The sequence below is a fragment of the Rana temporaria genome, chromosome 3, assembly GCF_905171775.1.
Source record: "Rana temporaria chromosome 3, aRanTem1.1, whole genome shotgun sequence".
In the NCBI taxonomy this organism is placed as follows: domain Eukaryota; kingdom Metazoa; phylum Chordata; class Amphibia; order Anura; family Ranidae; genus Rana; species Rana temporaria.
In genome coordinates, this window is record NC_053491.1 from 405524192 (window position 1) to 405668370 (window position 144179).

The 144179-nt window shown below is 43.8% G+C and overlaps 1 protein-coding gene across 1 annotated transcript; it reads left to right on the plus strand.

The window, feature by feature from the left end:
- The first annotated feature begins 10126 nt into the window (after positions 1-10126).
- Positions 10127-118469, plus strand: PROM2 (prominin 2). The gene is made up of 23 exons (XM_040345922.1): positions 10127-10622; positions 21619-21668; positions 27943-28133; positions 43805-43925; positions 53175-53238; positions 57346-57435; positions 60685-60878; positions 61113-61187; positions 65100-65163; positions 65262-65421; positions 74205-74357; positions 75471-75594; positions 75687-75778; positions 78662-78746; positions 79169-79315; positions 80777-80851; positions 83075-83167; positions 89468-89521; positions 90476-90556; positions 91559-91627; positions 98466-98555; positions 100999-101096; positions 118124-118469. Exons 1-23 carry the CDS (start codon positions 10361-10363, stop codon positions 118257-118259), a joined length of 2568 nt encoding a protein of 855 aa, XP_040201856.1. The 5' UTR covers positions 10127-10360; the 3' UTR covers positions 118260-118469.
- Positions 118470-144179: the final 25710 nt, after the last annotated feature.

A 144179-nucleotide genomic window follows, 5' to 3' on the forward strand; every position in this document is an offset into this window, starting at 1 on the left:
TACACACGACCGAGGAACTCGACGGGCGAAACACATCGTTTTCCTCGTCGAGTTCCTTGTTAGGCTGTCGAGAAACTCGACAAGCCAATTTTCTCCATTCCCGTCAAGGAAATAGAGAACATGCTCTCTTTCTGGCTCGTCGAGTTTCTCGACAGTTTCCTCGACGAAAATGTACACACGACCGGTTTCCTCTGCAAAAAAATATCTCCCAGCAAGTTTCTTGCTGGTTTTTGCAGAGAAACTCGGTCGTGTGTACGAGGCCTCACTCCTGTTTAGCAGGGATGGCCACACACTGATCAAAATTTGGCCAGTCCATACTTAGCAAGCCAAATTTTGATAAGTGTATTGGCAAATTTAGCAGCGATTCTAACCTTTCTAGCATTTATTTGGTGTTCCACTATAAAGTAGGCTTTCTAAAAACTTTACAAGTCTGTGCAAATAAACACTTGACAGATCACAATATACATAAAGAGTATTATTTTCCAAAATTTCTTTACTTATCATTGTTAAAAAGTTTCTGCGTATAGGATGAAAGGAAATTTTCGAGAGAGTGGTCAAATGCAAAAAAAATCCTATTAATCCATTCAGTACTATAGAGATTACATGAACAGGACTCCATGTAGGCTCTTGGTAGGGAAAGTTCAGGAAATTCTTTAGTGGACCCCCATTGTTGCATACCAATAACATGGGCTTCTATGGTGTCAGTTTTGTAATGGGGTGGGTGGCGACTACCCTGCACTGGTGCTACAATTGACACAGAAGTGTAGTACAATGCAAAACACTATTCTGGAATCACTACTTCAGTAAAACAGTTTAGAGCACAAACAGCTACTATATTGCAAATATTCTCATGAACAGTGTCCTCCATAGTAAAGTCCAGGATAGCTCTGGTAATAAAGGTGAATGGAGGGAGTGATCCAAATACAAAGCGCCACCCTCAACTGGAGCTAGAGTGCTCTTGTAGCACTTTGGGAGGAGCCCTCCACATTAGCTGGATCTTCTGGAGAAACTGCTATTAGGCTATGGTCTAGCTGCCTGAACTTTGTTTCTGACAGTGGGAAGCCTGTCTTTTGGCTGCACATCACTTGCCCACCTACCTCTATCTCATCAGGTATGGGCTCTCTTAGATCCTGAAAGGAAACAGAGCAATCTATACTCTCTATATCTGTTTGGGAACCCAGGGAGTTTCAGGACCCTGCATCTGTGTCTCATCATAAGTAAATGGGCATTCCACTTCACCCTACCCCAGGGCTGGACTGGGACAAAAATTTGGCCCTGGACTTTATCCAGACTGGCCCACTTTGACATGTCTCTCCTATGGCGACCGGACAACTGCCGCACCCCCCCCCCCCCGGGCCACCCAAGCCCCCTCTCCCCCTTCACTAGCCACTAACCGTTCTACTTTATTAGAGTACAACGGTTGGTACTGGTACTCCTATAGGCAGGACCAGTGGGGAAGCTAGACATTATTTCACCCGGGGCAAAGAATCAGTTCGGTACCCCCCCTTATGGAACAAGTTTGGGCAGAAGTGAGAAACTCCCAGGCCATAGCTGTTGAGTCAGCTGTCTGTCCCCTCCCCCATGCTCCTCTGTCGTCGTCCCTGCTCCTCTGGTCCTCCCCCTGATTCTCTGTTCCCCCCAGGTGAGCGCTGCTGGGAGGGAGAGGAGGTGAGCTCTGCGGGGAGGGAGAGACAGAGGAGCGGAGGGGGGCGGCGGTCCGCTGTCACTGAAGCCGGCCCACTGAGCCATCGGCCCACCAGGAAACTCCCTGTAGTCCCAATGACCAGTCCATCCATGCCCTACCCTACTTGAACTTGCTATCCCTGTCAAGTTTGCAGACCATTCAAATTCATCCTATGTAAAGTGTACAGGACGTCTTCCCAAATTAGGTCCCTTGCAGTGCTTCAGGGGTTGAGTCTTGGTTCCATGAGACAAGAGGTGACACTTCTCTATCTTCAGGGGGCATGGACCTGAACTGGTGGAACATTGGACTGTGTAATACTGTCAGGATTAATGGTTTCTTCTAAGCATCTTGGAGATGATAGTGGAAGAGCAGGAGGCAGCCACCATTAAACCTTTGGTGGCAGGAGTGTTTATGACTGACGAACTTGAGCTGCCTAAAAAAAAAACTATTGACTTCTATGTTCGTTTGGATGGGTTTGAGGAGTTTACAGTGTAGATTTATCAGCCTTACTTGGTTTCTCTGTGGATAATGTAGACTGGTACCTTTGGAATAGGCTGTTGTAGGAAACTAGGGTTGTCCCGATACCACTTTTTTAAGACCGAGTACAAGTACCGATACTTTTTTTCAAGTACTCGCCGATACCGAATACCGATACTTTTTTTTTATTTTAATGTGACAGCGGCACATTTGTCAGTAGTTTTTTTGTTTTTTTTTTATCTTTAACAATTTTTTAAAACATTTTTACAACTTTTTTTTACATTTTTTTTTTATTTATAATGCTTTCTTTTTTAAGGGGGGGGTGGATGGACCGTGTCAGTGTGTTTTTAATTTTCTTTTTTTATTTTCTACAATAATTTTTTTTATTCTTTTGTTTTTTTATTCTTTATTTTTTTTATTTATTTTTTCAGCCCTGTTGGGGGGCTTTGGTGAGATATCAGGTGTCTTAACAGACCTCTGACATCTCCCCTTTGAGACAGGGAAAGGGACTAGGGACAAATATTCCCCAGTCCCTTTCTCAGCAGCATCAGCTGCGCTGAAAATGAAAGGAGAGAAGACAGCGTCTTCTCTTCATTGATAAACTGAAACATTGTAAACATAGGTTACGATGTTTCAGTCATGTGAATGGACAGAGTCAGTGATCACTGACTCTGTCTATTCAGAGCAGTAAGGAGCCTGATTTACCGGCTCCTACCCCGCTCTTCATCCTGACAATTCCAGGGGGTAGAGGAGGAGCACGGAAGGGGAGAGAAACACGTTGGTATACACATGGTAGGGTGATCAGGTAGGGTGAGCATCCTGTTGAGACATGTGCTGTATAGTTGTATTTCCAGACCAATGGCTCGATTTCCACACTTACAACAGCAATCCATATACAACAGCAGTCATATGAGGGTGTGATTGAACCTCTCACATGCCCCATTGCCTTTTAAGTGGTATAGAGTAGGGTGCAACTTCTTAATGCCTTGTGAGTGGCACCATTTGTGGAGGAATTCACTTTCAAAACTGGGTCCCTGATCTGAATGTATCTTCTGCAGATAGCCATAAGAAAAGCAGAAGTGGGCAGCTGTCTTAATGGTTTTGCTGTGGGTCAATACTACCACTGCAAACTTAATAAAGTGGTCCATCATAACTAAAACGTGATGTATCCACATTATGATATGTTGAGAATCACTTGTGGCCACCCCCTCTCAGAGGCATGTGTGTCCATTACACCTTTTTGGCTGAGGTCCTGCCCCCCACAGCTCCACATTAATCCAGCTAATAAGGATTACTTCTTTGAAAAGCTCATTGGCTACTGTCAGTGAGATCCATGAAGAAGACATGTGCGGTTTGTTTCGTTCCAAATTAATATATTTTTTATTATTATTCGGATTGAAATTCAAATCAAATTTTACATTAAACTTCAGTCGAATTCTAACTACACATAATGCTGAAATCAAAAACTGTGTGTGTTATTAGAGTACCATTTCGAAATAATCCTATTTTTGTTAAGCCAAAGGTGAATTAAAGACTCATTGTAATTATTTGATTCTTTCACTTTGCTGCATTCAAATATAATATCAATATAACATTTTCGTTTTGACCGATTTTAAAATTTATTGATTTGAACATTTCGAATTGGAAAAAATGTGTAAATTCGAAGAAAATTCAAAAATTCTGAATACAAATTCCGAATACGAAATCTGTATACGAATTCCGAATATGAATTGAACAAATCAACCAAAATGAACTAAACGAAATAACTAGATTAACGAATCAAATTGAAACAAAATGAAATACATTTTTTAGTCGTGCACATGTCTGCCATAGAGTGTCTGGGCTTATCTTCTTCTTAGGAAATTATTGCTGAAAAACTGGTTCTAGCAGGAGAGTCAGATGCATTGAAGAGGCACTTTATCTTTAAGCTATCAAAGCATGCAAACACAACAGGACGGTTGGCCAACTCATCTTCGGTTCTTGAATGGGGAGTCATTCTCTTACCTACCCCACTGCATGACTCCTTGAAGTGGAGCATTTTTGGTTTGTAGGCTTCCTCTGTGTATGGTTGGGGCAGTCTCTCTCTGGCGATTGCCCAACTCTTGATAGCCGCAGCACAGGGATGGTGACCTTGGTCAACTCATAATAAGGCAAAACATTTCATTTCTCCACCTGTCACCCATTCATAGGATTATTATTATTATTATTATAATACATGATTTATATAGCGCCAACAGTTTGCGCAGCGCTTTACAACATGAGGGCAGACAGTACAGTTACAATACAATTCAATACAGGATGAATCAGGATGCTTTTTATTATAGGAATCAATAGTACAGTATCTATGAAAGGAACATGTGGACAGAAAGGATGGGCATAGTAGGCACTTGATGAGTGCCTGTCACAGCTGCAGCCCTTCATATTAACCCCTGCAGAAGAGGTTGATTGGGGCCACTCTGTGCAAAACGAACTGCACAGTGGAGGTAAGTATGACATGTTTGTTGTTTTTTTTTATTTTTTATGTGAACCTAAATAGTATCACTTTAATTTCTGAACTTACCGTATTTATCGGTGTATAACGCGCGCCGGCGTATAACGCGCACCCCAATTTCAGAGGGAAGTTTCAGGATTTTTTTTATTTTTTTATTTTGTGGTCAGTGTCCATCTGTGCCTAAATGCAGCTGGAAATGAGAGTGAGAAGTGTCTGGCATAATTAGTTCATTTAGCTTTGTTCTAGGTGCAGTAAAGTACACAGCATTGCTGCTAACGCATCAAGATAACCATCAGAGAAGAAACTGTTATTAAAGAAACTCAGTAATCGCAGCCTCTATATTTTTAAGTACAGTACATGCATCTCAAGCAAACTTCAAAGTATCAAAGTATTGCACCATAGGCGAGCATGAAGGAAGATGTAAAATTGCAGCCTTGTTACAACTCATGTGTGTGGCTTCTCTGTGCCCATTGGCAGCCTCACCTTCTCTCGTGGAGTGAGGGAATCACCGAGCCGTCATCTCCTGTTCATCTTGTTCATTTGGCGGCAGTCACATAGTCCCACCTCCGCCATCGGCATTGGACCAGCTCCTGTGATTTATAGAACACTGGTCCAATGCCAGTGGCGGAAGCGGGGCTGTGTGTGTGACGTTAGAGCCGAGTAAACAGGAGAGACGGCTTGTGAATTCCGGCGGCTCTTCCCCTCCAAGCTACACTTTCGGCGTATAACGTGCACCCGTAATTTCCCCCCATTTTACCAATAAATACGGTATTTGTTTTGGTTTCTTTGTATGTATGGATTGCATGGGTTGTTACTGACATGTGGTGAAAGTTTCATATCAATAGTACCTTTAGAAATATATTTTCCTAGAAAAATGGTAATGTGTTCAATACGTCTTTTACCCGCTGTATATATATATATATATATATATATATATATAATCTTTTTTTTATTTTTTATTATTATTATTATTATTATTAATAAATACTGTCACCAGAGCAATTGTACAGTTTTGGCGGTGACCATGTGCATTGGCTAGCTGCTCTGATATCACTATTAATTTATGAAGGAAGATTATTTATTTGCAAAATTTTATAAAAGACACTAGGAAAAAACTTTTTTTTTTCAAAATTTTAGATATTTTTTAGCTTTTATAGCAAAAAAAAAAACAAAAACAAAAAAAGTGCTAATTAACCACTAGCCGACCAGCCACCGTCATTATACGGCGGCAGGTCGGCTCTCCTGGGCGAAAGCCCGTAGCTATACGTCCTATCGTATAGCCGCCACTAGGGGGCGCGTGCGCGCCGCCGGAGGCGCGCGCGCGCGCCCCCCGCTCGCCCCTGACTCCCGTGCGTGTGCCCGGCGGGCGCGATCGCCGCCGGGCACACGCGATCGCTCGTTACAGAGCGGGGACCGGGAGCTGTGTGTGTAAACGCACAGCTCTCGGTCCTGTCAGCGGGGGAAATGCTGATTTTCTGTTCATACACTGTATGAACAGAAGATCAGTGTTTCCCCTAGTGAGGCCACCCCCCCCCCCCACAGTAAGAACACACCCAGGCATACTTAACCCCTTCCCTGCCCCCTAGTGTTAACCCCTTCACTGCCAGTGGCATTTTTATAGTAATCTAATGCATTTTTATAGCACTGATCGCTATAAAAATGCCAATGGTCCCAAAAATTTGTCAAAAGTGTCCGAAGTGTCCGCCATAATGTCGCAGTAACGAAAAAAAATCGCTGATCGCCGCCATTACTAGTAAAAAAAATATATTAATAAAAATGCCATAAAAATACCCCCTATTTTGTAAACGCTATAACTTTTGCGCAAACCAATCAATAAACGCTTATTGCGATTTTTTTTACGAAAAATATGTAGAAGAATACGTATCGGCCTAAACTAAGGAAAAAAATTTTTTTTATATATATTTTTGGGGGATATTTATTACAGCAAAATGTAAAAAATATTATTTTTTTTCAAAATTGTCGCTCTATTTTTGTTTATGGCGCAAAAAATAAAAACCGCAGAGGTGATCAAATACCACCAAAAGAAAGCTCTATTTGTGGGAAAAAAAGGACGCCAATTTTGTTTGGGAGCCACGTCGCACGACCGCGCAATTGTCAGTTAAAGCGTCGCAGTCCCGAATCGCAAAAAGTGCTCTGGTCTTTGACCAGCAATATGGTCCGGGGGTTAAGTGGTTAACCACTTAAGACCCGGACCAATATGCAGGTTAAGGACCTTGCCCCCTTTTGCGATTCGACACTGTGTCGCTTTAACTGACAATTGCGCGGTCGTGCGACGTGGCTCTCAAACAAAATTGGCGTACTTTTTTTCCCACAAATAGAGCTTTCTTTTGGTGGTATTTGATCACCTCTGCGGTTTTAATTTTTTGCGCTATAAACAAAAATAGAGCGCGAATTTTGAAAAAAATTCAATATTTTTTATATTTTGCTATAATAAATATACCCAACAAATATATATATACTGTATATATATATATAAAAAGAAAATTCCCTCAGTTTAGGCCGATACGTATTATTCTACATATTTTTGGTAAAAAAAAACGCAATAAGCATTTAACGATTGGTTTGCGCAAAATGTATAGCGTTTACAAATTAGGGGATAGTTTTATGGCACTTTTATAAATATTTTTTTTTACTACTAATGGTGGCGATCAGCGATTTTTTTTCATGACTGCGACATTATGGCGGACACATCAGACAATTTTGACACATTTTTTTCACAGCAAAAAGTGCTATAAAAATGCACTGTTACTGTGAAAATGACCATTGCAGTTTAGGAGTTAACCACTAGGGGGCACTGTAGGGGTTAAGTGTGACCTCATATGTGTTTCTAACTGTAGGGGGCGGGGCTGTACGTGTGAGGTCATTGATCGTCTTTCCCTATATCAGGGAACAGACAATCAATGACACTGCCACTGTGAAGAACGGGGAAGGTGTGTTTACACACACCTCTCCACGTTTTTCAGCTCCTGTGACCGATCGCGGGACACCGGTGGCGATCGGGTCTGCGGGTCCCGCGGCCTGCGGTCACGTGCCCAGCCGTGCCATTCTGCCGACGTATATGGGCGTTAGGCGGTCCTTAAAGCGGTGGTTCACCCTCAGTAACAACATTATAGCATTAAATTCAGCATAGTAGCGCGAGCTACAGTATGCCTTTATTTATTTATTTTGCCCCGTACTCACTTTGTAATCCTATAGTGAAGATTCCGACTCCCCGCGGGGAATGGGCGTTCCTATCCAGAGGGAAGATGATTGATGGCCGGCTATGGCACGTCACGCTCCCCGAAGATAGCCGGAGTAGGTCTCGGCTCTTCCCGGCGCTATACGGCGCCTGCGCACAGACATCGGAGCTGACTGCGCAGGCGCCGTGAAGAGCAAACACCTATTTCGGCTATTTCTGTGAAGCGTGACGCGCCATAGCCGGCCGTCAATCACGAGCCCTCTGAATAGGAACGCCCATTCCCCTGAAACTTTACTACGCGATTACAGAGTGAGTACGGTGCCAAAAAAATATATAAAGGCATACTGTAGCTCACGCTACTATGCTGAATGAGATGCTAGAAAAAAAATGTTTTAGGGAGAACCCCCGCTTTAAGTGGTTAAATACCACCAAAAAAAAATCTATATTTGCTTAAAAAAAATCAAAAAATTCAGTTTGGGTACAGTATTGCCTGACTGAGTAATTGTCATTCAAAGTGTGAGAGTACTGAAAGCTAAAAATTAGCCTGGGCAGGAAGGGGATGAGCATGTCTAGTATTGAGCTGGTTAAACTCTGGATATTAAAAATTCATGTTTTTTCAGACGGAATTCTGCTCAAGCCTGCCTTGCATACACACGGTCACACAAAAGTTTGGTGAACTTTTGACTGCCAAGAACGTGGTGACGTAAAAGACTACGATGAGCCAAGAAAATTATGCTCTATGCTTCTGAGCATGTGTCAATTTGTTTCCAAGCATGCGTCGGAATTTTGCGCGTTGGTATTTGTACGCACGATCGGAAATTCCGATCAGTTTTTTTCCTGATGGGCAAAAAAAGAGATCCTGCTCTCTATCTTTTTCCAGCAGTTTTTTCGTTGGAAAAAGTCTGATGGAGCATATACACGATTCCCGACCAAAAGCTCTCATCAGACTTTTTCCAACAGGAAAACCGATCGTGTGTACGGGGCATATGATTGGCTAATGCCCTGTACACACGATCGGACCTTTGTCTGACCAAATTCACAATCGAAATTCCGACGGAATTCTATCGGAGGAAAAGAGAACTTGTTCTCTATGTAAACTCCGATGGAATTCAATCGGAATTTCCGATGGGGCATACAGTCTAAATTTTTCCATCGGAAATTTCGATCGTGTGTACGGGGCATTACAGTGAATGTTTAGTAAATCTCACATTCACTGCATAATAAATGTGTTATCCTATGTGTTTACTACGACATTAAAACATATTGATGATGGCGAAACTCTCACTTGAATAGGAGGGGGCAATAGTAAGGGGTAGATTCAGATAGAATGGTCTATCTGTCCGCCCGGCATAACGTAACTCAGATACGGTACGCCGCCATAATTTAGAGCGCAAGTTCTGTATTCAGAAAGAACTTGCGCCCTTAGTTACGGCGGCGTAACGTATGTGTGGCGGCGTAAGCCCGCCTAATTCAAATGGGGATGTTGGGGGCGTGTTTTATTAAAATTTTACTTGACCCCGCGTTTTTCACATGCGCCGTCCGTAAAATATCCCAGTGTGCATTGCTCCAAATTACGCCGCAAGGACGTATTGGATTCGACGTGAACGTAAATGACGTACAGCCGTATTCGCGAACGACTTACGCAAACGACGTAAACATTTCAAAACTCGGCGCGGGAACGACGGCCATACTTAACATTAGCTACGCCTCATATAGCAGGGGGTAACTATACGCCGAAAAAAGCCTAACGCAAACGACGTAAAAAAAATGCTCCGGCCGGACGTACGTTTCTGAATCAGCGTATCTAGCTCATTTGCATATTCCTCGCGTAAATCTATGTAGGCGCCACCTAGCGGCCAGCGTAAATATGCAGCCTAAGATACGACGGTGTAAAACACTTACGCCAGTCGGATCTTAGGGAAATCTATGCGTAACTGATTCTATGAATCAGGCGCATAGATACGACCAGCCGGACTCAGAGATACGACGGTGTATCTGGAGATACGCGGTCGTATCTTCTATCTGAATCTACCCCTAATGGTCTATCGTAGGTCAACAGGTACATGGGCATACTTTTACTTGTCCAAAATGTGTTTACAATTTCTGAACCAGTCTATATCCTTCCTGTACATAATGGTGATTCACCTGAGCAAGATATCACTGGAATAATCCACCAATGGGAATAAGGAGAGTGCAGCTAATGTGATGACCTTGGTGCATGTGCCTGCTAATTACAAATAAGACTTTCCTGTTTTATTCAAATGATTTGTGACTCAGTGGAGGATGTGTCTGGGATGCTCTAACAAAATGCTGGACCTGCCCCAACACAAACAAGTACATCAGGTTCATCAAACGACATGCTCTGCACTCTCTCAGTAGCTGTAGGAGTGTTACGGCTCTGAGCTATTGGCCTCCTTACACCAAGCGTAGATGTGGCAGTAGTGATCCAGGACCAGGAATTCTGGAATATGAATATAATGGGTTCTGTGACATCCAACCGGTGACAAAGATGGGTTGTGAAAAGATGGGCTCGTTGGACTTCAGGATAAGCTCCTGGCACCTGGTCTTTTTTTGCATCCTTTTTCATAATATGGGACCGGTGGCAGCGCAGACATGCCAGCTAGTTACCGAATCAGAAGCACTAACATTTGATAAGGTGGGAAGTACACAGAATATATCTATGGTGAGAAGACATTCTGATGCTCTGGATCCTCTTTATAACATGCAGAGGATGTTTCTGAATGCCGTCCAGCCAAACCCCTTTCCAAAAGGTAGGAGAAATGGAGTAAAGTATTTTAACCACTTGCTTACTGGGCACATAAACCCCCTTCGTGCCCAGTCGAAATTTCAGCTTCGCTTTAACTGACAATTGCGCGGTCGTGCGACATGGCTCCCAAACAAAATTGACGTCCTTTTTTCCCCACAAATAGAGCTTTATTTTGGTGGTATTTGATCACCTCTGCGGTTTTTATTTTTTGCGCTATAAACAAGAAAATAGCGACAATTTTAAAAAATATATATATTTTATACTTGTTGCTATAATAAATATCCCAATTTTTTTTTTTTTTTAAACTTTTTTTTTCTCAGTTAAGGCCGATACGTATTTTTCGACGTATTTTTGTAAAAAAAAAAATCGCAATAAGCGACTGCTTTGCGCAAAAGTTATAGCGCCTACAAAATAGGGGACAGAATTATATATTTTGTTATTATTTATTTTTTACTAGTAATGGCGGCGATCTGCGATTTTTATTGGGACTGCGATATTGCGACGGACGTATCGGACACTTTTGACACAAATTTGGGACCATTCACATTTATACAGCGATCGGTGCTATAAAAATGCACTAATTACTGTATAAATGTGACTGGCAGTGAAGGGGTTAACACTAGGGGGTGAGGAAGGGGTTAAATGGGTATCCTGGGTGTGTTCTAACTGGGGGAAGGGGGGTGACTGGGGGAGGTGACCGATGCTGTGCCCCTATGTACAAGGGACACAGATCGGTCTCCATTCCTCTGACAGCACGCGGAGCTCTGTGTTTACACACAGAGCTCCATGTCCCTGCTGTGTTCCCGACGATCGCGTGTACCCGGTGGACATCGCGGCCGCCAGGTACACGCATCGGCTTCCCAGCGATGCGCCGGGACAGTGTTTACCCGCTGCGTACCCCCCAGAGGCGCGCGCGGGTAATGCACTTTAAATGACGTCCAAAGACGTCCAGTTGGCCCCTGAGAGCCGCGCTGTTGACGTCTTTTGTCAATAGCGCCGGTCTCAAGTGGTTAAAAGAAGAGCAAAAAAATAAAATTTTGATTTACATTGTGTGTAAAATTAGAAATGTCCGATGAAGCAATATTTCAACGTATGAGCTGTGCAGGTGTGTTACACATCTATGACAGATAGAAAAACGTACTGAGTTATAGAAAACAGGTAATGGGCACTTTGTGGTCTCATCCAAATATGGTTATATGATTGGCTCAGTAATGATTAGGATGCTTGAAAAAGATGAATACCTCTAAGTGAGGTGAGATTTTTCGGGCAACCAAAAAAATATTGTGACAACTAGGTCATAAAAATATATAAATTTTAATACATTAATTTACAACATAAACATTTCATAGTAACAACATTATTTAAAAAAATGAAAAATTCCAGGATAGAGAAAATTATTACTGCTAGAGGATCACCACACACCCCAGGACTAAGCTAAGGGTATAGGTGATCATTTATCCGACGCGTTTCAGATGTCTCAATAATACATCTTTCTTCAGGGAATAGAAAGCAGCAAGAGTTTTTCACCTTAATGCATAGGATGCATTAAGGTGAAAAAAATGGTACCTTTACAACCCCTTTAATGAAGGTACAGCATTTAGCAACTTATTGCTACACTTGTACACACGGCCTTGTACACACGGGCAAACATGCCGGACCGTTTTCAGCGTACATATCTGCCCGGGGATTTCTGTATGATGGCTGTACTCACCATCATACAGAAATCCGCGCGTACTCGATCCGCGGCGACGGCACGGCCCTGCCAATTCAATGCTTCCACGATGACGCGGCGACGTGCGCGGCCCTGCCAGTTCAATGCTTCCACGCATGCGCCAAAGTCATTCGACGCATGCGAGGGATGGCGGCCGCTCGGACATGTACGGTAGGTCTGTACAGACGACCGAACATGTCCGAGCGGACAGGATTCCAGGGGGCTGTTTCTAAACAAGTTTGGAAATATTTGCCCACTGGAAAAAGGCCCGGCGGGCAAATGTATGCTGGAATCCTGTCCGCTCGGCTGTACAGACGACCGAACATGTCTGCTGAAACTGGTCCGCGGACCTGTTTCAGCAGACATGTTCGGTCGTCTGTACGGGGCCTTAGAGGTGCCTCTCTTCTCTTTGAGGCCTCGTACACACGACCAGACATGTCCGCTGAAACTGGTCCGCGGACCAGTTTCAGAGGGCAGATCCGATCGTGTGTACAGGCTAGCGGACAGATTTCCAGCAGACAAAAGTTTCTTAGCATGCTAAGAAACTTGTCCGCTGGAGAGCTGTCTGTCGGACATGTCCGCTGGTTAGTACGTCTAACCAGTGGACCGAAATCCCGCGCATGCGCTGAATTGATTCGACGCATGCGTGGAAGCATTGAACTCGTGCGATAGAGAACGTCGGTGTCGTCTACGTCACCGCGTTCTCTGTCCGCGGGGATTTCGGTTTGATGGTGTGTACAGCCATCAGACCGAAATCTCCGAGCGGACATGTCCGATGAAAACGGTCCATGGACCGTTTTCATCGGACATGTCCGGTGGTGTGTACAAGGCCTTATACCCTGTAAAAAAAATGCTTTTATATACAAGTGCTTTGGATTACAAGCATGTTTCTGGAACAAATTATGCTCGCAAACCAAGGTTTTGCTGTACCTCATAGAGATATTCATACAGTCTGAAATATTACTATGAGTGTAGTATGATATGTGTCTCACCTTTAAGAGTAATGACTGCAATGCAAAGTACTTGTGTCACTCTGATGAGACATTTTACATTAGAGAATAGCTAGGCAATTATTTTTTGTCATGAGCATTCCTATCTTTATTAACTAAAGATCCAAAACTGATATGAAGTTTAACTAAAGGCAAAACTATTTTTATTAAGTTTTAGATAGAGGGATTAGAACACCGGTCAGGTTTGGGTTGCCGTACGTAGGGAGAGTCACCCGCTCTATATATATTGGAGACCATTAGCACCGGAAAGTGAAAGTAAAAAAACAAAACAAATGTTGAGTTTTAAGGGGAAATCTTCCAATGGCGACACTAGTTCTGGTGCTCCTGGTGACTAGTAGGGGATCCCTTCACGTTGGAGGAATTTCTTCTCACTTCCTATTGTGGCTACGGGACAGGAAGTGAAGAGAAATTTCCTCAATGGGAAAAAGACGGCAAAAAAACTTACAGGGGTTATAACTCACCATTAATCTATTCAAAAAAGTCTGGGCTTTAGTTCTACCTTAAAGATGATTTCCAGTTTGTTATCTATGTAGAAGACCATGTGCTGCAGTCCTAATTATCTGTCTTACTACACAAAAAATATCCAAGCAATATGAGATTTCCATGTAAACTTTAATAACTGTTAGAGCCTTCCCATCTGCTTTATTGTATATTAGCTTCCCCCAGGATGTTTTAAGTATTGAGAGAACAGTAATGAATGTGGGTAGCTGTGAGCTATCGTGAGTGCACTCAATTCTGGGACCTGACTGCTACTAACAGCTGAGAGTATCAGTAATATTTCACAAAGCTTTACATAAGAATAAGAATATTTATTTTCAGTCATGTGACTACATTTTAACTCTTATGCCCCATGTATGGAAGCTGCTAATCATACGTTCAGAGGCAGTTGGGCTCTTTTTTTTCAACTGCTGAACTCATTTAATGTTATCTTATGTGACCATGTACACAGTCTCGTTTATTGCCTTTTTAAGGCAGTTGCTTTTAACAGCGTTTCTTTGAAAGCAAAAAAATGGGTTCAGACGCAGAAGATTTCCAAGTTTGAGACGCCAAACGCAACTAAACGCGACTAAACGAGGCTAAACGCGGTAAACTGCGTTTAGCAGCATTTCGTTTATAGGCGTTTTTCGTTTTTGGCCATTTAAAAAAACGCCTCTAAATGCAAACGTGGCAATATGACACTAAACGCGGTGTGTAAACGCGGCGAAACGAACGTGGGTTACTATATGTCAAGTTTAATCATTTAGGAGCAGTTTTAAAAACGTCCCGTGTACATGGAGCCTAATTAGACTGAAAATAACTGTCACTTTATGAAAATAAGTATACTTATCATGGTATTTTAAATTTGCCCATCTATGTATGGCCCCCAATCGGTCACTCATCGTGATCACATTGAAAAGTAGAACGTTTGGCCAACATGCCCCTGCTTCCAAAACTGAACAAGGATCCCTCATTGCCTCAAAATCATTGGCCTATCTCAGTTATTAAAAACAATATAGAGATCTTTATTTGGGACCTATGGTTACAGCTCTTAATCACTTCAGCCCCGGACCATTTGGCTGCCCAAAGACCAGAGCACTTTTTGCGTTTCGGCACTGCGCTGCTTTAATTGACAATTGCGCGGTCGTGCTACGTGGCTCCCACACAAAATTGACGTCCTTTTTTTCCCACAAATAGAGCTTTCTTTTGATGGTATTTGATCACCTCTGCAGTTTTTATTTTTTGTGCTATAAACAAAAATAGAGTGACAATTTTGAAAAAAGTTCTATATTTTTTACTTTTTGCTATAATAAATATCCCCAAAAAATATATATAACATTTTTTTTTCCTCAGTTTATGCCGATATGTATCCTTCTACATATTTTTAGTAAAAAAAAATGCAATAAGCGTTTATTGATTGGTTTGTGCAAAAGTAATAGCGTCTACAAAATAGTTGCAGTTTTATGTAATTTTTATAACAAACATTTTTTTACTAGTAATGGCGGTGATCAGCGATTTTTATTGTGACTGTGATATTATGGTGGACACATCGGACACTTTTGACGCTATTTTGGGACCATTGTCATTTATACAGCGATCAGTGCTATAAAAATTCACTGATTACTGTGTAAATGACACTGGCAGGGAAGGAGTTAACCACTAGTGGGCAAGGAAGGGGTTAAGTGTGTCCTAGGGAGTGATTCTAACTGTGTGGGGGCTGGGCTACAAGTGACACGACAGTGATCGCTGCTCCCGATGACAGGGAGCAGAAGATCAGTGTCCTGTCACAAGGCAGAACAGGGAGATGCCTTGTTTACACAGGCACCCCCCCCTATCTGCAGCTCCGTGACACGATTGCGGGACACTGGCGGACATCCCGCGGGCACGGTCACAGAGCTCGTAACAGGGGTGCGCGTGCCCACACAGCGGCAAATTTAAAGGGGCGTACCTGTACGCCCATTCGCCTGTCCGTGCCATTTTGCAGATGTAAAAGTGTGTGCACTGTTTGGCAAGTGGTTAAGGTATCAAAGTATTACCCAATATTTTACCTAGGGAGTCACTGCAGTAAAGATATATATCTTACCAAAACTGTTGTATCTGTTCCAAGCCCTTCCTATCACAATTCCTAAATCATGTATAGATAAATTCCAGATGGATATTAATACATTTATTTTGCATGACACACAACCTAAATTCTCTAAACATATTTTAGATCCTTTGCAATGTAGAGGAGGTTTAGGTTTGCCCAATTTCTGATTTATCTAGCCTCTAGATCAGTGGTCTCCAAACTGCGGCCCGAGGGCCGGATGTGGCCCTTTGCTTGCCTTTATCCGGCCCTTGGGCACCACTAATGGGGCACTATTCCTACCCCTAATACCAGATGTTTACTCCCACTGATGCCAGGCAAATTTCCACTTCGCTGGCCAAAGTCCGGCCCTCCAAGAGTCTGAAGGACAATAAACCGGCCCTTTGTTTAGAATGTTTGGAGACCCCTGCTCTAGATTCTCACAACAAAATGGAGCATTGTAAATTCCAATTCGAAGCATGTTCTATAAATCCATTTTACCTCCCTGGTATTTTATGGTCTTCCACTACATCCTGTAAAGCCTTTGTCCCCTACAATACTTTGGTTTCCCAGTTTCTGGTCTATATATAATTTGAAATATGGTTTGTCCTCCCGAGTTTCTCCTTTGCCCTCGTTTCTAGATGACCCAGCATTTACTCCAGCCTTTACGATTGATAGGCATGTTTCTTAGTGGAAAAATAATAATTTGGTTACGCTGGTTGTTAAGTTTTGAGAAACTCTGGCAGCTTCTAAACATCCCACAACAAGAACGTCTAGACTCTATGGTATCTCCAAATCAGACATTAATACACCACTTGTTATGCCCTTACTCCTATCTCTCCTAAATCATTCTCTCTGCAGTGCCCCTCCTAGGGAAAACGGTTTGATTTCAGATATATATAGTGCCCTAGTTAATGATCCGATCCCTGGATCCTTTTCATATGTGAGGAAATTGGAAACAGATTATACCTCCAATGTACCTCACAGGACTGGGAGGACATGATAGGCAATCTGCGTTCTCATCTCTCACCCATAGGGAGACAGCTCTCAAACTTTTAACCAGGTGGTATTATACCCATGTTAGAATTCATGTTATTTTTCAAAATTCTTCAGACTTCTGCTTTTGGGGTTGCCCCTCTTAAGACACACTATATCACATGTTTTGGTCTTGTGTTGTGCTGCACAAGGTTTGGCACAAGATTAACAAGATAACTTCTAGAATTTCTGGTCAAGTTTTTCAACTGACCCCTTGCTGAATCATACTGTGCATTTATTTGATGCATAATGGGACTCTTGTAAAGTTCTCCATCACTTACACAATTGCCAAAAATATTGGGACGCCTGCCTTTACATGCACATGAAGTTTAACGGCATCCCAGTCTTAGTCTGTAGGATTCTGTGCGTTGACAATCTGTAGACATGCTGCATTTTTCCACACTGCACATCACCCCACCAGTGTGATGTGAATGCGGCACAAAGAGAACAATTATTTTCTTTGTGCCGTTTTCAGTGACCTATGCCAGTGCCAAAGTCCTAACACTACTGTAATGCCGCGTACACATGATAGGTTAAACCGATGAGAAGGGTCTGATGGATTGTTTTCATCGGTCAAAACCGATCGTGTGTGGGCCCCATAGGTTATTTAACCATCGATTAAAAAAAAGCAAACTTTCTTTAAATTTAACCGATGGATTCCTAACCGATAGGTCAAAACCGATCAATAGTAGGCTCGACCATCGGTTAAAAATCCACGCATGCTCAGAATAAAGTCGACGCATGCTTGGAAGCATTAAACTTCATTTTTTTCAGCACGTCGTTGTGTTTTACATCACCGCGTTCTGACACGATCAGTTATTTAACCAATGGTGTGTAGGCGCGACAGACCATCAGTCTGCTCCATCGGTTAACCGATGAAAATGGTCCATCGGTCCGTTCTCATCGGATGGACTGATCGTGTGTACGCGGCATAACTCTCACACTAACCTTTCCTGTAACACTAGTCTCCACACTAATCCTTCACGAAACCCTAACATTAATCTTTACATTAATGTAATATATTGCAGCTTTTCAATCCTAAAGCTGTCTATAAATGGGTAGAATTTTGAACAACAATTTTTGGAAAAAGAAGGTTCTAAGGAAGTTTGTTGGTTTTTCCAATCTTTAGTAGGTCAAAACTATGTTTTCTTTATTTTTTTATGTACAGTAATCTTTATAAAGAAATTCATCTTCTATGACATAGCAGTCTAAAAACAAAGAAAAGGACAAAACAAAAATGCAAAAGTGCAAAACAGAACAAAGCCACTAAAAATAACAGACAGTAGTACAGAGCTATCCAATCATGCGTCTATGCAATATACAAAATAGTGGGCCCGATTGGCCTTCCAACAGAGGGGGCCTAAGAGACAGAGGCGTCAGCTTTGTGAACATAAGATAATATGAGACATATTACTATTAAGTTGTTGTCCTCATCAGACCCTCCACCAGACATAGGCGGCATTTGTGGGCAGACACCATCAAGATGGACAGGTAAGTAAAGCCAGGTGGCTGATACATTCAGGAAATATGGATCTCTAGGATCAGGGTCAAAACGATGTTTATTTTTTACCACATTGATGAAAACATTTGAATGAGCAGGATGGACAATGTTTCTTGACGTTTCTCACAGTATATGTGGTTTTCGTTCGGTAAGGTTCAATTATTGCAAAATCAAATGTTAAAAAAACAAACAAAGGGGTAGATTCAGAGAGAAGATACAACGGCGTATCTCCAGATACGCCATCGTATCTCTGAGAGTGCGGGGTCGGATCTATGCGCCTGATTCATAGAATCAGTTACGCATAGATTTCCCTAAGATCCGACCAGCGTAATTGTCTTACACCGTCGTATCTTAGGCTGCATATTTACGCTGGCCGCTAGGTGGCGCTTCCGTATATTTACGCAAGGAATATGCAAATGAGCTAGGTACGCCGATTCAGAAACGTACATCCGGCCGGCGCATTTCTTTACGTTGTTTACGTTTGGCTTTTTTCGGCGTATAGTTACCCCTGCTATATGAGGCGTATCCTATGTTAAGTATGGCCGTCGTTCCCGCGTCGAGTTTTGAAAATTTTACGTCGTTTGCGTAAGTCGTTCACGAATAGGACTGGACGTAATTTACGTTCACGTCGAAAGCAATGACGTTTTGCGGCGGAATTTTGAGCATGCGCACTGGGATTTTTTCACGAACGGCGCATGCCTAAGACTTTTCCTAAGAATTTTAGTTTGAAATCTACAGTATCTATGGCCAGCTTATAGTCTAAATGGACTTGACTAACAGCTAACATTTACAACAAATTTTTTATTAAATTTTTTGGGATAAAGGTTTTACATAATTAAATAAAAGCTGACCATTGTGAGCAAATGGTTTGAGTCAACTCTTTACCTGCTACTTTCGCACAAAAATTATTTTGCCCATGGGACTTTAACGAGGCACAGCCAACAAATAAATGTTTTATTTTTTTTATCAAAGCAAAAGGAAAATATTACATATATTTAAAATCATCTTTGGTACAGACACCACCCCCCCCCCTTTTTTTTTCTTTTTATATTTCTACAATATCTTCACTTTTTGCTACTAGAACTTTTATGTCTAATTCCCTATTGAGCATGCTTTTTTGCACTGGTTCCCAGTCACCAATATTCCCAATTTCACTTGCTTTAAATATTACACACACCTTCTCTCTTCTATTAGTCAAGTTGGACCAATCTTTGAGAATTGATAGCTTTACCCACAACTTCCTTTTGTGTTGAGGTTTTACATCACTTTGTTCTCAATGAATTTTTAGTACACATGTCGACCTTTCCTTGCACTCTGTGCTGCTGTCACAGAGGATTGCTCTATCAAGTTTTTGGCCTCCCTCCTCTCCACAACTCTCCCTATGCACCATTGGGTGTCTGTGTCTGGCTACTTTTACTCATCAAATCAATTACTATACCATTTAACCATTTGTGGTGGTCCATAGTATGATTCCTATGATCTGTAAGTCTGACTTTTGTATTATTTTTGCCTCTCTTCTCATCCCCTCCCCCTTCTTTTACTTTAACAGCATTGGCCAGATCCACAGTGAGAGTACGCCGGTGTATCTACTGATACGCCGGCATACTTTCAAATTTCCCGCGTCGTATCTTTAGTTTGAATCCTCAAACCAAGATACGACGGCATCTGGGTTTGATTCGACAGGCGTACGGCTTCGTACGCATTCGGATCGTAGATGCAATACTTTGGCGTCCGCTGGGTGGAGTTTGCGCCATTTTCCGCGTCGGGTATGCAAATTAGCTATTTCCGACGATCCACGAATGTACGCGTGGCCGTCGCATTCTCTTACGTCGTCTCTAGTCGGCTTTTTCCGGCGTATTGTTAAAGCTGGTATTTTGCGGCGTATAGTTAGATTTGCCATGTTAAGTATGGCCGTCGAAATTAGATTTTTTTTTTTTTGCGTAAGTCGTCCGTGAATCGGAATGTACGTAAGTTCCGTCTAAGTTAAAAAAATGACGTCCTAGCAACGTCATTTAGCACAATGCATGCCGGGAAATTTCGGGACTGCGCATGCGCAGTTCATTCGGCGTGGGGACGCGCTTCATTTAAATGAAACAGGCCCCCTACTCGGGCCCCCTACTTACGGCGCAAATTCTTTGTGGATTCAAAGAATAAAAAAGTAAGTTACAGCGGCGTAGCGTATCTCACATACGCTACGCCTATCTAAATGTATGTGGATCTGGCCCATTGTCTCTATTTTTAGATATCCATATGTACCTCTCCTGAGGAAGCAAGTTTTTATCTTGCGAAATGCGTAGAGCTCGGTACATAGTACTCATCCTATGGAAGTTAAAGCTTTCACGCATTCAATTAAGGTGATCTTTGCACAGATACCTTTGAACAATTATGTACCAAAGATGATTTTAAATGTATGTCATTTTCGTAAAAATTTGGTAAATTTTATTTGTTAGTTGTGCCTCGTTAAAGGCCCGTGGGCAAAATAATTTTTGTATGTACATTTTGGGACTGAGACACACCAATGTCAGCTCATTTGTTGTATATCTAACTGCTACTTTGATGGAACAGTTTGGTCTGTTAAAGGAAGTTAAAAAATAACAGACTTACTAGCTGGATCACCCGATGAAAATTGCGGGAAAACAGAGAAAAACAAATACAGCCACCACTTCTAAGAATTTTTGATCTGAACTTAACAAATGTTTGTTTTGGGGTTTAATACTCAAGTTAAAAAGGCTTATGAGTGCAGCAACCCCCGTAATACTTACCTGAGCCCCATCTCGATCCAGCGATGTGCACGAGAACAGCGCCTCTCCCAGGTCTCTTCCTCCTCATTGGCTGAGACAGCAGCGAGAGCCATTGGCTCCCGTTACTTTCAATCACAGCCGGTGAGCCAATGGGGAGACAAGCTGCTTGTTATGGGGGCAGGAGGGAGGGGGCCAGGAGCATTGGTGGGGGACCCAGGACGAGGAGGATAGGGGCTGCTTTGTGCAAAACCATTCCACAGAGCGGGTAAGTATAACATGTTTGTTATTTTTAAGAAAACAAAACTGAACCTTTGTTATTACTTTAAAAGAATAATAATACTGTGCCCTCGAGCTTTAGAAAGTTAACCACCAAAAGGAAGCACAATATTTAAATAATAATATGATGTTTTTACTTCCCAGTTACATTTTGTTATATTGTTGTTATATTTTTATCTCCTAGAGTTGCTGCGTGCTCTTTTCAGAAATTCCTCTCTATTGGAAACGGCTGAAGTGAGTAAAATGCTGCACTGTATGCATATATAGTCTGTCCTGTATAATGCATAAACTTTTCAATGCTAGAAAGGCCAAGGCCCCATATACACCGGAGCATTTTGTAGGTTGAAGCTCGAAAACCACAAAGTGCTCAGCATTAAAAATCCTATTGTTGTAAATGGTGCCTGTTCCCACCAGAGCGTTCAGGCACTTGTCACTTGAAAAAGCACAGCAGGCTCTTTCCAGGCAGATTTGGGCATTCTTGGTCCCATAGACTCCATTGGGAACGCCTGGAAATGCGTTAAAAAAATGCGTGTTAAAGCGGAGTTCCACCCAAAAGTGGAACTTCCGTTTATCTGATTCCTCCCCCCCTCCGGTGCCACATTTGGCACCTTCCATGGGGGGAGCAGATACCTGTCTTTGGCAGGTATCCTGTCCCCACTTCCGGGAGACCTCGCCGTGGCAAAGTACATCGCCACTCGGTCCCCCTCCTCCTTCCCCCACCGCCGGGCCAGGAGGAGAGCACAGCGAGCTTTGCGCATGCGCAGTAGGAACCCATTTGTGAAGTCGAAAGGCTACACTGCTGGGTTCGCTTACCGACAATGGCAGCGGCAGCACCCGACAGCTGCGGTGCCAACATCGCTGAACTCCAGGACAGGCAAGTGTCCTATTATTAAAAGTCAGCAGCTGCAGTATGTGTAGCTGCAGGCTTTAAATTTTTCCAGGGGTAGGCGCTTTAAGACAGCCATAGATGGTTGGAACGTCAGCCGTTCAATAGGGACTGTCCGAGATTTGAACCATCTATTAGTAGGCTCATTGGGGCAGATTCACAGAGCAAGTACGCCGGCGTATCTACTGATACGCCGTGTATTTTCAAATTTCCTGCGTCGTATCTTTAGTTTGAATCCTCAAACCAAGATACGACGGCATTTGGGTACGATCCGACAGGCGTACGGCTTCGTACGCCTTCGGATCTTAGATGCAATACTTCGGCGCCCGCTGGGTGGAGTTCGCGTCGTTTTCAGCGTCGGGTATGCAAATGAGCTACTTCAGACGATCCACGAACGTACGCGCGGTCGTCGCATTCTCTTACGTCGTCTGTAGTCGGCTTTTTCCGGCGTATAGTTAAAGCTGCTATTTTGCGGCGTATAGATAGACTTGCCATGTTAAAGTATGGCCGTAGTTGCCGCGTCTAAATTTAAATATTTTTTTTTTGCGTAAGTCGTCCGTGAATAGGGATGGACGTAAGTCACGTCAAAGTTCTAAAAATGACGTCATTGCGACGTCATTTCGCGCAAAGCACTGCGGGAATTTTCGATACGGAGCATGCACAGTTCAATCGGCGCGGGGACGCGCTTCATTTAAATGAATCATGCCCCCTACCCGCCCAATTTGAAATACTCGCCGAGAGATACACTACGCCGCCGTAACTTACGGCGCAAAATCTTCCTGGATTCGACTTAGAGCCAGGTAAGATAAGGCGGCGTAGAGTATCTCTGATACGCTGCGCCTGGGCATTTCTCGGTGAATCTGCCCCATTGTACCCAAGTTGATCCATCAATCCATTTGGGTACAACCAGCATGGCAAATTTATACATGCAATTTATACATGTGGATTTTTACATGTGATTTATTACCAGCGGCTTTAGCCACTAGCAATAATAACTGTGTTCTTCTGGCAGGGACAGCTCCCCGTGCCCCATACAATACAATAACTCCACAGGAGGGATTCCCACATCAACACTGACTGTGTTGATGGGGAAATCAAGCGATTTTCTTCCCTCCAACCGTGGTTGCAGGAAAGAAAATCGCAATATTTATGGACTGCCCTACATGCATTTACCAGACTCTTCTTATGGGGCCAAAAACGTGCAATCTTGCCTCAAAGAAAGCTTTAGAACGCATTACTCTTAAAAATGATTAAAATGATTAGGTAAAGCCTCAAGCTTTTACCACTGCTATTTCTTTATTTTGGCTTTTGAAATTTACAAATGCAGTAATTTAGAAATTGGATGAAAGATTTAGCACTGGGAAACACTTTTTAAAATATAAATAGTGCATTTTAGACCCCTTTTCACACTGAGGAGTTTTTCAGGCGGTATAGCGCTAAAAATAGCACCTAAATACCACCTGAAAAACTCGTGCCCAGCATTTTTAATGTGAAAGCCCGAGGGCTTTCACACTGAGGCGATGTGCTGGCGGGAGAGAAAAAAATCTCCTGCAAGCAGCATCTTAGGAGCGGTGAGAGGAGCGGTATGTATACCGCTCCTTCCCATTTAAAACAATGGGAAACCGCGGTAATACCGCCAGCAATGCATCTCTGCAGAGGCGCATTGCGGGCGGTATTAACCCTTTTTCGGGCGCTAGTGGGGGTTAATACCGCACCGCTAGTGGCCAAATCCCTTGGCAATTCCGTCGGTATAGCGCCGCTATTTTTAGCGGCGCTATACCGCAACCGCACCTCTGCTGCCCTGTGTGAAAGGGGCCTTATATATAACTATATAGATCAGATCAAAATGAGGGACAGATGAGGAGGAAAGAAGGACAGAGGGACTTTGTTCCAAATCAGGGACAGTCCCTCGTAATCAGGGACAGTTGGGAGCTATGCACTTGTCCAGAGAAGTGTCAGCTACTATACAGTATATTTTATTGCATATATTGGCACATTATTCAATCTCAATCATTCAGTAGAAAGTTGGGGCCAAATCCTCAGCCAGGCGGCGTAACTTAACTTTCAGCAGTTAAGTTACACTGACTTAAAGTTTTTACCTAAGTGCCTGATCCTCAAAGCACTTACGTAAAAATTTCAAGCCGTGTAAGTTAAGTGCCGCCGTCGTAAGGCGTTCCTCCTCTCCGGGGGGCGTTTACAATTTAAATGAGGCGCGCTCCCGCGCCGGCCGTACTGCGCATGCGTGTGACGTCATTTTCCCGACGTGCATCGCGCGAACGTAATTGACGCCGGGCGGCTTTGTGGATTGCGACGGGACACTAAAGTTGCGACGGGTGAAAAAAAGACGCGCCGGGAAAACAAATAATTATAAAAAAAAATGACAGCGTCGCTCGGCATGCATTCCTGAGGGAGAACTCCATGCCAATTTTCAATGAAAAAAACGGCATGGGTTCCCCCCCCAGGAGCATACCAGGCCCTTAGGTCTGTTATGGGTTGTAAGGAGACCCCCCCTCCGCCGAAAAATTGACGTAGGGGGTCCCCCTACAATCCATACCAGACCCGTATCCAAAGCACGCTACCCGGCCAGCCAGGAAGGGAGTGGGGACGAGCGAGCGCCCCCCCCCTCCTGAGCCGTGCCAGGCCGCATGCCCTCAACATGGGGGGGTTGGGTGCTCTGGGGCAGGGGGGCGCACTGCGGGCCCCCCCACCCCAGAGCACCCTGTCCCCATGTTGATGAGGACAGGACCTCTTCCCGACAACCCTTGCCATTGGTTGTCGGGGTCTGCGGGCGGAGGCTTATCGGAATCTGGGAGTCCCCTTTAATAAGGGGGCCCCCAGATACCGGCCCCCCACCCTAAGTGAATGGATATGGGGTACATCGTACCCCTATCCATTCACCTGGAGGCAAAAAGTAAAAGTTAATAAACACACAACACAAGGCTTTTTAAAATATTTTATTATTCTGCTCCGGAGGCCCCCCCTGTCTTCGTTATTAGCTCAATTACCAGGGGGGGCTTCTTCTTCCACTCTCCGGGGGTCTTCTCCGCTCTCCGGGGGTCTTCTCCGCTCTCCGGGGGTCTTCTCCGGACTCCGGGGGGCTTCTTCCATCTTCTCCCCTCTTCCGCTCTTGACTCGGCGAACCCCGGTTCTTCTGCAGCTCTCCGGTGCCTTCTTCTTCAGCGCTGGCTGCCTGCTATGTTTGTGTGTTAGCTCGATTTCTAACAGGCAGCCGGCGCGGTCTTCTGTGACGTCATCTTCTCTTCTGTTCTTCTCCCCTCTTCCGATGTTGCCTCGTCGCCTGTTGTCGCTGTAATGATGGAAGCGCGCCTTGCATCACATTTATATAGGCATCACCGTCCCATCATGCTCCGGTAGGTACCCACGTGGTGGGTGCACGTGGGTAGGCACCCACCACGTGGGTACCTGCCGGAGCATGATGGGACGGTGATGCCTATATAAATGTGATGCAAGGCGCGCTTCCATCATTACAGCGACAACAGGCGACTAGGCAACATCGGAAGAGGGGAGAAGAACAGAAGAGAAGATGACGTCATCGAATACCGCGCCGGCTGCCTGTTAGAAATCGAGCTAACACACAAACATAGCAGGCAGCCAGCGCTGAAGAAGAAGGCACCGGAGAGCTGCAGAAGAACCGGGGTTCGCCGAGTCAAGAGCGGAAGAGGGGAGAAGATGGAAGAAGCCCCCCGGAGTCCGGAGAAGACCCCCGGAGAGCGGAGAAGACCCCCGGAGAGCGGAGAAGACCCCCGGAGAGTGGAAGAAGAAGCCCCCCCTGGTAATTGAGCTAATAACGAAGACAGGGGGGGCCTCCGGAGCAGAATAATAAAATATTTTAAAAAGCCTTGTGTTGTGTGTTTATTAACTTTTACTTTTTGCCTCCAGGTGAATGGATAGGGGTACGATGTACCCCATATCCATTCACTTAGGGTGGGGGGCCGGTATCTGGGGGCCCCCTTATTAAAGGGGACTCCCAGATTCCGATAAGCCTCCGCCCGCAGACCCCGACAACCAATGGCAAGGGTTGTCGGGAAGAGGTCCTGTCCTCATCAACATGGGGACAGGGTGCTCTGGGGTGGGGGGGCCCGCAGTGCGCCCCCCTGCCCCAGAGCACCCAACCCCCCCATGTTGAGGGCATGCGGCCTGGCACGGCTCAGGAGGGGGGGGGGCGCTCGCTCGTCCCCACTCCCTTCCTGGCTGGCCGGGTAGCGTGCTTTGGATACGGGTCTGGTATGGATTGTAGGGGGACCCCCTACGTCAATTTTTCGGCGGAGGGGGGGTCTCCTTACAACCCATAACAGACCTACGGGCCTGGTATGCTCCTGGGGGGGAACCCATGCCGGTTTGGAATTTACAAATTGCCGTGGAGTTCTCCCTCGGGAATGCATACCAAATGCCGTCGCTTGAATGGGCCTTTACAAGGTGTGACTAACTTTACACTTTGTAAAAGCAGCCCTAGTTTTACACCAGGCAAACTAACACTTACGGCGAAAAAACTAGGCACAAAAGCTTTGAGGATCGCCCTAAGTGCTAATTTGCATACTAACAGAGGCATTTCGACTCGAAATGCCCCCAGTGGCGGATGCGGTACTGCATCCTAAGATCCGGCAGTGTAAGTCCCTTACAGATGTCGGATCTTCTGCCTAACTTAGGAAAACTGCTTCTGAGGATCAGTTCCAAAGTTAGAACCAGAGATACGACGGCTTACGCCGGAGTATCTCTTTTGTGGATTTGCCCCTTGATTTCTGAGCAACTGGTGGACCAGGGAACGTTCTGAAGCTTGGTGCTCTGCCTGAAAGACAAAAAAGGCCATTGCAGACCAGAACACACTGATCTATTTTAAGTAATACAGTCTAGAACAGTGATGGCGATACTTGGCACCTCAGATGTTTTGGAACTACATTTCCCATGATGCTCAGCTACACTGCAGAGTGCATGAGCATCATGGGAAATGTAGTTCCAAAACATCTGAGGTGCCAAGGTTCACCATCACTGGTCTAGAACTTAAAACAAAACTTCACCCAAAGGGGAAGTTCCGCTTGTCTGCCTCCAACCCCCCTACTTCCCCTCGTGGCGATCCAAACTGAATTGTGGCCCCCATTCCTTCCCCCACATCCCTCTGGGACATTTCACAGGTGCACAGACCATTCACAAAGCATGGTGCGGCTCGCTCATGCTCAGTAGAAAGCCGACTGTGAAGCCGTAAGCAGTCACAGCCAGCTTCCCAAAGTAAACATGCCGGTGCCTGGACCCGAAGACAGACGGAGAGCTGGCTCAGGTCAGGACCACACTGGATCCTTGGACAGGTAAGTGTCCTATTATTAAAAGTCAGCAGCCACTTAATTGTAGCTGCTGACTTTTTAATTTTTGTTTCAGACTGAAAAGTTCATATGAACTTTCAGTTAAAATTAGCTAAATACGTTCTAATGACCCAATGGGCTCTGACATCCTGATTAGATAATGTGCTGCATCTAAAATGAACAGAGCCAATCAGACTTCACTGTGAGATCAGGAACTGCTGCTACCTGGAAATAAGAAGGACAAATGAAGGCAACCATAATTCTTCTTTTGTTGTATTTTATTGTACCATTTTTATTGTCATTGTAGGTAGTAAAATATGAAGCTGGATATGTGACCTGTGCCGTCATTGCAATTCTATTTGTCATCTTTGCTCTGGTATTCGGAATCATTTTCTGTACATTCCGTTATCGGGGGAGAAAAATCCTGCCGTGTGAAGGAGCTCTCTGTGCACCGACTCCAATCTTCATGGTCCTACTCTTTACACTCTGCTGCTTGATGTAAGTTCCATTCATTTTTATATAATAACATGTATTAATGCAGTGCCCAATATTTGACAAAAAAGGTGAAGGATATGGATCAAAGAATATGTCACCACAAGATTTCATATTCATGATATGTGTCTGCTGTACCATGTACTTGTTTAAAAAGTATCCTGTTCTATTTGTATTGCTTACCTTGTTTAAAATTGCTGGTGATCCTGCCAGTCTCTCTGCTTTCATGTTTTAAACTGACCACACTAGCTATGAGAGCACATCCATCTCAGTGTGGTAAGTTTGCTGGCTGTGCTGGGAGAACAGCCTACCTGTCCTCCAGTATTCAGACTTGTGCTGACACAACCCCCTAAACAGCCATTCACTAGGAAAATCAGTGTGCTGCTGCTTCTCCACCTCCAGCTCTCTAAGACCCTTAGAGCCGGTTCACACACAGACGGCATGACTTTGGGGGCAACTCGGCAAGGCGATCTCAAGATGACTTGAGAGACAACTTGCAAAATGACTACTGTATTAACCCTCCTGGTGGTATTCCCGAGTGTGACTCGGGGTGGATTTTTTGTGCCAAAATCGGTAACCCCGAGTCACGCTCGGGGTAGCTATGCAGAGCCTGCAGCATGCGCTGGCTTACCTTGTTCCTGGATCCAGCAATGTCACCACGCTGTGTGAGCGAGCGGGTCCTCACTCGATTCACACAGTGTCCTCCTGTGCCGCCGATCTCCGTTCCCTGCGACGTTACGACGCACGGGAGCGGAGATCGGCGCCAAATTCAAAAAGGTAAACAAACACATTACATACAGTATACTGTAATCTTATAGATTACAGTACTGTATGTAAAAAATACACACCCCTTGTCCCTAGTGGTCTGCCCAGTGCCCTACATGTACTTTTATATAATAAAAACCGTTTTTTCTCCCTGCAAACTGTAGATTGTCCATAGCAACCAAAAGTGTCCCTTTATGTCAAAAATGGTTTTAGAGCAGCTAGAAAACAGCGATAATAAATTATAATCACTTGCAGAATTGTGCGATAGCGATTTGTGGGGAAATTCGTCATAAAAAAATAAATAAATAATGACAGCAACAATTCTGCAACTGAGCAAATTTCAGTGATTTTGAGTTGATTACATTATTAAATAATTTTTATTTATAATTATATTATAATTTGTTATAATTATTTATAATTATTTATTATATTATAATTTTGTTTTTAAAAAAATGTCATACCCGGGATGCCTATTAGACTCTTGTTTGGACAGATTTAAGTGAGTTATTCCTAAAAATTACAGACCTACAGTATAAAACACCAAATTTCCTTGCAAATAATGGTACCACTTTCAGCATCTTTTTTCTGAAAGAATCATACCGCCAGGGAGGTTAAAGTCAATGCAAGTCGCCCTCAGTCACCCCCAAAGTCGTACAGAAACCTTTTTCTAAGTCGGAGCGACTTGCGTCGCTCCTATTAGAACGTTTCCATTGAATAGAGCGGAGCGCGACTTGTTAGGCGGCTGAGTATTTACACAAATGTTTGTTTCTTTTGTAAACTGAATAGGTTGTTTTTATAAGATAAAGCCTCATACACACGATCAGTTTTACTGCAAGTTTTTGTCTTCAGGTTTATGTAGTGCAAGAGCCGGCCTGATTGCTTACGAATTGAAACTCTTAACGTTTGACCTCATATTAGATGGTTTTGGTAAATCTGAAGACAAAAACCTGCAGGAAAACTGATAGTGTGTATGGGGCATAAGGGTTCACATATACTTAACAACTTAAGACCCGGACCAATATGCAGGTAAAGGACCTGGCCCCTTTTTGCGATTCGGCACTGTGTCGCTTTAACTGACAATTGCGCGGTCGTGCGACGTGGCTCCCAAACAAAAAACAGTTGTGTGTACGCGCCATTAGTCTTTTGACTAAAATGGCATTTTAGTTTTAGTTCCATTTTAATCTTTTGACTAAAATGTGATTTTAGTTGTATTCATATTTTAGTCATCTCAATTCTTTTAGTTTCAGTCGTATTTCAGTTGACTAAAATAGTATTCATTTAGTTGACTAAAATGTTTTAGTCGTTTTAGTCAACAAAATTAACACTGTCTATAGGTAAGCCTTAGGGCTCTTTCACACGGGCGGACCATTTAGGCGGACCTGAACGGGCGCTCCGTGCTCCTCTATGGAGCCACGGATGTCAGCAGTGACATGCCCGCTGACATCCGACCCGCTCTGATCCGCCAAAGTGTGACGGAAGAAAAAAACGACTTTTCCATCCGTCGATCGGATCGGGTGAGCACGGACACAAGGTCCGTGTTCATCCGATCCCCCATAGGGGAGAGCGGAGAAAAGACAGGGCGGTCCCTGCACAGTGTGCGGGGACCGCCCTGTCATCCGCCGGCTCAGCGGGAATCAACGGAGCGATCCGCCCCATATGAAAGGGGCCTTATTCTAGGCTTACCTATAGGTACAAGTTCTAAAAAGGGGTTTACAACCACTTAAAGAGAGGAATTCGCTTTTGCCCAATTTTGCGAATAGGGCTTTTACTAATTTCATACAGAAGACCCTGGGCTAGATTCAGCATTAATTTACGCCGGCGTATCTATAGATACGCCGTTTAAATTCAAAGCTGCGCCGGCGTATCTTCTTTCTGTATTCAGAAAGCAAGATACGCCAAAATTAGCCTAAGATCCGACTGGCGTAAGTTTCATATTTACGATGGCCGCTAGGTGGCGCTTCCGTCGTTTTTTTCCGTTGTTTGCGTAAGGATTTTCCGGCGTAACGTTGCTCCTGCTTCTATGAGGCGTACGCAATGTTAAAGAGGATGTCCGCTGAAAAAAAAAATATTAAAAGACAGCAGCTACAAATTCTTTAGACAGGTATCTGCACCCCCCCTCCCCCCTGAAAGCGGGAGTTCCACTTTAGGGTGGAGCTCCGCTTTAAGTATGGACGTCGTTCCTGCGTTGAATTTTGATTTTTTTTACGTTGTTTGCGTAAGTCGTTCGCAAATAGGGCTGGCCGTAATTTACGTTCACATCGAAACCAATACGTCCTTGCGGCGTACTTTGGAGCAATGCACACTGGGATATGTACACGGACGGCGCATGCGCCGTTCGTAAAAAACGTCAATCACGTCGGGTCACCACCCATTTACATAAAACACGCCCCCCTCATACTCATTTGAATTAGGCGCGCTTACGCCGGCCCCATTTACGCTACGCCGCCGTAACTTAGGAGGCAAGTGCTTTGTGAATACAGCACTTGCCTCTCTGATTTACGGCGGCGTAGCGTAAATACGATACGCTACGCCGCCCTACCTGAATCTAGCCCCCTGTGAGGGTTCCGAACAATTAGATACATATAGCAGCCCCATTGAAATTAATGGGAGGACATGAGTTCCTTTTGGCTTATCGGGGCTGCTGACATGTAATCTCTAATGAAGCAATATTTTGCATGAAAATATTGCAAAAATTGTTCAAAAAGCTATAACTTTACTTTTTAGCAACAAATAAAAAAGGTCAAAGTGAATAAAATATAACAGGAATCATGCTTTCGTGAATCGACCCTTAAATGTGTATGCTGGGAGAGCTCCCCAAGGAGCCATATATGTGTTGCTGGCTTATTTCTGCTTCATCAGCAGAGGTCAAAAAAACATATCCCAAAGTCTTCCATCTCATCTGATCCCTGTCACAGCAGTTGGCAATCATGTGCAGTGATAATGTGCTCTCAATACACTAGACTCGGTGTCTCCATGTATGGGTACATGCATCTCTGCACAGCTTCTCCAGTGTCCACAGAGCCTTTGCCAGAGAGGACGCAAGGTGATGGTGTCCTCTCGTGATGCCACTAGAGGATGGCCCCAGAGACAGGATCCTCAACTTGCTCCCTAAAAGAAAACAAGCTGCATTATTAATATTTATTATTATACAGGATTTCTATAATATTTCATTCTTGTATTACTGTACAATATGCCGTTCTCCCCTGTACCTGCTAGATCCTTACTTCTGCACAGAGCAGCTTTAACTAGCATAAGAGAAGACAGATTCACTTCTTAAAGATCTGAGGAAGTGAGTGTGCCAGGCACGGCTGTCATTCTCCTGTCACTTGACCCAATTTCAGAAGTGCAGTCATTTCACTTTACCTCTAAAGAGCCTCAAAGCTTTTTATTGAGCTTGTTAATGCACCTGAACACACAGGGACAGGCAGCGTCTTAGCAGATGAGTCGATCATTAAACGATTTTACTGTGGCTGTGTCTGCTGGTGATCCAAGGGTTAAACGGTACAATGACTTTGCTAGAAGCCGCAGTTTGTGCTCAGACACATATAGGTGCTGGGAAAAAATTGTCAAAAAACATATTTGACAGCTTGGACTATTTAATTATGATTGACCGGCAACTGAACCCCTTGAAGTTTATGTGTGCTAGTTTATGAGCCTTTGATGAAGGAAGAAGAACCTAATTTTATGTTTGCATTTATTTTTACATTCGGACTCAATTGCACCACTTACCATTAAAGGACCCAGCTAATCCTAGATTTATTATACCTTTCTCCTTGCCATTTTCCAAAAGATGTTACAAGGCTCAAGCCCTGTACACATGACCGGGAATCCCGTTGGGAAAAAAAAACGTTGGTATTCCCAACGGGATTCCTGGCAGGCTTTACTTTAAAAGCCGTGGATACACACGGCCACACAAAATTCCGCCGTTATTTTGAATGGCAAGAACGCGGTGACGTCATCGACTACGACAAGCCGGTGTCTCGTCATATTTGATGCCGTCGCCGCCATCTTGCTACACCCCACACTAACCTTGTATGCTACTGCGCATGTGTCAAAGTGTTATTGTGCATGTGCGTTTTTTCACCCATACAGACGACCGGTTTTCTCGGCAGGAAACACTCTGCCGGGAAACCCAAGGAGAAAATAGGGAGCAGGGTTCTGCTTTCCTGATAGGAAAACTGCTAGGGAGCATACACACAGCCAGGATTCCCGGCCAAAAGCTCTCCTGGCAGTTTTCCTGCCTGGAAAACCAGTCGTGTGTACGAGGCTCGATCCCGAGTCATACGTCCATAGATACACAGCGCAGCTCAGGCCCCGCCCCCAGCTTCCTTGTCACAGGATTTGACTGATAGCAACTGGAATGGATCCAATGATTATCGCTGCCTCAGCAAAGCCTGTGAGAGTTGGAAGGGCTGCTACAGATGGGTACAAAGCTGGATCAGAGGGTAAAAGGGGGCGATACTGGTAAATTTGTTATCTTAAAGTGGAGTTCCACCCATAAATATAACATTACATCAGTAGTTTTAAAAAGATGTCATTAGTCCTTTACGAAATATTTTTTTAGATGCCTTTAAAGTGTTGTTGCTAGGCAGAATAGTTAATCTTCCCACTTCCTGCACCTAGGTGCTTAATGCTTCCTAACCTACACCGCACAGACTCCTGGGAATGTAGTGGGTGTAACTTTCCAGGAGTCTGTGCACTCCCCAGTCTCAAAGAATCATGTGACTTGGACAGCACAGGTGCTGAAACCTGATCTGACACTGCTTGTGCAGCACTGAGCATGTACGAGATTTGCAAGGCTGAAATCCAGGAAGTCATACAGTCTGGCTTCATGATGCCCACACTTAAGATGGCCCCAGTCAATTTCTATTTTATAAAGTGTCTAAATGCTGTAACAACCTAACAAAACGGACCTTAGTTTACAGACTAACTTTACTAGAATACATTAAGCTTGTGTATTACAGGGGTATTTATATTTAAAAAGTGAAATTGTGGCCGGAACTCTGCTTTAATGGAGGGAATGCTTTAAAGTAAAAACACGTTGAGGCTTTAAAACTACTTTAAATTACATAGTTATATAGTAGGTGAAGTTGAAAAAAGACACAAGTCCATCAAGTCCAACCTATGTGTGTGATTATATGTCAGTATTACATTGTATATCCGTATGTTGCGATCGTTTAGGTGCTTATCTAATAGTTTTTTTTTTTAATTATCAATGCCCCCCCCCACCTGCTGAGACCACCACCTGTGGAAGAGAATTCCACATCCTTGCCGCTCTTACAGTAAAAAACCCTCTATTCAGTTTAAGGTTGAACCTCTTTTCTTCTAATTCTAGTGAGTGGCCACGTGTCTTGCTAAACTCCCTTCCGCAAAAAAGTTTTATCCCTATTGTGGGGTCACCAGTATGGTATTTGTAAATTGAAATCATATCCCCTCTCTAGCGTCTCTTCTGCAGAGAGAATAAGTTCAGTGCTCGCAACCTTTCTTCATAACTAACATCCTCCAGTCCCTTTATTCGTTTTGTTGCCCCTCTCTGGACTCTTTCTAGTTCCAGCACATCATTCTTACATATTACATACACATAACATATTCTTTGAGTTCAATTCAGCACTTTCTAAAAATGACATTCATGACTTAACCACAGAGAGCAAATGTAATGAACATGTGCAATGAGAATATTATGTGTGGACATTCACAAAGAGGCATTTGCAAACTATTGCACTATCCCCACTTAGTAGTTGCATGTGGAATCCCCTTGTTTTTAATTTATTACAATGGCAGCATAGATTGCACAGTTATCAATGCACCAGTGGCGGTTCGTCCATAGAGGGCGCTGGAGCGCCGCCCCCTCTGGCTCTCACCGCCACTGAGTGAAATAACATAGATTCATGCATTGCACGAATCTATGTTATTTTCGCCGCTGCCGCTGTTATTCAGATGGTCGGCGCTCAATGTCCGGCCATCTGAATAACGCCAGCTGGTTGGCTGTACGGAAATGTCTATCAAAGCCAACAGCTCTGATAGGCTTTCCCAATACAGCCCTCGGGTCCCGGAAGCTTATTCTCGGAGCGCACAGACTGTACGCCCCTTGAATAAGATGACCGGCGTCTCAGCCAATCAGGTTGGCCGGTTCTGGCTACCGGTAACCTGATTGGCTGAGACGCCTGTCAGTCATCGAGGGCGGGAGAAGACATCGTGGGACGTGGATGCCTAAAACCAGTAAAGGTAAGTGCCGGGCGGGGGGGGGGGAGAAAGCAATTTACAGGGCACAGTGGGGACAATTGGCACAGCGGCGACCATTAAAGGGCACAGTGGCTGCGTTTAATGGCATGGCACAGTGGTGACAATGGATGGCACAGTGGCTGCGTTTAATGGCATGGCACAGTGGTGACAATGTATGGCACAGTGGTGACAATGGATGGCACAGTGGCTGCGTTTAATGGCATGGCACAGTGGTGACAATGTATGGCACAGTGGCTGCGTTTAATGGCATGGCACAGTGGTGACAATGGATGGCACAGTGACTGCGTTTAATGGCATGGCACAGTGGTGACAATGTATGGCACAGTGGCTGCGTTTAATGGCATGGCACAGTGGTGACAATGGATGGCACAGTGACTGCGTTTAATGGCATGGCACAGTGGTGCAAATTGATGGCACAGTGACTGCATTTGATGGCATGGCACAGTGACTGCGTTTAATGGCATGGCACAGTGGTGCGAATTGATGGCACAGTGGCTGCATTTGATGGCATGGCACAGTGGTGCAAATTGATGGCACAGTGGCTGCATTTGATGGCATGGCACAGTGGTGCAAATTGATGGCACAGCGGCTACGTTTGATGGCATGTAACAGTGGCTGCGTTTGATGGCATGTAACAGTGGCTGCGTTTGGGCACAGTGAGACTGCAATTTTTTTTTCCTTTGCGCCCCCCCAAAAATTTTGAGCACCAGCCGCCACTGCACCCTAAGGTAGATGCGGTAATGGTGCATTGACACCTGTAGCTAGATTCAGGTAGCTTTACGCCGGCGTATCAGTAGATACGCCGACGTAACTCTGAATCTACGCCGTCCTAAATTTAGGCGTATTCTGGAAACCAGATACGCTTAAATTAGGCTAAGATACGAGCGGCGTAAGTCTCCTACGCCGTCGTATCTTAGGTTGCAATATTTAGGCTGGCCGCTAGGTGGCGCTTCCGTTGAGTTCGGCGTAGAATATGCAAATGACTAGATACGCTGATTCAGAAACGTACGTGCGCCCGGCGCATTTTTTTTACGTTGTTTACGTACGGCTTTTTCCGGCGTAAAGTTAGTCGAACAAATAGCTGGCCTAGTCAATGTTAAGTATGGCCGTCGTTCCCGCGTCGAAATTTAAAATGTTTACGTCGTTTGCGTAAGTCGTTTGTGAATGGGGCTGGACGTAATTTACGTTCACGTCGAAACCAATACGTCCTTGCGGCGTACTTTGGAGCAATGCACACTGGGATATGTACACGGACGGCACATGCGCCGTTCGTAAAAAACGTCAATCACGTCGGGTCACCAATCATTTACATAAAACATGCCCCCTCATCCTCATTTGAATTATGCGCGCTTACGCCAGCCCCATTTACGCTACGCCGCCGTAACTTAGGAGGCAAGTGCTTTGTGAATACAGCACTTGCCTCTCTGACTTACGGCAGCGTAGCGTAAATACGATACGCTACGCCGCCTCAAAGATGCGCCCGGCTACCTGAATCCAGCTACTGGTATCTAACCATCTCTTGTATCCTGTCTGCAGTCTCTGACCATGTCTTGTATCTGGTCTGCAGTCTCTAACCATCTCTTGTATCCTGTCTGCAGTCTCTGACCATCTCTTGTATCCTGTCTGCAGTCTCTAACCATCTCTTGTATCCTGTCTGCAGTCTCTAACCATCTCTTGTATCCTGTCTGCAGTCTCTGACCATCTCTTATATACTGTCTGCAGTCTCTGACCATCTCCTGAATCCTGTCTGCAAGACTCTGACCACCTCCTGTAATATTTCCAGTCTAAAATCATCTCTTGTATCCTGTCTGCAGTCTCTGACCATCTCTTGTATCCTGTCTGCAGTCAATGACCATTGCCAGAATCCTCTCTGCAAGACTCTGACCACCTCCTGTAATATTTCCAGTCTCTAACCATCTCTTGCATCCTGTCTGAAGTCTCTTACCATCTCTTGTATCCTGCCTGCAGTCTCTGACCATCTCCTGTATCCTGTCTGCAAGACTCTGACCACCTCCTGTAATATTTCCAGTCTCTGACCATCTCTTCATGCTTAAAGTCTTTTGCTATATCCTATTGTGTGCCTGCTGTGTCTGACACTAAATTTTCGCAGAATTTGGTTGACGTTGAGTGCCACACTTGAGGCCCCCCCATATTAAGAAAGTTGACCACCGCTGTTCTATACAGTAACGGCACTTTCTCTGTATGCACTCTTATAATTAACAACCTCAAGTACCAGTTACCAGGCAAAGGCTCTCCAACTATGAAATATCCCAGCAACCCCTTCCAGCCGATTGGTGGATTTGACATTCAATTCCTGTGCACAACTACAGGTTGCTCACTTCTGAGTACTCTGTCAATTCATTATAATATACGGTAATAAATTGGTTCATTATTCCTGAATGATCAGGATCATTGATCAACAGAACCTGTCACGCCTATATCTTGGATGATTTGTCTTCATAGTTCTTAATAGTGTTGTTATTTTCACATATTAATGAACAACCACCAAGTGGGAGCTAATGAAGACAGGCTTTCTACACTCCACGAGTATGAATAGCAGCTGTTGATGATACACAATACATATCCTTCATTGTCGTGCACTCTAAACTGAAATAGAACCCCTGATTGAGTTTCACTTGTGCCCTTTATTTTGTGACGTTATTATGTTTGATGCATAAAAAGAGAAGCACAATAGTTAGATGAAGCATCTGTGTGTGTTATCTTACCATGTGCTGCGTCCACTGCTTTTATCCTGCGTTCGGAAATACCCTAATTACTGTATGTGACACATCCTGCTCAGTAAAGATGACACAAGATATAAATATAGAGACCTAAATATGTTTATTTTTGCATACTATTAAAGATACAAGATGAAATATCTCTTCTACACATAGAAATATTGGCGGTATAACACTAGCTAGCGCAGATCACAAACCATATACAGTAAGTGCGTAACACTGTACTGTACAGAATCTGGGTTCAGGGGTCAGTTTCCACCAGGAATGTTACCTGCATGGATATTGCATGTTTATACTATGCTTTGTACATTTTTACAGGTGATCCACACCAAAAACATACTTCTGTGTTAATTGGTTTAAAAGACACTGGGGTAGATTCAGGTAGGGCTGCGCACTCTTACGGAGGCGCAGCGTACCGTTTTAACGCTACGCCTCCGAAAATTACTTGCGCTACGCTTCATTCACAAAGCAGTAGCTCCGTAATTTGTGCGGGCGCTCCGTAAAACTGGCCGGCGTAAGCGCGCGTAATTTAAATGATCCCGTAGGGGGCGTGGATCATTTAAATTAGGCGCGTTCCCGACGTGCATTGCGGTAAATGACGCGCAAGGACGTCATTTGCTTCAACGTGAACGTAAATGGCGTCCAGTGCCATTCACGATTCACTTACGCAAACAACGTAATTTTCAAAAATCGCGACGTGGGAACGACGGGTATACTTAGCATTGGCTGCTCCTGCTAATAGCATGAGCAGCCTTACGCAGAAACCGACGAACGCAAACGACGTAAAATGCGAAAGCCGGGCGCGCGTACGGTTGTGAATCGGCGTGAGTATGCAATTTGCATACTCTATGCTGACCACTACGGGGAACGCCACCTAGCGGCCAGCGTAAGAATGCAGCCTACGATACGACGGCATAATGCCAGTCATATCTTAGGCTACAGTCGGCGTATCGAGCTTTCTGAATACAGAAAAGTCGATACGCCGGCGCAAATTAGCAATTACGCTGCGTATCTATGGATACGCAGAAGCAATTGCTTTCTGAATCTGTATGTATCTCTTCGACTACAGTAAAGAGATTATATTGTAAACTATTCTGGGGGTAATTCTTAAAATATGATGCAAACCCTTAACTTGTAAAACAGCTTATTCAGTTTAAAATCGAAATATATATGGGCTAGATTCAGTTAGGGCGACGTAAATTTGTGCGGGCGTAGCGTATGTTATTTACGCTACGCCGCCGCAATTTAGAGAGGCAAGTGCAGTATTCACAAAGCACTTGCTCCGTAAGTTGCGGCGGCGTAGTGTAAATCTGGCGCCGTAAGCGCGCCGAATTCAAATTGTCAAGAGGTGGGCGTGTTTTATGTAAATAAAACATGACCCCAGGTAAATTACGTTTCTCATGAACGGCGCATGCGCCTTCCGTGAACGTATCCCAGTGCGCATGCTCCTAATCACGTCGCAAATAGTCAATGCTTTCGCCGTGAACGTAATTTACGCAAAGCCCTATTCGCGAACGACTTACACAAACGACGTAAACGATGCAAAATTCGACGCTGGCCCGACGTCCATACTTAACATTGGCTATGCCTCATATAGCAGGAGTAACGTTACGCCGGAAAAAGCCTTACGCAAACGACGTAAAAAAATCCGCCAGGCGCACGTACGTTTCTGAATCGGCGTATCCAGCTCATTTGCATATTCTACGCTGAAATCTACGTAAGCGCCACCTAGCGGCCAGCGTAAATATGCACCCTAAGATACGACGGCGTAGGAGACTTACGCCGCTCGTATCTTAGCCTAATTTAAGCGTATCTGGTTTCCAGAATACGCTTAAATTTACAACGGCGTAGATTCAGAGTTACGACGGCATATCTACTGATACGCCGGTGTAACTGTCTCTGAATCTAGCCCTATATGTGCACTATATTACCATAAGTATTGGGACGCCTGCCTTTACACGCACAAGAACTTTAGATTTCTCAGGTAAATAAACACTGACACCGATGATCTTTTCAGCTGGCAATTGTATATTCTTTTCACTGCCAATCAGTGTAAGTGCACCAGTGAAAAACTCTCTTCTTCCATTGACCACCAATCTCAGGTGGTCCTTCTACCATCAATCACCAATCACAGGAGGTCCTTCTACCATCAATCACCAATCACAGGAGGCCATTCTACCATCAATCACAGGAGGTCCTTCTACCATCAATCACCAATCACAGGAGGTCCTTCTACCACCAATCACCAATCACCAATCTCAATCTCAGCTCAGCTGCTAGCGGCTTAGAAAATCCGTCTGCCAATTCTGACACCTGTCAGTTTTTTCTGCTATCTGGGGCTCCATTAGACAGGTATTCCCACACTTTCTGTTCAGGGTACAACCTTTTACAACACAGGTAGTGATAGAAAATCTACACCAGCAATTTGACTTCTGTCTTTTGCTGCTGTTATGCCGCGTACACACGACCGTTTTTCGGGGTTCTAAAAAATTACGTTTTTTTTTAATGTCATTAAAAACGATCGTGTGTGGGCTTCAGAGCATTTTTCTGGTTCTAAAAAATGGGCAATTTTTTTTTTTTCGAACATGCTCTATTTTTTCACAATGTTTTTAACGTTGTAAAAATGGTCGTGAGTGGGCTTTAACGACATGAAAAATCCGCGCATGCTCAGAAGCAAGTTATGAGACGGGAGCGCTCGTTCTGGTAAAACTACCGTTCATAATGGAGTAAGCACATTCATCACGCTGTAACAGACAGAAAAGCGCAAAATCGGCTAAAGCAGCTCAAAGGGTGGCGTCATCCGAATGGAACTTCCCCTTTATAGTGCCGTCGTACGTGTTGTACGTCACCGCGCTTTGCTAGAGCATTTTGTTTTTCACGATCGCGTGTAGGCAAGGCCGTTTTAATGATCGGGTTGAAAAAAACGTTGTTTTTCTAGACCCTTAAAAACATTTTTTAGAACCCGAAAAACGGTCGTGTGTACGCGGCATTAGAAATTCAGTTCTGGTGACAACCTTTTTGCTAGACAGGAAGTGAAGGAATCTCTCCAATGGAACCTCAAACAGCGGTAAAACCTGACAGCAGTTCTAATCCTTTCCCACTATCTAAAATGTAAAAAAAAAAGTTTTGACTGTAGATACTAAAATTAAATTAATTCTGGATGTCTTTCCAATTAAGTATTCCTGCTCATGACCTATTTTTTTTACAGCTGCTGTTGAATTGAAACTGTAAGAACAGAAATATGCGTGCATTATTATTATTATTTTTTTTTTGGCATAAGCTCCAGAGTTCGCAGCTTAATCTTGCTTTTACTGACTAGCAAGTTACTGATCTGGAATGAGCATGCAGCTAGTGAAGTCTAAAAGGTCTAAAATGCTGTTAGTGAAATCAGAGTAAGAATTCATGTATTGCAGTCTTCTCATTAAAGGTAATAGCGTTTTTGTAAATGTTATTTATTTTAAAAGTTTATAAACTAAAGTTGTTTTCATTATTATTGATAATTACTTAAAGCAGACGTTTCCCTTTTTTGGGGGAGCTCTGCTTTAAGTAATTATCAATAATAGGGGTTGTAAAGGTTACATTTTTTTTTAAATTCTAAACATGTCATACTTACCTCCACTGTGCAGTTCATTTTGCACAGAGTGGCCCCGATCCTCATCTTCTGGGGCCCCTTGGCGGCTGTCTCGGCTCCTCCCCCTTCTGGGAAGCGCTCATCAAGGGGGTTAGCTTGCGGGCGTGCTCCCGTGTGATACAGTGTCGGCCATAGCTGCCAAGTGCATCACTCGGCCCTGCCCCCCGTTGCGCCGTGTCATTGATTTGATTGACAGCAGCGGGAGTCAATGGCTGGGGGAAACCAACATGGGATGCATTAAGGTGAAAAAAACAGAAGGTTTACAACCCCTTTAAGGCCTCCTTCCCCCCTTCTCTTCAAGCTGTCACAGCCGAGAGCCCACAGTTGAGATGCCAGCACTGGGGACAGAAGAGGGAAGGGGCAGCTTGGGTGAGTATATTGCTGGATCCTGGGACAGTTGAGTGTGTGTTTATTAAAAGTCAGCAGCTACAGTTTTTGAAGCTGCTGACTTTTAATAAACATGTAGTGCTACCCCCACAGGAGCTGCTGGATATTAAGTCCCTCTATTCCTGCATTTTTTCACCCAGTTAACAAGCGTTTCCAACTTACATTCAGACGCAAGAAACCAGTCCATGGACTTATTTTTGATTTTTGATAGGGGGAAACAACCTGGATAGGGTATAGGGATTATGGGATGCCCAACTTGACTTGAAGAATAACAGGTGGGAGAATGGATGGCCGCACTCCAAAAAGTCTTGTTGAAAAAAGACGTGCTCTTTATTGTAAAAAGGAAAAAATGCACAGCACACAACAGCATACAGTGGGATAGACAGCTGACGCGTTTCGTATTAACAACTAATGCTTAGTCATAGCTGACTTGAACTTGAAGAATAACAGATGAGGACAAACTTCTTCTCTGTATACAAAAATGAAGATGCTGGACTATACTCCCTCCGGAATAATCGCAGTCTCTATGGATCAGTGGCAAAGTTCTTTACGAACTAGGAGCTCTCAGTCCCCTTTAATGAAATAGCACAAAGTCCTAATCTGTATGCAGGAGTATAGTGTATCCTCAGTAGAACCTTACACAGTTCTGACACTTGCAGATACTACCAGCCCACGTGGCTATTTCGACTACCAGCCCAACTGGCTGCTCTGAAGATTGCCCCAGAATAAGGCATTGGAATTTAGCACAACACTACCCCTGGAAAGTATGCTACGTTTGGCAGTCTCTCCCCTTGTATTCCCCTGGGTATGCTGATGTACTCACACTGTCCCTTGCTTCCTGCTGCACTGGGAAAGACTTCTGTTCAGGCCTCCAACTGTTCATATCCTCAAATGCCAACCAGAATGTGTTCTGCACAAAACCCAAAGGTGATGGAGATCAACCTCTTCCTCTCCTTCTTTCCTTTCCTCAGCTCCTGCCTGGAGGCATAGCCCCCATACCTGGGGGTCCCCTTCCAGGACACACAACAGCAACCTCAGCAGTCCATTTTCCATCCCACTCCCCTGTTGCTTAGGCTTCACGATCTATAAGGGCTGACCCAGCTACCATGCCAGTGCATTATGCCTGGAGATTAGCTAGATTTCCTCAAGTATGCAGATCAGGACCTCCTACCCTCAACCCACTAACTTCCAGAATCTTCTCCAAGCTTCTGGAACCAGGGGGAGGCACCAGAGACCTGCCCAGCAGAGCCCTCCAGCCTGACCTGGAGTAATCCAACCCAACTGCAGACTTACACAACTACCTTGAGTAAACAAAATAAATTCACCTACATTAGTTGCACACTAGAGGGTTCTATAAACTCCAAAAATGACTGAAGCTCCTCTTTAAGCTGGCCATACACTTTATGAATTTCAGCTTGTTGCTGAGCAATCAGCTAACATTGACTCAGTAGGTAGCCCTGTCAACCACTTCCCTCCCAACATCCCTTGATTGAGAAAAAAAACGAAGAACCTTAGCAGACAATTGTCTACTGAAAGGCCCCTGCATTCAATCAAATGCAGCTGATGTTCATGTATTTTGACAGGCGGGGTCACCTGTCAAAATACAACAGTCGCTGTGAAAGATTTGTCCTTCAGTTCCCTATGGATGGATAGGGAAATGTGTTAGTTTTTCAGTCAGTTTTAGGATCTGGATGACACCTTCTCTGCTAATGACTCCTTCAATTTTGTGTATGTATATACAGAGATCTTGCTATTAGTTCTTTAGTTTCAGCTTAGCAGTAAACCAGCAATTTCATACTCATGGGCTACTGAGGGCAAAAGGTGACCATGAAATATTAATATGCAATATATAAAATTTACCTGAATTTATCATACCACGGTAAACATTTGCAATTACTTTTCTTCATTGTTAGTGCTGGGTTGGTCTGCACTTTCTATATGAACCAGAAGGCACACGATGAAGTGAGTTATGGAGTTCAGGACTTATCAAGAACCCTGCAAGATTTCAGACAGTCTGTGAGCAGCATCCCTCAGGTGAGTAAAAAAGAAGTGGACACAAAGCATAATATAACATGAAAATGTGTCGCAGACAGTAAAGCCCTGTACACACGATCGGTCCATCCGATGAGAACGGACTGAAGGACCGTTTCATCGGTTAACCGATGAAGCTGACTGATGGTCTGATGTGCCCACACACCATCAGTTAAAAAACCGATCGAGTCCAACGCGTGACGTAAAACACAACGACGTGCAGCAGAAAATGAAGTTCAATGCTTCCAAGCATGCGTCGACTTGATTCTGAGCATGCGCAGGTTTGTAACCGATGCTTTTGCATACTAACCGTCGGTTTAGACTTATCGGTTAGGCGTCCATCGGTTCAATTTTAAAGCAAGTTCTATTTTTTTGGACCGAAGGATAACTGACCGATGGGGCCCACACACGATCGGTTTGGACCGATGAAACGGTCCTTCAGTCCGTTTTCATCGGTTTGGACTGATCGTGTGTACGAGGCCTAAAATGGACACTTCTTAAAGTGGCAGTATATCTGAATAACTGCACATATGCAGCCACAGAGGGTTCAGAAGCAACATTCCTTTTTTTAAATAAACATAAAAATAATATTTTATTTTTGCCATAAAATTGTTTTCTTGAAGATAAATAGTAATTCTTAGACAATTGGGGTTTATGAAACTGCCTTCAGGAGGTAGACTGTAACAAACAGAACAAAATGGTTGAAAACCAGCTGCCAAATAACATGCTTCAGTTTTGTTAGCAAGCAGTACATAGGGCCAATAAACAGAGAGAGGTCCTTAATGGACTTAAAGTTAAAGAATTTGCAGTAAGTACAAAATTATTATATTTTTTTATAGTTTATTGAGGGACTCAAGAAGACAATATTTTTTTGATGATTGGGACATACAATAGCAGTTCAACTGAGATGTATGAAACAGCCACAATGACTATGAAAATCTTATTAGAGGACTGTTCATAGCAATCGATGCCTGAAACTCATCTAGATGGAAAAGGACAGCAAATATGGAAATTGCTACTAACAAGGAAAGATCCTGGTGTTCCAGAGCAGGGTAGGTAGCACTGCTAAGGTGAAAAAGCTAAAAAAAACAGACGGGAGAAAACATAAGCATCGTACACACGGCCAGTTTTCCCGTTGGGAAAACTGCCATGACAGCTTTTGGTCGGCAAAACTGGCCGTGTGTATGCTCCATGGCATGTTCTCTTTTCTCCTGCCGCGATTCCGGCGGTCTTTTTCCCGGCAGTTTCCCTATGGGAAACACTGCGGTGGAGCATACACACGGTCGGGATTCCCGGCCAAAGCTCTTACCGCAGTTTTCCAGATGGGAAAACCTCTGGTGTGTACGGGGGGAAAGTTACCGAGCAGGTTCTCGGTTTTCCCCCCTGGATTCCCGGCTGACTTTTTACCGCCGGGAATCCCGGTCGTGTGTACAGGGCTTTAGACAATCAGCAGAAGTGGTCAACAACCTAAAAAAGTTTGTAATGTAAAGGCCAAAGCTTAACATACTTGGTCCTTGACCTCCGAGGAAAACATTCTGGAGAACCAAAGTATGTCCCAACTAAAGACTAGCAATGAACAACTAGGGGTCAAAATGCAATACCTTTTGTTAGGATTAAGTTCACCTGCTGGTGGCACTATCCTGCTCTGGGCTGTTTGCTGCAGCTCCAGTGTCCACTAGCAGGTGTCTCCCAGGTAATCAGTGTAATCAGGCTAATTAGTTTTCAGCTTCCGGGGGGGGGGGGGCTACTTAAAGGGGTTGTAAAGGTTTGTTTTTTATTTTCTAAATAGGTTTCTTTAAGGTACTGCATTGTTGGTTCACTAACCTTTTCCTTCGATTTCCCTTCTAAATGTTTTTCTTTGTTTTCTTTGTCTGAATTTCTCTCTTCCTGTTCCTCCTCAGTAAGCTGTTCTGGCTGTCTAATCCCCATGGATGATGGGGGCAATATTACTGAGGAGAAACAGGAAGTGAGAAATTCAGACAAAAAAAATAAACATTTAGAAGTGAAATCAAAGGAAAAGGTAAGTGAACCAACAATGCACTTGCTTAAAGGAACCTATTTAGAAAATAAAAAACAAACCTTTACAACCCCTTTAAGGCTTCTCCTCCCTTCCCCACGATTCTGATCCCTACCTTCCTTGTTGTCTGTTCTTGATGCCTGCCTGATCCATCCTTTACCCCTCTGCCTTGTTCCTGACTTGCTTTTGTTTGAGTACCCTGTTGAGATCCCCCTTCCTTACAACCTTGCATTCCCTGTACCCTTGTCCCTTAGATGGTTTTTGTATATAGATAGTAGTTGGGTTCCCTTGTTAATTGTCTTTTGGGGTTTGTTTTAGTCCATGTTTACTGTGTGCTGTGTTCATTGTTTGCTATTTTTCACTGTAACTAAATATCACTTTAATATATATATATATATATCTCCTTGTTTGGTCTAAGTTCCCTTGTGTAGCTACGTGTCTCTTTAGCAGCTGATACTGACACCTATAACCTTTTAATTCCAGGGATCCATAATAACAGCCCACTCAATAGTAATCAAATAGAAGACAGGGAAGGAAACCTTTAATCCACACACCTATATAAAAGGGAAGGCTAAATGAGGATATGTTCTTGTAAAAAAGAAACAGGACAGAAACCTTATTAATGCAGGAATCTAGAGAAAAAAAATTGAGCCTTGCATGGAACTAGTGTGTGGACACTACAAGATTGCCAGCACTGTGCAGCGCAGGGAGGCGGAAATCAGTAGTGACAGTTGGAGTATTTAATTTCCCTTTGAAAATAAGGTATTGAACACCTTATTAAAGTGAAGGGGGAGTCAGCTTAAAAGATCGACTCACATAGAGATAAAATTGCAACTTAAAGGCTAAGTTCACCTTTGTTCACTTTTTTTTTTAAAACTCCACTATAGCATTAATGTACTTCTTTGGCAAAAATAAAACATCTTTCCATTTATTCTACACACGCTTACCTCACTGTCTTCATGACTTTTTGAAAACACTTGTCCATTACTTCTACCCTACTTTCTGGACAGGCTTTAGGCCGTGACACAGAAAGGTGTTGACCAGCTACCATAGCCTAGGCCATCTTTATGAAGAGCACCAATTATTTTTTCAGATCCTCAGAGAGTTCATCGCCATGAGGTGCCATGTTGAACTTCCAGTGACCAGTATGAGAGAGTGAGCGAGATAACACCAAATTTAACACACCTGCGCCCCATTCAGACCTGAGACCTTGTAACACTAACGAGTCACATGACACCGGGGAGGGAAAATGGCTAATTGGGCCCAATTGGGCCATTTTTACTAAGGGATGTACTCACTTATGTTGCCAGCGGTTTAGACATTAAAGTGGTTGTAAACCCAACCACACAACTTGCACCTACAGGTAAGCCTAGATTAAGGCTTACCTGTAGGTGCAAGTTCTAATTCACTTTAGATTATGTTCAAATCTGATATCTGAGAGACCTGCCGAATTTTGACCGATGTATGAGAAGGAAGGTTGTACAGCGTTTGATCTACTCATCAATTATTGTACCAATGCCCTGTCGGATTTCCCCCGCTAGATCAGCACTACAGGCTATGGCCGGCAGCACTGATCAGTGTATTTTGAATACACTCAGAATACAATAGCTAAAACAGTGGGTTGAACGAAATGACTTGATTTTCCTATCCACATTGAGTGTTTGGATGTGAGAATCAAGCAATTTTTTATTTAAACTCTCTGGCTGACCAAAAAAAAAAAAGACAACTCGTATATGGGCTATCTTACTTAAAAGGTTTGTCGTAGGCCTGCAAAGTTTTGAAAAATGAGGATGGCACTCTGTGCAACATGACTGCTTTCTTTTTTCTGTTTTGTTAGGGGTCAATTAAACTAAATATCAATACATTGCCATGTTTATAGGCTTACACACAATAGGAGACCAGATATTGTACCACTGCTCTGAAACTGAAGAGTGTTCTGCAGCTAAATGACACAGTACACACAGACCTAGAAAGCACCACAGTGCTCAGCTATCTCATACCAGGCTATCTTCACCACTTTCAGAGGCATACTTAGATAGGAAGTCATCAGGGGTTGGGTTTACACCAAATACCATACCGCTGCTCTGAATCTGGAAAGCACTGTGGAGGTAACTGACACAGAACATGCAGCAGTGGCAAAGGCCACATGCACAGCCAAGTGCCTAAAGTTCATATTACAGTTTATCTTTGCCCCATTTATGAGCTTACTCACAGAGTGAGTGTCAGAGACTGGGTCCCACCAGAGACTGTGCCTTAGCTCTGAAGCTGAAAAGAGCTTGGCTGCTAACAAACCCAGCCCATGAAGGTCTGGAAAGGGCCACAAACAGCACTTAGTGCCCGAAGGTCACATTACAAACAAACACAGAAATCTTCAGTCTAGCAGAGTTAAAGTACAGCCTTAAAGTGGTTGTAAAGGTTCAAGATTTGTTTACCTTTTATGCATGAAGATACAAACATACTGTGTGCAGCAGCCCCCCCAATATTTACCCGAGACCCATTTCGATCCAGCATTGTGCAAAAGAGCAGTGGCTTTCCCGGGTCTCTTCCTCTACATTGGCTGAGACAGCAGCAGGAGCCATTGGCTGCCATTACTGTCAATCACAGCCAGTGAGCCAATGAGGAGAGATTGGGGGTGCCGCCAGGCCACGCTCCATGTGTGAATGGATACACAGGACAGTGGAGCGAGCCTGCTTGGGTGCCCCTATAGCAAGCTGCTTGCAGGAAGGAGGGGCCAGGAGCGCCAACAGGGGACCCGAAAAGAGTTGGATCAGGGCTGCTCCATGCAAAACCACTGTTAAAGGGTTTGTAAACCTTTGTGATTTTTCACCTTAATGCATCCTATGCATTAAGGTGAAAAAACACCTTGCAGTCACCGCCCCCCCCCCCCCCCAAGCCCCCATTTTACTAACTTGAGCCCCACAATCTCACGTTGCTTTCCCCCTGGTCTTGTCGGCTTTTCATTGGATAGATTGATAGTAGCACAGTCATTGGCTCCCACTGCTGTCAATCACATCTAATGACACGGCCGCCGGGGGTGGGGCTGAGTCATACAATTGGCATCTATGGATGCCGTTTGTATGGTACGGGAGCGCATCCGCAAGCTAACCCCCTTGGGAAAGCACTTCCCAGAGGGGGTTAGCGAGAGCCACCGTGGGACCCCAGAAGAGGACGATTGTGGCCAATCTGTGCAAAACGAACTGCACAGTGGAGGTAAGTATTACATGTTTGTTTTTGTTTTTTTTTAATAATCTGCGAACCTTTACAACCCCTTTAAGTATGTTATGTTTGTTATTTTTTTTTAAATCTGCCTTTAATATCACTTTAAAATCTCTTGCTGAGGAAATGACGATCTGCAGTATAGAAACCAGCTAAAGCGGTCCCATAAATCTATTGACTGAAAGGAAAAAGATTTACAAAGTACTAAGAAAGTTGATAGAAGAAAAATAAAAATAAAAGCATAGTTTTCTCCAGAGTTGATAAAAAAGCAGCCAACCAGCGAAAAAACTGAAACATGATGGTAAGGGTTGGGGTTATACAGGGTGTTGAAAAAGGGGGAAAATACTGCGCTAAACCAAAATAGTGATAAGAAACGGAAGCTGCTATCACTAAAACAAACAAAGTCTTATGTGAAATATGAAAAAAACTAAATGTTTGTATATTATACAGAGTGTTGGATAGGTGTAGCATGGTGTGGTAGGCAGTAAAAACACAATGTCCCGACAATGTATTAAAACAGCAGGATAACAGCACAAACAGGCCCGGTGGGGAGACCCACTTGTCTGGTGTCACATACAACTGAGCAGTGGAGAGACAGCGGTCAGAAGACTGCAGGGATGCCAACAGCATCTGCCACAAGGAGGGAAGTGCAGCCTGGCCAGTCCTACCCAAAAGGGAAGCTTCCTGAGAGGGTAGACGTAGTCCATGCTATCTCCCTACTCACACGGAACCTCTCCCTATCGCTGGCGCTGTTCTTGGCAGACGGGGAACCTCTCCACTCGCATAAAACACGCCAGGGGTCGGAGTCTAAAATAGACTCTGCTTGACCCAAGATGGCCATCAGCGTCACATAAGGCATGTGCATCCAACCAGATCATGTGACCAAGAAAATCACAGAGAAACAAAGCTTCTCTCAACTGTCTCTCCAATCTGCATTGCTGCTGCGATCAAGCGCCATCTGCAGTGGAGTATACAGACTGCACCTGCCTACAACGGGCTAGCCTTCAACTTTTTTATGTTTGCCAGTGTCCAACTCCTGAAGGCAACTGTATATAACCCAGTTGTCTAAGTATGAGTATCTTCTTGTGCCCCTCAATGGACAATAAAGGACAATAAAATAAATTGTTTATAATACAGCATAAGTATCTTGTTAGGACCCATTGTTCAGTGATCCCTGCTGTATACATGTCAGCACAGAGATCAGGGAGGAGTCATCCCTTTTACTGCAGCTGCCTCCTGCCCCTAACTTCATCCCTTTCTCTCTGAAGAGGACAAAATGAGATGATTGTAAAGTACACTCATGATTGACAAGCAGTTGTCAGATGGAGAGCCAGTCCCTGCTTCAATGTATAATTAATGCTGCAAGCAAACAAAGCCCTGGCATTAGAGAAGCACTTTAGCGTAGTTCATGTGTGCAGCCAAGCTAGCCATGCATTTAATTTCACCATAAAAAACACAGCAGAAATATTTATTTCATGGGGATAAGAGATAAAGCACAATACATTGGCAGCACAGGATAAGAAGTGGTGTAAGAGGGAGGACATTTCTTTGCAGATTTCAGATCTGGCCTCATACGCTCCACTGGTGATTAAGGGAGACAGAGCAATTCTCCTGGGAGGACTATAGGAAATCAGAGTGAGGGAATAGCTGGAATAGCGCAGAAAGAATTATAGAGACAGGGAGGTCAGAGCCACATTGCAGAATGACAGGGGTCACCACTAATGTGAGGCAAGCCACTGGGTCACATCGATCCTGAGGCTTTACTGTAGGTCATAACATCATATTTTCACTGGTTCTTTTATATCTTTGGTTTATTAGGCCCTTTAGCAAAGCCTCGAGATCATCATTACTGCTGGGGGTAAAAATGTCTTAAACTGCAATACGGGGTCACAACCAGCTACATTTATCATAGGGGAAGAAAGAAATTGATAGACTGTAACTGCAGTGCTCAGATACACAGTATCTCACAAAAGTGAGTACGCCCCTCACATTTTTGTAAATATTTTATTCTATCTTTTCATGTGACAACACTAAAGAAATTACACTTTGCTACAATGTAAAGTAGTGAGTGTACAGCTTGTATAACAGTGTAAATTTGCTGTCCCCTCAAAATAACTCAACACACAGCCATTAATGTCTAAAACGCTGGCAACAAAAGTGTGTACACCCCTAAATGAAAATGTCCCAATTGGGCCCAATTGGTAATTTCCCCTCCCAGGTATCATGTGGCTCATTAGTGTTACAAGGTCTCAGGTGTGAATGTGGAGCAGGTGTGTTAAATTTGGTGTTATCGCTCTCACTCTCTCATACTGGTCACTGGAAGTTCAACATGGCACCTCATGGCAAGGAACTCTCTGAGGATCTGAAAAAAAAAGAATTGGTGCTCTACATAAACACGACCTAGGCTATAAGAAAATTTCCAAGACCCTGAAATTGAGCTGCTGTATGGTGGCCAAGACCATACAGCCGTGTAACAGGACAAATTGAAGGAAGTAACCGCTCCAGATGGGTATGTTGAACAATCAGCAACAGTTCAGGACAGGTTCCACTCAGAACAGGCCTCACCATGGTCGACCAAAGAAATTGAGTGCATGTGCTCAGCTTCATATCCAGAGGATGTCTTTGGGAAATAGACATATAAGTGCTGCTAGCATTGCTGCAGAGGTTAAAGGGGTGGGGGGATCAGCCTGTCAGTGTTCAGACCATACGCATCACTCTGAATCAAATCGTTCTCCATGGCTGTCGTCCCAATAGGAAGCCTCTTTTCTTCCAACAGCGTGTAGAGAGCAGGATTCAGCTGGACTGACAGTGCATGTGGAGAGTTGTAGAATGCGGTCTGGCTCTTTGGCACCCAAGCAGACAGATGTCCCTTCTCATCAGGAACCTTTACCTGCTGCTAGTTCTGTTCCTACCAGGCTGGTACCTGTCCCTACGCTACCAACTCGCAAAATGTGTGCCAAACTTGGGAGCCAAGGCCTTTAAAAAAGCTCTGTCTGACCGAAGATGGCTGCTAGAATTATATGGGGTGGCAGCATCCAATGGTATAGCTCCCCCAGTGTCCCGAAACCATAAAGGAACCCTATTCCCCTTGACTTCCTCTCCAACTGCAGTGTCGCTGCGGAAGAGCGCCATCTGCAGAGGAGAAACTACACTGCATATGCCTACAAACTGTGTACATAATCAAGTTAATTGAAGTTCTCTTTACCAGACATAGCTGCTATTGTATAGTGTATCAAGATCAATTAGACTTCAATGTGGCATTACCTACACAAGTTCTCATTGTGCTTCACAGATGGAAATTAGGTCTTTACAAAAACAGAGAAAAAGTTAATATTCCTCAGTTGTTTGAAAGAAGTAGTTAAACAGAACATATTCCATATATCCAGAATATACCTTGATAATTAAAATAGAAGAGTTTATGTCTTACAGCTGAGCCCTAGTTTTTTTATAATCCTTCGAATTGTGAGGTCTGGAGCTTATCCTTCATACCCTTTAAAGTGGACCTCCAGGAAAACAGTTTAAATAAATATATACAATAAAATACATACTGTGTGTATTTACAGTTTTACCTGCCAAAGTATTTTTATTCTACCAATACTGTGAATCATACACCCCAACAAGTAATGTCCCCTTTTTATAGGCCATTCTGACTGGCCAGTATTCAGACCTTCAGCACAGTGGCAAAGCTTGTCTGCCTCTTTCTTCCTTCTGTGAGTTTTTACTTGCCAGTGAAATCTGCCCACCATAGTGATGGGCCAGTGGCAATGCCTGGGTGCAGGGTTAGGTGATAAGCTCTCTAAATTACCCAGAAGTGTTGAAGCTTTACCTGTTGAATGGCCCATCATTTGGTCAAGATATCAAGATTTGGAAGCCTGCTTCAAATATGTACAAACAGCTACTATGTACAAGTTCCTGCACTGTATACCTGCAGTGAGTCTCTTCATGTGTATGCAGTTAACTAAATGTGCTTTGCATTTATTAATAATGAAACTGTATTTCTCCACAAATATTTTTTGCAGTCCATTACAAAGGTGGTTGCTGAATTTGAAGTTCCTAAAGCAAAAGTTTTTGCTGATTTAGAGAGTAAGTAAAATGCTGTAAGTAAATACCATATAGATACCATATAGAAACCATATTGTTTAGGAAGCAAGTGTGCCTAGGAATTCCTGCTATAGAAACAGGAAAATATATAAATACATATTTTGTAATGTTTATTTGTTATTCCACGTGGCTTTCACAGTTCATATGGGTGTTGAGAACCAAGTAAGCCCCTTGGGTGGGTGGAAAAATGTCTTCAGAATTACAGAACAATTCTAGTTGTATGAGACTGTGAATGTAACTACTACTAACTATACCATGACTTGGATAAAAAAAAACCTTTATAGGGAAATATCCAGGGCTCAAGTCCTGCGGGAACGCGTGGGAACGGAGTTCCTGCACTTTTTTCACAGCAGGAACTCAGTTCCCTTTGCAGGACTAGAGCAGCCGAGAGCAGCCGAGCCACCCGAGCCAATCTTTCACTAAGCGGCGATGCCCAGCTCGAGTCACTGTCAGGGGCAGGCGAACCTTAGTAATCCTTTATATTACTGGCCACTTCCTGTATATGGATTCATCGGGTAGTGTGCAGGTATTCTGTCACTTCCTCAATGCCGCAATGTCTCCTGGGAGCTTTTGTCATTGTTCCCAGGAGACATTGCGGAGGTCTGCCGCAAGTTATCGCGGGATTGAGAAAGAACTTGTGGTTTAGTAATTATGCATATGAGCATATCATTTTTTTTTTTTTGGTGGGGGAGTGGATCTTGGGTGGGAGTTCCCACACTTTTTTCCCCAGGACTTGACCCCTGGAAATATCTATTTACTACAAAAGCCCGGTCACGCATGTTAATAGCACATGTGTGCGGCCATAGGTGTGCGCAGCCCATTGCATTAGGGTGTGCACCCCAAAGCTCCAACACATATGCATTTGACATATTTACCGGCATCTTCCGTGCTCTTCATCCTGAAACAATGGGAGGGAGCAAGGGAGCACATGGGGGACTTGGGCAACAGAAGGAAGAGGAACAGGGAAAGGAGGGGTGGCATATATTAGTATGGATCCCCTATATTTTCCTCCTGTTACAGCTGAATGTTGACAAAAAGGAGAGGAGGAGAAGCCTACTTTCAGCTGCTGCAGGAGGAAAATACAGATTGGTTCCACCATTGACAGGTTGCCAACCCCAGGTTTAGGGTGTGCCCAGGCACTCCTGGCACACCCTTTTGTACCAGTGTAGGCAGAAGTGCTCTACATATTTTGCTTGGGCCACAAAGTGCCAATTTGAGATTGTAATGGGACCTACTAAAAAGATATGACCCGAATACAGCATGATAGAATATTTCATAATGTATAAATCCCCAAAATTGCCTGAGAGGCCCTAGTTTGGGTTGAGGGATTGTTTACACATGGAGAGAAAAAGGATAAATTCACTCATCTCATCGACATACCAACTCATGCTCATAATAGCTGTGCAGTTGGCAGAATCACATTAATGGGGTCCTGGCAAGCAGCTGAGGCTTTTGTCCATTACAGAGTGGGGGGTTAGGACTCAAGGTTCTGTGTTTTATATGAAGTGGGAATGTTCTTCATAAAATAAGTCTAGCCATCTAGGTATAGGTAGAGGGAAGTAAAAGGGGGAGTAAAACTAGGAGGCAATCAGGTGTGCTGCAGAAAACATCTGCTGACAAATTAACATGGAAGAGACAGCAAAGTGATGACTTTATCGATAGTCTGCTCTCCTTCACTGTCTAATCACAACCTGTTGGCAAGGATGTGACCCGGCTTAATGGCATAACTGCAGTAGAGAGCTGTAAAATCACCGGCCTGGCTCTTTTGGCCCTACTTCTCCTGTGGGTCACAGAATTGCACTTAAGTCGGCACTCCTATAACCAGTATTCAGCCAACAGCAGGCTAAAGTCTGCAGTCGATTATATACAATATTGGCGCACGCTTAATAGAAGATATAATGAATTTCCAATGAAGTCCTTTGAGCAAAAGCTCTAGAGCATGGGTGCTCAACCTGTGGCTCTCCAGCTGTTGCAAAACTACAATTCCCATAATGCCTCAGCCTTTGGGAGACATGCTTGTACCTGTCAGCGGTTTGCAATGCCTCATGGGAATTGTAGTTCCGCAACAGCTGGAGAGCCACAGGTTGAGCACCCACTCTAGAGTGAGAAAACAGTCTTGAGATCTGGGCAGCCTTGCATGGGGAGCCAAAGCCGAACTCCAAACATGTAACAGAAGAAACAACAAAAACAGGCTCCACTTAGAAAACTGTAAACTTTAATGTAGCTATTGAAGAAGGTGCGCGCTGTGTTTCCCAGCTATCCACGGCGCATGCACCGAAACGTGTTGCAGTCTGTTCCTTCATAGTGACGTCATTCCCTCCTCACGCCGTTGCGTTCCAGCGTGCGCTCCAGCCCTCCATCTGATCACCGCACAGTCTACCCGGAAACCTTTTGTGGTGTACCAGGCACTTGCGTTTCCATATGCAGCACACATGCAGCGATCGGAATCTACAGCAACTGCTACAGGGGACTTCACAACACGGCTGAGAACTGACTGTCTTCCGGACCCTACCTACATGCCTGTATACAGCTACTTCCATGTGAGTGCTTTGATGCTGATTTTACATTAAAGTTTACAGTTTTCTAAGTGGCGCCTGTTTTTGTTGTTTCTTCTGTTAAAGTCTGCAGTCAGCTAACATCACTCAACCGGTCCAGGCTCTGGAAGGATCGTGACTTTAATGTCAAGATCCACACAGATGCCTGACTGGCAGCTAGCGCTGCCTCTCAGCCCACTGCCAAGAGCCTGAGCCAGCTGCTCCTACCCCCTCCACAGCCCGGTGCTCCAGTGAGTGCTAGAAGGGCAAACGTTGATTGATACTCTGCTCACTGAAGACTGAGAACTAAGTGATCAAAGACCATTGATCGCTCAGTTCAAAGTCTTGGCAGTGGCGTGTAATCAGATGCAGCATCAGACCAATGCTGCATCCACCTAGGTGAGTATCTATGTTTGTTATTTTGAATTTCCATACTTCTCTTTTGAGCGGACAGTAACAAGTTTTTCCTTTGGGATAAAGCATTGTAAATATTGAAATGTTTTTTTTTTTGTCCTTCTGTGACTTCAGCAGCTGTAGCTTTTAACACAAACTTCTGCTTTTCAATACCTTTAGCCAGAGCTTTTTTTCACAGAAAATAGGTGCAGGAACTCAACCACGACCCGTTCAGATTTCACAAACAGTAGAAGGGTCTTAAAGGGGCATTAAATACCAGAATTGCATTACATACAAAGTGCAGAGTTCAGGGGGTTACAAAGCTGTCACTTGTAAACACAGAAACTAGACATCTGTGTTTACAAGTGATTGTGGTGAGCAGGCACCAAAGGGTCTGAGCCAGAGGTGGTGGAACTGAGTTCCCCCAAGTTCCCCCTGAAAAAAAGCCCTGCCTTTAGCATTCACTTTAAACTGCTGTGCACAGTAAGGATAGAATACTATTCCCTTAATGTGTACTATAAGATTTATTTGTCCATTATAAGGGTATTTAAAATAAATTTCAATATTTACAGGGCGATCACTATTAAAGCACTTGGTTTACGGCCTAATCTCTTTCTGTGGTCACTGAACACCTCAACGGCCTATAATCCCAGCTCTAATTTATGTTTTCGCTGGTAAATCCAGCATATATTATGCATGCACTGTTCTCCTGGATTTCGTATCTGGCAAATACAATGAATCAAGCCATGACATTCACTTCTCAAGCTGAATGCTGCCAGTGAATCATTTTATATCTGCAACAAATACATTTCAGATGAAGTGCGGCTCTTTTCCATCCTTCCAGGTTTCTTTTTCAAGTGTTCATTTGAAGCAAGCACTTGAATCAGCCGCTTGAAGAGGAATTGTACAAGCTTCTTACAGCTGCGTGCTTTGTCTGTAAAGGACTATTATGTTGTCCCAATAAAAGGAATCACCGGCTACAAGCGCTCAGCTTATCTTTAGGACCAATACAGCAATTAGCCATTTGGAGCTGAGATCACACGCAATGATCTGTGCGCTTCTCCTTTAAAGCCGCCAGCTAGTGGCTGACTTATCCTAGGATAGATCAGAAGCGCAATTTGTGGAGGATGATTAGATGGCTCTTTGTCTTGTATGTTCACAGGTTTTAGTCCCAGCATCAATCGCACTGTGAATGATAAGATCAATAATGAGATTCGCCCGCTACTTGAAGACGCACTACAGACAGCAAAAGGTATGTGCGAAATTGGAGCATTTGTTTAATAAAGTGGCAAATAATCTGCAATTAATTCTTTGAGAAGTTCATCAATCAATATTCTTTTATGCTGTTAGCCAGGTTTAGATTCACTAATTCACTATTTTCGAACTTTTAGGCAGATTCAGAAAGATTTAGGCCGGCGTATCAGTAGATACACCGGCCTAAGTCAGAATCTGCGCCAACGCAAATTTAAGTGTATTCTGGTAACCAGATACGCTTAAATTAGGCTAAGATACGAGCGGCGTAAGTGTCTTACACCGTCGTATATTAAAGTGTAATTTTTAGGCTGGCCGCTAGGTGGCGCTTCCATTGTGTTCCGCGTAGAATATGTAAATCACTAGATACGCCGATTCACGAACGTACGCCCGGCCGACGCAGTACAGATACGCCGTTTACATAAGGCATTTTCGGGCGTATAGTTATTCCATCAAATAGCTGGACTAGTAATGTTAAGTATGGCCGTCGTTCCCGCATCGAAATTTGAAATTTTTACGTTGTTTGCGTAAGTCGTTCGTGAATAGGGCTGGACGTAATTTACGTCCACGTCGAAACCAATACGTCCAATAGCCGCAATGCACACTGGGATATGTACACGGACGGCACATGCGCCGTTCTTAAAAAATGTCAATCACGTCAGGTCACACTTCATATACATAAAACACGCCCCCCACATCCTCATTTGAATTAAGCGCGCTTACGCCGGACCCATTTACGCTACGCCGCCGTAACTTAGCAGGCAAGTACTTTGTGAATACAGTACTTGCCTTACTAACTTACGGCGGCGTAGTGTAAACACGATACGCTACGCCGCCGCAAGGATGCGCCCGCCTACCTGAATCCACCTATTTATGTATAACATTCTTCCTAAGGAGGACCTGAACTGTTAAAGCTGTTACTGATCTTTTCCCCATTACTGATTTAGGCAGCCCATAGATGATCCTTTTTTTTTAATCAGCAGGTTGAACGACAAAAAAATGACTTAATTTATCCATCCACACATTTCATGTGTATGGTAGAATCTTCAGAATACGCTGATTGAGCAGAAATTTTCAAAAAGGGTGGTTGCACAGAAGTCAATCGGTAGATCTACTCCTGTACAACCTCCCTGTCCCATACATGAAATTTGGCCTGTTCCTGCTGAATCAGATGAATTTCAAACCATGTATGGCCAGCTTTATCACGCCTTGTTCTGTGTCACTGTGTGTAGGTAGCCGTTTCATAAAAACAGAGCGTTGATGCCTCATGTAAATACTTAGAGGAGCTTCACCCAAAAGGAGAAGTTCCACTTTAAGGCCTCCTTCCCCACTCCTCTTTAAGAAATGTCACTTTGTGTGGGGGAGGGGGTCCTGGTTTTCCTGTCGAGTGCCTGCTGTTCTCCAGATGCCCCCCCCCACCCGCCGCATCGCTGGACCATGGGGCAGGTAAGTGTAGGTTTATTAAAAGTCAGCAGTTATGCTTTGTGTAGCTGCTGACTTTTATTAAACTAAAACATTAGTGGAACTTCACTTTAAGTATTAGTTAAACGACTGAGAAAACAGTGTTCATATAAACATATAGGCTTGATTTACTAAAAGCAAAAAAGACTGTGCACTTGCAGTTGCTCCAGAGCTTAGTAAATGAGGTAAAGCTTCACTTTGCAAAGAGTACCCAATCACGTGCAAGGAAAATAAAAATAAAAACAGCATTTTTGCTTGCACGTGATTGGATGATTGAAGCCAGCAGAGCTTCTGCTTTACGAAGCTCTGGAGCAACTGCTCTTGCAGAGCGCAACTGAACTTTGCAAAGTGCACAGTCTTCTTGCCATTAGTAAATCAACCTCATAGAGTGATAAATTGAAATAAAAAATAAAACTGGATATAAAAAAAATAGTCCATAAAGTCCCCATAATGAAACCGCCTCTCAATAGGTGCTCAAAATGAATCCACTCCTCTGTGCTCAAAAAAAGATCCAGGATGTGTATCACCACAGTTGCTTGCCCCCTCCAGGAGTATTTCACCTGGATCAGTGTGACCACTACACCTGAATAGGGTCAGAAATTGCTTTCTAGCCTCAACCAAGGGCTATAACAAGGCAACTCCCAAGCTCCTCTCCACTTCTTGCTCCCTGGTAGCCAGTGATGGCCATTGATGAATAGTAGAGAAAAATACCGATAGTGCTTATATCGTTTAAAAAAATATTTATTTGCATAAAAACGATGACAAGGTGCTTACATTTTGCTGGTGCTACAAGCACCAGTCTGTAAACAGCAAAGACAAAATCTGTATTTGGGAATTAACTCTCCAGTTCATGCTTCTCAAGGAATTTACTAGCTGCACGCTAGTTCTTAGTACCGCGATAGTCCGTGCCCCTCCCCAATGCGTGTCGACAGAGGGTCACGTGTCTTCCTCACTGAATAGTAGAATGGAATTTTACCAAAATCCATCCCTTCATAGGAAATGTGGTGTTCACAGTCCATGGCTGGAAGGTAAGGGAGTTTTCTTGACTCCTTTCACCCTGGATGTTTTTTCCCATGCCTATAGAAACATACTTGACATGGAAAGAAAAAAAAGGAAATATTTTTTGTAATAAAGTTGTAAACTAAAGAGCTGTAAAAGAAAACGGATTTAAGATTTTTGAGATTGTTGAGCAGCTGAAATGTCTGGCAGACATCTTTGCTAGCTCATTATGGCATGAGGTAAAGTTCACAATATTACAACATTAAGGGCCAACTCCTACCAGATGCGGTGGGATTGTGTGGGACGGCTATTCCAGTGCTGGCCCACCACATGACAAGGCAAAATGCCTTGTCTCCTTGTGTCTGGTACTCACCCCTGCGTTGGAGTGGCGTGTGGGGGCAGTGCAGTATTTTTTTTTCAGCACAGCATGGGGCAATCCATCACCTTGCATTGCATGGCAGCTAATTGAACTTTATGAAATGTCTGTATGACATTTCATAAAGTTTGTTTCAAAAACAGAAAAGTGCTGTGATTTTGCCAGGCCACAGCACACACCAGATGCTAAGCTACAATCTCTGGTAGGAGATGGGAGATGGGGAGATCGGGCATATATGTTTTTTATTTCATTGCAAAAAAAGTGAAAAAAATGTAGCAGGGCAAATCCTGAGAACCACTGATATTTAGGGAAATCTGCTATTGAATTACCTTTATACAAAAATGTTTGTGTTTAGGAAACTTTAAATAAATTATACAATTTACTCACAAGCCTGTTGTATTATATCATGGACAGACTTGGAAGCTGCAGCACAGATACTGCTAAGTGTTAACAAGACTCTGGCTGACATGCAAACGAGGCAGAAGAACCTGGACACAAGGCTTGTCGGCCTCCGAGAGGCTCTACTAGGAGTGCTATCAGACCAGAACTGTGAGAACTGTGCAGAGGCCCTCAACATTGTCCAGGGTATTCAGCTGGGGCAAATCCAGGTAGGTTCTCATTTTGCTGGTGTAACTATGATAGATATAGAGAAGAAAAACAAGAAAAAAGGCAGAAGCAAACTGGTGGGCAAAGAAGACATGGACAACATTTACAAGAAACTAGGTGATAAGATGGGATAATGATAAGTAGAGGGAAATATGTAAAGTTGGTGAGGCCTTCAATTTGTTATATATTTTTATATTTTTTCACCCTTTGAATCATTATCTCACATTCTCTTACAGATTCCCTCACTAGCTAAAGTTTCAAGTAAACTAAATAGTTTTAAGAAGATAAACCTACTTGGAATCTTTGAAAAGGTAACTAATGTTTGCTTCTAGCCCCAATCCATGCTAAACCATTACTACTATGGTCACTAACCCTATAGGTATCCAGCCATAAACTGTATTCCTTTATATTATGCTTTAGAGCAGGGGTGTCTAACTCAATTTCATTGTGAGCCGCATCAGCATTATGATTGCCCTCAAAAGGGCCGGTTGTATCTGTAGGATTAGATGTTCAGCGCATCCCCTCCCCTTTACATTAGATGTCAAGAGCCACCCCACCATCAGAAGTTGAGTCCCCCACTCTCCCTTACATCACAGTGCACCCCCTTTCCTTATGCTGCTGCTGGGAAGAAGCTGGATGCATTGCTTGAAAGCAGAAAGTAAGGCCTTGTACACACGGTCGTTCCAAACCGATGAGAATGGTCCGACGGACTGTTTTCATCGGTTCACCGCTGAAGTGGCCTGATGGTCTGATGTGCGTACACACCATTGTTCCAAAAACCGATCGGGTCAGAACGCGGTGACGTCAAACACACGACGTGCTGAATAAAACGAAGTTCAATGCTTCCAAGCATGCGTCGACTTGATTCTGAGCATGCGCGGGTTTTGAACCGATGCTTTTCTGTACTAACCATCGGTTTGGACCGATCGGGCAGCGGTCCATCGGTTCGGTTTTGAAGCATGTTTTATAATTTTGGACCAAAGGAAAACAGACCAATGTTCTTCTACACACGGTCGGCTTGGACCGATGAAACTGAACCTCGGACCAGAGGAGGGCTGGAGCTCTCCTGCAGCTGTAGGAGAGGTGCGAGGGCCACATCAAAATTGCCTAGAGGGTCGGATTCGGCCCGCGGGCCTTGTGTTTGACACCTGTGCTTTAGAGGATCCTGGTTCTAGTAAAGCTCTAAATTTATTTTCCTTCTGTTCTGCGTTCCTGCAAAGCATTGACAATGCGTGACAAAGTCCTCAATGCAAATCAATATTCATGATGAAGCTCTTAATTCAAGTTTCTGTAGCAAGTTTGTGCATTTCCAAGATACTAACAAAAAGGTGGCTGACAACTGTACCAATAGCTAGGTTATTAAATGAGGACCTGAACTTGCTTAAAGTGGAACTAAACCCATCGATTTAACAAAAAACTGTTACATTCCTGGAATGGTCACATTGGTTATGCTCTCAAACCATCCAATGGCTGGTGTCATAACTGATCACATGTGCAGCACCATGGCAGTTGAAGATCAAACAGAGGCCCGCTTCCTTGGTAAAAACCATAGGAGGGTTTCGTTTTGCTTTAAATAGTATAAAAAAAAACTTTTAAAGAATTTATTTATTGTAGACAAAAGATTATTATTGTTATTATTTTTTACACAATAGACACAGTACTAGGCTTTAGTAATTAATACAGTTGATAGTCTAGTTAGTATATTGCACTTTGTACTTGTGGAATCTGTTTCAATCTCTGCTTTGTTCTGTACAAGGAACACGGCTGTATCCATGACCAAGTATTATATTTTCTTTAGCTAATTTTATGCTTTTGTCTAGCTAAACTCCATGTTAAGCAAATATTTTCTTACATTAAAATATAACCAAAGGTGAAACTTTTATTTTAGTTTTAGGTCCCTTTCAGACGGGGCTGTCCGTGTGCGGGCTCTGCTTTGGTCAGCGGGGATCGCTACATCGATCCCGGCTGAGCAGGCAGATGACAGGTCGGTCCCCGCACACTGTGTGGGGACCGACCTGTCAGAGCGCCGCTCTCCCCTATGGGGGATCGGATGACGACGAACTGTAGAGTCTGTTGTCATCCGATCCACCAGACGGATGGTGGATCGGAGGGTGTCAGCGGGCATGTCACCGCTGACATCCGTGGCTCCATAGAGGTGCACGGAGCGTCCTACCCCAAGGATAGGAACGCCCAGTCCCGCAGTCATCAGAACCCTGAGGCAGGGATAGGAACGCCCAGTCCCGCAGTCATCAGAACGCGGAAATCAGAATATAACGGTATGTACGGATAAAAAAAAAAAGACTTGCATACAGTAAATGTCCTTAGTATGCTGGCTCTAATGTTAGAAATTGTTTTTTAGGGTGAACCCCTGCTTTAAGATGGCTCTCATAGGGAAACATTGACTTTCACACGTTATGCGGCATGAGCTCCTAATGATGGAGCGTTTGTTGGACCAGTGTGAACCCAGCCTTAACAATCAAAACAATCCCAGTGTGAGATAAATTCCTTTTACTGCTGCTGTAATCACCATGTCGGATGTCAAAAATCGGATGTTAAGGACAAGGATCCTACTTTGATCCGAATTTAATGATATTCAATGGGCTGAAGTAGGATCAAAGTCAGACCAAAGTAGTATAGGGAGCATTTTCAAAGTCGGACCGACTCGTGTCGGACCAGTTAAGACAGCTCTCATACGGAAACATTGATTTTTCACACGTCATGCAACATGAGCTCCCAATGTCGGAGCGTTTGTTGGACCAGTGTGAACCCAGCCTCATTCAACACTCCTGGGAGAGAGGATAAAGGCACAGGACACCCAAGAACTAGCAGACTCCTAAAAAGGGCAGAGGAAAGAACTTCTACGCACTAATAGATTTTTCTGCAGATTTTTTGTCTTCAGATTTACCAAAAACATATAATATGAGGTCAACCCTTAAGAGTTTCAATTTGTATGCAATCAGGCAGGCCCTTGCACTACATGGTTTTGGTAAATCTGAACACAAAAATCTGCAGAAAATCTAATAGTGTGCATGGGGCCAGAGGCGTATCTAGTGAAAATGGCGCCTATGGCAAGCACTGAAGCTGCGCGCTTGTCAAAACATTTGAAACCCATATTTCAGATAATCAGGGACATGGTGGGGACAGAGAGGGACACTGGGGACCACTGGCGGCTGGTGCTGAAAATTTTTGGGAGGCGCAAACAAACTGAAAAAAAAAACACCATCAATTGCAGCCACTGTGCCCATCAAATGCAGCCACTACCCTATGTGGATCCGGTCTGGCCAGTCATTGGTCATTTCGGGTGCACCTGTCACTCCCCTTCCCAGGCAGAAGGAGAAATATTAGCAATTGCTGTGCCTGTGTTGCGCTTCAGCAGGGTGGGCGCGGCGCCAGGAGCTACATTAGTGCGGGAGGCAGCTGCGGGAGGACGGGTGATTTTTTTTTCATGCAGGGGGGTGGCTTTTTGCTGCCCCCCTCCCCAATGGCGCCCATGGCACTTTCCCTGGCTGCCATACCCAAGATACGCCACTGCATGGGGCTTCAGAGTGGTCTGAAAAAGCACTGTCAAGAAAAACAAAATATGCACTGGCATAGGATGTGAATCCTCTATTAACAAACAAGCCTCATTAAATATTGCATTTACATTCTGCAAAACCATTCAAGAATAAAAGACATAGAACTTCAAAATATGGTGACACCACTCAATTAATTGTAGGTATAAGATCTGCTTGTACTATGGATGCCAAGTCACTGACCACAATGGCTGTGGATTAAAGATGAAGTGTGGACGGTTTGACACCTGCTGTTCATGATACAACCTGGTTTTGCCCATGAACAGTATAATTTTAAATGTCCAGGTTGTTTTGTTTGTGTGGTTCTTGACAATATGTTTATCTCTGCTTAGAGCAGAATCATCTTCGGCATATACTTGCCTTCCCCCATTTCATATGTCACATAAGTATTACCAGGATTCTCCTACAGTATATCTAGTACAATGTTACTTACTAATTGCGCTTAGCTTTTTGATTTCACGACATTGACATCTTCCTCCTCTTCTGCTGACTTCTGTTGACTTCTTTTTTGTGTCTCTTTGTGTCATTCTGTCACTTCCCTCTCTTCCTCTTCTCTTTAATCTTCCTCTCAGGCCCTGCCTGCGTTTCTCATACCTCCCTTTTAGTAAGTCAGTCTTTAGCCCCCACTCTCTCTCTCTTTCATCCTCTCAGGCACTTCAAGCTCTGAACAACGTGCCAAATTTCGTGAACACACAGACTTCCAAAAGTATGAGTGGTGAGTTGTAAACCCAAAGGGATTAAGAGATTTTATTTCTTTTATTTAACGTTTGTTCTTGTATATTATCCCTTTATCCTGATATTTCTTCATTCCAGATGTTGCTGCTGCTTTGAATAAAACAGAGGCAGAAATTCGTTCGTATGCATCCACTTTGCCCATAAATCAGTATATCGGTCCTATAAATGTAGCTTTGCTTACCTTTGAGGAGAAGGCTGAATTGTATGGAGAGGAAGTAGAGCGCTATGAATATTATAGGTAATATCACTCCTGGTTTACCAAACAGAATAATGTAGTGAGTAACAAGCAGAGGAACAATCCGTGGAGTCACTAGTCACAATAAGGCATTGTGCCAGGTACTCTTTCTCTTAGCTCACGATCATGTTTATTCCAAGTTCCCCTGAGCAATTAACCCCTAGGCACTGTTCAGATCATAGGTGTGCGCAGCCTATTGCATTAGGGTGTGCACCCCAAAGCTCAAACACACATGTCCTATAAATATATAAGGCAATGGACAGTGTCGGTAGAGCAGTGGACGATGTCAGTAGGGCAGAGGTTGATGTCAGTAGTTTTATTTATTTTTTATTCAATTTTTATAATTGCATTGTTTTTTTATAATATTTTTATACAATAATTTTTATTATTGTTTTTTAGAATTATTTTAGGTACCCCATTGGGGCTTTGGTGAGATTCCCCAGTCTCTTTCCCGCAACCAAGCAGCAGGGGAAATCTTTCCTGCACAGAGTGATTAGGGTGTGCCCAGGCACGCCTGGCACATGCCTATAGTTCAAATATTTGCTCTTTGTGTTTTTAATGGCTTACTGCATGCTGTGGTTTCTTAACCTCCTTAACGGTATGCCCGAGTCTGGCTCGGGGTGAATTTTTCATACCAAAAGCGGTATCCCCGAGCCAGACTCGGAATCACATTGCAGGATACAGGGAGAGTTACTTACCTTGTTCCTGGATCCTGCGATGTGTCCCCGCTGTGAGTGCGAGCTCCTCCACTGTGTCTCCTTGCTCGATTCACAGTGCCGAGCTCCGTTCCCTGCGACGTTACGACGCACAGGGACGGAGTTTGGCGCCAAATTCAAAAAGTGCAACACACAATACACATACAGTATACTGTAATCTTACAGATTACAGTACTGTTTTAAATAATTACACACACCCTTTGTCCCTAGTTGTCTGCCGAGTGTCCTACATGCACTTTTATATAATAAAAACTGTTCTTTCTGCCTGGAAACTGGAGATTGTCCATAGAGACCAAAAAGTGTCTCTTTACATTAAAAGTACTTTTAGACCAGCTAGAAACAGCGATAATAAATTAGAATCACTTGCAGAATTGAGCGATAGTGATTTGTGGGGAAATTCGTCATCAAACAATAAAAATAATGAAAGCGACAATTTTTCAACTGAGCAAATTTCAGTGTTTTTGATTTGATTACATTATTGAATAATTTGTATTATAATTACATTATTATTTGATATAATTATTTATAGTTATTTATTATATTATAATTTATGATTTTGTGTTTCAAACTTTATCATACCTGGGATGTCTACTAGACTCTTGTTTGGACAGGCCTACAATATAAAACGCCAAATTTCCATGCAAAATAATTGTACCGCTTTCAGCACCTAAAACCAGAAGGAATCATACCGCCAGGGAGGTTAACTCCAAAAAAACATAACACTGGCTGACTGGCTTTTTTTTTTAAATCAGTAAAATGGTTTATTGTGCCAAAAATACAGGTACGGTACAGAAATATATGTCAGCATACAAAAAACGTTACAAAATAGAATTATTACAAAAAGACTTACACTGTACGCATGTCAGACCAGAGGCACCAGGAGGTTACCTAAACCAAATTCCACCATTAAAGGAGTTTGAACTATGCCGGGCAGGTGAGAAACCGCCTCTCCCCCCAACACTAACACACACTCGGCCAACGGGCCAAAACTGAAAGTCTGCATTCCACAGTCTGCTTAAGCATTCAGAGTCCTTGCCCAACCATAAGTAGATTCTCCTGACCACATTATGTAATCCCCACAGGCGCGTACCTCAATCATGGTCTAGGTTTTATACATTCTGTGACTTAGTCAGACATAGTTTATAATTTTATGTTTTGTGCGTCAGGAAGACAGAATCGACTACATCTGCAATAGCCGGGTCATAACCAATCTCGGAGGTGCCAGTCCAGGTGTTTCCAGCCAGGGCTGCCAGATGGAGTTAAATTTCTTGGGGGCATTTCTATGCTGATATGTATAATGTTCTCTCACAATAATAAGATTTACCTGATCAATCCATTGTTTCTTAGTCGGGACATGTGGGGACAGCCAGAATCTAGCTATCTGTTTCCTTGCTAGGTATAAGAGCCTGATCACTGCTATATTAGTAGGTGGAGGGTATACCTCTTCATCCACGGCACCTAGTATGCATACTATGGGGTCCAGTGGGACCCTAACTTGGAACACCGAGGAGATAACCTCTGTGACACTCCTCCAGAACCGATGTAGCTTGGGGCATCGCCACATCAGGTGAATAAGCGACCCCTCCCCCTCGCATAGCTTAGGACACAAGGAAGAGTCCCTTCTTCCCCATCGAAACAGTTGAATAGGCGTACGGTAAACCCTGTGTAGCAGGAACAGGTGAGACAACCTGTGTGACTGCGAGACAGAGGTGAGAGGGCCAGCCTGTAAACAAGTTTCCCAGGTCTCGCCATCAATGTCCCCCAGATCCTCTGTCCACCCTCTTCTGCATGGCAGAGTTGCTGAGTTTTGCACAGACGACAATAGGGAGGAGTATACATGGGATATCATACCCTTTCTTTCCGTACCAGAGAATACCTCAGTTAATAGCCTGTGACTAGATAATTGGAGAACTGACACCCGCCCCTGGGTCCGAAGGGCGTCCCTGAGTTGCAGATACCTATAGAATTGTTGTCTAGGTAGACCAAATTCATTTTGTAACTCCTGAAATGATTTAAGCACATTGTTACTATATATCTGGGCAATGTTCTTAATTCCTGCTAGTTTCCAAACCTGGAAACCTTCAAGCCTGAAGACCTCCATCAGGTTTAGGTTGTCCCACAAAGGAGTGTCTGCAAGAAATCCCGAGACACCCAAGGTGGATTTAACCATAGACCACAGCTTCCCAAGGAGGACCACGGTGGGTGCCGCCTGAGGCAGATGTGGAAAACCCGCCTCCAAATTTGCCAAGACCGATGCACTCCCTGAACCCGTTCGCAATAGAGTATCAATTGAGTCATTATCATTGGCCCGCCCCATGCCACACAGATGCTGCATTTGAGAGGCTAAAAAGTAGAACTTAGGATTAGGGACAGCCGCTCCTCCCTGATCTTTATCATATTGTAACGTGGACAATCTAATACGGGCCACTTTTTTTTTCCAAATCAGTGATCTAAACAAGGAATCTATCCGGGTGAACCAACGACGAGGTATCCACTGAGGGGAATTATGCATAATATATAGAAGTTGGGGGCCCCACACCATTTTTATTAAATTTATTCTACCTATTACTGATAGCGGGAGTTTACACCAGGTATTACAGGTCATTTGTAGGCGTTGGAAAAGGGGCAACAAATTCTCCTCCAAATATTTCTGTGGGTTAGCTGACACCTGAACCCCCAAGTACTTAAAAGATTCCACCACCTTCAATGACCCCGCCGCCTCCGGTAGAGAGGCAACCGGACCATCCACAGGTAAAATGACGGATTTACCCCAATTTATCGAGAACCCCGACAGGGAGCCAAACCGCTGGATCAATTCCATAGCTGCCGTAAGAGATGTATCCACATCTCCCAGATACAACAAAGTATCATCTGCGTAAAGAGAAATCTTCTCTATCTGTTCACCTCTCTCAAAACCAATTATCGCGGGGAGGACCTTATCTGCGCTGCCAACGGCTCGAGGGCTAGTGCAAAAAGCAGGGGCGATAAAGGACACCCCTGCCTTGTGCCTCTGTAGAGAGGGAAGGGGTCCGTAAGGTCCCCATTCACTCGAAGCCTGGCCGTGGGGGCAGCATAAAGCAGCCGAACCCACCTAATAAAACTGTCACCCAGTCCAAAGCGTCCCAGGACCTCCCATAAATAGGGCCATTCGACGCTGTCAAAGGCTTTGGCAGCGTCTAATGACAGGATCGCCCTCTGGTTCTCATTATCAGCAGGTATCTGTAAATTAAGGAAAAGGCGCCTAATGTTGAGGGCAGTTGACCGAGAAGGAATGAAACCTGATTGGTCTGTATGGATTAGTTTAGTTATAACTTTAGCTAGCCTGGTGGCCAGTACCCTAGCCAGTAGTTTAACGTCTGTTGTCAGTAGTGATATAGGTCTATAGGAGTCAGCACTTTGGGCATCCTTACCAGGCTTCAACAGGAGAACTATTATGGCCTCATTCATGGAGTGGGGCAGGGATCCCCGATCAAACGCATCTACAAACACTTCCTTCAACAGAGGTATCAGGCCTTCAGAGTAGCGCCCATATACCTCTGCCGGCAAGCCATCCGAGCCCGGAGACTTTCCAGGAGCGGAAAGCGCCAATGCCTCCAGTATTTCATCAGTCGTGAGCGGCGCACTCAATTGCGCCACGTCTGCGGCCGACAAACGCGGGAGGTGACACTGATCCAAAAAGGAGGTAATCTCCTCAGTAGTAGGTGAGACTTTAGAGGAATACACATCAGCATAGAAATCTTTAAATGTGGACAGAACATCCGCATGGGATGAAACCAGTGACCCCGAGACATTAGTTATTGACTCTATATGTGGCGAGCCCCTTTGTGTTCTCACCATCATAGCCAGCATATGACCTGTGCCCTCCCCGTCCTCAAAGTACTTCTGTTGAAGGAAAAATCTTTTATTCTCCGCCCTGGTCATAGTCACATGCTTAACCATATTCTGAGCCTCATTCCATGCCCTTTCGGTATGCTCAGAGGGGGAGTCCACGTAAGCCGACTCAGCCCTCTCAGCCTCCCGAAGCACGAATTGTTCCCAAGATTTCGTCCCCGTTTTAATGGAGTTAATAGATCTAATAAACTGGCCCCTCAGAAAGGCTTTAAGAGCATCCCAGAGGACACCCAGGCCCGTGGAATTCCTGTTAATCCTAACAAAATTCACTAGTTCAGCATGAATAGGATCAGGGGCTGGGAACAGCGACATCCAAAAGGGATTAAGCCTCCAGCAAGTGCGCTTGGAGATTCCAGACGCCAGTATCTCAATACATAGAGGCGAGTGGTCAGAGACAGTCCTGGCCTCATACTTTATGGATGAAACCAGGGGAAGCATCTCACTGTTACCCAGGCCCAGATCAATTCTAGAAAGGCCCCTATGCGAGGCGGAGTGGCATGAGTAACATCTCTCCTGTGGGTGAGCGAGCCTCCAGACATCTCTTAACCCCAGCTCCTGCAGAAGCCGAGCAAAAGGCGTCTGGCTCCTTCTTGGTGTGGCCGCCCGCGCCCCAGGAGAAAACTTATCAAGGTCGGCACACAAAAAATTGTTGAAGTCCCCCACTACGAGAGCGGGGACACCCGGGTGACGTGACAAGAAGGTGGCCAGGGTCTTAAGGATCTCCGCCGAAAAGGGTGGCGGTATGTATATGTTGGCTATAATACATGGTATGCCATTTAGGGAACAGTGCAAAAAAACAAAACGACCTCCAGGGTCTATTAGAGAGGAGGTAAAAGTAAACGGTACATTTATGCCAATAAGTGTACTGACCCCTCTGGCATACGATGAAAAAGCAGAGTGGTATTGGTTGCTATACAGCCTAGAGGAAAATGGAGATTCCTGACCTGGTAGAATATGCGTCTCCTGCAGGCAAACCACTGAGGAGCCCAGACGTTTAAGCACCTGACCTACTGCCAGGCGTTTCACCTTGTCACCCAGCCCCCTTACATTCCAGCTAGTTAACACAATCTGTACTGCCATGTCTTAGGTGTAAAATCATCTGCAGCGAACACCACATAAATGCACTTCAAGCCAATAGACCAGGACCGTCTTACATAAAATAAAATAAAAACCATTCCATCTTGGTCGGGACAGAACACAAAAAAATAATAATAATAGCAAGAATAACCAGGTGGAGAGGAGAAAATCACATTTCTAATCTTATGGGGAGCACTAAACACGGGAGAAAGTCTCCCTAATGACTCAGTCCAGGCGCATTGGGCACAACCTGTGGAAACAAATGTCAAGCAGACTGTAGACATATCATTTACAAGAACCATTATTAAGCTCAAAAAATTTTGCAAAGGAACCAAAAATAATAAAAAACAGTCGATGAGACTTCTTGTCCACGAGGGACTCAGTTCTAGTGGGCAAAGTTCACTAGCCAGCTCAAGGGCATCCGCCTCCAGCGGATCTTTTTTCAGTGTAGAACAAAACATGTTCAAACAGAACGAACACCTCCTGTGGAAACAGTTCTCCGCCTTGGAAGGAGGTTGAAATAGGACATCATTCCTGTCCCGCTGTTAGACAATGGTGCTGGTGCTTGTAAGTAAGGCATGTGGCAGTCACTCATTTCTGCGTCTTCTCCCCAAATCTTCACGCAGAGAGCGCTCCTCTCTGTCCATCCATTGCATGGCTTGGGCAGGTCTCTCAAAGAAATGCACTTCATTTCTAGCTACCACACGGAGCTTAGCAGGATAAAGCATGGCATACTGCAATTCCAGGAAGCGCAACCGCTTCTTGACATCATTAAATTGAGCGCGCTGCTTTTGCACCTCCGCTGAAAAGTCTGGAAACAAGGATATCTTGGAGTTGTCTATAACTAGAGCATCCCCCAGGGTGCGTGCCTTAGACAGGATGACATCCCTGTCCCTGTAGTGTAATAGTTTAAATAGAAAGGCCCTGGGCGGGTTCCCAGGGGGTAAAGGCCTCAGAGGGACATGGTGTTCGCGTTCCACCGCAAACATTTGTGAAAAAGAGTCCTTTCCGAATTTCTCTGTCAGCCATTGCTCTATGAATGCCACCGGATTCTTTCCCTCCATTCTTTCCGGTATTCCAATGGCTCTAACATTATTGCGGCGCATTCTATTTTCAAGTTCATCAATTTTTGCCGCATGTTTAGCGACCATCAGTTGCTGGGCATGTGCCTCCATCTGCATAGGGGCTAGGTCATCCTCCAATACACTAACACGGCCCTCAACATCAGTAGTGCGATCCCGCAGCTTCTGCATGTCCTGGCGCATGTATGACATTTCTGCCTTTACCCCCTTAAGTTCTGATGCCAGGTGTGTCACTGAGGCATTGCAGGCCGTGATTGCTGCAAAAATATCCCTTAGTGTGGGTTCAGGCCCATCCGGGCCCGAGGCCTCCACCGCATCCAGCACATGGGACCCTGGTGATATACTCACTGCGTTCCACGGCAGCACTGGCGCGGATGGGTCCTCCAGGGGCACAGTGTCGTCAGCGTCGGATTGGGACCCGCTCCGGTTATCTCCGCCATCCCCAGGGACCTCCAGGAGCTCGCGGGTGCTGATCGGGGAGAACAGCTTCTGAGCAGCGGCCTTATATTTCTCTTTCGCCGACTGCGCGGCGCCGCCATCTTGGATCACGTGGTCCGGAGCTGTGCGGCCTTGTGTATTACGCCGGGACATCTTATCTATGCCCGAGCGGGTACCGTCGATGGTCGCTGTAGCAGCCAGGGGAGTCCAGGTATGTAGCGGGACCAAAGTAAAGCCACGAGCGGCTTGTCAGCAGGATAATCGAGCGGATGATCGGCGGAGCTCACAGGACGTGCGACCGTCTACATCCCCAGCTAAGCCACGCCCCGCTGACTGGCTTTAACCAGTGTGTGTATCAGCAGGGACTGTAAAATTTCGAACCATCTATGGCCTTTCCCGTTTGTGAGAAATTGGTCTGATGATCAATTTCTCATGATGAGGCTTGTTGGAAAATTTGTGTTGGATCAGTGCTGCAGGCAATCAATAATACAATAATACAGCAGGGGGATTCCACTATCCACATCGCCTATGTGAATGGGAGGATCCAATCAGTTTTTTTTTTTAAAACACTGACCCATCTACGGCCAACATTATGCCTTGTACACAGGATCGGAATTTCCGATGGAAAATATCAGACAGACTTTTTCCATCGTATATTCCGATCGTGTGTAGCCCAAGCTGAGTTTTTTCATCGGATATTCAGAGGAATTCCATCGGAGTTTAGATATACTGTAGAATATGTTCTATTTACTCCGATGGAATTCAGTCGGAATTTCCGATGTGATTTGGCCAGGCAAAAGCCTGATCGTGTATACGGGGCATTAGTGAGGTATAGACATTAGAGCGTGTGTCCTTTTTGGGGACGGCTATTTTAAAAAAAAATGGTTCCATGATGCTCCGTGTAATTTATTGGCTTCATATAAAATGCTAGAAATCAAATAATGAAATGAAGTGTTGAAGTGTTGTATCTTAAAGCCCAACTTTGATTTTTCAGACAAAAAAACAGCTGTTCATATGCAGTCTGATTGCTGACAACAACATTAAAAATTGTGTCTGTACTCACCCCCAACGCTATATTAATTAGCATCTCAGCTTACATAGAACAGAGTAGTGGAAGCTGCAATTAAATTGAGAACACCAAACCCTTTTTTCACAGAGGTGTGCCCGTACACAGGACTTATTTTTATTCTTCTATCTTTGTGGTTATAGGGATCCCATAAGCATATATTATATATTACTATTTCTCAATTGCTTTGGCTATTATGTTATATGGTCAGTTTACAGTATATATCAATGGTGTGTAATTTAAAAGCTTAAATTATGGGAATTACTTTGTGCAACTAATGTACATAGAACTAATATAAGTTAACTTCCAAATTCATCCTGTTAATAACTACTTACCTTGTTCTTGGCCTTAACCTAATAAGAGTTTTGTAATGCCATTGCATAAGCTAACCACTCCCATAAGAGCTCTTCTCAAAGCCTCCTTGTAATTGTTCCTACTGTTATTATTGTAAGTCTTCATATATGTATTCACCACTACCTAAATAAGCTTTTATCTAATATGTTTTTTTACTTCCAGGTGGATAGTTGGAGTTGTTCTGTGTTGTATCCTCCTCCTGATAGTTGCTTGCACAGCACTGGGGTTGATCTTTGGAGTCTGGGGCCTCTACATACTGCGTAACCCAGACAGCAGTCGGCGAAGACGGAGGGATGGAGCTGGCTTTCTTTTAATGTGTGTGATTCTGAAATCTTTAAATAGATGCTGTCAGTAAAATGAAACAAAATTCCAATTCAGTAATATAGAAATTTAATTAGTCAGTAAATTGAGTATCAGCAACCAGATTTGTTGTGATAATCTAAGAAAAATCATAGCAATCAGCTGCAGACACTGGGGGAAGTAACAATAAGGAAGGAGGCAAAACTAACAGTGAAAAAGAAGACATTTATTGTAATTATATCATTTTAAAACTATTTTATAATTCAGAAAAATGATAATGCAATCGTTATACTTATCAACATATCTAAATGTTACCACGATCAAAAATTCCAACGACAAAACCGTTGATTTTTTTCCGACGGGTTGTTGGCTCAAACTTGTTTTGCATACACTTGGTCACACAAATATTGTCGGAAATTCCGAATGTCAAGAAAGCGTTGACATACAACACTACGACAAGCTGAGAAAAATTAAGGTTAATGATTCCGAGCATGCGTCAAATTCATTCCGGGCATACGTAGGATTTTTCTGCGTCGAAATTGCATACAGACGATTGGAATTTCCGACAAGAACTTTCTCTGTCGGAAAAATTGAGAACCAGCTCTCAAATTTTTGCTGTCGAAAATGTCTGATGGAGCCTACACATGGTCGGAATTTCCGACCTAAAGCTCACATCGAACATTTCTTGTCGGAAATTCCAACCGTTTGTACGCGGCATGAGGCTGCACCCCTCTCTGTTCTGTAAATTGTTTCTGTACATACAAATGAATGAGCTGAAAAGTATGAACGAGAATTCCATTCAGTTGGGTTCTCAATGAAGTGAGGCATAAACCTTCCTTACTCTTGGTGGTTCGCAGCAAGACTTAGGAAGGAGAACCAGTGGATGAGTGTACATAGCAAAGAGTAAGAGCCAGAGCAAGAGAAAAAAGATTGAGGATAGTAGTTACAGCTAAAACATGCCACTGCTGCTATTAGTTTGGTACATGTAACCTTCAAAGGCTTACTTTAAAAAGTTTTGATTTGTGAATTACAAAAATAGGGGTGGAAACACAACATTCAATAATATCAGTAAAACCGACAGGACTTTTGAGTGTGTTCTAACCAATCTAATGCACATATCTCCTGCAGCCAAGTGTATCTGACCTTCATATTCTCCTGGTTACTGATCCTCTTCGTGTTCCTCACTTTCGTGATTGGAGGAAACATACAAACCCTTGTGTGTAAACACTGGGTGAATGGGGATATCTATAAGGTAAGTGAGGGCAATTAAAGACAGCAAACGTATAACTCACAAACTCTTTAAATGTCTGTCACTTTTGAATAATGATATTATGTACTTTATAGTTTCTGGATGACCCTAAAAATCTGCCGAATAATATCAACTTGCGAAAAAACCTTGGACTCAGAGAAAATTCCAGCTTTACAGATATGTATACGTGAGTAAAACGGATATGTGCTTATCTAACTTATGTATCCAGTACTTGGGTGTAAATTCCCTAGTATTTATACAGTATGCAGCTTGTACAAGCTTACTAACCCTAAGGCATGGGATATAGGAATCCATGCCTCATGTGAGGGCCGTATTAACCTGCATGGGGATGAACTGGTGTTTCAAGCATCCCAGTCCAGGCATTCCCAAACTGTCAATTGGGATGCAGCCGCTGCTTCTAATGTAGTGTACATGCCAGTGCTCTGCAATGAATGCACCCTGGACAGATGTCACATTAGGAGCAGCAGCTGTGCCTGTGCAGCTGCTGCATCCCAATTGACAGCTATGCAGCTGGTTGCATGAACACCTGTGCATCCCTGGGTGGTTAAGCACGGCCTTCACATGGGACACAGATTCATACCCCCTGTGTGAATGAGGCCCAAGTGTGAAAAATTGCGACTAGTGCAGTTTTTTAAATAGCAACTGCCAAAAAAACTACTGTTAATACTTCCAAATACATGAAAGTAGGTGCTACTACCTCCCAGTATTATAATGTAGCTTTATCACCAGCGCTCTGGCAGAGGCAGCTGACCTCTCATCCAGATGATCCATATATGCAAAGAAAAGCCGGCACTCTGGTGTTATACTCTGAAATCTTTTGTTTATTGGTGGACAACAGATGACCTCCACAAAAATCAACGCGTTTCAGCCAAACTGGCCTTGTTTATGGTGAATAAGGCCAGTTTGGCTGAAATGCGTTGACATTTGTCAACATTTTGCTGTCTTTTTGACGCACAAGATCGGAGAGTATACGCTGGAGTGCTGGCTTTTCTTTGCTTATACTGTTAACATTTTATCAAAGATGGAGTACAATTGGCAGGCTGTGTACCTACATATGCACTTATCAATCGTGTTAGTATGGGTTTACTTTTTTTAAATTCATACTTACCTCGGTGGATGGAGCATCAGACCAATGCTCCATCTGTCCCCCGGCATCTCTGCGCTGAGAACCGAGCCACAGAACATTGCCGATGGCTTGGTTCTCACTCCTCCCCAAGAGGAAAGCTACTGACTGTCAGTCAGCGTCTTTCCTCTCCGCTTCTCCATGCTCATTGGAGCACTGAGCCGTGGAGGGGTGGGGAGAGGCTGTCTCAGTGGCTCGCTGAGACTGCCATCAATCAGGGCAGCTGGCGGATCCCAACTTGGAAGTCATGATGACGCCCTGCCTAGACTGATGGCAGTGACGTCAGCGGAGAGTGGACTTCAGAATGCTCTCCACTGAAAACGGGTCACAGGAGTGCAAAACAAATTGCATTCCTGTGACCCTTAGGAGAAGCCTAGCCTAAAACGCTCAGGCTGGACTTCTCCTTAAGTCTATATAAACCAAAACAATGGCCTTCTCATATTTGCTCTCTTTGGTCTGTTTAAATATAGAATTTAGCATTTTGTTAGTTTTTTTTTAATCTTATCAAAAATATATATTGATTCTGCCAGCAATCATGTGATTTTATAACTTCCTGTGCTTACTACTTACTTACTGTGCTGATTGTTCTCACATAACACTGTCCCCAGTTCTCTCTGTAATTTATAATACACCTCCCCTATCTGCTATGGAGAAAAAGAGGTGTCTGTAGTCCTAAACACTTCTTAGTCTAGGGTGAGAATGCTGCTTCCTCATAGATATGGTACAGTGAGTGAGCATTGTCGCCCTAGTACAGGAAGTGTGATACTGGCAGGATCATCAGGTCAAAGTAGAAGAAAAAAGCCTGAAAAAAAGAAAACAAATACAGTCACTACATATAAGGACTGGAAAGCTGCAATATATATGTTTTGTTCTTGGGTCTAGATGCACTTCATACTCAATTCATTCAGTGCCAGTCAGGAGTAGCTGGCTTTAAAAATGATTTGCGTTAACCCTGCAATGATAAAAAAAGATTTCAGAATCTTTGTTCTGTGGAAGTCAATGGGTGTTAATAAATAATCATCAATTCATACCTGTCTAGATATACTGTATAATCAGATATACAGTTTTTTTTATAACACGTTGATTGCAAATAGGCTTATTTTGCTGTAGGACTATAGTAGTTGTATAGCAAAGCAGCCCATATGCCTCCTTTAAGTTCCAGGGTGCAGGGGCTCTTGTAGAATATCTTGCTGCCACAGATTTCTTTAAAAGAGTACTTTGTGGAAAAGACAGAAGTACTGTGTACTGATGGTGTTAGCTGCTGTCAATTTAGGCATAAAGTACATTAAGTATGTACATATGGTACATTCAAGCTGTGGTATGAACCAAAAGTTCCACGATTAGTTAAAACTATACTCACTTTAATAAGCCTCTCTTTTTCTAAGATGGGGCTTTGATGGAAAATATGGATACTTAATATATAAATATACTCTGGACTTATTCAGCCAAGTGTTTAATACAGCTCACCATTCTACACTTCTTGACTAGTGACATAAGCTTTGTTGCCATTTTTCCCATGGAGGAAATAGCCTGTTTTTCAAGAAATAGCATGGCTTAGCACAGACATGGACTTTGGCAGTCCAAAAATGCACTGTATGGCATCTTCTGAATGCCAGTTTCTTTTGTTGCTCTCACCGATTATAGGAAGATGACGTCATACCTTTTTAAAGGTCAGTAGAGTGTGCCAACCACTATGAAAAACCGATCTAGCATCTCCAGAAGTGGAGAGCATATGCAAGGTGCACTTAACTGCCTGTCTGATCAAGCAATAGATGAGCTACTTGAATGGAACTCTACAGAGGTTTGCAGCATGTGCCCCATACCCAGCATAGGTCACACATACTGGTAGTTTAATTACGCCTGACATTTCAGGCTAGTAATCCTGCCTCTGGACCCTTTGACTTACTTTGTGTCTCTTACTTTCAGCCAGTGCAAGAGAGGTTCTCCAATTTGGGATATCCTTGAGTTTAGCAGCCCTATTGACTTGGACAGTTCTTTCAACATTTCCGAGGTAAGCCGCAGTCAATATGACTCTCAGTTAAAAAAAGACTTTGCATTTCCTAAAACCTGAAGCTATTGATATTAGATTGTATTATAACACTGGAAAGACACACACATGCACACATTTCTCAAAGAGCTAGTAGATACAAGTAATAAATATTATGTTTCATTTAACTGGTACGTAATCATTGTTTGTGATTAGTATCATCCTACACTATAATTTATTTTTTAAGTTTCAGCTTTAGGCTAGTATTGTGTATAGGGCTGATACTGTTTCAGTTCTCTGTGTGACAGTTGAGTCACTCTTTGGTATGTGTATTAATAACTAATGAGTCATGTTAATGGGATGAAAGAGACTCAGCTTTAATCCTGATGACAGGTTGCATTGTATTGAACCTGTTTTCTTATTATTTTTCCATTTCCTCCCCGCAGTACACATCGGATCTCGAGGAAAAGATTGACAACTTCACTTTGAATCTAGGTCCACTGAACTTAATGTCCACTATAGCCACAAAGGTTCTACAAGAGTATAACAAGAGTGGTGTGGATGACATACCCTTCAACAACACCCTGCAACAGGTGGGATACTATAAATATTTCAGCACAGATACTAATCTTGCTTAGGTAATGAAGCTTGCAGCACATGCAATTATGCATGAGTACCAATGGTATACTGTATAACCAAGGCAAGCACCTTACTACTTTACCAAGATCATAAGTATTAAAGTATGTAAACCCAAGCACTAAAATCTCATAAGTATGAGCATGTAATGAAAAGTCAAAAGTAAATGATAACATTTTTAAATCTGCAGATATTATTAACCTCTTGCCAACCACATAACATACATGTGTGGTGGCAGTAAAGGTGGGCCTTAACATCCACACATCACACATATGGGTCCATGGCAGCTGATGTATCAGCACTGACAGTGGGTTCACTCCGCACTCCTAGCACAGTGAGTGAGCTGTCACAGACAGCTTCCGGGTCTCTGCTTATGGTCGGGAGCTGGTGGAACGAGCTCCTGATCATGTGACCATTATGACAACAAAACATATTGATCATGTGATTTGGAAAGTCTGGCCCAACTTCCAAATTTAAAACAGTAAAGGGCTGCCAGGAAAGGACAGGAAAGGGGTTGAAATATCTTTTGATACGGCCATGAAGATCCTCATTAAAACACTTCCTGTTATAGAGTAACAACACTTTGTCACTGTCTCCCAATTGTGCTTCTATGACTGCAAGTTACTATTTCAACTCATCACACTGGCATGTTCCACCGTTGTCAAATGCCATGCAGCCTTTGCTGGAGAGCAAGCATGTAGACAGAAATGGCCAGATTCACGTAGAGCCACGTATCTTTTGGCCGGCGTAGCGCATCCCATTTGCGCTACGCCGACGTAACATAGTGAGGCAAGGCCAGTATTCACAAAGCACTTGCTCCGGAGGTTATGTTGGCGTAGCGCAAATGGGCCAGCGTAACCCCGCCTAATTCAAAGTAGGCATGTAGTGGGCGGGCTACATTTAAATTAACTGTGACCCCATGTCACGCCCCTAGCGGCCAGCGTAAATAGGCAGCCAAGATACGATTTGAGTAAATTCCTCTGGCAAGTCTATGAAGATGGCAAGTCTATGAAGAAAGTGACTAATTGTTATATTTTGGAAAGTCTGTCCCAACTGGTGTTTTGGGATCCCTGTATTGTGGATTTTATTGATTGTGTTCTTTGAACATTAGGTCAATTCTTGTTTGGTTTGTTATTTAGTTTGCTAATAAAGACTGTTCTGGCCAATTAAAATCCATTCACATGCTGTGCTTATTTTTGTTGGGACTGAAAAGGGATAGTCTGGGTAGATAGTTGATAGACAATACTTGGCAAATCCTTAAAACAGGCACATTTAAATTGCATGCATAAGTACATTGAATACATGTTTGTAAAATTGATGCATCCAATTAAGAAATGGTTATTTTATTAAAATTTGTGGAAAAAGTAAAACAGTTTACAATTGCCAGTAATCATAATTAATCCTTTGTGCTCTTCTAGATTCAAGCAACTCTGGTGACTCTACAAAATGCAAAAGGGTTTGTTCCAATGCTGGAAATTCTTTCTTTAATGCAGGTAATCTTTCTATGCGATACGTGTATTTATGTTATTTCACAAATCAGAACACCTGTAAATGTTTCGATTTATTTCCAGTATTTAACATTTAAATCGCATTTAAAGATATATAAAAAAATAAAATGCATTGAATATAATAAATACATATTAAATGCAGATAGCTGTCATTCGTCTTCTGTTATCCCCCTTTCCATGGGACAGGGCAGGGGCAGCACTACCAGGCTGATAGTCTACGCTTACATGCACATGTGTTGCCAAGGAGCATACTGACAGTAGAAAAGAGTAGAATTAGCACTGAGTACAGCTCATCAGTCTACTGCTACCTCTTCATTGTCTTATCACAGGCATGGGGGAGAAGGTGACCTACTGTAGCTAAGTTGCTAAACTTCAAAAATAAAAAGTCTGGTTACCAACCTGACTGTATTTTCTGGAAAGGCTAAGGCCGCGTACACACGGTCGGTCCAAACTGATGAAAACAGCCTGAAGTCCAGTTTCATCGGTCCAAACCAACCGTGTGTACGGCCCATTGGTCTGTTGTCCTTCGGACAAAAATTAGAGAACTTGCTTTAAAATCGAACCGATGGACGACTGACCATCGGTCAAAACCGATGGTTAGTACACAAAAGCATTGGTTCAAAACCCACGCATGCTCAGAATCAAGTCGACGCATGCTTGGAAGCATTGAACTTCGTTTTTTTCAGCACGTCGTGTGTTTTACGTCACCGCGTTCTGACCCGTTTTAACCGATGGTGTGTACGCACATCAGACCATTGGTCTGCTTCAGCGGTGAACAGATGAAAACGGTCCGTCGGACCATTCTCATCGGATGGATCGGCCGTGTGTACGCGGCCTAGCATGAAGTGAATTACAAATCTTTTAGCAGGAAAAAACTGTTCCTATATATCTATTTCAAATGTGTAATTAGTCTGTCTGGAAGTGAGCTTTTTACATTCTTTTCACTGTTATTAACATACCCACCAAGCTGCATCTGTCTGTTTCAAGCTGCTTTTGCATTTCTATTAACTTACATAGAGAGGGAAGCAAATCTGAAGTAGACAAAGCCATTGACACAGACTTGCCCAATATTAGGTGGTCATAACATTATGGCTGATGAGTGTACATTATTGACAAACATCTTGCTATTATGTTTGAATTAAATGCCTCAGTGATCAATCTTTACAGCAGTGGTCTCCAAACTAATGGGAGGTGTTATCTCCATGACCAATACAATTTTTCTATTTTATAGAAAAAAAATTAACTACAGTCATGTGTGGCTACTTTGTATCTCTATATTTATATTTTCTCTACTATATTGCGATGACATAACAATACATGGAGACATATTGAGAAAATATGGAAACATAGTTTTCAGTTTTGTCCTAATGCCGCCTACAGACGGTAGTTTTATGCGATGTAAAAAAACGACATTTTCTGTGAAGTAAAAAACGACGTTTTTGAAACTTCAATTTTCAAAAACGACGTTGCCTACACACCATTGTTTTTTCACAATGCTCTAGCAAAGCGAGGTTACGTTCACCACGTTTTTTCCATTGAAGCTTGCTTCATAACTAGCTTCTGGGCATGCGCGGGTTCAAAAACATCGTTTTAAACGTCGTTTTTTGCTACACACGGTCAATTTCTGTGACACAAAAAACGACGTTTTGAAAAACGACACATAAAATTGAAGCATGCTTCAATTTTTTTTTGTCGTTTTTTTACAAGACATAAAGCGACGTTTTCCCCTACACATGGTCAATGAAATTGACGTTTTTAAAAACGTCGTTTTTTTACATCGCATAAAACGACCGTCTGTACGTGGCATTAGAAGACATTTCCGTTCTTTCTTTAACCTTTTATTTATTTTTATTTTTTTTGATTGGTTGTTGTAAGTAGTAGGAGCATTGTTCTATACCTAACTCCTTAAAAAAATCATCCAACAATCATATGTGGTGCTCCAGATGACTAACCCCTTTGTGACCTTTCCAGAATTACCACCATTTGTGAACATATGCTGTATCTCATAATTCTGCAATGATTTTATGTATATCTTCTGAGTCTATTAATACATTTGATCAGGCTCCCAGAGCAGACATTAATCTTTGGGATTGAGTTGTGTAATTACACCAGGATTACATCAAGTGGCATTATGCCCTTCATAATCTGCCTAAGGTCATGCCATGCTCTGTTCTGATTTCCCTGTGTGTTCATTTTATCCTGCCTCAGAGTAATGCGACAATAAGAAATCAGTTGGAAAAGGAAACAGAGACTCTACAAAATATATTGAACACTGACGTGCGAGATCAAGAGGCTGCTCTGGTACGTACAATTAATTAAAAGCACCAACATAAAGCCTTTTAAACCTAACTAATCTTTATAATGGGAATGTATGTAAAGTATTAGACTGGCAGAATTGGATCAGGAACTGGTGATTCTGTCTTTGAATGACTTGACTATATACATATAAAATGGCCAGTCTTTCCAATGTTACCATTCAGTAACCAACTAAAAATCCTAGAAAGACTAGACTATAATGCATACAACTTGATTTTCTAACTAACCCATTTATGGTCCCGAAGGGTTTAGTTCAGGCAGAATATTTTGCTTTAAAATCTGGCTATAACTGGCCATTGTATGTGCTTGTACATAATAAAGCCCAACAACAAAGCAAGCAAGAAATTCAGTAGAGGAGGGGTAATGGGGTTTTCTTTATTTTTTGGGGTTTAGTACCTTCTTTACAAGTTGGGTAGTAAGGAAGGAGACAAAATAGTGGTCACAGTGTGGACAGATAGTGCTGTCAGTGCTATTATCTGCCTGACACAATCAGAACAAGTATCACATATAAATAGATAAAAAGCAAAAACAAAAAGAGCCCTTTGAAGGCTACTCTGCCATCATTGCATATGTGACGCCCAAGCATCCTTGGCAAAAAATTCAGCAAGTATTCCCAGCGTAGATGCCGCCTGCTTTGACTTATTTTAAAGGCAAAAGATAGAGATACTGGAAATAAATCCATATCCTGCTAAAGGCTCTAGTGCAGGGGTCTCAAACTGGCAACCCTCCAGCTGTTGCAAAAATACAAGTCCCATCATGCCTCTGCCTGTGGGAGTCATGCTTGTAACTGTCAGCCTTGCAATGCCTAATAAGACTTGTAGTTTTGCAACAGCTGGAGGGCCGCCAGTTTGAGAGCACTGCTCTAGGACCATAAGTGCTTTATTAGGTTCAGAAAATGGCATGATAACATATTCTGCCCTACTTGTCTGAACAACGGAACATCTATCACCCGACCCTGTCTGTCCTATTGCAACTGCCATCATTTTCTGGCTATAACAGCCAGGAAAGCATTATCTAAGCATGATCTGTACTTGGTTGGTTTCTTTGGAGGGCAAGGGAGACATCAGGGGTCTGAAAGACCCCTGATATCTCCATTAAGTGTAACCGTCACCTGCCGAAAGCAGATAAATACCGTAAATAAAAATAATACCATAAAATGTAAAAGCGCCAGTTCTCTCGATTTTCCCTGCACATGATTTATTTCCACAAAAATTGGAGATATAGCAATAATCCTAGGACCATAATTCATGATTAAGAAGTCATAGGGAGCTTACTACACTTCCTAGAATATATACCATGTGGTAGACCAGCAACCTGATGCCATGTTGATTAGTAGCCATTTTGTTGTAGACTACAACAAAAAGTCTGAAATGCAGATAAATAGTTAAATAATGGAGAGCAGGGTTCCTTGTACTTAGGAGGGTTCCAGAGGTGCAGGGGCTGTTGCCAATAGGACTGAAGGCTTAATGGACTTTGCTCAGAGCTGATTTCAGAACAGTGTTCCAAGGAATCTGGTCCTGAGAGGTGCCATCTTACTCACTGGACTGTGTCCGGAGGAAGCTGGAAGGAGGCAGATATTCTTAGGAATTGTGAGTAGTGACTATAAATTGATCGCTGCAATCCGGAATCTGCGGTGGGTTTCAGTAGTTGTGCAGAGGCACAAGGTAACCAGATGCCCAAAGACTTGCCCTATGATCTTCAGCTGACATGACATGCCATATGTGACATGTCAGGGGGTTAGGACTCCTTAAAGGAGTTGAAAAGGATTTTTTTTTTAAATAAAAAACATGTTATACTTACCTCTACTGTGCAGTTCGTTTTGCACACAATGGCCCCGATCCTGGTCTTCTGGGGTCCCTCGGCGGCTGTCGCGGCTCCTCCCCACAACAACTACACACAGAAATGCGAGCAAGCGGGCGCGCTTCCATAATACAGCGGAGGCCATAACCCCCGCTGTATCACTCGGCCCTGCCCCCGGTGTGCCTATTCATTGGATGTGATTGACAGCAGCGCCAGCCAATGGCTGCGCTGCTTTCAATCCATCCACTGCAGCCAATCAACAGCTGGGCTTCGACTCGAGGAGGATGACGGGGGTGAGCGCGGGACTTTCAAGGGGTCAGGTAAGTAAAACGGAGGCTCGGGCGGCATCATCTGATGTTTTTTCACCTTAATGCATAGAATGCATTAAGGTGAATTTTTTTTTACCTTTACAACCCCTTTAAAGCGGAAGTTCCACTTTTGGGTGGAACTCCGCTTTAACCTGTTAATATAATTTCAGAAGTAATTTTCTATATTTTTTAAATGTGCAGTGTTTATTACATAATACCTGTTAAACCCACTTTGTTCAGAAACTTCTTGTTATAGGGTGACACTATCTGTCCCTATTCTCAAAATTGTGTTTTGTGCTGTCATCCTGTCAAATGCTCTCACAGTGGAGATTAGAGATCCACTGTGGTCAGTATGCCCTGGTGCCAATGATGGAGCGAGTGTACGTAGACAGAAAATGGCTGAAAAGAAGTAGCAGGACATCAGCAGAACCTGTTTTGGATACACAGTGCATTAGTAAACTAAACGTGATTCAGTTAGGCCTAGCTCATATACACTCTAAAGAGTATTAGGTAGATTCAGTAAGAGTTAGGCCGGCTTATCAGTAGATAAGCCGACCTAACTCAGAGTCTACGCCGACTTATGTTTAAGCGTATGCTCAAACAGAGATACACCTAAACATATCTAAGATAAGACGGCTTGCGCCGTCCTAGCTTAGGTTGCAATTTTTCGGATGGGCGCTAGGTGGCGCTTCCATTGCGGTCGGCATAGAATATGTAAATGAGTTGATACGTCGATTCACAAATGTACGCCCAGCTGCCGCAGTCGATTTATGCCGTTTCTGTAAGGCATTAGCAGGCCTAAAGTTATTCCATCTATTAGGTGGAATAACAATGTTAAAGTATGGCCGCCGTTCCCGCCACGAGATTCAATTTTTTTACGTTGTTTGCGTAAGTCGTCCGCGAATCGGGATTTACGTAGTTTACGTCCACGTCGAAATCAATAGGCCCGTGCGGCGTATGCACACTGGGAGATGTAGGCGCCCGGCGAATGCGCAGTAAAATAAAACGTCAAAAACGTGAGGTCAAGCCTCATTACCATAAAACACGCCCCCCTCCAACACATTTGAATTAGGCGCCCTTACGCCCGCCACATTTACGCTACGCCACCCTAAGTAAGGAGGCAAGTACTTTGAGAATACAGTACTTGCCTCTCTTACTTAAGCGGGGTAGTGTAAACACGCTAAGCTACGCTGCCTTAGATTTGCGTGCCCCTACCTGAATCTACCTATATGTCTGAGGTCCTTTTGTAGAGTGAATTATTTTTTTTCACGTATTGATTAACAACTGTAGATTTCACCTAAATCAGTGTCTTATGATGTAATGTGTTGTTGTGGCACTACTATAAAATACAATGATTCTTAATCGGCATGACCGTACTTTTGTCAATGGGGCCTGGATCCTGTTGTTTCACAGAAAGTTGTGGAAAAAAATATGCCCTTAAGATTACTACACTACAGGATGCTTATCCAAAGGAAAACTGTATTTCCGCATTCCAAAGATGACTCCCTTAATAGGTAAAGGCAGTGACAGCTAAGAGTAAAATACTGGTGATATGTGGAGCCTAAACCTCACCACAGCTCTAATTGTAAACTCTGTGATCTGGAATTTCCACATTTAACATTCCACTGTATTGTCCTAGTTCCATAAACTGAACAGACAATAATCAGTAAGTTTCAAAGAAGTCAGGTATACTAAAGGATATCACATTAGTCCACTGAACTCAAGTTGTTTACAGCAAATACCCAAGTGAGTGAAGACTATTAGCTGGATTCACGTAGGGCGGCGTATGTTTCAGCCGGCGTAGCGTAACGCATTTACGCTACGCCGCCGTAAGTTAGAGAGGCAAGTGCTGTATTCACAAAGCACTTGCGTCCTAAGTTACGGCGGCGTAGCGTAAATGTGCCGGCCTAATCGCGCCTAATTCAAATGAGGAACAGGGGGGCGTGTTTTATGTTAATGAATCGTGACCCGACGTGATTGACGTTTTTAACGAACGGCGCATGCGCCATCCGTGGACATATCCCAGTGTGCATTGCTCCAAAGTACGCCACAAGGACTTATTGGTCTTATCGTCCAGCCCCATTCACGGACGACTTACGCAAACGACGTAAAATTTTCAAAATTCGACGCGGGAACGACGTCCATACTTAACATTGGCTAGGCCAGCTTTTTGTTAGACTAACTTTACGCCTGAAAACGCCTTACGTAAACGGCGTATCTTTACTGCGACGGGCAAGCGTACATTCGTGAATAGGCGTATCTCGCTGATTTACGCATTCTAGGCATAAATCAGCGTTCATGCCCCTAGCGGCCGGCCTAAATAGAAAGCTAAGATACGACGGCGCAGGCCATCGTATCTTAGTTAGATTTAAGTGTATGGCCTCGTACACACGGCCGAGGAACTCGACGTGCCAAACACATCGAGTTCCTCGGCCAGTTCAGCACTGAAGCCGCCGAGGAGCTCGGCGGGACGAGAGCTCCCATAGAACAACGAGGAAATAGAGAACATGTTCTCTATTTCCTCGCCAAGCTCCTCGTCGGCTTCCTCGGCCGAAAGTGTACACACGACCAGTTTCCTCGGCAGAATTCAGCCAGAAACTCGGTCGGAAGCTGAATTCTGCCGAGGAAACTGGTCGTGTGTACGGGGCTTATCTCATTTTGAGAATACACTTAAAGATACGACCGCTTAGATTCAGAGTTACGACGGCGTATCTACATATACGCCGGCTTAACTCTTTCTGAATCTAGCTATATTTTTTTTTTTAGTACTTTCTTACAATACAAGTTTGAACATCTAGGACAATAGTCTTTTCTGTATTAAATCATCTCTTTGAGGAACAATGAAATTTAAGGATTAGCGCACCTACAGTAGACTGTGTAAATATGAAGCAACGAAATTGAGACATGCCAAACCACAAAGGGGCTGAACATGAAAGATTTATGGGAAGCTCACAACGTAAAACAAAGACGGTATACTGACATGTTCTGGATTGCAACTTTCAAGGGGAAAAAATAAAATGGACATCTAAAAACTCCCCACAAACGATGCACTATACGACTTTCTTTTTATTTCTGTTGGTGTTTATGAGTGGTAAAAAATATTTGGGAGTTCATCTTTTATTTTAAAGCACCAAACCATGTATGCCAATATAGATCCTTCAGGAATGCCATATCCCAATAGAAATCCACCAGACCTAATTGTGCCACTCCCCATGTCTACTGTGCACAGATATATTAGTCCTTAAAGGACCAATTTGTAAGTACATACTCCCATAAGGAGGAGGCAGAAGCTTGTTATTTTGCCCCATATTACAAGTAAACAAAAAAGAAGCCAATTAAGCAATGCAAGGATGAAGTTTATTTGTCATAAGGAATTAAAAAGTTGAAGCCCATCTCTGAGCACTATAATTTTCATTGTTTTTGAGTGTTTACCTCTTCCATTTACTGTAGTTATTTACTACTAGGACGGGAAGCAAGGGGAATTCTCCCCAACGGGGCCACAGGCTGTAATAAACCTGACATAAGTTCCAATTCTGTTTTATTCTATACAAAACTAAAAAAAAGTTTTATCGGGAGTTACACTTTAAATGAGTAATCCCTCTTTAAAAAGGGGTTGTAAAGGTTTGTCTTTCATTTTCTAAATAGGTTCCTTTGAGCTAGTGCATTGTTGGTTCACTTACCTTTTCCTTCGATTTCCCTTCTAAATGTTATTTTTCTTTGTTTGAATTTCTCACTTACTGTTTTTCCTCAGTAAGCTTCCCACCATCATCTGAGTAGTGGAAAGTCATTTAGAACACCTTACTGAGGAGGAACAGGAAGTGAGAAATTCAGACAAAGAAAACAAAGAAAAAAAACATTTAGAAGGGAAATTTAAGGAGAAGGTAAGTGAACCAACAATGCACTAGCTTAAAGTACAGTAACCTATTTAGAAAATAAAAAACAAACCTTTACAACCCCTTTAAGTACTGGGATGGTCATATTTTTATTAACATTTACGTCTCTTAGAAAATGTATACATTTTTAAAGGCATATGGTTAAAGATAAAAACTATATGTTCTGTTGAAAAAAAAGAAGAAAAAAACTACTGTATATTAATTGAATATACATTATATAAATATAATGCCAGTAATATATCTAACTAATCTGTACTGTACTGTATCTATATATTTTTTTGCAGCGGGGGTTGAATGGCAGTCTCTCCACCATGGCTTCACTAGTACCTACGCTTAAAGTAAGTTGTGGCCTCTGCTTTTTTACCAAAAAAATTAAGCTTTACACCCAAAAGTGTGTGGACAGTCACCTGGCCATCTCAACTATATGAGCTTAATAGACATTCCATCCCAACACCATGGGCCTTATTTGTAAAGCTTTCCCTGCCCCCACCTCCTTTCAGCTAAAGTATATCAGCCTCCACTCTTCTGGGAAGGATAGCCTCAAGATGTTGAAGTGTATTGGGGGGTATTTGTGCCTATTTGGCCAAAAGAGCAATTGTGAGGTCAGTTACTGATGTTGGACAAAAAGACCCACAATCGACATTCCAGTTCATCCCAAAAGATGTTCAACAGGGCTGAAGTCTGGCCTCTGTGCATTCAAGATCCTCCACACCAAACTTGTCAAGTCATGTCTTAATGGAGCCAAATTTGTGCTTCTGAACTAAATAATTTGGAGGGGTATCCACATATGTTTGGCCATACTTATCTTACGGAATAGGGGGTTCCGCTATTCTTGAGGACTAAGAATGGATCAGGGGGATGGGTGCACATGACCAGGTATGACATTACCTGCATCTTGCCAAGAAGTTGAGATCCTTCACACAAAGAGCGATCTCTTTTAATGCGTCCGAATAAAGATCAAGTATTGTTCCCCTTTTAATAAGTCAGTTAGGTTCAGTTATTTCTGTGGTTGGAATAGCGTTATGGCCAGAAGGTTTTTTAAGCTTTAAAGAGTTGACAGTACTCTCTGTTTTTCTGTCTACCTTCTGGCATGTGATAGTGTAATGTTTCTGCTTATACTAAAGATTGGCTTTATTTGTAACAAAGCCAAAAGTTGTATAGGCCCACCTTGCGTAGCTTATTGATTTCATAATACCAAAAATAATTTCTTTATTTATCGTGTGTTTGTGTATTTGTCATTTACATTCTATACTGTAATGCAACTCATTTAATAAAAAACTTCATAACTTCAGGTCGGTATTCAACGTACAATACAAGACATCAACTTGCTAAATGGACCTTTGGTGGACGACTTTGTTAAGATGATGAGAAATGTAAGTTAAACAGAAAACACAAGCAGTCCTTGTGATGTCCACGGTGTGTTTTTAATTTCTCAATACAGGAAAATGTACTATTTAATACAGTATATACTATGAGGGCCTGCCTTGAACAATTTTCTTCAATTGCATCTTTTCAGGTAGACAGTTGCTAGTACATTAAATTACGCGTTAGCTTCTTCAAATTCATGGCACCCAGTGACTCTGGTCATATCATAGCCATGTCATGTCATACTCAGTTTATTATATCTCAGCGCCTGCTGAACTTTCAAAGATAATATTTGGAGAACACCCCTAAGGTGAGACAGAGCTAGGGTCCCAGGGGGGAAATTACCCTTTCTTGGCATAGCCAAGAGGCAGTAGTGTATTTAGGGTTTGTGCTGCCCTAGGCCTGACTAAACTTGTGCACCCCCTAATTTAAATATGACCCACCCCTTCCTGTCAAGGCCACACCCCTTTCGGTTTAAGACCCACAGACCCACCCTTACTCTATCCAAAATGAAAAAAAAAGTGCCTATAGTTCTACTTTAAGCACAAATTTCTGATATGGAGAGGACTAAGAATATATAACCATGCCAAAGGTACAGCAGAGTGAGGAAGGTTTGTGGTCCAGGATGACAGGACATTCAAAATTAGAACCAGCCCCCCCACAGTTGCCAAATGCCACCCGTCCGCATACCGGAAGCAGTGCAGCCGCTTTATGGGGCACTAGACTAATTTGCCTCTCAGCCAAGTCCGCCCCATAAGACTGGTGCTACACTAACAGTTTAGTGCAAGCCGGTGGGGACTCTTTCCATGCTGCCCACCTGCAAAGTGCTGCCCTAGGCCTGGGCCTTGTTGGCCTAGGCCAGGATACAGTGTTGCCAAGAGGTGTAAGGAACCAGGTGATTCAACACACTAGTCATACAACCAAATCTAAATCATCAATTTTAGGTGCACTGGTCTGTTAAGGTGTCTTGTCTTGTGAAGAGTAACTATTATTTGTGGTTATTTCACTAGGAAAGCAAATGTCTTCTCCGTCAAGCTAAAAGATACTTTTCTCAGTACATTGACTGGGCGAAAATGACAGTAAGTAGCATTAAATCATATAGTTATTGTGAAAGAGAGATCTTGCCATTTCATCAGTTTCTTTCAGGTTGGGAATGGAGTATAATTATAGAGAGTACACCTCACTTTTCCATACACCAATTCACACGCCCTATTTTTTTCTGCATTGCTTCCTAGTTTAATGCCTTTTGATTCAGTAATCTCAAGCCTCCTGTCCAATACCAGCTCTTTCCCCCTTGACACAATCCACTCTTTCTCCTCCTCCCCCACACAGTTTAGTCTGCCATCCCTCTGACCTTAATGGAAAACTAAACTTAAAATATACCGGAAGCCATTTCGGATATTTGAATTGAAAAGAATGCTGTTTTTTATTTTTTTTGCCTGTGCCACCATTGTGTCCTGCAGTAATTTACAGCCAGTAGAAGTAAGTAACAAATGTGCTTTGGGGGGCCAGGGATCTGACACTCTCAGGCCCCGTACACACGACCGAGTTTCTCGGCAGAATTCAGCCAGAAACTCGGTCGGAGCTGAATTCTGCCGAGAAACCCGGCCGTGTGTACACTTTCGGCCGAGGAAGCCGACGAGTTCCTCGTCGAGCCAAATAGAGAACATGTTCTCTATTTCCTCGTTGTTCAATGAGGAAAGTTGGCTCGCCGAGATCCTCGGCGGCTTCACACAGAACTCGACGAGCAAAACGATGAGTTTTGCCCATCGAGTTCCTCGGACGTGTGTACGGGGCCTCAGAAGTGTTTCAGATGAAGAGGAGAGGACTGCCCAAGCATCATAGCTCTTGAAGTCAGGAAAAACAGTGGCACGGCCAGCTGAACAGGCAAGTAAAAAATCTCAATATATTTGCCTCCAAAACAGGAATCCCACTTGGAGAATTTCCCAGCTATTCTTATTTTACTAACAGCTCACTTTCAGTTTAGGGATCAGGGAACAAATAGAGGGGGTGAATCTCCCTAACAGATTCAAAGCACTAAAAAAAAAAAAACTGGCAGAGGATCTAACCCCTCACCACTTTATCAAAAATGAAAATAAAGCGTTCCCTTAAATTCACTGGATATACTGGGAAACCTTTTTTGCATCACAATTTGTCATAAAGTTACAGGCAAGCAAGTACCACAGATATGTTTTATTCTTACAAAAAACAAGTATTTCATATAAAATTTGTATTTATTTGTTGCGTTCTACTTATTTTAACATCTACTGTTTGACAACAGCCATTTAGTTGGTAGTTATTAGTAGATAATTAGATGCAATACGTCTGTAAATATTGTTTTACCAGTTTATAATTAGGAGAAACAGAGGGCCACGTGCAATAATTAACGATTTCTGATTAGCTATGTTTATCACTGATAGCAGGTGATTTATTTGTGCTATGTTCAGGGTGTGTACTTCATACAGTGTATTGCTCATGGTGGATCGGCAGTTTTCAGATGTTTAACTGGTAAAACCTGTTTATGTTAACATTACAATACAATTTGCACTTACACAACTCAAATCCTAAAAGGGATTTACCATAAAACATTTTAAACATCTCTTCTCAGTATGGCTTTTCCATGTAATAACATGCAGGGGTTTCTACCTACCAAGGCCAGTAAGTAAGACCAAGAACATTATTTACAACCTGTCCTGCTGTTACTTAAAAGGGTCACTAAGACCCCATTCACACCTGAGCGACAGCCGCGTTCGGCGGTAGCGGCGTATTTTGCCGCGGGTGTGAAACTTTCATTTTTTTTTTTTTTTTTTCAAAAGTCTTCCCATTGCTGTCAATGGGAAAAAGCCACTGTCGCCTGAAAAAAAGGGTCCGGGACTTTTTTTTCAGGCGACAGGCGTTCGGCGTCTATGAGATGTGAACCATCTCCATAGACAGCAATGGGAATTCTCCCCTCTAGCGGCAGAAGCGTCCGGCGTCGGGCGTTTTGTTGCTCAGGTGTGAATGCAGCCTAAAGGAGTTGTTTTTTTTAGCTAAATAGCTTCCTTTACCTTACTGCAGTCCTGGTTTCATGTCCTCATTGTTCGTTTTTGCTCTGATGTTGCTGTAATTGTTCTCTGTTCTGGACACTTCCTGGTTGTCTGTTTCCTGATGACCACAGTACTGGGAGATTCTAGTTTCATTTTCCAAACCATCACTGCTCTATGGCTCTGTACATGCACAGAGGCAGGATAACATGCAAAAACGAAACTAAATGCAAAAACGAAAGTAGATGCAAAAACGAAACTAAAAGGTACATTATATGATTGATTTTTATCTATTTTTAAAAGGAATCAGTTAACTATTATGTCTCTATACCCTGTAAACAGTCATTTCAGCAAAAAAAACATTTTTCCTTTACAACTCCTTTAAATCAGTGTGTGGATTGTCACCTGACCTGGTAAATGCAATAGAAAATACTGAATACTAGAGCAGAACTCTTCTTTAACTACTTCCCGACCCGCGTATTGTAAATGTACGTCCTCTTTTTAAACATGGATATCTCAGTAACGGCAGCAGCTGCTGCCACAACTGAGATATCCATGTTTTCAGCGGGCGGCCGTGTAAACGATAACGGCGGTCTCCGCGGCGGATTCGCCGCGAGATCGCCGTTATCGGTGGCAGGAGAGGGGCCCCCCCCTCCCGCCGCTTACCGGAGCCGTCGGTAGCGGCGGAGGAGATCCGATGCTGCCGCCTGGAGAGTGAGGACTTGAGTGAGGTCAAGATGGCCCCCACCCATCCTCATAGCTCTGCTGGGCGGAAGTGATGTCAAAACGTCAGTCCCGCCCAGCCTCTTAAAGAGACAATTTTTTTTTTTGTCATTTTTTTAAATGACAAATTTTCCTTTTTTTTTTTTGCATTTAAGCCTAAATATGAGATCTGAGGTCTTTTTGACCCCAGATCTCATATTTAAGAGGACCTGTCATGCTTTTTTCTATTACAAGGGATGTTTACATTCCTTGTAATAGGAATAAAAGTGATCATTTTTTTTTTTTTTATATTTTAGTGTAAAAAATAATAAAATCAATAAAATTAAATAAGAAAACCAAAAAAATATTTTTTTAAAGCGCCCCGTCCTGACGAGCTCGCGCGCAGAAGCGAACGCATACGCGAGTAGCGCCCGCATATGAAAACGGTGTTCAAATCACACAAGTGAGGTATCGCCGCGATCGTTAGAGCGAGAGCAATAATTATAGCCCTAGAGCTACTCTGTAGCTCAAAAAATGCAATTTTAAAGCGTGACATGTTGGGTATCATTTTACTCGGCGTAACATTATCTTTCACAATATATAAAAAAATTGGGCCAAATTTATTGTTGTCTTATTTTTTAATTCAAAAAAGTGAATTTTTTCCAAAAAAAGTGCGCTTGTAAGACTGCTGCGCAAATACGGTGTGACAAAAAGTATTGCGATGACCGCCATTTTATTCTCTAGGGTGTTAGAAAAAAAAATATATAATGTTTGGGGGTTTTAAGTAATTTTCTAGCAGAAAAAACTGTTTTAGTCTTGCAAACACCAAATCTGAAAAACACCTAAGGTCTTTAAGTGGTTAATACTGAAGCTAATAGAGAAGGGTAGGAACCTCTCTTAGGTTATCATTGCTGTCTCTGTCCATGTTCTGGAGATTTCCTAATTTCCTGTTCTAATGACAGCTATCAATGGAATCAAAGGCGAGAAGAGAAACCTCATGGGTCAAAGTAGACAATAAAGCAGCCTCTAACCCATCCTATCTAAAATGAATAAAAAAAAAAAAAGAAACCAAAGACACAAAATTCCATTCTATGTCAAAAAAGAAGAGCAAAATTGTAAGGGTAGAAGGCCATTTACAGTTAAAGGGGTTGTAAAGGAAAAAGTTTTTTCACCTAATGCATTCTATGCATTAAAGTGAAAAAACTTCTGAACATAGCCCCCCCCCCCCCCCCCGGCACCCCGTTCTACTTACCTGACCCCTCGAAAGTCCCGCGCTCGGCCCCGACATCCTCTTCGTCGCTCAGCCTGGCCGCTGATTGACTTGAGCGGATGGATTGAAAGCAGTGCAGCCATTAGCTGGCGCTGCTGTCACTCACATCCAGTGACGCGGCTATGGCCCCTCGCTGTATCACGGAAGCGCGTCCGCAAGGACTACACAAAATGTGAGCTCTCTCGCATGAACGTGTATAGTTCGTGCGGGGGGACCAGAGACAGCCGCCGAGGGACCCCAGAAGACGTGGATCGGGGCCACTCTGTGCAAAACGAGCTGCACAGTGGAGGTAAGTATAACATGTTTTAACTCCTTTAACCAACAATGACAATGGCCATAAAATGTGTAGCGCCGAAACCAGTTATGTCAATGCTAAGCTGCAGTTTCTAATGCTAGTCAAATAGTTTCTTGTATTAAAAAAGGTATAAACTCCAGAGAGAGATACATAATTTTGCCTCTGTACAAATCATAAGTAAGATTAAGGGGGGATATGATAACATATAAGGGGGATATGAACATGTATAAATACATAAGCGGTCTATATAGTGAACTCAGTGTAGAGTTCTTGACTTTCAGGTCATTACAGAGAGCAAGGGGGCACTCTTCACATCTGGAGAAAAAGAGATAAACAAAAACACTTCACATGTAGAAAGGCTTCACATTGATTGTTTTAATAAAGAGCGGGATGCACCCCTAAATGCACAGAATATACTGCATACTAATTATTTTAATAATGATAAAAAAAATTACAATTATTTCCCCAGCGTGAGTGAATTGGATCGCGCTTTATTAGGAGTTTTGTTTTACTTCCTCTGGATCAACTTTGGGTATAGAATAGTAAATAGGGGTTTTCTATTTGTGTGTGTGTTTTTTTTAAATTGGTCTAACTAGATAGACTAGTGGGTTTTTTTTTCAACGTGACTAACTATGTACATAACTTGCCTACAAGGCTGTTTGAAGGCCTGACCTACTACTATATCATCAATATTAGATTCTGACTCATCTGTAACGCCTACTTTAGGTTTATTAAAAATAATGTCCCAGCTAATTGCACCCAAGATGTTCACCTGACATAACTAACACTTAGGCCCCTTTCAGGCAGCGTACACACGACCGGTCCAAACCGATGAAAACGGACCGAAGTCCAGTTTCATCGGTCCAAACCGACCGTGTGTACGGCCCATCAGACTTTTGTCCTTCAGACCAAAGTTTTAGAACTTGCTTTAAAATCGAACCGATGGACGGCTGACCATCGGTCAAAACCGATGCTTAGTACACAAAAGCATTCGTTCAAAACCCGCGATGCTCAGAATCAAGTCAATGCATGCTTGGAAGCATTGAACTTCGTTTTTTTCAGCACGTCGTGTGTTTTACGTCACCGCGTTCTGACCCGATCGGGTTTTGAACTAATGGTGTGTACGGACATCAGACCATCGGTCTGCTTCAGCGGTGAACCGATGAAAACGGTCCGTCGGACCATTCTCATCGCATGGATCGACCGTGTGTACGCGGCCTTACATGGGCTTTCCGATCAGGTCCGCCTGTCAGTTTTTCAGGGCCGACCTTATCAGAAGCTCAATGCACTCCTATGGGGCGGCGGATGTCACCGGTGACATGTCCGCGGACATCTGCCAATATCCAATCCGATCCAGTCCGTGAAATCCAGACAGATGGAAACCCTATTCAGATCAGATAGGATTGGATGAAAAAAAACAGGTGGTCTGTTTTTATCAGATCTCCATCTCTGCGCAGTGAGCGGAGACAGACGTGTCATCCGCCTGCTTAGCGGGGATCGGCGTGTCAATCCCTGCTGAGCAAAGCAGAGTCCATACACGGACAAGCCCATGTAAAAGGAGCCTTATGCCATTTCAGAAAAATGTAAAAAGAAAAAAAGTCTCTGTGCCTCTGTCTACCAGGCACATGAACATGAATGTAAGCTTTCTATTAGTGTCTGGACACTCTTCCTTCTCAGCATGTCATAGTTGAGCAAGTCTGAAAACGTTTGTTACCACAATGCTGTATTTTTACCTTCGCAAAACAAATTGGTCTGTCATATCAATCAGCACAATACTGCAGAGTTGGTTGGCACAGACATGTATTACCTTGTAGTATTTTAGGTAATGGTTCATATATCAATTGCTCGTTCACTACAAAGAAAAAAAAATACAGTACAAGTGATAATTAGCTATATTTAATTATTTTGGTTCTTCATTATTACAATATATTACTTTGAATTAGACTGCGGTTCCTTTAAGGTAAAGATGCAGGGCCGATCCACCCTATAGGCTCACTATGCAAGCCGCTTGGGGCCCCGCAAAGCTGTGGAGGGCCCCCCAAATTACTAGAGGCCCCATCTGGTGAGTAGTCACTTTTGGCCCCTCACCCCGCTTTTCAACTCGCTGGCTGCATGGGAGAAGAGGTAAGAAGTCAGCAACCCCCGCTTCTCACTTTAATGTAAGATGTCATTTCCAATCCCCCGCTTCTCAACTTTACATGTCATTCTCGGCAGCCCCAGCCCCCCCGCTGCTTCTCAACTTTAATGTGACATGTCTTTTTGCTTAGAGCCCCAGGGAGGTCAAGATCGGCACTAAAAGATGAAACCTAATATCGTCAAATATGAAGGCATAGTGAATTTATTTTCCAAAAGGTCACCCTAAATATATCATATAACTTTTCACTCTTCATGTTAGATTTCCCGCTACTTTAAAACATGATACATAATTCCAGAGTGACCTTTCAGGTGCGGTAAAAGGTTATGATGTGTACATGTATATTTAACAATATGTATTCTATAGAGTTTACATAGCGGTCCATGAAAGGGCCCAAGAGTCAGACCTTGTCTTGCTCATCAGACTTTATTTTATCAAGCATAATTAATTAAATTTGTTCTTGCCAGTCAGAGCGTGTACATTTTTCTTCCAGATTACACAGGACATTGCCTCCTGCCGCTCAGTGCCTGCAACACTTGACAATGCCCGTGTGATTGTCTGCGATAATGTGGCCCACCCCTGGGTGAGTAGAGTGCCAAAAAGTAATCCAAGTGACTTCATAAAAATATAACAATCCTAGTAGGATGTAAGTGCTCCATTGTGTACACTTTACATTAAGTAACAACCTGGTTAAAACTGCACTCCAGGAAAACAGCTGAAATATATATAAGGAGGTTGTTTTACCTACTGACGGATTTTCACATCTTTCTAGCCAGTCCTGAGATTTACAAAGCCCTGACACACAACACAGCACTGTCTGGAAAAGCAGGAGACTTGATTTTTCTTTGTTGCAGTTAAGTAACACTTAATGGTCTTGTCCATCCCCCGGACTGTGATTGGACAGTGAACGATAAAGGGAGGAGTAACAGACTAATAAGCTCATCTGTCACTCTGCTCATTCTTCCTATAGGCCTGTTCATAGTTAGCACTTGAGCAGTACAGAAAACCTCACTTACAGTGGCGTAACTAGAGACTTCAGGGCCCCGGTGCAAGAAATCATAAAGGACCCCCCCCCTGTTTCTGATTTCACTTTAGGGGGGGTGTCTGCGGCGACAGTGATGGTGCCATCCTCTCCCACCACCACCACCTGTGCCTCTTACTGATCCCATCCTCCCACCACTGATCTCATCCCTACCTCTGTTGTAGAAGTAATAGGGGGATAGGGATGAGATCAGTGGTGAGATTAGATCAGTAAGAGGCACGGGTGGTGGTGGGAGAGGACGGAACCACCACTGCCACCCCTCTTCAAGTACCACCACTGCCCCCTCCCTCAAGTATCACCGCTACCACCCCAGCTCAAGTACCAGCGGTGGTACTTGGTGGGGGGTGGCTGCGGCGGCAGTGTTGGTGCCATCCTCTCCCACCACCACCCGTGCCTCTTAGTGATCCCATCCCCCCACCACTGATCTCATTCCTATCGCCCCCCATCACCTCTGTTGTAGAAGTAATAGGGAGATAGGATAAGAGCAGTGGTGTGGGGATGGGATCAGTAAGAGGCACAGGTGGTGGTGGGAGAGGATGGCACCAACACTGCTGCCGCAGCCACCCCTCTTCAAGTACCACCACTGCCAACTCCCTCAAGTATCACCGCTACCACGTATCACCGCTACCACCCCCTCAAGTACCACCGCAGTCACCCCCCCTCAAGAATCAGAGGTGGTACTTGAGGGGGACGGCAGCGGTGATACTTGAGGGGGGCAGCAGCGGTGGTACTTAAGGGGGGACAGCAGCGGTGGTACTTGGGGGGGGGGGCGGCGGTGGTACTTGAGGGGGGGCGGCAGCGGTGGTACTTGAGGGGGGGGTGGCAGCGGTGGTACTTGAGGGGGGAGGCAGCGGTGATACTTGAGGGGGGAGGCAGCGGTGATACTTGAGGGGGGAGGCAGCGGTGATACTTGAGGGGGGCGGCAGCGGTGATACTTGAGGGGGGAGGCAGCGGTGATACTTGAGGGGGGAGGCAGCGGTGATACTTGAGGGGGGAGGCAGCGGTGATACTTGAGGGGGGAGGCAGCGGTGATACTTGAGGGGGGAGGCAGCGGTGATACTTGAGGGGGGCGGCAGCGGTGATACTTGAGGGGGGCGGCAGCGGTGGTACTTAAGGGGGGGACAGCAGCGGTGGTACTTGGGGGGGGCGGCGGTGGTACTTGAGGTGTTGGTGCCATCCTCTGCCACCAACACCTGTGCGCCTCTTACTGATCCCATCCTCCCAACACTGATCCCATCCTCCCAACACTGATCTCATCCCTATCTCCACCACCAACACCTCTGTTGTAGAAGTAATGAGGAGATAGGATGATGAGATGAGAAGATCAGTGGTGGGGCCGTGGGGGGATGGGATCAGTAAGAGGCACACAGGTGGTGGACGGAGGTTGGCATTGATTGCTGAGGCTGAGAGCTCTGTCACTTCTTGATTGACTTACCTTCGTCAATCAATCGATTCCGGGGCTCTGGAATTCCGATCTATTCTGTCACCACGGGTCAGGTCAGTCAGCCGCCAGTCCTTCTCCCGCCACCCGCCAGGATGCCTTGCCTCATGCATGGGTAGACGCTCCTCCCCCCTTCTCTCATTTGGTGAAACTGAGCAGGGGCGGTCCACACAGTTAGTGTGTCAGTGTATTGCGTTGCCTCTGTGTGTGCCTCAGCTCAGCCTGCTCTCTCTGCATTCCTCACCTCCGCGTTGAGGCAGAACGAACAGCACGCAGCGCCGCACCAGTGACAGTCAGGACAGGTGGGCCATTCACACAGGTAGCGGGGCCCCCCGGACTTCATGGAATTACAGGGCCCAGTCGCAACTGCGACTGCTGCGACCCTGAAAATTCCGCCACTGCTCACTTAGATAGAGGCACCCAGGGAATAAGTCAGCAATGACAGATCACACTTTTCTTTCTTGACAGATGTACTTGATATTCCATCATCATATGGATGTTCTTAATAGTCTTATGTTATGTTTTTTTTGTTTTGTTTTTTAGAATGGCTTTTGGTTCTGCCTTGGTTGGTGCACCATCCTCCTTATCCCTAACATCTTCCTGAGCATCAAGTCAATGCAGCATATTGCACCCAAGTCTCGGTGAGTACACTTCCACCTCAGCTCGGCTCAGCTTTTAACCTCAGCTCTTTAAGTCAGACTATGGGCTAGATTCAGGATGGCGAGCGCATAGTTGCGGCGGCGTAGCGTATGGCATTTACACTACGCCGCCGTAAGTTAGCGAGGCAAGTACCTGATTCGCAAAGTACTTGCCTGCTAAGTTACGGCGGTGTAGCGTAAATGCGGCGGGCGTAAGCGCGCCTAATTCAAAATAGGCTGAGGGGGCGTGTTTTATGCTAATTTGGGTTGACCTGACGTGATTGACGTTTTTTTGGAACGGCGCATGCGCCGTCCGTGTACATATCCCAGTGTGCATTGCGGCTAAGTACGCCGCACGGTCCTATTGATTACGACGTGGACGTAAAACCCTATTCACGGACGACTTACGCAAACGACGTAAAATTTTCAAATTTCAACGCGGGAACGGCGGCCATACTTAACATTACTATTCCAGCTATTTGATGGAATAACTTTAGGCCTGATAATGCGTTACGTAAACGGCGTATCTGTACTGCGTCGGCCAGGCGTACGTTAGTGAATAGGCGTATTTTGTGATTTACATATTCTACGCTGACCGCAATGGAAGCGCCACCTAGCGGCCAGCCTAAAAATGACACTTTAGGATACGAGGGTGTAAGACACTTACGCCGCTCGTATCTGAGCCTAATTTAAGCGTATCTGGTTACCAGAATACGCTTAAATTAGCGCCGACGCAAATTCTGACTTAGGCTGGCGTATCCACTGATACGCCAGCCTAAGTCTCTCTGAATCTAGCTATATGTATAATTGGCAGCAACAAGCTGTCACTGCTTCATACATTCATACTATAACATGCTTCCAATGATGTCAACTTCAATATTAGGTCAACAGTACTTTTAAATCTTTTAAATTAGAGCTTAGGGAATGAGGTGAAGGTCTGCTGTTTTCAATGGTCCAATCATGTGCAAGCAAGAATTATTATTTTCTATGCATGTGATTGGGTATTCTTTGCAAAGTTCAATTTGACCACATTCACTATCCTTTTAGGAAAATTCCCTTGCAAAGTAAATAGCCTATTTTTTTTTGTAAAAAAAACCCCAATGAGTAGACTTATCCCTTCTACTGTTATTGACGTCTCATTTTATACTCATCAGAAGAAGAAATACAATAATCTTATATTAGCATAATATACAGTCACAATATTGTAAAGACAACCTGAAAAGAAGAAAATGTTCTGTGTAAAGGAAGTGATCCTAGGGAAGTTCCACTAATGATTACGTGATAACTGGATCAAGTGGTGGAAATCCAGCATTGACAGCTCTTCTTCACCTGAAATAAAACCTCTGTTGATTAATTATAAACCTGAAGTTCACCCAATATGCCCACATTGTTTCACAAATTGCAATCAATTTCAGACAATTTCATAATCGATCTTGGGTAATTTTTAGCTGCATCAGGTTAGGACAAGTATGAAGAAGGAAGTAGCTCTATGCATACTTATATTGTGTGATAGTAACACTTAATTCATTAAAGCTGGAAAAGTTTCAGTGTTTAAGATTTGAATACCTATCTGCGAACCTTAACCACTTCCCGACCTCCTCATGTACATATACGTCAGCAGAATGGCACGGACAGGCACATGTACGTATCTGTACGTCCTCTGCTAGACGTGGGTGGGGGGTCCGATGGGGACCCCCCCCGGTACATGCGGAGGTCGGGTCCGCTCGGGGAGCGATCCGGGACGACGGCGCGGCTATTTGTCCCGTCGCGATCGCTCCCGGGAGCTGAAGAACGGGGAGAGCCGTATGTAAACACGGCTTCCCCGTGCTTCACTGTGGCGGCGCATCGATCGAGTGATCCCTTTTATAGGGGAGACTCGATCGATGTTGTCAATCCTGCAGCCACACCCCCCTACACTAGTAAACACACACACAGTGATCCCTAAATGTAACAGCGCCCCCTGTGTTTAACTCCCAAACTGCAACTGTCATTTTCACAATAAAGAATGCAATTTAAATGCATTTTTTGCTGGGAAAATGACAATGGTCCCAAAAATGTGTCAAAATTGTCCGAAGTGTCCGCCATAATGTCGCAGTCACGAAAAAAATCGCTGATCGCCGCCATTAGTAGTAAAAAAAAATAAAAAAAATAAAAATGCAAAAAAAATATCCCCTATTTTGTAAACGCTATAAATTTTGCGCAAACCAACCGATAAACGATTATTGCGTTTTTTTTTACCAGAAATAGGTAGAAGAATACGTATCGGCCTAAACTGAGGGAAAAAAAATTATATATGTTTTTGGGGGATATTTATTACAGCAAAAAGTTAAAAATATTGCATTTTTTTCAAAATTGTCGCTCTATTTTTGTTTATAGCGCAAAAAATTTAAACCGCAGAGGTGATCAAATACCACCAAAAGAAAGCTCTATTTGTGGGGAAAAAAGGACGCCAATTTTGTTTGGGAGCCACGTCGCACGACCGCGCAATTGTCTGTTAAAGCGACGCAGTCCCGAACTGTAAAAACCCCTTGGGTCTTTAGGCAGCAATATGGTCCGGGGCTTAAGTGGTTAAAGCTGAGGTCCACCAAAATATTTAAAAAAAAAAAAAAAGCCAGCAGCTAGAGATACTGCAGCTGCTGACTTTTAAAATATGGACATTTACCTGTCCAGCACGCCCGCGATGCCGGCGCCTAAGGCCGGACCGTGCTCTATCCTCGGATGCTGCCGCCGCCATCTTCGCTAAGGAAATCAGGAAATTAAGCCTTCCTGGTTCCCTACTGCGCAATGCATGATTTGTGCTGCGTAATCCAAACGCTCCCTCCTGTCTTCTATCTCCCAGAAGACAGCAGGGGGGACAGGAAGTGGTGTAGATTATCCACAGATTATGCAGATATCTATGCCCGGAAAGTGGCTGCAAATACCTGTCTGCACCCCCCTCCCCCTGAAAGTTGCCAAATGTGACACCGGAGGGTTCCAAAAAGCAGAGGTTCACTTTTTGTGTGAACCTCCGCTTTTAAACACTTTGTTCACAAAGCTTTTTCACTAGCTTAAAAAGCTGATTTCAGGTGTTAATATCAGATTAGCTTTTCAGCAGGAAACACTTTATTCATTGATAGTTAAAGAGGAAGTAACTTGTGGTGGGTTTTATTTCCTCTTTATTCCCCTGCAAAGTAAAAGCATAATGGGCTACTATGCATCGTGTCCTATCTTTAGTCCGCATGCACCGATGATGTTGGCGCAACCGTGACAGTCAGGCACATAATCTCAGCCACACTTTTCCTCAATAATTAATCTAGGGGTGTTTTTATTTTTGAAAAGCTTGGATAGGGTTGAGGGAGTTGAGTGGAATACCAAAAAAACAGAAACTCCTTTCTATTAACCACTTGAGAGCCGCGCTATAGATGAAAGACGTCTACAGCGCGGCTCTCAACTCCTCGGTGGACATCCCTGGATGTCTTCCTCTTTACATTCCCCCCCCGCGCGCCCTCGGTGTATAGCGCAAAAAATAAAAACCACAGAGGTGATCAAATACTACCAAAAGAAAGCTCTATTTGTGGGAAAAAAATGATAAAAATATTATTAGGGTACAGTGTTGTATGACTGCGCAATTGTCATTCAAATTGTGTCAGAGCTGAAAGCTGAAAATTGGTCTGGGCAGGAAGGGGGTTTAAGTGCCCAGTAAGGAAGTGGTTAAGCTGAAGGCCTTGTATATAGCAAACTGCAGACCTGGCGTGTAGTAGAAGCAGTTAAATACAGAGCTGAAGCTGGACTCTTTCATTAGAGCACCAAGAGCAGAGTCCCTTCACAAAGAACTAAATAGACAGGGCCCCACTGTAGTAGAAGCAGTTAAAGCACACAAGCTTTTTCCTTAGAACAATAAGGCCCCGTACTCACGTCCGAGAAACTCGAAGAGCAAAACACATCGTTTTGCTCGTCGAGTTCCTTGTGAAGCCGCCGAGGATCTCGGCGAGCCAAGTTTCCCCATTGACTAACAAGGAAATAGAGAACATGTTCTCTATTTGGCTCGACGAGTTCCTCGTCGGCTTCCTCGGCCAAAAGTGTACACACGACCGGGTTTCTCGGCAGAATACGGCTCCGATCGAGTTTCTGGCTGAATTCTGCCGAGAAACATGGTCGTGTGTACGGGGCCTAAGAGTAATTCCTTCACATATAATAAGATAAACGAATCTCTTCGGGGCACCAGCTGATGATCCCTTTAGCAAACACACAGCTGACCTTCTAGCACAACAGGGATGGCAGCAGTCTGTATACATAGAATGTGCAGTGACATTTGGTTTCCTCCTTCCAACTTCCAAGTGACACTTACCTCCAGTAATACCAGACTAGATCTTCATCAGACAGCCTCTCAGTCAGCTCTCAGTAGTTTCAGCATTCAGGCCCTCGGGTCACCCACCTGAGGCCTCACAAACAGCAAGCACATGGCAGCACTGGCCCGGAGGTTGCACTGAATCTCTGCAGAAAAAGACTTGTGTGCTCAGAGAATTTATACAAACTCCCAGCATGCCTTTGGGGGCTTTTTTCCTTGGGATTGACCAGGGCTGCATAAATATTCATACTGCCATCTGCATAGCTCCACGTGCAAAGCTGTGTAAAGCTCTACACCTATTATTAAGTAGCGGTACAAACCCACCAAGAGTTGCATGCAGCCATTGATTACTATAGGCGGTTGTACACAGCAGCTGCGTTATCCTGGCCACAAAAATACACCCCCATTTTACCTTTTATGTGCAAAAGCAGCTGTGTGCCCAGGCCCTAAAGTTCAGTTTTTGGTCTCATCACTCCAAATTAAAGCGGTTGTAAACCGCATAAACTTTTTTTTTAAACCTGCAAGGCAAAAGGCACAATCAGCTAGTATGCACCGCATGCTGGCTGATTATGAAATACTTACCTCGGAACGAGGTGAGGAACACTTACCTGGTTCACGCCGAGCGAGATGTCATCTTGCTCCGGCGTGTCTTCCGGGTATCGCCGCTCCAGCGCTGTGATTGGCTGGAGCGGCAATGACGTCACTCCCGCGCGTGCGCGCGGGAGATTTAAATTCGGCAAGGTCCGGCGGTTAAAAATCCGTGCATGCTCTGAATCAAGTCGACGCATGCTCGGAAGCATTGAACTTAATTTTTCTCAGCACGTTGTTGTGTTTTACGTCACCGCGTTCTGACACGATCGTTTTTTAACTGATGGTGTGTAGGCGGGACTGATGAAAGTCAGCTTCATCGGATATCTGATGAAAAAATCCATCAGACCGCTTTTATCGGATGAACCGATCGTGTGTACAGGGCATAAGCATCCCTTTGGAAGTGATTAACCTTCTGGGAGTATCCCGTAAAAAAAAAAAAATTATTTTTGTTGCAGAGGATGCCTAAAATTCGTATGTTTGTGCAGACTTCTGGTAAAATCAGTAAGCCAATCACACAAGCAGTAAATTTCATTTCTGGGGTTGTTCTATATACCATCTGTGTACAGAGCGGCTCCAGGTTGCCGTACTGCAGCGTATTTTACAAAATATTATAGAGCTGCAGATTGAAAAGGAAAGATGATTTTTATTAACATTAAATGACAATATGACTTGTGTAGCACTTGTCCCGTATACGCTATATTCTTTTTTATTTGATATTTTTTCCCCCACAAAAGTGCAGTTACACCTTTATTCCTTTGTGAATATGGATGTCACAATGTAGAGAATAAGATTTCCTATCATCTGTGCCCAGTCTTGCCACACAGAGTTAATCCAGCGCTGAGCAATCCTCTTTTTATTGTTCAGTGAAATAAAACAGACTTCCAGATAAAGACCAAAGTCCTTGCTTCAGGTTATTTACATATCTCGTGTACTAGCTTTCAGACATGCACAGATTCTGTAAAATGCACAATTCACATCCCCCTCCGCTCTTCTCCTCTCCTCTCCCGTCCAGCTCTCCCAGGATTGGCTGTCTTTCCTGTGTTTTTATTAAATGTTTTCAAAATATGGGGTGATCCACAGTTCAGTGTAAACAGCCATCAGAATATACATAGATAAGAAGCTGTGCATGTCTGCAAGCTAGTGCACGAGATATGTAAACTGTGGATCACCACATATTTTGAAAACATTTAATCAAAACACAGGAAAGACAGCCAATCCTGGGAGAGCTGGACGGGAGAGGAGAGGAGGAGAGGGGAGGGGGATGTGAATTGTGCACTTTACAGAAGCTGTGCATGTCTGAAAGATAGTGCACGAGATATGTAAATAACCTGAAGCAAGGACTTTGGTCTTTATCTGGAAGTCTGTTTTATTTCACTGAACAATAAAAAGAGGATTGCTCAGCGCTGGATTAACTCTGTGTGTCAAGACTGGGCACAGATGATAGTAAATCTTATTCTCTTCATTGTGACATAAAAAAAATAAAAAAAGTCAGATTTTTTTTAACATACTTATATTTTTAAAAATTTTCATTTACTTTCCATTCTGACTTTCGTACATTTCCTTTTTGTAGATGCCATCCCCCTGGTTGTCACAGAATTAAAAATAAACAAAAGAAAGTGGAATAAAAACGACCAATGCATTTAAATCTGATTTCTATTGTACACTGTGTACAAAAGCAGAACATGAAGGATTAAAAATGCAGCATGCTGCAGTTTTATTTTGAAACACATTTCAAAGGAAACACAAAAGGCAACGCTTTACATTCTTGTGGATGAACAGACACAAAAGAAGGACCTGCAAGTTGCTGCAGAAATCATCCTGCTCTATAGTTTGACATTCTCTTATTGTTATGCAATATATAAAATATAACTCTCCTTTGGCTAAAAAGAAAGAACATCCCTTCTATACAATGTGGACTCTAGCTAGAAATGCACCCCTTACTTCTGGTGTGCTGATTGGAGGATCTGCCTGCTGTAGTCACATGATCAGTCCTAATGACGTAATAGAGAAAAACTGATGAGAAATGCTGTGAAAAAATTGTAGAAAATTACATTTCTGGGGGCATTCTGTTCAATTGCCATGGTAACATTTCAGTAGTTTTAGAACATCATGCCGTTATTTTTATTTTTTTCAAACAAGTGGAGCTACTGTTTACCACCATTGTCTGGCTGACCATAAAGTGGACCTCTCTAATGAGGTGACTGCATTAGTTATCTTTTTGATGCTTTTTTTCACCTGGAAAGTGCAAAATCTGGTGCAGCATGTGCACAGTAGCCAGCTTGGTCATGAGTTGCGTATGGCTATGCGCATTCCCAGAGGCGGCTCTCTAATTAGGCAAATTAGGTGGTCGCCTTAGACCTCGCCCCCACAGGGGCCTCGCGGCTGCCTAATTTGCCTAAAGAATTGGTTAGAGAAAATTCTATAAATAGTGAATTCATAGTTCATAGAATTTAAAACTCTTAATATATGCAATTTATACAGTTAATTTTTATCGCTTGAATTATTTTTCCCATTATGAATGTGAATGTCTCAGATTTGCCTAAGGCCTCACAAAACCTAGAGCCGCCTCTACGCATTCCTATAAGTGCCAATGTGCATACGTGTGCGCGAATGCGCATGAGCACATGCACATCTCCTACGTGCACGTGAAGAGCCATGAACAGGAATCTGCCCAAGGGAGGCATCTTGTCTGCTGGCATACCCCCCCCCCTGACAGGTATATGAAAAATAATAGACTTGCCCAGGATCACACTGGGCTGCGGGAATGAAGCCGTGCAAGTTTAGCTGAACTCGCACGATTTCACTCCCACTTGTCAGTCCCATTTCCGGCCGCGATTTCAGAGACATCCGTCCCGAAATCACAAAAAGTAGTACAGAAACTACTTTTTAAAATCAGTGCAGCAGGGCAAATGCGGTGCCACACCGATTAGGACGGTGCCATTGCCGGCAGATTGCGTCAATTTGATATGCAGTTTGACATGTCAAATCGCACCAGTGTGAACCAGGGCTCACTGATGGATCTCTAAAGTGAAAATAATGGGAAAACAAGCCTAAAGAAAGAAAACAAATGCAGCCACTACATCTAGGAATTGGTAAAATGCAATGTAATACATTTTTTTTCTTTTGAGTTTAAAGGGTTGTAAAGGTTATTTTTTGTTATTTTCTAAATAGGTTCCTTTAACCACTTAAGCCCCGGACCAAAATGCAGCTAAAGGCCCAGGCCAGGTTTTGCGATTCGGCACTGCGTCGCTTTAACAGACAATTGCGCCGTCGTGCGACGTGGCTCCCAAACAAAATTGGCGTCCTTTTTTCCCCACAAATAGAGCTTTCTTTTGGTGGTATTTGATCACCTCTGCGGTTTTTATTTTTTGCGCTATAAACAAAAATAGAGCGACAATTTTGAAAAAAATGCAATATTTTTTGCTATAATAAATATCCCCCAAAAACATATATAAAATGTTTTTTTTTCCTCAGTTTAGGCCGATACGTATTCTTCTACCTATTTTTGGTAAAAAAAAACGTAATAAGCGTTTATCGATTGGTTTGCGCAAAATTTATAGCGTTTACAAAATAGGTGATAGTTTTATTGCATTTTTATAAAAAAAAAATGTTTTACTACTAATGGCGGCGATCAGCGTTTTTTTTTTCATGACTGCGACATTATGGCGGACACTTCGGACAATTTTGACACATTTTTGGGACCATTGTCATTTTCACAGCAAAAAATGCATTTAAATTGCATTGTTGTGAAAATGACAGTTGCAGTTTGGGAGTTAACCACAGGGGGCGCTGTAGGAGTTAGGGTTCACCTAGTGTGTGTTTACAACTGTAGAGGGGTGTGGCTGTAGGTCTGACGTCATCGATCGTGTCTCCCTATAAAAGGGATCACTCGATCGATGCGCCGCCACAGTGAAGCACGGGGAAGCCGTGCTTACATACGGCTCTCCCCGTTCTTCAGCTCCGGGGAGCGATCGCGAGGGGACGGCTAGAAACGAATACCCGGGCCCTCATCCCGGATCGCTCCCACACGATTACCGACCACCGCATTTACCGGGGGGTCCCAATCGGACCCCCGACCCGCAGAAAGGCAGGGACGTACATGTACGCCCATATGCCTGTACGTGCCATTCTGTGGACGTACATATACATGCACCAGTCGTTAAGTGGTTAAGCTAGTGCATTGTTGGTTCACTTACCTTTTCCTTCGATTTCCCTTCTAAATGTTTTTTTTTCTTTGTTTTCTTTGTCTGAATTTCTCATTTCCTGTTCCTCCTCAGTAAGCTGTTCTGGCTGACTAACCCCCAGCCAGAACAGCTCGGATGAGGGGGGCAAGCTTACTGAGGAGAAACAGGAAGTGAGAAATTCAGACAAAGAAAAAAAACATTTAGAAGGGAAATGGAAGGAAAAGGTAAGTGAACCAACAATGCACTAGTTTAAAGGAACCTATTTAGAAAATAAAAACTAACCTTTACAACTCCTTTAATAAGTATTTTACTCACAGCGAGCAGGCAGGCTCTTTATTTCAGAAAAGACATGCAATGTCACTTCTACAGTAATGTGGGGTACACGCTATAAGAAAATAGATTTTCCTCGTTGTTTCACAGTAAATCGGAAACCGATGAATCAGAATTCATACGACAAAGGTTTTTTTTTTTTGGTTTTTTTTTCTGATCATGCTCAGTTTTGATTTTTCTTGTACAAAAATCATACGAAACCGGTACACATTAAACGAAAATCATACGTACGAAAAGTCGGATTCGGCTGCCGAAAGTTGTGTACACACTATACGAAAATGGTACGAAAGTACACTTTTTTTTTATAGTGTATACGAGCCTTAAAATACACCTACCTGCCTGCTCTCAGCATTCCACAGCATGGAAACTGAGTTGTACAGCTCAGTTTACAGCGATGGCCCTATTCCTGTAGGTTGGGATGACCAGCTCCTGCACATGTGCAGGAGTGACATCATCTCCCACAGGTCAATGAAGATAGAACCAGCTGGCACACAGAAGAAGTCGATGTTGACAAGGGACAGGACCATTGGAGGAAAGGTGATTATAGCTTCCTTTCATTCCACTTTAAGGATGCGTGAGGATTATAATAAAGTTAAGCCTCGTACACACGATCAGTCCATCCGATGAGAACGGTCTGATGGACCGTTGTCATCGGTTAACCGATGAAGCTGACTGATGGTCCGTCGCGCCTACACACCATAGGTTAAATAACCGATCGTGTCAGAACGCGGTGACGTAAAACACAAGGACATGCTGAAAAAAATGAAGGTCAATGCTTCCAAGCATGGGTCGACTTGATTCTGAGCATGCGTGGATTTTTAACCTATGGTCGTGCCTACTAACAATCGGTTTTGACCTATCGGTTAGGAATCCATCGGTTAAATTTAAAGCAAGTTGGCTTTTTTTTAACCGATGGTTAAATAACCTATGGGGCCCACACACGATCGGTTTTGACCCATGAAAACGTTCCATCAGACCGCTGTCCTCTGGTTAACCTATCGTGTGTACGAGGCCTAAGTGGAAACTAGTTGTACATTTCCATTTTAAGAATTTGAAAAGCCAAAACATTTTGTTGTTTGGAAAAGAGAATGATAGTGTTAAAAGGGTTGTAAAGGTATTTTTTCCCCCCTAAATAGCTTCCTTTACCTTAGTGCAGTCCTCCTTCACTTACCTCATCCTTCCATTTTGCTTTTAAATGTCCTTATTTCTTCTGAGAAATCCTCACTTCCTGTTCTTCTGTCTGTAACTCCACACAGTAATGCAAGGCTTTCTCCCTGGTGTGGAGAAAGCCTCTTGAGGGGGCGAGCAGGAGAGTCAGGACGCCCACTAACACACAGCTCCTTTCTCCATCTGCAAAGTAGAGAGGGCCAGATTCTCAGAGATCTGCGTATCTCTGCGGCGGCGTAACGTATGTCATTTACGTTACGCCGCCGCAAGTTTTACAGGCAAGTGCTTTATTCACAAAGCACTTGCCTGTAAAGTTGCGGCGGCGTAGCGTAAATCCCCCGGCGCAAGCCCGCCTAATTCAAATTAGACGGGTAGGGGGGCGTATAGCATTTAAATTAGGCGCGTTCCCGCGCCGAACCTAATGCGCATGCACCGTCCGAAGAATATCCCAGGGTGCATTGCTCCAAATGACGTCGCAAGGGCGTCATTGGTTTCAACGAGAACGTAAATAGCGTCCAGCCCTATTCACGGACGACTTACGCAAACTACGTACATTTTGACGCGGGAACGACGGCCATACTTAACATTGGCTGCACCTCATATACCCAGGGGAAACTTTACGCCAAGACAAGCCTAACGTAAACGTCGTAACTTCACTGCGTCGGCCGCGCGTACGTTTGGGAATTCGCGTATCTCGCTAATTTGCATACTCGACGGGGAAAACAACGTCGGTGACACCTAGCGGCCAAAAAAAAATGCATTTAAGATCCGACGGCGTAAGAGCCTTACGCCTGTCGGATCTAATGCTTATCTATGCGTAACTGATTCTATGAATCAGGCGCATAGATACGATGGCCGGACTCAGAGATACGCCGGCGTATCTCTTTTCAGAATCCGGGCCAGAGTGTCCTGACTTGCCCCCTCAAGAGGCTTTCTCCACACCAGGGAGAAAGCCTCGCATTACTGTGTGGAGTTACAGACAGAAGAACAGGAAGTGAGGATTTCTTAGAAGAAATAAGGACATTTAAAAGCAAAATGGAAGGATGAGGTAAGTGAAGGAGGACTGCACTAACGTAAAGGAAGCTATTTAAGTAAAAAAAAAATGACCTTTACAACCCCTTTAAATCTTTTGTTTGCTTTTTTTGTTGTTGCTGTCTGTGTCACCATCGGGGGGATTCACCCCCACAGTGCACAATGCAACAGATGCATTTGTTGTTCGCCATATTTCAAGGGAATGTGAAAATATTACTTTTGAACTTGCCTTGCGTTGATTGTTATTTGCTGTAGATTAATGTGATGAGGAACCTGTGATTAAACATTTCATTTTCACATGTTTTATGTTCATTTTCTACACTATATACTATTTATTTATCTAAAATATAAAGAGTCCTGTGAGCCTCCACTAATCTAAACTGCCTTAAAAAATCATCTGCAAGCGTTAAACATGCCTCATATATCATGCAAATGTGGATAAATAAATATATACACTGCGCTTTCCAAAGTCATACACTATAACAGTGTAAAAAGAAACCTATAAAAACCTCTAATAGTGAAAAAACATGGGGCCAAATTCTCGAAAAAGCTGCCTAACTTAACTTTCAGCAGTTAAGTTACACAGGCGTTAAATTTCTACCAAAGTGCCCGATCCACAAAGCACTTACCTAGAAATGACACGCCGTGTAACCTAAGTGCCTCCGTCGCAAGGTGGTCGTCTGCTCGAGGGGGCGATTCCTATTCAAATGAGGCGCGCTCCCGCGCCGGACGTTCGGCGCATGCGTGTGACGTCATTTTTCCCGACGTGCATCGCGCGAACGTACTTTACGCCGGGCTTTGTGGATCGCGACGGGACAATAAAGTTGCGTCGGGAAAAAAAAAAATACGCGCCGGGAAAAAAAATTTAAAATTAAAAAAAAAACGCGGCGATCGAAAAAAAGGTTTGTTTTTACAAGGTCTAAACAGTTTAGGCCTTGTAAAAGCATCCCTAATTTTACGTATGCAAAACGTAACTTACGCAGAAAACACAAAGCTAAAAAGCTTTGTGGATCTGCTTAAGTACTCATTTGCATACGCAAAGCGGCATTTCGTCTCGAAATGCCCCCAGCGGCGGATGCAGTACTGCATCCTAAGATCCGACAGTGTAAGTCTATTACAGATGTCGGATCTTATGCCTATCTTTGGAAAAATCCTTCTGAGGATCGTTTCCAAAGATAGCCACAGGGATACGCAGGCTGAACAGCAGTTCCGCCTGCGTAACTCCTTTGAAGATTTGGCCCATCTTTCCTAACAGTGAAAAGTGACAATAGTGCAATAAACGATCACATATATTTAATATAACAGATAAATATATAAAAGATGTGTATATAAAGCATAAACAATGATGATAATTATTATAAAGTGCTACTGTGCAAAGAAGTGCAATTCCCACTTTTATGATCCTGTATAGATTATCAGTGACCCACTGATGCATAAAAAAGTGCTCCTGTGCATGTGCATAGCATCCAGTATTATATAGTTTATCAATATTGCAGGGTTTGACAAATTTGCTTGGAATCTAGGAGCCAGCGAAAAAAGTTAGGAGCCAGAAAACGCACCCCGTCCCGACGAGCTTGCGCGCAGAAGCGAACACATACGTGAGCAACGCCCGCATATGTAAACGGTGTTCAAACCACACATGTGAGGTATCGCCGCGATTGGTAGAGCGAGAGCAATAATTCTAGTCCTAGACCTCCTCTGTAACTCAAAACATGCAACCTGTAGATTTTTTTTAAACGTCGCCTATGAAGATTTTAAAGGGTAAAAGTTTGTCGGCATTCCATGAGCGGACGCAATTTTGAAGCGTGACATGTTGGGTATGAATTTACTCGGCGTAACATTATCTTTCATAATATTAAAAAAAAAGGGGGATAACTTTACTGTTGTGTTATTTTTTAATAAAAAAAAAGTGAATTTTTTTCCCAAAAAAGTGCGCTTGTAAGACCACTGCGCAAATACAGCGTGACAGAAAGTATTGCAACGATTGCCATTTTATTCTCTAGGGTGTTAGGATAAAAAATATATATAATGTTTGGGGGTTCTAATTAGAGGGAAGAAGATGGCAGTGAAAACAGTGAAAAATAGTGAAAAATTACATTAGAATTGCTGTTTAACTTGTAATGCTTAACTTGTAATACCAACGGCTCACTACCAGATGGCGCCAGCACTTTTTTTGCCCACCTTCCAAGCCAAGTCGCCAGGATGCCATTTCTAGTCGCCATGGCGACCTGGCGCACGGGATTTGTCAAGCCCTGATATTGCATTGCTGGGTTATTCAAAGAAGTGCTCCTGTGCATGTGTATGGTATCCAGAAAGAGTCTATCCAGGTGTAATAAAGTTCCTGCGATTATAAAGTTCATGCGATTATAAAACTGCTAGGTGTAATAAAGTTCCTGCGATTATAAAACTGCTAGGTGTAATAAAGTTCCTGCGGTTATAAAACTGCTAGGTGTAATAAAGTTCCTGCGATTATAAAGTTCATGCGATTATACAGCTGCTAGGTGTAATAAAGTTCATGCGATTATAAAACTGCTAGGTGTAATAAAGTTCCTGCGATTATAAAGTTCATGCGATTATAAAACTGCTAATTGTAATAAAGTTCCTGCGATTATAAAGCTGCTAGGTGTTCCAGAACATGCCGTGGTGTTCCTCACTCTGGTGCTCCCCTTAGGTATTTAATGCTCACCTCAGAGCGTGTGACTTTGCAATTAAGCGCAGTCAAAACAAACATATGAACCACCTTTGGGCTCTTGTAGTTACACCGGAATCCTGGACTCGTTAGTATGGTACATAGATTAGCTGCGCTCTATATCAGGTAAAACAATGGTAAATACCGGACTGGTATCGGGATGGTATGTTGTTCCTCTCTGACAGATTACCTGTGCAAACGTGCCGTCCTGTGCCTTTCCCCGGAGTGCTCCCCTAGTCAGAAATAATTAAATTTAAATTACATAAATAAAAAACTGACCCCGTCCACTGCCATAGTGTCAAATTCCATTTCCCTACTCACCCCATCCACTGACAAAGTCCACTGCCCTGCTGACACCATTCACAGCCCTACAAGTTTCGATTGGGCTCTGACGTCTCTCTACTGTGATGGGGCCCCCGAGACGGCAGGAAGAGGGGCCCACTTCAGAACATGTGAAAGGGCCCCACTGTGGAGCCATAATATAGGGCCCCATGATGGGAGTAAAGGTCCCCAGGATCAGTCGGAAAGGCCTATGCCCAGAGAAGAGGGCCATGGGCTCGGAGTGAAGAGCCCCAGCAGGTGGTCAGGAGGACCCTTCATGGTTTTCTGCACAGGGGCCCTGAAGGTTCTAGTTATGCCTCTGGGTTCCATGCAGCACACATGATGCACCAAACCAACCCATGTGAAACTGCACATGGAATTAGAATGGAATGGTCCATAAGCTGCAGCTAGACCCTTCATGCTCGTATTTAAACCAGAGCGATAGTGCAATTGGTTAAAGCTGTACACCTGCCTGTCACTTCACAAGGAAGAATATACTTCTAGAAGACTGGGGTTTGTTGTACAGATGGAGGGGGCCTTTCCTTGCAGTCCTTGTCAATGCGATTCAAAGATGCTACCTTACCTACGTTTCTATTCAGTCTTAATGAGCTTTAAATGTATCTAATTTTGAGTAGTCAATTTACTGTCTTCATTGTTGTATTCAGGGCTGGTGCAAGGATTTTTGACACCCTAGGCAAAAACCTTTTGCCATCCCAATGGCTCCACCTCTGACTCCACCCCCTTTTCCCTGCCCATGTATACCCCACCTTTTTAATGAAGCACCCATCAAATGCAGCCCACCAGCACCCATCAAATGTAGCCTCACCAGCGCCCATCAAATGCAGCCTCACCAGCGCCCATTAGTGCAGCCTCAGCAGCGCCCATCAAATGCAGCCCCATCAGAGCCCATCAATGCAGCCTACCAGCGTCCATCAATGCAGCCTCACCAGCACTCATCAAATGTAGCCTCACCAGCACCCATCAAATGCAGCCTCACCAGCGCCCATCAAATGCAGCCTCACCAGCTCCCATCAATGCAGCCTACCAGTACCCATCAATGCAGCCTCACCAGCACCCATCAATGCAGCCTCACCAGCACCCATTAAATGCAGCCTCACCAGCACCCATCAATGTAGCCTCACCAGCACCCATCAAATGTAGCCTCACCAGCACCCATCAAATGTAGCCTCACCAGCGCCCATCAAATGTAGCCTCACCAGCGCCCATCAAATGCAGCTTACCAGTGCCCATCAATGAATGTTTGCTTGCTTCCATTTACTCGGGAAACAGGACACAGACACAGTCCTCTGCCGAGGCTGCGCCTTAGACACTGGGGGCCAGATTCCTAAAAGAGATACGACGGTGTATCTCCTGATACGCCGTCGTATCTCTGATTTACGTCGGTCGTATCTATGTGCCTGATTCATAGAATCAGTTACGCATAGATCTCCCTAAGATCCGACAGGTGTAAGTGACTTACACCGTCGGATCTTAGGCTGCAATTCTAGGCCGGCCGCTAGGTGGCGATTCCATTGCGGTCGGCGTAGAATATGCAAATGACTAGTTACGCTGATTCACGAACGTACGCTTTGCCCGTCGCTGTAAATTTACGTAGTTTCCGTAGAGATACGCGGCGTAAAACTAAACCTGCCCTCTAGGTGGTCTAGCCAATGTTAAGTATGGTCGTCGTTCCCGCATCGAAATTTGAAATTTCACGTCGTTTGCGTAAGTTGTCCGTGAATGGCGCTGGACGCCATTTAAGTTAACGTCGAAACCAATGACGTCCTTGCAACATCATTTAGCGCAATGCACGTCGGGAAATTTTAGGGACGGAGCATGCGCAGTACGTTCGGCGTGGGAACGCGCCTAATTGAAATGGTCCCCGCCCCATTTGAATTAGGCGGGCTTGCGCCGGGCGGATTTACGCTACGCCGCCGCAACTTTACAGGCAAGTGCTTTGTGAATCAAGCACTTGCCCGTAAAACTTGCGGCGGTGTAACGTAAATGTAATACGTTACGCCGCCGCAGAGTAAGCCGATTCTACCTGAATCTGGCCCTGGGTGCGAACAGAGCGGCGGCTGCCTGCTGATGCTGAGACTTAGTTGCTTGCTGCAGAGAGAAGAGGGTAGGAACACCAGTGGCTGGGCACCCTAGGCAGCAGGGCGCACTAGGTGGCTGCCTAGTTTGCCTAGTGGTAGCACCGGCCCTGGTTGTAGTGAATGAAACAAATGATGTGTCTTGTGTCTCTCATTGAATGCTACTCACACTGATTGTGATTTCTCCCTATACTAATACACTCTCTGCCTCTTGTCTGTCCCTGTGTTTCCTCACAGAACTTCTCTGACGCTCTAGTCCTGACTGATTGTCAATTTGTCTGCTCTACCTGCAGAGGCCTCAAACCTGAAGAGGAGAATCTCTTCCCACTAACACAAAGTAAAGATGAAGAAGATGAACATTCTGGTCTCAGGGAAAAAAAATCGCCACACATGGATGTGAAAGTGACCAGTCACAACACTGTATACTAAACCTTCAAAAGCTTCCCCAAGTGGTGCCTAAAGATGGACTCAATGCATTTTCTTTATATGTGAAATACCTACTGAGGAGAACAATCCTGCTATGTGAATGTAAAATATATCATATCTGGGAAAGGCTATAGTAAAAAATCTCATATAAGGCCTCTTGCACACAGATGCCTAAAAATGCCAAATTTTTTAGGCATTCAAGCTTTTTTTATAACAAAGATGTGGCACTCTAAAAATGTTTACAACCTGAGAAAAAATGTTGTAGATGTCCCAGGCAGGGGCGGACCGACCATTGAGTCACTGCCCGAGGGCCCCATGCCACTTGGGGGCCCCATCAGGGTCGCCAGGTTCAGTAAAACCAGGGACAGTATGTAAAAATCTATGTTTTTTTAGATCTGTCCGAAACCGACATGCTTTTGATGTGAAAATCCCGAGATTTTAGCTGCCCCGGCTCTGCCCCGCTTCTGCACTGCCTCCTGGCGTGGTGGCCATCTGTAAGCCTAGGGGCCCCATAATCTTCTATTGCCCGGGGGCCCCATGAGTTGTCAGTCCACCCCTGGTCCCAGGTGTATGAAAGTTTACTCCAAAGGAAGCCAACAGGTGATGGACATCTGACACTCGAGGGGTAATGATTCCTGCTGCACCTCACCCTTAGAATCAGGGAAACGCTACCAGCATCAGGTAACATGAAAGAAAGCAACAAGGGTGCATGGATACATTCGTATCTTGCACTATTTAATCAGTAAAAACAATGTATCTACCTACAGTTAATAGTTGGTTTGAGAAAGGGGAGTAGAGCCCAGAAACATGTTGCCTGCCATGTTCCTGTCCACCTACCCCACTCAATCTGTGCGAGAGGTGCCCAGATCATATCATATGTGTATGTTTGCTGGCCTGTATCTGAGTGTGGTATCCTGCACTTCCGCATGCCCATTTCTGCTATTTTAACTGTAAGTAGATACTTTGTTTTTACTGATTAAAGAGTGCAATATACTATAGCATTCATGTGCCCTTGCTGTTTTCTTTCAGTCTTTCTTTTTTACTGATATAAATGCAACACTTTGTTTTCAATGGGCCTGTACACACAGGAGCATGAACTTGCACTGAGTATAGATCAGTAAAAAAAAAAAAGTATTCTTATATGCGTACGCCACATTCCATTGATTAAAAAAAGCTAGAGAAATTTTACTTGTGTGTACGCATAAGCGCAAATATACACATGAGCTATACAGCCCATCTTTGCATTTTTTTCTGCCAGGACTTTCTGATATTCATACATCAGTACTGGAAAATAAGGAAAGTAGCTGCCAATGTGCCAACATCCCTGAAATATGTATATGGAGAAAAACCCTCATAATGGGACTTTAGCAGACCTGGTTTCTTATATAGGTAAAATAGAAAAAAGGTTCAAAGGAATTTCTAGAAAAGTTTATAATTTCTTTATTATTACAAAACTATACAAAAAAAATAATGACAATACATGTTAAAATTGGGTTGGATAGTCTGTCTAGATAAAATACATTCAAGAAGGAAATCACCAAACAGAAAATGATGATGTACACCAAACGTGTTTCGAATTAGATTTTTTTTCTTCAGGGGTGCAAAAAACATTAAAAGGAACAGATTGCCTTCTTTGAAATGATGAGTGCATCTAGAAATAATACCCAAAATTTTAAAATAAGCTGCACAGTATCCTGTGAGCATCAACAGGGGGGCCTTTATGCCAACGCCCAGTTAATGATCCACAGGGGTCAGGTAATTTAACATGAAGGGTATTGGTCTTTATACTAAATATGGAGTGTCCATACAGAGCCAGCGGTATTGAAGATCATCCTATTGCACTGTCATCCGGGATAGAGGGTCATTCATATCTCCAAAGATTGTGGTCTTAGACTGCATCCATACAGAGGACTATGTATGACCATGCAATAGAATGATCTTAAATGCTGCTGGCTCTGTATCAACACTCCAGACTTGGTATATACACCAACACCCTCCTTGTGTTGAATTACCTGACCCCAGTTAAAACGGTGGTTCTGCGGGTTGTGGATTTTTTCTTAACATCTCAAATGCTTATTAATGTAGATTGCAATCTACCACTCACCTGCTAGCCGCTTGTAGGTCTATCCGTTCTTTTTCCGTGATAAATAGTAACTTATAAAAACAAATCCAGGTAATTTCCATCTTGCTTGTGGGCAGTGTGAAGCCCACAAGCAAATACTTCCTGGATTCCCCCATCATGCACCGCAGGATCTCGCGCATGCGCGGTGTTGACGGTGAGCAGCGTGAGGCTCGCCGTCAACACTTCCTGATTACTAGCATTACTATGCCAACGGGTGACGTCATTTAGGATACACGCCCCGTTGTACTCCCAGGAGACCTTGAGTCGTCAGGGAAAAGGAGCGACACACCCACTCCCCGCAGGGAAGAAAACCCGGAAGTCGTGCTGTATACAGGTAAGGGTACAGATGTAGAAAAAAATGAAACCGCTAAAGGCATTTATTAAGGTAGAACAAATGATAGATAGAAAATTCTGTTTGAGGGTGAACCTCCGCTTTAATCATCAGCTGGCCACTTGCAATTAATTCACCCCCCCCCCCCCCCGTTGATGCTCAGAGGATTTTGCGTAGCTTATTTTTAATTTTGGGTATTATTTCTAGATGCACCCACCATTGCAAACTGTTAATTTTAATGTTTTTTACACCCCTGAAGAAGAAATATCTAATTCGAAACGTGTTGGGTGTCCTTCCTCATCATTTTCTGTTCATGTCTTGTCAATGCTACAAACCATTAGTGGGAATTTTAACTTCTTGGTATTATTGTGTTTTTTACATATTAAAGATATATATTTTATTATACTGTCTACCGTTGTGCCTAAAAAGTCCATAGCTCTATTCTCCCTATATATTCTCAATTAATAAGGACCACACTTTTTACATTTCTAGTATCCACAGTACCACTCGGTGGTGATACATGGTTCAATTGTCTGTTCAGACTATCCAACCCAATTTTAACATGTATTGTAATTTTTTTTTTTGTATAGTTTTGTAATAATAAAAAATCCTTTGAACCTTTTTCTATGAAATCAGTGCTGCTAAAGTCCCATTATGAGGGTTTTTCTCCATATACATAAATCAGTACCTTGTGTAAGTACCCTAAGAGTTATTACTGCTGCTAAAAATGATTTGATACGTGTTACATAATGCAAAGAGAGATGGCTTGCCTCATTAATTCATGGCAACCAGCGAGAATGTATGGTCAGGAGATTAGAAAGGGAAGACTTATTAAATGTGAGTAAATGGACTATTGCACTTTACTATCTGCCTTAATAAAGATTGGAAATCTTTTAATTCTAACTCAATAATCACAATATATTGTACGGGGAATTACTCCTCACTAATTAACAAGAGGGTTATTGTTTAAAATGAGGTGGTAATAAACTAAATACAGCCAATTAACATGTCCACTTTATTCTTGTAACAGAAAAATGGCAACTATGCAAATTATCAGCGCATCATACCCAACGAACCCTGCGCCTGTCCACCCACTACACTAAGTCATGCTGAATGACAGCACAGGTCGCCACTCTTTTATTACTGAGTTGTGCTTTTTCAGTTTTATTTTTTGCTAGCTATGCTCTGATATGGAAGAGACGGAACACACACACACGGGTGTACAGATGGTGGTTTGCATATACTCATGTTCACCAAAAATATATATTTTTTTTTTTATCAAATTACAATGGGGGCTTATATTTATAGGATAACCAAAGTTTTTTTTTTAAGAGGGCATGGCTAGGGTAGTTCAGATATCATTTGCTTATGCATATTACCTAACTCTGCACCCAACACCAATAACCACTTCAATAACGACACCAAACTGCATTGGGGTTAACCTCTTGACGACCGCGTCACAAGGATATACGTCGGCAGAATGGCACGGCTGGGCAAAGTGACGTATATATACGTCACTTTGACTTTCCTGCCATGCCGGCGCTCGCGCCTCTGCCGCGAGCTCCGTGACTGTGCCGGCGGGAACTGTGGACTCGATGTCCGCCGGTGTCCCGCGATCGGGTCACAGAGCTACAGAACTAGGAGAGGCCAGTGTAAACAAGGCATCTCCCAGTTCTGCATAGTGACACAACACTGATCGTCTGCCCCCTCTCATCAGTCCATGAGACCCGGTTCCAGGTTGGCCGAAAGGAGAAGCGTTCCATTTGGCCTAGGAGGAAGAGGGAGGAGATGCATGGCGGAAGGTGCCGCCCATTGCCCGGAGGAAATCACTGCCCGCGCCATAGTTGGGGTAAGTGCCGGGCTTGTAAACCAACGGACAGGGGGGGGGTGCAGATGACCGGACCAGGGGGTGTTGGCTGTGGGTGCACTGTTTGAAACCCCAAACCACCAGCCACCACTGCTGGGAGAGATGTGTTTTTCATCACATTGGCACTCCCACATTTGTGATGCAAAACAGGGAGTGGCAGGGCATGGATTGGACACTGTGTGACCCAGAACAAGAGGTTGTCTTTCCCTTTAGCACATAGGGACAAGCTAGAGGAATGAATACATGGACATAGGGGAATGGATCAGCCATGACGCTACAAACTGCAGCCACAACATGTGAGCATAACATTACAAGGTAAGGCAAGGAAAGGATAGGTGGATTATAACTACATTAATATCTAGTTAACTCAACAACAAAAATTGAAAGTGTACACAATTGGGTTAAAACTACATATCTGGATATACTGTATGTTTCCCTCTATCACCTGCATGAAATGTCAACTGCAGAGCAAAAAATGTAATTATTTAACTTGAAACCCAATCTGCTGCTCTTGGTAAGTGAAGAAGCTTTGAAGACACCGCGATGCCCCTCTGCTGCCATTTAGAGATAATGTATTCATTGTTCTACGTGCAATGTGCATATGCCATATGTAAATAAAGTCATGTCTTTTGTTGGGAACACTTTACTGACATCTTGATTCTATTTCAAGTTACCAATGACAGTTGCAAATGAGAGTTAACTCTGCAGAGCTCTAATCTCCCTGTGGTACATTGATGGGATATGAGCAGAGCAGGATTTATGCTGATGACAAAATGATATGAAATATGGTAGCTGAGAATGACCCGTTGCTGTAATTATGAGGTTTTAAATAATAGCCCTGAAATTCATAATTAATACCCCATAATTAATAAAGTCATGCGTGTCTGTAGATGTGAGATAGGATTGCAGGCTAATTCATTATTCCAGCTCACTGGAGGCAGATTTGCTCATTTCACACCATTCTGTCTGCGCACTCCCATTTTTTTATGACTTATCAATATCCTGGATTCTGCAATGTCTACAATCTGTGGGATAGCTCAGGAAAGAGAAACCTAGCTGGATTAACAATGGATTCTAAAGAGGAAATCCTTTCTTCCCCGTGCAGGGCAAAATGACTGTTTCTGGAAAGAGCACCTACTAATTATACCAGTGATCCCTTGCAACTGGGACTGGGTATGACTTGATATCTGCCTCTTGTACTGTTCAGACTGGAAGAGGGAGAAGCAGAGCAAGCAGTTGTGTTGCAGCGTTCATTTGCCAACAAGGAACAGACTGATAGGAGGCAAAAGCAAGAGAGTGATAGATTGATGTGCACTTCACCTGTAACTGTCCAATCACATATGTAGAGAAGGGTTGCCACCTTTTCTTTAAGCCAAACCCAAACACTTTAGCAGCACAGGGCGCATTTTTTTTCCGTAGTATACACAATAGGATTATAAAAGACCTGGGACACCTTTGGGCAGTGGCGGTACGGGAGCCAGAGGGGGCGGCGCTCCGGCGCCCTCTATGGACGCACCGCCACTGGAGCAGAGAGATTCTTGCACTGCAGCTTTATTTTCAGCAAACAGAACATTGAGCAACACAGTAGTAGCTTTACCAAATCTCATTTCACATCTTGTGGGACTAGCAGCTGCACACAGATGTGACTTTGGATTATTTTAAGCTGCAGATATGCAGCAATGAGGCACAGGAACTGCACTGCCTTTTTCCAAGAGGGATTCCAGACAAAGGTAAAAAAAAAATCTGGATACTGCTGCTTAGGCACAATGACCGTTTCTAGATGTTCCCTATAAGTTCAGTTCTACTTTAACTCCTTTTGAACCTTGGGTGTGCTACATATGCACAAATAAAACTTAAAAAAATTATAAGGAGTGTACAAACCACACCCTGTCCCTCCTTGCTTCTGCTACTCCCACCGCTCCTGAAGACAGTTCCTGGCTGTCAGAATGAAAACTAAAGCTTGCTGGGTATAAAAAAAAAGTACTGCAGCCTCTTTTGTAAAAAAATTAGCTTCTGAACAGGGTTTGTAAACACTGTTTTGAGGTGTCATGCAGGAATACAAGGTCAAACATTTAAAAAAAAATATGAATTCCTATTTAACACCTTATTAACCTTCCCCTTAGCTATTGTTTTTCTGTTGATTGTATAATTTCTAAATGTGTCTTCTACTTTCATTTCCTTTGTTTGTCACTTTGTGTCGTATTAAAAAAAAATGCAAAATTTTAAAAGAAAGGCCTTTATATAATGTGTAACTACCTTTAGCATGCTTTGTACCAGAAAAAAATTGTTATTGTCATTAAAGTGTTACTAAACCCACAAACCCACTAAACCCACAACAGTAAAATCAGTCTGTATATGCCATAAATCTATCCCCTATTTTGTAGACGCTATAACTTTTGCGCAAACCAATCAATATACGCTTATTGTGATTTTTTTTTTTACCAAAAATATGTAGAAGAATACTTATCGGCCTAAACTGAGAAAGAAATTAGTTTTTTTATATATTTTTTTTGGGGATATTTATTATAGCAAAAAGTAAAAAATATTGTTTTTTTTTTTAAATTTACGCTCTATTTTTTGTTTATAGCGCAAAAAATAAAAACCGCAGGGGTGATGAAATAAAACCAAAAGAAATCTCTTGTGAGAAAAAAAGGATGTCAATTTTGTTTGGGTGCAACATCGCACGACCGCGCAATTGTCAGTTAAAGCGACGCAGTGCCGTATCGCAAAAAATGGCCCGGTCATTTGGGCAGCCAAATCCTCCGGGGCTGAAGCGGTTAATAAGCTGAATAAATGAGAGCTTTAATCAAATTATCTGGACTCAATGAGCATCTAGCTAGAGTGACACTTTTCCCAGTAGCAGCAGAGGACTCAGAGGATGCCCTCAGTAATCTATTTTGGGTGTTCTTTCATTTTCAATCGGCCAATCATTTCTTTTTATGAAGATGATTTCAAAGTGCATATTAAAATCTTCAGTTTGTTGTGATAAGGTTGTGTAACCAAAGTTTCAGCATTGAACTTGTGTGATGCTTTTTTTTTTTTTCTCTGAAACTTACGTCAAATGTGCCTTTCAGTGGAAGAGCCAGAAGCATTAATTTTTCAGATGCATCCTGCAATTTATTAACAGTAAAGAGGATCAGCACACTCTCTTATAATGCCAGAGGCTGGAGATATTGTATCCTCAGAAGAGAGCCGCTGCCAGCTTTCTGTCTGCAAGTAGATAAAGATTTCAGAGAAGGAGTCAGTCCTGGGCCAAAAAAACCTGGGTCATGGGAGGGGAGGGGTGCGATCATTAATTCTACATTTCTGAGCTTTTTTCTCCCTAGCTAGCATCAGTGGAGTTCACATCGCTTTTTGTTTTTAATCTTTGCTATGGAGTACATCCGGTGGTAATTGATCTTCCATTGGCACCAAGCTTGCTATAAGATGTTGGCACAGGAACTGTGAGATATCAGTGCAGGACACTCTCAATGCTGATAAAGTTTGTTGTAAATATCCAGTTTCACTGCCTTTAAGGAATTAACCTAAAGCTAAATTAAACCCCCCAAAATGATTGTATTGCAGCGTACCATGATTGGACCTGTGCTGATCACATGCACACTCCCAAGGGGAAAAGAAACTCTCTAGCAATACACACCAAACTGAGCATGTGCAGCCCGTCCCCTGGCTCTGTAAATATCAGCTTATTTTTTGAAGACAGTGGGCTAGATTCACATAGATCAGCGGATCTTTAGATCCGCGTAACCTATCTGATTTAAGATCCGCCGCCGCAAGTTTTTGAGGCAAGTGGGTAATTCACAAAGCACTTACCTCAAAACTTGCGGCGGCATATCGTAAATCCCCCCGGCGGAATTCAAATTCCGCGGCTAGGGGGAGTGTACTATTCAAATCAGGCGCGTACCCGCGCCGATCGAACAGCGCATGCACCGTCCGCAAATTTACCCAGCGTGCATTGCACTAAATGATGTCGCAAGGACGTCATTGGTTTCGACATGAACGTAAATGGCGTCCAGCCCCATTCACGGACGAGTTACGCAAAGAACGTAAAACGTAAAAACGCAACGCGGGAACGACGGCCATACTTAACATTGGCTGCGCCTCATAGACCCAGGGGTAACTATCCACCGGAAAAAGCCAAACGCATACGACGTAAAAAAAAAGCGCCGGGCGGTCGTTCGTTTCTGAATCGGCGTATCTCCTCATTTGCATATTCGTTGCGTAAATAAATTGCAGCCTAAGATCCGACGGTGTAACACAGTTACACCTGTCGGATCTTAAGGATATCTATGCGTAACTGATTCTATGAATCAGTCTCATAGATACGACCGGCCGGCCTTAGAGATACGACTAATTGTTTATTAGTATTCCCAGTTACTTATGTTTTAGATTAATGCACAATGTCTCAATGAGTGGTGAAGTGCAATCACACCTATGTAAACCTCTGCTTGGCACCAGCAATCCACCTCTGCCAGTGCATTGGATTTTTACTAGGATTGCCACCTTTTCTTCAAGTCAAACACAAACACTTTAGCGGCGCACAGCAAATTTTTTTTAATATACATATATTTTGCAATTAAATAACATTTCTAAACAAATGAAGTTAAGCACACAAGTCCACCTTTACATCAGAGTCCACAGAGGTCCCCTTTTACATCAGAGTCCACAGAGGTCCCCTTTTACATCAGAGTTCCCTTACACTGTAAAAGGGGGAGGGGGGACTCTGCAGACTCTGATGTAAGGGAGAACTCTGAGGACTCTAACATAAGGGATGCTCTGGGAACCCTGATCTAAGGGGGAACACTGAGAACTCTGATGTATGGCGAGGACTCTGATGTAAGGGGGAATACTGTGGCCTCTGGTGTAAAGGGTAGCTCTGATATAAGGGGTGCTCCGAGAACCCTGATTTACCTTAGTGTACTCACTCAGAGGCAGGAGAGAAAATATGGCAGACTTCAGTCACAGAGAGGGATGGATGGTGAGCTCACTTACCCCTTGGCAGTCAGCACCTCCCAGCCAGATGTAGCTGAGGCTGCTGGACTTCAAATTTCCGGCCCCCACCTTCCTTTTATGAGGCACAGCACCAGGGATTAGAGTGTGGGCAGAGACAGAGAGGTAGGGGCGGGAGAAAGAGGAGCAGATGGAGCCCTCTATCCTCCCCTGTCTGTGTGGGGGAGGGGGAATTGTTATTGCTATCTTTTCGCAGTATGAAAGGGAGTGTAACAGACACTCTCGGCTTATACAATGGCAGGCAGCAACCCTGCTGGGAAGCCATAGTCTAGTCTTAATAATGTGTCCGGGTTTCAGACGGTCTGAAACCTGGACGCATGATTCCAAACCCGAACTGTCCAGGTGAATCCCGGACAGGTGGCAGCCCAAATTTTTGCTAGTTAGCAGTAGGGCAGGACTTCTGAGATTCGATGGACTGGTTGTAGGGGAACAGGTGATTACATCATAGGACCTCCGTACAGTAAGTATGAAAAGTGTGCTAACATTTTGTTGCCCTTAGTTTCTTGCCACCATCGCTCAAGGCAGGCAGAGCATAGGGGCCGTAACTTAGGCCTGTTCTTTCCTTTTTTAAATTATTCAGCTCAAAACTCTTAAGTTTAGCATCAGTTTAAAGTATTGCTTTGCTGCTGTTTTGTTGCTTAGGTAGACATTTCCTGGGTAATAATTCAGTCTGCCTCAGTTTTCCCCTAGGAGTTGAAACATTTGCATGTCTCTCGACTGGAACAAGTTTATGCACAGCATGGCGCCATGCAGTCATAATAATGTGGCTTGCACCATATTCTCTCCAGGGCAGTGTTGCCCTCTGATCAAACCGTTTAGAGGCGACAGTTGATGCATTAAGACATGCAAATTGCTGTAATTAAGAATGGCGTTGGAGGGGTGAAGAAATCACTTAATTATAAAGCCCCAGGGACTCAAAACTCTGGTTAGGTTATTAGTTGGTAGAATCTGTGAGATGCTCTGCTGGAATAATGTGGAAGCGTACTAACCAACCACACTGTACAAGCATTCCATCAGTTCATACTAATGCACTAAAAAACTCTCAGCTAACTGGGGGCATCGTAAATTAAAGTGGAACTCCAAAAAAAAATGCCAAGTACACACATTCAAAGTGATGTGAAGTCTTGCCTGCCATAGGAATTATAATTCTGTTAAACCAATTTTACAAATACCCAAAAGCACAAACTCAGCTTTTAGCTTCTTTTATTACATCTCTGACCTCCAGCTTGTTTATTGGAGAATAAATAAGAATTATCACTTATGTTAAACAAACAGAAGACACAAGAAGCTGCAATGCCCTCCATATATAAGCCTCTTGGGCCAGATTCACATAGAACTATGTTACGCTGCGGCGGCGTAACGTATCCCATTTACGTTACACCGCCGCAAGTTTACAGCGTAAGTGCCTGATTCACAAAGCACTTACCTGTAAACTTGCGGCAGCGTAGCGTAAATCCGCTCGGCACCATTTAAATTAGGCGCGTTCCCGCGCGGAACGTACTGCGCATGCTCCGTCTGTAAAATTACCCGACGTGCATTGCGCTAAATGACGTCGCAAGGACGTCATTGGTTTCGACGTTAGCGTAAATGGCGTCCAGCACCATTCACGGACGACTTACGCAAACGACATGAAATTAAAAATTTCGGCGCGGGAATGACGGCCATACTTAACATGGGTTACACCATCTAGAGGGCACCCTTAGTTTTACGCGACGCATCTCTACGTAAACGACGTAAATTTAGATCGACGGGCAAAGCGGACGTTCGTGAATCGGCGTAACTAGTCATTTGCATATTCTAATCCGACCGCAATGGAATCGCCACCTAGCGGCCAGCCTAGAATTGCAGCCTAAGATCCGAAGGTGTAACACAGTTACACCTGTCGGATCTTAGGGCTATCTATGCGTAACTGATTCTATGAATCAGCCGCATAGATACAACAATTGTATCTCAGAGATACGACAGCGTATCAGGAGATACGCCGTCGTATCTCTTTTGTGAATCTGGTCCCTTGTGTCTAATGCCCCGTACACACGATCGGATTTCCAGTTGTGATAAACTTTGTCAGGTTTTTCTGACGGAATTACGCTCAAGCTGTCTTGCATACACACAGACACACCAAATTCCGACCGTCGAAAACGCGGTGACGTACAACACTATGACGAGCTTTGAATAATGAAGTTCAATGCTTCCGAGCATGCGTCAAATTGTTTCAGAGCATGCGTGTTTTTTTTTCCTCCATCGAAATTCCATACAGACGAACGAACATGTTCTCTTTCTAAGTCCGTCGGAATTTCAGATGGAAAAAGTCTGATGGGGCATACACACAGTCCGAATATCCGATAAAAAAATTCCGTCTGACTTTTTCCATCGGAAATTCCGACTGTGTGTACGCAGCATAAGACCGCCATTATTTTAGCCACTGAATTAGTGGCCAAGAAAGGCCAGCTTAGTTCCAATTTGGCAAAAATGTACCTAATCATAACCCAACTTTGTATTCCTAAGATTATCTACTTGGCTGTCAGGAGAGTTGGAAAATTGTAATATGTCCCATGTATGTTACTACCATGCAATATTTTCTTTGTTTCTAAGACTAACCAGGTATGCAAAAGAGATGCTAACTGATCCTCTCAATCAGATACAGTATATTACCAAAAGTATTCGGCGCCTGCCTTTATGAACTTTAATGGCATCCCAGTCTTAGTCCGTAGGGTTCAATATTGAGTTGGCCCACCCTTTGCAACTATAACAGATTCATCTCTTCTGGGAAGGCTGTCCACAAGGTTTACAATTGTGTCTATGGGAATGTTTGACCATTCTTCTAGAAGTGCATTTGTGTGGTCAGGCACATGCACAAGAATACCTGGCTTGCAGTCTCTGTTCTAATTCTTCCCAATCGAAATTGAAGGAAAAGGTAAGTGAACCAACAATCCACTAGCTTAAAGGAACCTATTTAGAAAATAAGAAACACCTACACCATTCACCTGATTTGGATGTAAATGCCCTCAAATTAAAGCTGAAAGTCTGCAGTTAAAGCACATCTTGTTTGTTTCATTTCAAATCCATTGTGGTGTACAGGGATGGACTGGCCATTGGGACTACAGGGAGTTTCCTGGTGGGCTGATGGCTCAGTGGGCCGGCTTCAGTGACAGCGGCCTGGGAGTTTCTCACTTCTGCCCAATCTTGTCCCATGAGGGGGGGGGGCACCAAACTGATTTTTTTTTTTCCCCGGGAGAAATAATGTCTAGCTTTCCCACTGGTACTGCCTATAAGAGTACCAGTACCAGCCGTTCTACTCTAATAAAGTAAAACGGCTAGTGGCTAGTGAAGGGGGAGAGGTGGCTTGGGTGGCCGGGGGGGTGCAGGAGTTGTCCGGCCACTGTGGGAGAGACCTGTCAAAGTGGGCCAGTCTGGATGAAGTCCAGGGCCAAATTTTTGTCCCAGTCCAGCCCTGGTGGTGTATAGAGCCAAAAAGATTAGAATTGTGTCTATGTCCCAATATTTATGGACCTGACTGTATATAGTACTATATTATTATTATTATTATGAATAATATTAACGATAATAATAATAACAGCTATTATTTTTGCAAGTAGGTATTTTAGCAGAATTACAGTGACAAGAAATTGTATGTGTCTCCCTCTTTCTCTGAGGGTCTCTATCTCTCTTACATATATAATATAATACAAATATTATTAGTAGTTATTTTGCAGTATTTTGTTACTATAAGGCCCCTTTCACACGGGGCAGATCAGTAATGATCTGCCCCGTGAACCTCCGCTTGCTCAGTGGGGATCGTTCCGTTGATCCCCGCTGAGCCGGCGGATGACAGGGCGGTCCCCGCACACTGTGCAGGGACCGCCCTGTCTTTTCTCCGCTCTCCCCTATGGGGGATCGGATGAACACGGACCGTCTGTCCGTGTTCATCCGATCCGATCCGCCAGACAGATGGAAAAGTATTTTTTTCCTCCGTCACACTTTGGCGGATCGGAGCGGGTCGGATGTCAGCAGGCATGTCACTGCTGACATCCGCGGCTCCATAGAGGAGCATGGAGCGCCCGTTCAGGTCCGCCAAAAAAACTGGCAGGCGGACCTGAACTGGCCGCCCGTATGAAAGAGCCCTTACCCTGTCAGTATATTTATTAAGCACATTGTACCTTCACAACAGTCCCTGCCCTTAAGGAGTATTACACTCTAAGGTAGTATACCATTCTATTTGATGTGTCAGGCCCCGTACACACGGCCGAGGAACTCGATGTGCCAAACACATCGAGTTCCTCGGCCAGTTCAGCCCTGAAGCTGCCGAGGAGCTCGGCGGGCCGAGAGCTCCCATAGAACAACGAGGAAATAGAGAACATGTTCTCTATTTCCTCGTCGAGCTCCTCGTCGGCTTCCTCGGCGAAATTGTACACACGGCTGGGTTTCTCGGCAGAATTCAGCCAGAAACTCGGTCGGAAGCTGAATTCTGCCGAGGAAACTGCTCGTGTGTACGGGGCCATAGACTGACTCTAGCATGCAACTGTGATCCTCCCGAATAAAATCCCTTTATTGTCTCTAGTTCCTATAAAAGCATGCATGTAGCTCTCTCTCTGTCCTTTGCAGCTCTACAAGTTCAGCAGAAAGAAAGAAAATCCTGGTCTTCTCATTCCGGCTGTGTGAATAGTGTTACTCTGCTAACAGAACCTGATCTATTTTAATCTCTGCTCTAAAAATAGCTCCCAGTGAAGATAGGATGTGATGGTTCTGCAGCATCCATACATGAATGGTTTGGGTTAATAAGGTAGTTTGCACGTTAGGGCCCCCACTATCCATGTGTGGGCATCAGTACTCGGGTTCTGTTACCATGACAATGTGGGGGTGGGTATGGGATACTGCAGATTATCTGTATTATATTCCAATGTGAATAGTCTGTGTACAGTGTGAAATACATTAACTCTGCAGGGAGATGTAATATATCCCTATCATTGAATGCCAATATATAGTGCATTGAAAAAGTATTCATACCCCTTGAAATGTTCCACATTTTGTCAAGTTACAACCAAAAAACATAAATGTATTTTATTGGTATGTGATAGACCAACACAAAGTGGCACATAATTGTGAAGTTGGAGGAAAAAGATAAATGCTTTTCAATTTTTTTACAAATAAATATGTGAAAAGTGTGGCGTGCATTTGTATTCAGCCGCCTTTACTCTGATACCCTTAACTAAAATCTAGTGGAACCTGGGGCCAGATTCACAAAAGAGATACGACGGCGTTTCTCCTGATACGCTGTCGTATCCCTGTTTCTATCTATGCGACTGATTCATAGAATCAGTTACGCATAGATATCCCTAAGATCCGACAGGTGTAATTGTTTTACACTGTCGGATCTTAGGATGCAGTACCGCGGCCACCGCTGGGGGGAGTTTGCGTCGTAAACCAGCGTCGGGTATGCAAATTAGGAGTTACGGCGATTCACGACGGATTTTCGCGTTCGCTACTTTGCCGCTAGTCTAGTTTCCCGTCGCAAAGTTAGTCGTCGTTTTTGGTGCCTTAACTTTATACAGCAATCGTATTGCTGTATAAAGTATGGCAGTCGTTCCCGCGTCGAAATTTAAAAATGAACGTCGCCGTTCGAAAAAATGACGTCACGGCGCGCAAAGCAAGACGGGAATTGCGAAACTGAGCGCGCCTAATTTAAATGGCACACGCCCATTTGAATTCGCCCGCCTTGCGCCGGAGGCCGCCGGCATAGGTTTTCATCGCAAGTGCTTGGTGAATCAGGCACTTGCGATGAAAACTTGCGGCGGTGTAACGTATCTACGATACGTTACGCCGCCGCTCACCTACGTGAATCTGGCCCCAATTGCTTTCAGAAGTCACCTAATTAGTCAATAGAGTCCACCTGTGTGTAATTTAATCTCGATTTAAATACAGCTGTTCTGTGAAGCCCTCAGAGTTTTGTTTGATAATCTTAGTGAACAAACAGCATCAGGAAGGCCAAGGAACACACCAGACAGGTCAGGGATAAAGTTGTGGGGAAGTTAAAAGCAGGGTTAGGTTATAAAAAATATCCCAAGCTTTGAACATCTCACAGAGCACTGTTCAATCCATCATCTGAAAATGGAAAGGGTATGGTACAACTGCAAACCTACCAAGACATAGCCGTCCACCTAAATTGACAGGCCAGGTAGGGAGAGCATTAATCAGAGAAGCAGCCAAGAGGCCCATGGTAACTCTGGAGGAGCTGCAGAGATCCACAGCTCGGGTGGGAGAATCTGTCCACAGGACAACTATTGGTCCTGCACTCCACAAATCTGGACTTTATGGAAGAGTGTCAGGAAGAAAGCCATTGTTGAAAGAAAGCCATAAGAAGTCCTGTTTGTATTTTGCGAGAAGCCATGTGGGGGACACAGCAAACATGTGGAAGAAGGTGCTCTGGTCAGATGAGACCAACATTTTACTTTTTGGCCTAAAAGCAAAACGCTATGTATGGTGGAAAATTAACACTGCACATCACCCTGAACACACCATCCCCACCGTGAAACATGGTGGTGGCAGCATCATGTTGTGGGGATGCTTTTCTTCAGCAGGGACAGGGAAGCTGGTCAGAGTTGATGAGAAGATGGATGGAGCCAAATACAGGGCAATATTAGAAGAAAACCTGTTAGGTTCTACAAAGTATTGACTCAGGGGGCTAAATACAAATGCATGCTAAACTTTTCACATATTTATTTGTAAAAAGAAAAAAAAAATATTTATCATTTTCCTTCCACGTCACAATTATGTGCCACTTTGTGTTGGTCTATCACATTTCAAGGGGTAGGAATACTTTTTCAAAGCACTGTAATGGGTTCAATATATTGGTTCAGTATGTTACTTTTTATTCGCTAGGTTGATGGTATCCATCGACCAAATAAACAGGCTTGCATTAACCACTTAAGGACTCCCTACCGACGATATACATTGGCAGAATGGCACGGCTGGGCACCTGTACATGTCTCTTTAAGGCCCAGCCGTGGGCTCGCGAGCGCGCCGCTTCGAAGCACCGTGACCGCGCCCGCTGGACCCACGGACCCGATCGCCGCTGGTGTCCCATGATCGGTCACCGGAGATGAAGAACGGGGAGAGGTGTCTGCAGTGCTTTAAGTGGGCCAAAAGAGGTGCCAGTACTCTATTAGGCGCCGGTGCGCCCCCCCACCATCATTAAAAAAATAGCAGGTCCCCTCACCATTGCAAGCCAGACCCCCCCCCCCCCCCCCCATCATCATTAAAAAAAATAGCAGGTTCCTGCACCATCGCAAGCCAGCCCCCCCCCCCCACCATCATTATCATCAAAAAAACATCAGGTCCCCCTCACTCAGCCTGTGACTCACGCTCACGGCGGTCATCTGTCACGATGCTCCCCCACTGGGTTCTGGCGCGCTGATACATGTCCCGCCCTCCTCCTCTAGACCAGCTAGTGTGACAGACAGCACACTGGCTCTATCACACGTCACAAGCTAGTCTTCTCTAGGAGGAGGAGGGCGGGACATGTATCACAGCGCGGCGCGCTCTTTTTTAAATCCTCCGCGGCCCGAAGCCGCAGCAAAGGTACAAAAGAGCCGCATGCAGGCTCCGGAGCCGCGGTTTGCCGATACCCGCACTAGACACTCGGCGGCGGCGAGAAAAAAACGAAACCTCGGTCATCCTGGGGCTGCGTTCCGGTACGGGAAACCCACGTACTGGGCGCAGGGAGAGGTGCTGGTACTCTCCAGGGCCATTTTTGGAAGTGGCGGTACTGAGTACCGCCGCGTTCCGGCCCAGTTAAAGCACTGGGTGTCTGTAAACACAACTTCCCCGTTCTTCATTGTGGCAGTGTCAGTGATCGTCTGTTCCCTGATATAGGGAAAGACGATCACTGACGTCACACGTCCAGCCCCGCCCCCCTACAGTTAGAAACACATTTGAGGTCACACTTAACCCCCTACAGTGCCCCCTAGTGGTTAACTCCTAAACTGAAATTGTAATTTTCACAGTAATCAATGCATTTTTATAGCACTTTTTGCTGTGAAAATGACAATGGTGTCAGAATTGTCCGATGTGTCCGCCATAATGTCGCCGCCTAAAATAGGTAGAAGAATACGTATCGGCCTAAACTAAGGAAAAAAATGTTTTTTATATATTATTATAGCAAAAAGTAAAAAATATTTCAAAATTATTTTTGTTTATAGCGCAAAAAATAAAAACCGCAGAGGTGATCAAATACCACCAAAAGAAAGCTCTATTTGTGGGAAAAAAAGAACACCATTTTTTTTTTGGGAGCCACGTCGCTTGACCGCGCAATTGTCAGTTAAAGGGACGCAGTGCCAAATCGCAAAAAGAGGCAAGGAAAACACTTAAAGAGGAGTTCCACCTCTAAATGGAACTTCCTCTTAACCCACTCCTCGCCCCCTTACATGCCACATTTGGCATGTAATTTTTTTGGGGGGGGGGAGTGGGGGGCTTCAGGAGAAGGGGACTTCCTGTCCCACTTCCTCCTTCCGCCGAGGGGCTGGAAAGGTGATTAGCTTAATCGCCTTTTCACAGCCCCTCCCTGTAGGCGAGCGCCTGTCCAATCGGACGGCGCCACGCCGCTCGCGCATGCGCAGTGGGTGCCCGGCCGTGAAGCCGAAAGCTGTCACTGCCGGGTGCCCACACTAAGAATGAAGACGCCGGCCGGCGAGGGGGGGCGAGAAGCGGAGCCCCGGCCGGCGCATCGCTGGAGCCGTGGAGCAGGTAAGTGTCAGTTTATTAAAAGCCAGCAGCTACACTTTTTGTAGCTGCTGACTTTTAATAAACTTAAAAAAAAGGTGGAAAACCCCTTTAAGACCCACCTCTTCTGAAGGATCAGGACGACACTGGATGGAAATAAGCATCTTGAGGTGATTTTTTTTTTTTATCTTAATTTTTCTTTATTATTTTCCGATATTTGTCAAAAAAAAAATTCTTACAAGAGATATAAAATATATATTCCGGATATATAAATACAGACAGTAGATTGTTTACATACAGTGAATTAACTTACCCCAACCCCCCCTCCCTCCACCCACCCCGTGCAGATATTATGCATCTATTTGTGTTGCCCAAAGTAGGAGCAAATACCTTAGTCTAACCAAACATTAGTGCATTACATATAGGGAAAGGAGATTAAAAGAGAAAAGAAGAAGGGGGGAAACCAGGAAAACAAAGCCAAGCATTAGAAAATCCAACCCTCATTGTTGTAAATTACTAGTTATAGGGAGGATTTCCAATTCCTGGGGAGCAGGGAGTCCAGGCCATGGATGGAGGTAGCCTCTAATAAGGGGTATCCCATTTCCCCCATCCAGGGCCCCCACACTCTTTCAAATCTTTTATAGTTACCTTGCTTAATAAAAGCCACCCTCTCACTCCAGATCATTGCATTGATGGTTTCAGCCCATTTGTTTACAGATGGAGGGGCATGTGCTTGCCATATCTGTGCTATTAGCTTACGTGCTTGGAATAAGCACCTCAACACACCTTCCAGGGCTCCTGGTGGAACTCTGTAGTCCTCCATACACCCTAAAAGGCAAGTTTTAGCCTCTGGCTCTAAAGAGGTCTTATATCTTGAGGCGATTTAGTTCGCATTTGCAGCGCTATACATGTTATTCACTCACTCTTATACCTTGGTGTCCTTCAACCCGGTTATCACTCGACCAGGCTTGGGACCTGAATCCACCTCTAACTTGACTTGGTATATCGTCAGCTGTACTTCTGCTTGTCAGATACCAGTGCTCCCAAGTTCCATCTCACAATGTGTACACCTTGGCACTTGTGCCTTTCCTTCTCCCCTGCAGACCCTGTGTCAACGCCCAGGGGTGCTCAGATGGGAAATGTACAAGAGGCCCCCTTTGTCATCTCAGGCTCCTCATACAGGTATGTGATTTATAAAAACATGCATACACTTACTAGAGCCAATTTAAACAGGAGTCAGTTCATTTACCAGCATGTTCTTGGTGTGTGAGAGGAAACCCAGGGGAAAACCCATGCAGGCAGAGGAAGAACATGCAGGTATTGTCTTGAGTGGGATTCAAACCCATGGCCCTAGTGCTGCAAGCCAGTGTGCTGCCCTTATTATATATATATATATATATATATATATATATATATATATATATATATATATATATCATTTTTTTTTTTAATCCGGTACAATTTAATTCCACTCCAAAGGAATACAGTATTTTATTATCACATACAGAACCTTATTTATATAGTGTTATTCATGAACATGAACTTCAGCAAGTTGTCTTCACCACATCTAGATGCTTACATGCATTGAGTTGCTGCCATGTGATTTGCTGATTAGCAATTTGTGTTACCCAGCAATTGAACAGCTGTACCTAAGAAAGTGGCCAGTGAGTGTATACCTACATTGTAGCCATTTAACTCTTGATCCTGACTAAGCAATTTGAATTAAAGTGTATATAAGGTATCACTTGCATAAACAACTAGAATATGATACATATCCAAATGATGTATTCTGTATATAAGCAATATTCAAAATCCTTCTACAGATACCTAAAAATTTCTGTTCATGAAATTGCTAAAATTGGCCATTGTGCACATAGGGACAGGTCAGCGTACCGCTATGAAGTTGCAGTGATGATGTCATATCAGTGACATTACTGCTGGGCCCGGGACTTCAAGTATCAGCAGGCCATGCAAACCTTTAAACTGCCCTTGGCACAGCTGACCATAGTTAATTTCCATGAGTGCCTATGGTATGGTGATAACACCATTACTACATTGCTACGCAGTGGATGAGTATCGTCACCCTACTACACAAAGCACATTAGAAAACGCTGTAGCTGGTTAGATCTCCAGGTCCAGATTCAGTAGATGAACAACCCTAATGCACAGAATAATGACACATGCAGATACAAGTGCTTTATATATATTTTTTATTATATTAGGGGTTATACATACTTTAATTGGCTATAAATCCGGATGAAATAATCAACTCATATTAATGAACAAATATGTGTGTATGTATATGAAAGCAAAGACTGTGTTACAGTAGGTCATTGGCTCTTTCTTAAAGTGGAGGTTCACCCAAAAATTTTATTTTTAACAGGGCCTAATTACGTGAAGCAGAATCGGGTGTTTTGATTAAAATCAATGCAGTACTTACCTTTTTTGAGATAGATGTTCTCCCGCCGCTTCCGGGTATGGGCTGCGGGACTGGGCGTTCCTATTTGATTGACAGCCTTCCGACCGTCGCATACAGCGCGTCACCAGTTTCCGAAAGTAGCCGAACGTCGGTGGGCAGGCGCCGTATAGCGCCGCACCGACGTTCGGCAACTCGTGACGCGCTGTATGCGACCGTCGGAAGGCTGTCAATCAAATAGGAACGCCCAGTCCCGAAGACCATACCCGGAAGCGGCGGGAGAACATCTATCTCAAAAAAGGTAAGTACTGCATTGATTTTAATCAAAACACCGGATTGTGCTTCCCGTAATTAGGCCCAATCTAATGTTAAAAAAAAAATTCCGGGTGAACCCCCGCTTTAACAAAATCTATCTTTGATATAATATGGTCTTTGTAATAAAGGATATAAAGACATGGTACCTTACACATGTAGCGCCTGGTTACTTCCAAGTACCGGTGCTTTGTTAAATTTAGAGGGAGATCAGAGAGTAAGGTAGCTCTGATCCAGTTAGGCCGATCGGTCACACGATCGGTCAAAACCGATGAAAATGGACTGAAGGACCGTTTCATCGGTTAACCGATGAAGCTGACTGATGGTCTGATGTGCCTACACACCATCGGTTAAAAAAACGACCGTGTCAGAACGCAGTGACGTAAAACACACGACGTGCTGAAAAAAACGAAGTTCAATGCTTCCAAGCATGCGTCGATTTGATTCTGAGCATGCGCGGCTTTTTGACCGATGCTTTTGCATACTAACGATCGGTTTTGTCCTATCGGTTAGGCGTCCATCGGTTCAATTTTAAAGCAAGTTCTCTTTTTTTTGACCGAAGGATAACTGACCGATGGGGCCCACACACGATCGGTTTGGACCGATGAAACGGTCCTTCAGTCCGTTTTCATCGGTTTTGACCGATCGTGTGTACGCAGCCTAAATCTAATCAAATTGGGTCTCTGCCTCAGCTTGGCTGTGCTGTGGGCTTATTCTGTTGTTCCTGGGGTGCTGTTCCAACCCCAGGACGATAGGTGACAGCAGTGGAGTCAAGGTTTGGGTGCCTTTCCTCATCAGCCTATTAGGAGGGTTTCTCTTCGTTGTGCATGCTGGGGGAGGGTATTTATGAGACAGACGCCATTGGTCTGGGTTCTTCTTCGAGTGCAGCACCCACCTTTAGGGTGACCGCATCACTGCGCCCCAGCGAAATGGGCGGCCAGGCCGGGGTGCACGTGCCACGCGGTGTTCCTGGTTCCGGGACCATGTTGGCCCGGAACATTTAAAGCGGTGGCGGGGCCCCAGTAATCGACTGGGTCCCCAATCCTGGGAAGATCCCAAGCGAGATAGCTGTTCGGTGGGGAGTCCATCTGAGGAGAGCCAAGAGAGGCTGGAAATCCAATAGGGTCTCAACAATCCACCGGGGGTCAAGGGAAACGAATACTGAAAGGATGGACGTTGGTTACCTGTCAGTCGGTCACCTGTAAACTACCTGAAGGAGATCCAGGCCAAAGTCTTTTAAGGAGGATCATCTCCGCTATCTCAATTCTATGGAGGGTCTAAGTTCTAAGTTCAGAGTGATACTCTGGCTGCCAGGTCAGTGAGAGAGACCTGTCCAGGTACGCTACACCCACTCCGGCTGGAGACTATGGGCCAGATTCACAACGGACTTACGACGGCGTATCTCCACGTCATAGAATCAGTTACGCATAGATTTGGGCAAGATACGAGCGGCGTAAGTCTTCTACGCCGTCGTATTTTGGGGTGCATATTTCCGCTGGCCGCTAGGTGGCGCTTCCGTTGATTTCTGTGTTGAATATGCAAATGAGCTAGATACGCCGATTCACGAACGTACGTGCACCCGGCGTATCAAGATACGTCGTTTACGTAAGGATGCTGACCAGCGTAAAGTTACCCCTCATAAAGCAGGGGTAAGTCATGTTAGGTATGGACGTCGGAAACGTCCTAACAGCGTCGTATTTTACGTCGTTTGCATAAGTCGTCCGTGAATAGGGCTGGGCGTATGTTACGTTCAAGTCAACTAAGCATTGAGCGGGCGTAATTTACTTAGAAAATTCGACGTGATACTGAGCATGCGCGCGCATGCGCCGTTCGTTCGGCCATGCATCTACATGGGGTAAGGCTTAATTTAAATACAACACGCCCACGACCTGCCTACTTTGAAATACGTGCGCTTACGCCGGCCCATTTACGCTACGCCGCCGTAACTTAGGAAGCAAGTGCTTTGTGAATACAGCACTTGCCTCTCTAAGTTGCGGCAGGGTAGCGTAAATAAGATACGCTACGCCCGCACATAGTTACGCACCCTACGTGAATCTAGGCCTAAGGCCCGGATTCACAACGGACTTACGACGGCGTATCTCCGCGTACGCCGTCGTAAGTCCGAATCTGAGCTGTCGTATCTATGCACCTGATACATAGAATCAGTTACGCATAGATTTGGGCAAGATACGAGCGGCATAAGTCTTCTACGCCGTCGTATCTTGGGGTGCATATTTACGCTGGCCGCTAGGTGGCGCTTCCGTAGATTTCCGCGTTGAATATGCAAATGAGCTAGATACGACGATTCACGAACGTACGTGCGCCCGGCGTATCAAGATACGTCGTTTACGTAAGGCGTCTGACCGGCGTAAAGTTACCCCTCATAAAGCAGTAAGTCATGTTAGGTATGGACGTCGGAAACTCCCGAACAGCATCGTATTTTACGTCGTTTGCGTAAGTCGTCCGTGAATAGGGCTGGGCGTAGGTTACGTTCACGTCGACTAAGCATTGAGCGGGCGTAATTTACTTTGAAAATTTGATGTTATACTGAGCATGTGCGCGCATGCGCCATTCGTTCGGCCATGCATCTACATGGGGTAACGCTTAATTTAAATACAACACGCCCACGACCTGCCTACTTTGAAATACGCACGCTTACGCCGGCCCATTTACGCTACGCTGCAGTAACTTAGGACGCAAGTGCTTTGTGAATACAGCACTTGCCTCTCTAAGTTGCAGAGGCGAAGCGTAAATAAGATACGCTATGCCCGCACATAGTTACGCCGCCCTACGTGAATCTAGGCCTTAGACTAAATGTTGTTGGAAGCCAGACTGTTTCCCTTTTGATACGCCTGAATCTGCTATTTCTCCTTTTACTTCAACTCTTCTATCACCACAAAGTTTTATTGTTTTTACCCGGCTGGGTAATAAGAGCACAGAAAATGGACATTCCGTTAGGCCCCTTTCACATTGAGGCGTTTTTCATACAGTACAGCGCTAAAAATAGCGCTGCTATACCGCATGAAAAAATCATGCCCTGCAGGCTTCAATGTGAAAGCCTGAAGGCAGGACCGCTCCAAAAGTCCTGCTAGCCGCATCTTTGGAGCGGTATACGAGCGGGGTGCCGCTCCTATACCGCGCCTTCCCATTGAAATCAATGGGAAACCGCGGTAATGCCGCCCGTATTACCTTTTTTCGGCCGCTAGCAGGGGTTAATACCGCACCTCTAGCGCCCCGAATATCGCGGTAAATACGACGATATATCGGCGCTACAAATAGCGTGGCTATACCGTCACCGCGGCTCCACTGCCCACTGCTACATCCACCATACACCCTTAGACGGTGGAGGAGCCATGAGGTAAAATGCCAACCATAACAAACCAGCAGCTCCTTCGGGGGTAGTGCTTCCTCTTGTACCACAGATTTCATAAAGGTTTACCAGGTCAGTGAATCCACGTTTGCCCCCAGGCAGACAAATGGGTTAAAGGAAAGTTTAAAAAAATGATTTATTTTCTGCTCAGTTGAACACACAAGCTCAATGGTCTGTGAAACTTAAGTAAATTACACGCTATCAGACTTACAGTATCTAATGAGCCATAAAACAATGAGATGAGTGTTGTAGCCCATTGCAACCAATCATAATACATCACAGTCTTTTCTGTATTACTTCTCGCAATAACTAAAGTGTTTGGAGACCCCAAATTATTTATTTTCAGTATGTTTGTATCATATCCCACTGTAAGCTATTTTTTTTTTGTAAACGTGTTGCAAAGTTTCTTCCTGGGAGATCCTGCCAGTGACAGCACTTCCTGTTACAAGTCAATGTCTCTCAACACGCACGGCCAGTGGTATACATTTTGCGGCAGCCACATCATCTCTACCACCCCTTCTGGCCGCTATATTTAAGTGATATTAAAGCTTTGTTTAAACAAATATATATATGTTATACTTAGCTGCTCTGTGTAGTGGTTTTGCAGACAAGGCCAGATCCTCCCATTCTCGGGTCCCACGCTGACGCTCCTGGCTCCTCCCTCCTGCTGGGTGCCCCCACAGCAAGCAGCTTGCTGTGGAGGCACCCAAGCAGGCGTGCTCTCGAGCTGCGGCTCTGTGTGTCCATTCACACATGAAGCCATTGCTTGACCCCGCCCCCTCTGTCTCCTGATTGGCTCATTAGCTGTGGTTGACAGCATCGAGAGCCAATGGCTCCCACTCCTCCCAAATGCTAATCAGGAGTGTGAGTCCCCAGAGAGGCAAGTCTCCCGTGGACATCGCTGGATCAAGAGAGGCTCAGGTAAGTATTAGGGGGGCTGGGAGGCTGCTGCACAAATAAGTTTTTTTTTACCATCATGCATAGAATGCATGAAGGTAAAAAACCTTGTGCCTTTACAACCACTTTAAATTAAGATGGGTGGTCAGTGAATGATAAAACTATGACTCAACCGCCTATTTTTACCGTCACTCAGCAGCAAGTGTACACAAAACCTTATAGTAGCCCGATAGCCAGGCTGTGGACATCAAACTATGTACCTGTAGCAAGGTCCCAGGCTTCCTTTGGTCTAATAAGAACCTCCAGAGCCAGAGATAGCTGACATCCTTCTGTATGTAGTGGGTTGTGAGGCATAGTGGGAGCAAAGATGGTGAAAGTCATTGGGCGCCAGACACTTCTTGGATGTAAAAGAGGTTTAATTTCTCTTAACAGTCCTTTTGTATTTTTGTGGGAAAGAGGGTTAGGGCCAGGACACCCTTGCAAATTAAATTAGCAGACTCAGAGGGCCAGATTCAGAAAGGAGATACGACGGCGTATCTCCGGATACGCCATCGTATCTCTGTGTGTGCGTGGTCGTAACTTTGCGACTGATTCAGAGAATCAGTTACGCATAGATTTCCCTAAGATCCGACCGGCGTAATTGTCTTACACCGTCGTATCTTAGGCTGCATATTTACGCTGGCCGCTAGGTGGCGCTTCCGTATAGTTTACGTTAGGCTTTTTTCGGCGTAAAGTTACCCCTGCTATATGAGGCGTAGCTAATGTAAGTATGGACGTCGTTCCTGCGTCGAGTTTTGAAAACTGTTTGAAGACTGTTTGCGTAAGTCGTTCGCGAATAGGGCTGTACGTAAGTTGCGTTCACGTCTAAAGCAATGACGACTTGCGG

Excerpts from the sequence above, each read along its gene's own strand:
- PROM2 (XM_040345922.1), top strand. The coding sequence starts at position 10,361 with ATGGGTTGTGAAAAGATGGGCTCGTTGGACTTCAGGATAAGCTCCTGG. Across the intron at positions 21,669-27,942 it reads CTCTATTGGAAACGGCTGAA|GTAGTAAAATATGAAGCTGG; the intron begins GTGAGTAAAATG and ends TTGTCATTGTAG. Across the intron at positions 101,097-118,123 it reads CATATTGCACCCAAGTCTCG|AGGCCTCAAACCTGAAGAGG; the intron begins GTGAGTACACTT and ends CTCTACCTGCAG.